The following is a 140,076-nucleotide window of genomic DNA, read 5'->3' as shown; positions in this document are numbered from 1 at the left end:
CACAAGTAAGTAAAAGATTTAAAAAAGAAATATCTCAAATATTTTCAGATTGTTTGCTGCTTATATTCTTTTGTGTATAGTCAGTCCTTAATCTCTCCCTCCTGCTGTATTTTGGGGACTTCAGAAAAATATTCTCTATCTGACATAGAGAGACAATCACTGCTATGATGGGACAAAGACTGAGACATCATTCAGGGAGGAAGATGGGACAAGAGAGACTGAAGTTCCAGGTAGAAACAACTGTAGGACAAAGATGCCAGCTTACAAATGAACTTGACAACTAGCTGTGGATGCAGATGAACACATCAGACAACCAACTACAGGTTTCAGTAGTAAGGTAAGAAATACCTCTGAGACTCAGATACCGTGGAAGTGATGGGGCTCTTTGTATCAGGAGACAGAAAACTTACACTAGGGGGCTCCCCAGGGCTGGGCTGCTCCCCAGTAGTGTGTGAGACTCACTCTGGGGCTGGTGCCCTGTTTGGTTAGCTCTAGTTTGCTATGTCTGCGGCACCCAGTAGGCTGGGGTCTGATGTCCCAGGATACACACAACTCAGTGTCTATATTCAGACTTGCTGCTCCTAAGTCAATATTAAAAGGTCAGAATGGATGATTTATGAGAATATTGTTACATTGTCTCTGTTCAGAAAGGGAAAACCAATTCTTCTTGAAAATGAGTGACCTTGGGGGGGAAGATGGCAGTGCAGGAAGACGCTGGGCACACCGCGTCCTGCAGATCACTTAGATTCCACCCACACCTGCCTAAATAACCCAGAAAATTGCCAGAAGACTAGCAGAACGGATTCTTCAGAGCCAAGTGTAGACAAGAGGTCCACAGAAGAGGGTAGGAAGAGCAGAGAGGCGGTGCGTGCCACACGGACTGGCAGGAGGGAGCCTGGGCGGAGGGGCAGCCGCGAGCAAAGCAGAGCCCCCAGTCTGGCTTGCAAAAACAGAGGGACCAGACGGAGTGTGTTCTGACAGGAAGCGGGACTTAACATCTGGAAGGTTATAAGTTAACAGATCTGCTCAGAGGAACAGGAGGGCTGGAGGACAATGGGAGGGAGAGTTATTGAGCCCCGGACAACAGAGAGCAGCTTGGCGGGGAACAAAGGTGCTTGCCAACACCATCTCTCTCGCCCATCCCCCAGCCAAAATCCCAAAGGGAACCAGTTCCTGCCAGGGAATTTGCTTGCACCGTGCAAAACCCAACGCTGTGCTTCTGCAGATCCATCCCTCTGGCGGGTCTGACTCCCTCCCAGTGTTGCAGGGCCCCTCCTGAAGCAGATCTCCAAAGGAAAAGCGAGCTGAGCCTGTACCTCCCACCCGTGTGCCCGTGCCGATCCACCCCAGCTAATATGCCAGATCCCCAGCATCACAAGCCTGGCAGTGTGCAAGTAGCCCAGAGGGCCATGCCACCCCACAGTGAATCCCGCCCCTAGGAGAGGGGAAGAGAAGGTACACACCAGTCTGACTGTGGCCCAGTGGTGGGCTGGGACAGACATCAGGTCTGACCAAGGCACCTCCCACCAACGCAAGTTATTCAAGACAGCACAGAAGTGCCCTGCAGTTCCGCACCACTACAGGGACTATCCAAAATGATGAAACGGAAGAATTCCCCTCAAAAAAACTTCTAGGAAATAATGACAGCTAACGAACTGATCAAAAACGATTTAAACAATATAACAGAAAGTGAATTTAGAATAATAGTCATAAAATTAATCACTGGGCTTGAAAACAGTCTAAAGGACAGCAGAGAATCTATTGCTACAGAGATCAAGGGACTCAGGAACAGCCAGGAGGGGCTAAAAAATGCTACTAATGAGCTGCAAAATAAAATGGAGATGACCACAGCTCGGATTGAAGAGGCAGAGGAGAGAATAGGTGAATTAGAAGATAAAATTATGGAAAAAGAAGAAGCTGAGAAAAAGAGAGAGAAAAAAATCCAGGAGTATGAGGGGAAAATTAGAGAACTAAGTGATGCACTAAAGAGAAATAATCTACGCATAATTGGTATTCCAGAGGAGGAAGAGAGAGGGAAAGGTGCTGAAGGTGTACTTGAAGAAATAATAGCTGAGAACTTCCCGGATCTGGGGAAGGAAAAAGGCATTGAAATCCAAGAGGCACAGAGAACTCCCTTCAGACGTAACTTGAATCGATCTTCTGTACGACATATCATAGTGAAACTGGCAAAATACAAGGATAAAGAGAAAATTCTGAAAGCAGCTAGGGAAAAACGTGCTCTAACATATAAAGGGAGACCTATAAGACTCGTGACAGATATCTCTACTGAAACTTGGCAGGCCAGAAAGGAATGGCAGGAAATCTTCAATGTGAGAACAGAAAAAATATTCAGTGGAAAATCCTCTATCCAGCAAATCTGTCATTCAGAATAGAAGGAGAGATAAAGGTCTTCCCAAACAAACAAAAACGGAAGGAATTCATCACCACTAAACCAGCCCTACAAGAGATCCTAAGGGGGATCCTGTGAGACAAAGTACCAGAGACATCGCTACAAGCATGAAACCTACGGACATCACAATGACTCTAACCCATATCTTTATATAATAACACTGAATGCAAATGGACTAAATGCACCAACCAAAAGACATAGGGTATCAGAATGGATAAAAAAAAAAAACAAGACCCATCTATTTGCTGTCTACAAGAGACTCATTTTAGACCTGAGGACAACTTCAGATTGAGAGTGAGGGGATGGAGAATTATTTATCATGCCACTGGAAGTCAAAGAAAGCAGGAGTAGCCATACTTATATCAGACAAACTAGACTTTAAATTAAAGGCTGTAACAAGAGGTGAAGAAAGACATTATATAACAATCACAGGGTCTATCCATCAGGAAGAGCTAACAATTATATATGTCTATGTGCCGAATACAGGAGCCCCCAAATATTTAAAACAATTACTCATAAACATAAGCAACCTTATTGATAAGAATGTGGTAATTGCAAGGGACTTTAACACTCCACTTACAGAAATGGATAGATCATCTAGACACACGGTCAATAAAGAAACAAGGGCCCTGAATGATACATTGGGTCAGATGGACTTGACAGATATATTTAGAACTCTGCATCCCAAAGCAACAGAATATACTTTCTTCTCGAGTGCACATGGAGCATTCTCCAAGATAGATCACATACTGGGTCACAAAACAGCCCTTCATAAGTATACAAGAATTGAAATCATACATACCATGCATACTTTCAGACCACAATGCTATTAAGCTTGAAATCAACCACAGGAAAAAGTCTGGAAAACCTCCAAAAGCATGGAGGTTAAAGAATACCCTACTGAGGAATGAATGGGTAAACCAGGCAATTAGAGAAGAAATTTAAAAATATATGGAAACAAATGAAAATGAAAATACAACAATCCAAATACTTTGGGACGCAGCGAAGGCAGTCCTGAGAGGAAAATACATTGCAATCCAGGCCTATCTCAAGAAACAAGAAAAATCCCCAATACAAAATCTAACAGTGCACCGAAAGGAAAATAGAAGCAGAACAGCAAAGACAGCCTAAATCCAGCAGAAGAGAAATAATAAATCAGAGCACAAATAAACAATACAGAATCTAAAAAAACTGTAGAGCAGATCAACGAAACCAAGAGTTGGTTTTTTGAAAAAATAAACAAAATTGACAAACCTCTAGCCAGGCTTCTCAAAAAGAAAAGAGAGATGACCCAAATAGATAGAATCATGAATGAAAATGGAATTATTACAACCAATCCCTCAGAAATACAAGCAATTATCAGGGAACACTATGAAAAATTATATGCCAACAAACTGGACAACCTGGAAGAAATGGACAAATCCTAAGCATCCACACACTTCCAAAACTCAATCAGGAGGAAATAGAAATTTGAACAGACCCATAACCAGCGAAGACATTGAATCAGTCGTCAAAAATCTCCCAACAAATAAGAGTCCAGGACCACATGGCTTCCCAGGGGAGTTCTACCAGATGTTTAAAGCAGAGATAATACCTATCTTTCTCAAGCTATCCCAAAAAATAGAAAGGGAAGAAAAACTTCCAGACTCATTCTATGACGGCAGTATTACTTTGATTCCTAAACCAGACAGAGACCCAGTAAAAAAAGAGAACTACAGGCCAATATCCCTGATGAATATGGATGCCAAAATTCTCAATAAGATACTAGCAAATCGAATTCAACGGCATATAAAAAGAATTATTCACCATGATCAAGTGGGATTCATTCCTGGGATGCAGGGCTGGTTCAACATTCGCAAATCAATCAACGTGATACATCACATTAATAAAAGAAAAGATAAGAATCATATGATCCTGTCAATCGATGCAGAAAAAGCGTTTGACAAAATTCAGCATCCTTTCTTAATAAAAACCCTCGAGAAAGTTGGGATAGAAGGAACATACTTAAACATCATAAAAGCCATTTATGAAAAGCCCACAGCTAACATCATCCTCAATGGGGAAAAACTGAGAGCTTTTTCCCTGAGATCAGGAACACGACAGGGATGTCCACTCTCACCGCTGTTGTTTAACATAGTGTTGGAAGTGCTAGCATCAGCAATCAGACAACAAAAGGAAATCAAAGGCATCAAAATTGGCAAAGATGAAGTCAAGCTTTCGCTTTTTGCAGATGACATGATATTATACATGGAAAATCCGATAGACTCCACCAAAAGTCTGCTAGAACTGATACATGAATTCAGCAAAGTTGCAGGATACAAAATCAATGTACAGAAATCAGTTGCATTCTTATACACTAACAATGAAGCAACAGAAAGACAAATAAAGAAACTGATCCCATTCACAATTGCACCAAGAAGCATAAAATACCTAAGAATAAACCTAACCAAAGATGTAAAAGATCTGTATGCTGAAAACTATAGAAAGCTTATGAAGGAAATTGAAGAAGATATAAAGAAATGGAAAAACATCCCGTGCTCATGGGTTGGAAGAATAAATATTGTCAAAATATCAATGCTACCCAAAGCTATCTACACATTCAATGGAATCCCAATCAAAATTGCACCAGCATTCTTCTCGAAGCTAGAACAAGCAATTCTAAAGTTCATATGGAACCACAAAAGCCCTCGAATAGCCAAGCATGCTATTCTTCTTGAAGAAGAAGAAGACCAAACCGGGAGGCATCACAATCCCAGACTTTAGCCTCTACTACAAAGCTGTCATCATCAAGACAGCATGGTATTGGCACAAAAACAGACACATACACCAATGGAATAGAATAGAAACCCCAGAACTGGACCCACAAAAGTATGGCCAACTAATCTTTGACAAAGCAGGAAAGAATATCCAATGGAAAAAAGACAGTCTCTTTAACAAATGGTGCTGGGAGAACTGGACAGCAACATGCAGAAGGTTGAAACTAGACCACTTTCTCCCACCATTCACAAAAACAAACTCAAAATGGATAAAGGACCTGAATGTGAGACAGGAAACCATCAAAACCCTAGAGGAGAATGCAGGAATAGACCTCTCTGACCTCAGCCATAGCAATCTCTTACTTGACACATCCCCAAAGGCAAGGGAATTAAAAGCAAAAATGAACTACGGGGACCTTATGAAGATAAAAAGCTTCTGCACAGCAAAGGAAACAACCAACAAAACTAAAAGGCAACGAACGGAATGGGAAAAGATATTTGCAAATGACATATCGGACCAAGGGCTAGTATCCAAAATCTATAAAGAGCTCACCAAACTCCACACCCGAAAAACAAATAACCCAGTGAAGAAATGGGCAGAAAACATGAATAGACACTTCTCTAAAGAAGACATTCGGATGGCCAACAGGCACATGAAAAGATGCCCAACATGGCTCCTCATCAGGGAAATGCAAATGAAAATCACACTCAGTTATCACCTCATGCCAGTCAGAGTGGCCAAAATGAACCAATCAGGAGTCTATAGATGCTGGAGATGATGTGGAAAAATGGGAACCCTCTTGCACTGTTGGTGGGAATGCAAATTGGTGCAGCCACTCTGGAAAACAGTGTGGAGGTTCCTCAAAAAAATTAAAAATAGACCTACTCTATGACCCAGGAGTAGCACTGCTAAGAATTTACTCAAGGGATACAGGAGACTGATGCATAGGGGCACTTTTACCCCAATGTTTATAGCAGCACTTTCAACAGTAGCCAAATTATGGAAAGAGCCTGAATGTCCATCATGTGATGAATGGATAAAGAATTTGTGGTTTATATACACAGTGGAATACTACATGGCAATGAGAAAGAATGAAATGTGGCCCTTTGTAGCAACGTGGATGGAACTGGAGAGTGTTATGCTAGGTGAAATAAGCCATACAGAGAAAGACAGATACCATATGTTTTCACTCTTATGTGGATCCTGAGAAACTTAACAGAAACCCATGAGGGAGGGGAAGAAAAAAAAAGGAGGTTAGAGTGGGAGAGAGCCAAAGCATAAGAGACTCTTAAAAACTGAGAACAGGGGCGCCTGGGTGGCGCAGTCGGTTGAGCGTCCGACTTCAGCCAGGTCACGATCTCGCGGTCCGTGAGTTCGAGCCCCGCGTCGGGCTCTGGGCTGATGGCTCGGAGCTTGGAGCCTGTTTCCGATTCTGTGTCTCCCCCTCTCTCTGCCCCTCCCCCGTTCATGCTCTGTCTCTCTCTGTCCCAAAATAAATAAAAAACGTTGGAAAAAAAAAATTAAAAAAAAAAAAAACTGAGAACAAACTGAGGGTTGATGGGGGGTGGGAGGGAGGGGAGGGTGGGTGATGGGTATTGAGGAGGGCACCTTTTGGGATGAGCACTGGGTGTTGAATGGAAACCAATTTGATAATAAATTTCATATATTGAAAACAAAAAAAACAAAAAAATACTGAGAACAAACTGAGGGTTGATGCGGGGTGGGAGGGAGGGGTGGGTGGGTTATGGGTATTGAAGTGGGCATCTTTTGGGATGAGCACTGGGTGTTGTATGGAAACCAATTTGACAATAAATTTTGTATATTAAATAAATAAATAAATAATAAAATAAAAATAAACAAAGTGCCTGGCAAAAAAAAAAAAAAAAACTAAAGAAAACGTTAAAAAAATAAATAAAATGAGTCTCTTATAGACAGAAAATAGATGGGTCTTGGTTTGTTATCCATTCTGATATCCTATGTCTTTTGATTGGAGCATTTAGCCCATTTACATTCAACGTTACTATTGACAGATATGGGTTTAGAGTCATTGTGTTATCTGTAGTTTTCATGCCTGTAGTGGTGTCTCTGGTCTTTTGTGGTCCTTGCAACATTTCATTCACAGAGTCGCCCTTAGGATCTTTTGTAGGGCTAGTTTTGTGGTGATGAATTCCTTCAGTTTTTGTTTGGGAAAACCTTTATCTCTCCTTCCATTCTGAGTGACAGGCTTGCTGGATAAAGGATTTTTGGCTGCATATTTTTCCTGTTCATCACATTGAAGATATCCTGCCATTCCTTTCTGGTCTGCCAAGTTTCAGTAGATAGGTCTGCTACTATCCTTATGTGTCCAACCTTTTATGTTAATGTCCATTTATCACTAGATGCTTTATAAATTCTCTCTTTATCCCTGTATGTTGCCAGTTTCACTCTGCTATGTCATGCAGTAGATTCAAATTATGTCTGAAGGGAGTTCTCTGTGCCTCCTGGATTCAGTGTCTGTTTCCTTCCCCAGATTGGGGGGAAGATGTCAGGTATGATTTGTTCAATACACCTTTGGCCTCTTTCTCTCTCTCTTCTTCTGGAACTGCTATGATATCGATATTGTTCCATTTCATTGAATCACTTAGTTCTCTAATTCTCCCCTTGTGATCCAGAGTCTTTTATCTTTTTTTCTTAGCTTCCTCTTTTTCCATAATTTTATCTTCTATTTTACCCCTTTTCCCCTGCCTCTTCAATTCTCACTCTGACCTCCTCTAGTTTATTTTGATCCTCATTTATAACATTTTTAATTCATCATTACTATTTTTTAGTTCTTTTATCTCTGCAGCATAGATTCTCTGCTGTCTTCTATGTTTTTTTCAAGCCCAGCAGTTAATCTTATGGCTATTATTCTAAATTCGTGTTCAGTTATATTGCTTATATCTGTTTTGATCAATTCTTTAGCTATCATTTCTTCCTGGGATTCCTTTTCAGGAGAATTCTTCCATTTTATCATTTTGGATAGTTTTCTGTCCCTTATGAGTTTTAAAGGCTTGTTATGTGCTCTGCACCTGTGAGCACTGCAATATTAAGGGGGGGGAGGGGTCATACACTCTCCAAGGCCTGGCCTTTCAGGAAGTGTTTTTTGGAGAGTGTTACTTGCTCTCTGTTGTTGTGACTTTGGTTATTTTATTTCCCTACTTCTAGTGATGTTTTGGACCCTCCACCAGGTGTTCATTGAAGTAGCCCTGAGATCACACAGCTGGTAAGTGGCACAGTACTGCTCAGCTGCAAAAACTCTGTCCACAGAAGCATGACAAAATCCATGTATAAATCTCAGCCTGCTGAGGACTCCCCAAAAAAACCACCTGAAGGAAGGAAAATCCTTCTCAGAGCCTCTTAATTACTCTTTTAAGATAGTATTGAGATTTAATCTTAATAATTAGTAGAATACCCCTTAAATAAAGCTTCAAGAAGACTAAACCAGATGTTGTTTAGCCATGCATATGTAAATTATAACAGCACAAATAAAAGAATCATAAACATGTACTTCATGAAATTATTACCTGGGGGCTGTGGACAGAAATGGAGTGAATAGGAACAAAGAGGGAGCTGGGAGTTGTTACAGATGTTCTTTTCTTTGGATGACTGTTCAGTGTGTAGGTGGTCATTGTAATACACAATAAAGTAAAAAAAAAATTTAAAAAGAGAAATATATCAGTTCTTTTCAGATTGTTGCTGTGTATATTCTATGACTACACATGTAGTCAGTCATGAATCTCTTTGTCCTGACATATTTTGGGGACATCAGAGAAATACACTCTGCCTGACATAGAGAGACAATCAATACAATGATGGGAGAAAGACTGAGAAATCATTCAGGGAGGAAGTAGGGTACAAGAGAGACCGAAATTCCAGGTAGAAACAACTACAGGACAAAGATGTAGGCTCACACATGAACTTGACAACAAGGTATAGATGCAGATGAACACACACAGACAGCCAATTACAGTACTAATTACTCAGTAGTAAGGTAAGAAATACCTCTGAGACTCAGGTATCCTGGCAGTGATGGGGCTTTTTGTAGTGGGGGACAGAAAGCTTATACTCAGGGAGTGGCTGCTCTCCAGAGCTGGGCTGCCTTCCAGCAGTGTGTGAGAATCACTCTGGGGCTGGTGCCCTCTTTGGTTGGCTCTGGTCTGCTGGTCTGCAGCACACAGTGAGCTGGGGCCTGATGCCCCAGTATGCACACTTCAGGGTCCAGAGTCAGACTTGCTACTCCTAAGTCAATGTTAGAAAATCCAGAGGTATGAATTATAAGGATATTGTTACATTCCTTCTGTTCAGAAAGGGGAAATATATTCTAGAACAATGGCTTAGAATATAGCCTCTCTCCTGGTCCCACTCAGGGGAACAGAAGTCCAGTCAAGGTAATATACGATGTTCATATTCTTGTAGAATGGAAATCTCCCCTGCCCTGGCTCAGTTCCTCCTCCAACTGAGTGAAACACCTGCAGCAAAGAGAGAAAGAGTCAGTTTATCTCCTCTTTCTTCTCCCACTGCCCCCATTACACGAAGAGCATGGTGTAGGGGAACTAAAGGGTAGGAAAGGATTCACTCAAGTAGGACATTTACAATCCAGTTGATGGCCAGGTGTGGTCAGTGTCCCTCAGGTAGGAAAGCTCATGGAGGAACCATGTTGATGTCCCCATCGGGTACTCAGGGCAAGCTTAGTCCAGACCTTCCAGGCTCCTACCTCTTCTGTGGTGTCAGGCACAGGAGGGCAGCCCCACCTCATTCTCCTCAGATCATCCTACCTAGGAAGACCATGCGCAACCCTAAATGTTGGCCATATCCTTTGCAACAGGCTCACTAAAAAGATCCCTACCTGCTCTCTCATCAACCTGTCAGCTGTCTTTTTCTGACTTTTGAAGGGAATCAAGGATGGAAGTGACAAATTTGTCATCTCTTAGACAAAGAGAGATTTCATAGCTTGTTATGGCCATTTGCAATCTTTCTGGAAATTTCACAAAATAGACCTACCACTCTGTTGCAGTCACACAGCCCCCTTCCTGGGGCTTCTCTCCTGAATGATAATCATCCTGGGTTGCTTTTATCTCTGCTGTCCCCTGAGAATGAGTGCATGACAGTCACTAAGAAGTTATGCAACTTTGTCACTCCATCAGTAGTAAACATACTGTGACACAGACCCTCACCTTATGGGGGCAGTTACCTTGATACCAGCTGATGTCACAGCTATTATCAGGAAGAGAGCTCCATAGTTCATGCAATATACACTCCCATCTCGGTGAGTGGAAGTGAGTGAGCCCCTGAGCTGAGCATGTTGGGCAACCCTAACGAGCAAATATGCAGGCAATGTCTGTACCCATCTGAGGGGCCAGACTCACAGAGACTGAATGTGGACTTATGATTGGCCTGGCCACTGACATCAAAGGAAGCATAGCAGGTAGGAATCAGCAGAGTTGGTCTCAGAGCACCCTCCCCCTCCCCTGGACCTCTGTGCTGAAGGTGCTTAAATAACCCTGCTTCAGTAATATGCTGCACAGCCCCCACCATCAAGCATGAAGAAAGGGAAACACACCCTTTTTGAGAACTGGAGTGATTTCCAGGGGTAGAAACTGAAAGTGGCTCTCTCTAATTTCCCTCCTTCTACGGTCGGGGCACTGCCACCAGTTTTATTCAGAAGTCAGGGAGCACTGAGCTGGAAAGACACTGGTGCAGAACACTCTGCAGGACTACACTGTCCTTCCAGCTCCTCTTCCCTTTTTCTCTACACTCCTCCTAGGGCAACCCCTACCCAACACAATTCCCTTCCTTCCTTCTGGAGCAACCTGGGCCTGTAACTATTTTTGGATGGCCCCAGAGGGAAGTGTTTCTGTCTGAGGGCTGGACCTTTCCCCAGGGAAAGGTAACTTGCCAGAAGGGCCACTGACAATTGCCTGCTCACAGTCACCCTCTGCTTCCTGGAGCACATAAGTGATGGGGCTCCCATAACCCAACTTGTTTAATAACCCTGCTAGTGAGAAGACATGAAAGGTGGAGTCTGACACGAATGTAGGAGAGCTTGGCGACTGGCTTCTCCAATTCAGTTGAGTCCTCACAGCAGGGCCTCTTGCTTACATTCTTCAGGTACAAAACTCAGCATTGAAACTCTTAGTCTGCTCCAAACCCATTCAACCCTTTAGTGTGGAAGCAATGCGACAATCATCTCCATGTTCATAGCATTGGGTGTCTTATGGGGACCAGGTTTGGGAAAGGAGAGCAGGATTTGACATTCATATTCTCTTAGAGTCTAAGCGGGATGTAAGACAATGGCAACTTCTGATGTACGCTGAATGGGAGGAGTCAATCTAAAACACTGGCTGGACCATCTGTGGAATAGAGACTAGGGGTAGAGTTTCGGGGACAAGGTGTCTAATAGATCTTAAATAATGAGTAATAATGCAAATGTGTATCTGCATTGGAGAAACTTTCCTACTGCTGGACACCAGCTCCATCCTTTACATATGATGTTAATAATGTGGGCTTTTCAAATACTGACTCCTGAAACCATGTCCTTTTGAGCTTCATGCTCATTAATGATGCAGATGTTTATTATAATTTCCTAGAGTAAATAAATATGTTGATTTTTTCCTCACCCATTCCCTATGATGATAAAATGGTGGGAAATGTGGGGATTTTTACATTGGGCTCAAGCTCACAAAAGTCCTTGGTGCCTCAGATTTCTAGTCTGTTCCAAGACCAATCCTTGTTTCAAGATAATTGGGCATGGAATGACCTATATTGGATCATGCATGGTAAATTCACTAGTGAGTGTTTTTCATTGTGCTTCCTAGGTCATGAAACCCATTTGATGCATTATAACAAGAGTTCAAAAAAATTACCTACTGAATATAATACAGTAGATCAAAATGGAGGATAGGCAAATTGTTGGTGAAATCTTTCTTCAGGTGTATACATGTGTATGTAAACATGTGTGTTGAGTGTGTATTTAGTTACTATGTGGAATGCATCTCTTACTGTTGGTCTCATTCAAGTCTTTGAAAGATCTGCTTGCTTACAGGGTCTGGTTCTCCCTATAAGCACAAGTGACCTCTCTACTTGAATCTGTTTCCTGAGCTCCTTCCATAAAGACCTATGTTTCTTTACTCAGAAAGACTCTCAGCCCCTCTTCAGAGAGGGTAGACAAGAAGTTCAATATGGGTATGATCTGCAAGAAGGGAGCTTAGAGGGTCACCAGCATCCCATGCTAATCTCTGATAGCCTCTCATCAACTTCTGGGCCTGGATTCTGAGCCTCAATGTCCTACAGACTCACACACACCAACACTTGCACACTGACCACTCCTGAAAGACCCTGCAACCTCTCATAGAGTTACCCTTGTCCCACCCTGGCCTAGCAGAGACACATGGTCACACTACTGCCTTAAAGGAACTTGAGTTGGTCCCATGCAGAGGCACCAGGTGCAGGGCAGGTAAAAGATGAATAGGTAGTGGGAGAAAGAGAACTGTGGCTGGAGCTTCAGAGCCTCAGTCACCCCATCCAATAGGGCCCAGCACAGATGCTCAGGTGAGTAGACATGGGCAAAGTCTATGGTTGGGTATGATATGGTCACAGAAATTGTCTGGAAAAGCATAGTTTTGTTCTCACCTGCCACACACTCTGGGCAGGGGTTTATACTCTGCCCCAGCCACTACTTGCTTCCCAAAAGGATGTAGATGAGCCGGATTTAGAATTTCATGTGACAAATATAGGAAGGAAAGTTAATTTATCTGTCAACCACTAAGAAGGGTATACAATGGCATATTGTGCTCCATTCATTTAACAGAAACATTTCTCCTACCTGCTGGGCACTAAAGGCATCAGACAAAGACTCCTGTGAATTATTTATTGTAAACGCCAAGACCTGCATGTGTATTTTTATGATACTAGTCATCTAACAATGGATGAAACAATACTTTCTGGGGCATTAACCTTTTGAAGAGATAGTGTTTTTTCTTCAACTTATCTAGCAGAGAAGTCAAGGTGAGATTGGTACATGTGGAGGTTATGATGGGATTTAGACAAATCAGGAAAAGGATTCAAGGGCTCTAGCCCAGTTCCTGTGTTCTGGCTGGACTGGGTCCTACAGAACCGCTGATAAGGACATTAAGCCTCCCTCATCCCATACTAGAGGCAAACTTACAGGCAAGCAGAATACTTTGCATGCCTAGAGTCAGAGGAAATCCCTTTGTACAACCAAGTCAGTGAGTCTGGAACTCACCCAAGAGATTGTCTCCCTGGAGCCAGGATGGGAGTTGAGTCTTCTATGAACCTCTACATCCCCCATAAACAAGACCAGATCTATTGCTTGGAATGGTCAAGAAAGGTCTTAGAGAAGGCTTTGATTGCAAGGTCAAGGGAGGGCTATTCTTATGTATTCTTATTACAGAATGTTCCCTCAAACTGACTCAGGCCAAGGCTCTGTCTTTCTGGCTTCTAGCCAACTTTGTCCATGTGTGCTCTGGCCCACTACCATGTCGTTTACCCCTCAACAAGCTCAGGGAAACTCTGTTCCCTGCAGAAAGAGGCACCTTCCTAGCTGACCTATTGCATCTCAAGTTTCTCACAGGGACCCCTGGTGGGGGACCTTGAAGACTTTTTGAGTACAAACCTCATGAGATCCTGGCCCCCAAGCATATGGGATGGTGATTGTATCATATTTCAATCAGTTTCCCTCTCTCTGACGTCCCAGCATCTCCCAGTCATTTCATTAGGTATCTCTATCTCTCCATGGGGGTCAAATTCCCTGCAACATCTTCTGAGAAGTGGAGATTTTCCCTCAAACTTGCAAATCAGTGAGTTTTCTTTAATGTGAAGTGAGTATGGGAGGTGAGGTAAGATAGTGATTTCCATCCTCTCTCCAAATTGGGAAGAATGAATCCAGGGAGGAACAAATGGCAGTTGATAGCAACAAGTGGACCCACGTCCCCTGAAGGAGCATCTAAGCATCCATCACAGTGGATTATGGATTATTAAAGCCCACCAGCCAGCACAGTGTATGTAGCCCTCAGGAGGAGAGTCCACTAGGTAATACTAGTAATACCTAGTTACCAATTATTACCACTAGTAATAATTAGTCCAGTAGCTAATGCCAACCAATTTTTTTTCCCAATCTTGCCTTATAAAATGTTTGCAATCTTACCACACCGCTCAGCTTACAAAAGTTCACAGAATTTAAATATTTATAATAATGATCACAAGTGACAAATAAGAACAAATATAAGTGCTGACTTTAAAATATCTGTAGGAGGGGTGCCTGGATGGCTCAGTCAGTTAAATGTCCGACTTCAGCTCAGGTCATGCCCTCACAGTTCATGAGTTCGAGCTCTGCATAGGGCTTTCTACTGTCAGCAGAGAGCCTACTTTGGATCCTCTGTCCCTCTCTCTCTGCACCACCCCCACTCTCTCTGTCTCTCAAAAATGAATAAACAAATGTATATGAACTTGGAAAGTTCTGTAACTTAGATGTTGAAGTGAATGAGGGACAGGGATTCCTTAGGTATACAGTGGTGAAAGATACGTAAAATGCCTTGAGAAGAAAGAAAATGCATTTTTCAATGCTGTTAAAAATAAATTATTCTTGACTCTGATGACATATGCAGTGAGGATATATGGGTCCTCAGGATTGAAGGAGATGGAGAGTTGGTAAAAGCTTGCTCCTGCCCTACAGTCATCCCTAGCAGGACATTCTATTCATTCAGTTAGGGCTGAGGAGTACCTACACCTCATAGCTCCTGACTGAGCAACCCTCATGATGCTGTATGACTCAAGTGCACTGACGTGTATAACCTGCTTTGGTGCTGACTACTGGCACCACAGTTGCAGAACGTTCCTCAACCATCTCCTCTCAGCCTCTAAAATGTGCACATCTCCTGAATGAGCACCTCTGCTGCTTTCTTTTTTAATAACCTTATTGGGATATAATTTAAACTTTCTACAACTCGCTCCTTTAAAGTTTTCAGTAGCTTTTATATATTCAGAAAGTTGTACACACATCATAATCAAATTTAGAATATTTTTATTATCCAAAAGATATCCTGTACCTCTTGACTGCCACCTCTTCCCTCATACCATTTGCCCTTCAGATGTAGGAAATCCCCAACGTACTTTCTGTGTCTACAGATTTGTCTCTTCTGGACATTTCATATGAATATAATCATACAATACATGGTTCAGTGGGCTGTCCTCTTTCACTAAGCATAATGTTTTGGGGTTCATCCATGTTGTGACAGATGTCAGTACTGTATTTCTTTTTCTTGCCCAATATTGATCTCTTGTATGGATAGAGTACTTTTGTTTATCTGTTGAACAGTTGGTGAACAACTGTGTTAAATCCACCTGAGGGCTATTATAAATAATGTTGCTATGAACATTTACATGCAGGTTTTATGTAAATGTATGTTTTCATCCCTCTTAGGTATATATCTAGAGTGTGATTGCTGGGTCATTTGGTGATTCTGTTTAAATTATCAGTTTTATTGAAAATAATTGACGTACATCACTGTATGAGTTTAAAGCATACAGCATTTGATGTGATTTACATATGTTATGAAATGATTACCATAATAGGCTCAGCTAATACCCATCATCTCATAAAAATACCATAAAAAGAAAAGAAATAAGAGAAAAGAGAAAAACTTCTTCTCCTGAGAACTCTTAGGATTTATTCCCTTAACAACTTTCCTATAAATCATACATCAGTGTTATCTACAGTCAGCAGGTTGTGCATTACATCCCTAGTACTTACTTATAACTGAAGTCTTGTACCTTTTGACCACATCCTCCAACTGCCCCTCCTCTTACCGTCTGCCTCCACCACCCTTCCACAAGTCTGTTCTCTTTTTCTATAAATTTATTTCATTTCACTTTTAGATTCCACACACACTTAAGTCATGTAGTATTTAAGTGTGTGTCCGATTTAAATTCACTTAGCATGATGCTTTCGATGTCCATCCATGTTGTCACAAATTGTAGGATTCCCTCATTTTCTATGGTTGAATAGTATGTTTAAATTTTTGACAAACTATCAAACATCTTTGCAAAAACTTGCCGTTTCTAATCTAAATGCCTTTGCAGTGATTTGGGTGTGGATATGAAGCCCTCAGTTTGGGATACCAAATCTGATGATTCCTCTGCCACCCTCTGCACCTAGCCCTTCTAACTCCCCTGCTCTTCCTATTTCTGCAGGTTACTCCTCTACTCAGCGACATGACACAGCCCGCCCCATCCCTTCATACCTTATTATCTGTATCCTTCACCTCTGCTATGCTGTACCATATGAGCTGGAATGACTTATCTAAAGTGGGTACCATGCACATTGGAAAGGTTTGGGGAGGAGAAAATTTGCTGAAGATGGCCCCTGTGGTCAAGGGTCTCTGAATACAGCATCCAGTGCCCCAGTGAGCATTCCTGAGAGTGAGGACACTGGCAAAGGCACATCCTCCTTCATCAATGCACCATGTGAAATTGGGCATGAGGAGGAAGACTTCCATGGAGGGTGGTGAGGACCACCCATATTCCCACTTGCTATTCTTCCTCCCACATCCCCAGTGTGGTGTTATGGGGACCTTCCTGTCACAGAGGCTGCCACCCAAAACCTGGAGAACTATCTAGAGATGCAGATTAGTCAGTATGACCTCTTCAACATCATTGCATCTGAACAGTTTAGCATGAATCTCATAAAGTTTACCAAAACAAGTCAATGCCTGGGAAAGAGGCTCTATATGTCTGGACCAACCTGAACCTTCTATACACCTGTGAGAAGGTCACTAATGGCAAAACAACCACGTTGCAGGAGGAAAGAGCCTCCAAGTCTTTCAGGACATCCTTGGCATCTAGAATGCAGATGATCTGGGAGTGTCTGAATTCCTACCACTGGCTCTTTGGTGTGAATGATGATTCTTTCCAGCAGGTGGTCTAGAGTATGGGGAAATCCACAGGGGAGTACAAGGCCGTTATAAGTCTCAAGGTCTGTACATTGTCCTCACCAGGGGCTGGGAATTTTTTTTTTGCATGAATTATAATATAGTGTCTTACCTATATTCAATTCTTAGCTACATCCCACTCTTAAGTGACACTATTATCAACTACTTAAGGGAGTGGAAACATAGATGCTTCCTTTAAATAGTTGCCAAGGACACCAAGACCATGCTGAAGAAAATCCTTACAGGCTTCATCATCTGAAGAGTTGACCTCTGAGCAGACTCCTTCTGGAGGAAAGTCAGGACATCTCAGACCCATTCTCTTCACTTCTCACCTCTCACTCCCTGGACTCACAGAGGCACACTTGAAGGCAAAGGGACAACATCCTTTGAGATATTCCCTTTGGGAAAATATGATGGAGAATGTGTGTTTAGCTGTTCCTTTAGAATAATTGTGTGGAGGTGTCAGGATTCCAAGGACAGTCTGGTGTCCTGCAAAGCTCTGCCCTTATGTCTCTCCTTTAGCCTTAGCCAGATAGATGATAGATGATAGATAGATACATAGATACATAGATACATAGATACCAGAGATGGACACTAAGGCCATTGTTACTAGGATTGGAAAATTTTTGAATGTATAAGCAAACCTGACTATTGTAAATAACACTGACATCCCCCCTTCTGAAAGGTCATGATCTTAACATGCACATGCTTATTGTGGACATGTTATAGGGAGTAGTACGTGTTATGTTTGCTATAGAAGTTTGAAACCTCATTCTCTACCACAAGAAGTAATACATGTCTCTTGCCACTGAGGGAATCATTCATCCCTCACAAGGGCAACCATCTTTCCCTGCATCATTCCCCAACAATCCTACTTACCTTACTCTGTTTACCTGAGAATATATCACCCAGTACAGAGTTCAATATGAATTTGGTGAACATATCTGAACTGAACCAATGTGTAAAATTTTGGCCACCAAATATGTGTAGCTTAAAACAGAAGATACTTAAAAGTAATCTGGGAGAAAAGTAAGAAAGGGATGAAAGAGTGGCATAGTGTAATATTATTGAATAATATATCATACCATTCCATTATCCCTCTGATGAGTAACCATGACATTGACTCTGCTTAGTAACCATGACATGAATCTGGAAAATCTTTTCTCGTTGAAGGTGCCCTATGCAACATCTCTCATTCCTATTTTCATTTGAACTAGTTGCTTTCCTAGCCTGGAGCACAGGACTCACTAACATCCTTCCATTACCTTGGTGGTGCTGATGCTGCTTTGATTCCCCGTTCATTTACAATGAGTCCATTCTGAAACAAATTGAAAAAAAAAATTTTCTTTTAGTGATAAACTTTCAGTCTTTGCATTTCCAACTAATGCCTTTTTGGGGGATAATTTTCAATAAATAGCTTAAGTGAGTATAGGATTGTGGATATAACATTATACCTTCTGAGAACTGTGAAGGTATATTTCCTTCAGGCAGGCCATATTCTCAGTAAAAATCCCAGTGCTAAGTCCATTCTCATTCCTTGCATGGTAACCTGTTTGTCTCCAAAGAAAATTGTAGAAACTCTTCATCCCTGGGGTTCAGAAGTGTCACCAGGAACTAGTGACCTGCAGCACGACTCAGCTTTCAGAAGGCTCCTTATATGACAGCTGATATGAAAATACATGGAGGAAATTGAAATACATATTACTAAGTGAAGGAAACCAATCAGGAAAGACTATATACTGCACGATTCCAACTGTGCAACATTCTAAAAAAAAAGGCAAAACTATAGAGACAAGAAAAATATCAGTAGTTCTCAAAGTTTGGGGGGAGGGGCGGATGAATAAGTGTAGCAGAGAGGCCTTTGAGAGCAGTGAAACTACTCTGTGATACTATAATGGTGGATAAGTAAAGGATAAATTATGCATTAAAAACCCATAAACTATACAACACCAAGAGTGAACCCCAAGTATGGATTTGGAGGGATAAAGATGGGCAAGTCTGAGTTCATTAATTGTATGATGGTGTGAATTGTGGATAGTGGGGAGACTGTATTTGTATGAGCACAGGAGGTACATGGGAAACCTCTGTACCTGTGTTCAATTTTGCTGTGAACTTAAAACTGCTCTAAAATATAGTATATTGAAAAAGAAAATGGATGCTAACAATGTTCATCGGCTTTGGCATTTTCCTTTTCTATTTTTTCTAAGTGTAATATGTGTTCAGCAGCTAGCTAAAATAGTATATATGTGATATTACATGCATATATATACACAGTATAAACAAAGATATAGAAATAAATACCTGGGAATTCAACTCCCAAATTAAGAACTAGAATGTTTCTTATATCATTAAATATTCCCACATGCTTTACCCTGTAACCTGTCTCTCTCCACATCTCTTCTCAGAAGTACAGCTCCTTCGAATTTTTTGTTTAACATTTTTTTTCTTTCTTTGGTATTTGCCACAAATATGTGTTTCCTCAGACAATATATTATTTACTTTTGCTTGTTTGGATGCTTTAGAAAAATAGAATTGCTTTGTATGCCATCTTCAGTAAGTTGTTTTTCATTTACAATTGTTTCTTTTTTTAATTTTTTTTCAATATATGAAGTTTATTGTCAAATTGGTTTCCATACAACACCCAGTGCTCATCCCAAAAGGTGCCCTCCTCAATACTCATCACCCACCCTCCCCTCCCTCCCACCCCCCATCAACCCTCAGTTTGTTCTCAGTTTTTGAGTCTCTTATGCTTTGGCTCTCTTCCACTCTAACCTCTTTTTTTTTTTTCTTCCCCTCCCCCATGGGTTTCTGTTAAGTTTCTCAGGATCCACATAAGAGTGAAATCATATGGTATCTGTCTTTCTCTGTATGGTTTATTTCACTTAGCATCACACTCTCCAGTTCCATCCATGTTGCTACAAAGGGCCATATTTCATTCTTTCTCATTGCCATGTAGTACTCCCTTGTGTATATAAACCACAATTTCTTTATCCATTCATCAGTTGATGGACATTTAGGCTCTTTCCATAATTTGGCTATTGTTGAGAGTGTTGCTATAAACATTGGGGTACAAGTGCCCCTGTGTATCAGTATTCCTGTATCCCTTGGGTAACCCTCTTGCACTGTTGGTGGGAATGCAAATTAGTGCAGCCACTCTGGAAAACAGTGTGGAGGTTCCTAAAAAAATTAAAAATAGACCTACCCTATGACCCAGCAATAACATTTACAATTGTTTCTATCACATGTGTTTTCCACATTGTGAAGATATCACATATCATATACCTATTTCGTGTAAATGGAATTTGGGGACTGGGGTTCTTTAAAACATTCTGTCTCTCTCTCTTCAAAACAGCTCTTCTATAAACATCTTGCACATGCTTCTGATACACCTGTGTACAACCTTCTCTGGAAATAGGTGTGGAATCTTGGGTCATAACATATGGATTTTTACACATTGCACGAAAGGAAGAGAATGCATTGCTTACCAAACAGCCTCAAATCTTCCATCATTCATATATTTTCTGTATTTCTATTACTGTTGGACACTTGAGAAAGATCTGCCTACCCTTATACTTCAAATGTAGAATACACTTGTAACTTGGTGCCTGTGACCACCCATTTCTGTCTTGAGGAGGTTACATGGTGTGAGAACACATTTGCATCTGAAGCACCTTCCTGTATCATGCCCTTTAAGCTCTGCAGGGTCTGCTACCTCATCCTCCAGGGTCTGTCTGAATGGATTTTAGCAAGGGTGTGGGGATTCTCAGACACACCCATACCATTCTCTAGTCCAACTCTAACACTGCATTAGTAGTACTGCCACTAAAAACTGTTTTACACTTAGGGCTTGTTCTGACTGAAGTATATACCCCCAAGTTCCTATGTTGAAGTCCTAACCCCCATTGTGACTGTATTTGTAGGAGGTTCTTTAAGTAATGAAGGTTACCTGAGGCCAAATGGGTGGGGCCCTGATTCAATAGGACTGGTGTCCTTAGAAGAAGGGGAAGAGACACAAGGTATGCACACACTCAGAAAAAGGCCATGTGAGGAAGGTGACCATCTGCAAGCCAAGGAGAGAGGATTCAAGGGAAGCAAACCCTCCTGGAACCTTGATCTTTGACCTCCAGCCTCCAGAAGAGTGAGAAAATAAATTTCTGTTGTTTAAGCCCTGCCCACCCCCCCACCCCCCACCGACCATGGTATTTTGTTATGGCAACCTTAGCAAACCAACCTCCTGAAACTTAGGAAGGAACATTTTCCAGAATACATCCTGATTCCCAATAGGCTTTTATTCTAATTCAGTGCTTCAGCTTCTCTCAATTTCAGTGGAAATGTGCTTTTAGTCAAATTTGAAAAGGGCTCGAAAGGACTAACTCCCTATTCCTTTGTCACTGAAGTCTTGAAAATTCACCTTCTCTTACTTCTAGCACCATGGCCAGCCCTGGGGAGCTCACTGGGTGCATTGGCCAAGAGGCACCTGCCTGGCCTTCACCCGCCCTCCCACAGAGGGTCTACCATCATTCCTGCACCATCACAACACAGATTGGGCTCCAGTGTGTAACAGAGCCAGAGTGGTCCACTGATACCCTGCGTGTGCTATGAGTACTGAGGCCATAGGGCTGGGTTCATGTGAATGCATGGGAACATGGTGAATGAAGACTTCCCTGACAATGGGTCTTTTCACTGGATTTGACCAGAGAGACATTTTGTGATTCATGCATCTTAAAAGACAATTTCTGCCTTTTGATTTCTGCCAACTTGAATGCATCAAAAATTTGACTACTTAAAAGACATAACATCACATCATACTGAACGCCATTTTCAAATTTAAACACACATTAAACAGTCAATAATAGGAAAATGAGTGTGCTACCTGAGAAGGAATTTAAATGTCTCAAAAAAAAAAACGATAAAAGCAAATGTTGGCACTGTGTTTGTATTATCATCAATTGAAGACTAAGAAATTCAGGCTGCAAGATGAGTGTCCTGGCTTGTGGAGTAGAAATGTTTCCTATTCTCACCAAGATTTGGGTGGAACTTCTTATAAGACCACCACATTTGCCTTCATTTCATATCCCAGCATCTGACTGTTATCTTTAGCACCTCCATTTTAGGGGCAATGGAAATATTTCCTGCCTTCAGTATTTTCAAAAGCCAGTAGGAAGACGCAAACAATAGAAACATAGGCCAAATATTTAGAATGAGATTACCCCAAAAAAATTGTGCCGTGCAGGGGAGGAACAGGTCTCTTGGGTAAAGATGGTCCCAGGACAAATTGAAGGTGCAATGTAGGGAATATGGTAAATGAGATTGTAGTGGTGGTGTATGGTGAAAGAAAGTAGCTACAGTTGTGGTGAGCACAGCATAATGTATAGAGTGGCTGGCTCTTTATATGGTACACCTGAAACTAATGTAACATTGTGTGTCAACTATAATTCAATGACAAGTGAAAAACAAAACTATCCCATGACTTTTAATTAGGTCACAGCAATGGAACGACTTCTGCCCACTCCTCAGAAGGCACGAAGTGGGTTTTCATATGCTTTTCTCAGTGCTCACCCACTCTTTCCTCCTTCCACGGAAGATGTTTAAAGGGCAACAGCCATTGGTTCTCAATCTTTATTGGGAGAATCTTTGAATCAAAGGCCTTGAGTTCATGAGACTTAATATCTCTCTTCTTTCTCCTTCACCCAGACCAGGGGGAGGCAAACCTTGAAGTCAAGAAGACCTTCCCAATTCTAGACTGGGAGGCAGTTTCTTCTTAATTCTCACATGAACTTATCATCTACAACTGGGTCAGTATCTGCAATTACTTCAATACCTATAAGACAGCATAGGAAGTAATATCTCTGACTTATGTCATAGCAAAATTATTTTAGTTAGGTGTCCTGAGGCAAGGGAAACTAAAGCAAAAATAAACTATTGGAACTACATCAAAATAAAAACTTCTACCAACAAAGGAAACAATCTGCAAAACTAAAGGCAGCATACTGAATGGGAGAAGTATTTGCAAATGAGATATCCAGTAAAGGATTAGTATCCAAAATACATAAAGAACAGATATGATTCAACACCCAAAAAGAAACAATCCAATTACAACATGGGGAGAAGATAGAAACAAACATTTCTTCTAAGAAAACATCCAGATGGTCAACATACACATGAAAAGAGGCTTAACAAAACTCATAATCAGGGAAGTATAAATCAAAACTGCAATGAGATATAACCTCACAGAGAATGTGGAGAAAAAGAACCTTCTTACACTGTTGGGAATGCAAACTGGTGCAGCCATTCTGGACACAGTATGGAGGTTCCTCAAAAACTAAAAATAGAACTACCCTATGGTCAAGCAATTTCACTATTAGGTATTTATACAAAGGATACAAGAATACAGATTCAAAGGTGTACATGCACCCCAATGTGTATAGCAGCATTATCAACAATAGTCAAATTATGGAAAGAACTGAAATGTCCATTGACTTTTGGGGGAGTCTATCGGGTTTTCCATGTATAATATCATGTCGTCTGCAAAAAGTGAAATCTTGACTTCATCATTGCCAGCTTTGATGCCTTTGATTTCCTTTTGTTGTCTGCTGATGCTAGGACTTCCAACACTATGTTAAACAACAACGGTGAGAGTGGACATCACTGTCGTGTTCCTGATCTCATGGGGAAAGCTCTCAGTTTTTCCCCATGGAGGATGATATTAGCTGTGGGTTTTTCATAAATATATTTCATGATGTTTAAGTATGTTCCTTCTATCCTGACTTTCTTGAGGCGTTTTATTAAGAAAGGATGCTGAATTTTGTCAAATACATTTTCTGCAGTGATTCACAGGATCATATGGCTCTTTTCTTTTCTTTTATTAATGTGATGTATCACGTTGATTGATTTGCGAATGTTGAACCAGCCCTGCATCCCAGGAATGAATCCCACTTGATCATGGGGAATAATTAGTTTTATAAGCTATTGAATTCGATTTGCTAGTATCTTATTGAGAATTTTTACATCTATATTCATCAGGGATATTGGCCTGTAGTTCTCTTTTTTTTATTGGCCTCTGTCTGGTTTAGTAATACTGCCTTCATAGAATGAGTCTGGAAGTTGTTCTTCCCTTTCTATTTTTTGGAACAGCTTGAGAAGGATAGGTATTATTTCTGCTTTAAATGTCTGGTAGAACTCCCCTGGGAAGCCATCTGTCCTGGACTCTTATTTGTTGGGAGATTTTTGATAACTGATTCAATGTCTTCGCTGATTATGGGTTGTTCAAGCTTTCTATTTCTTCCTGTTTGAGTTTTGGAAGAATGTGAGTGCTTAGGAAATTGTCCATTTCTTCCAGGTTGTCCAATTTGTTGGCATATAATTTTTCATAGTATTCCCTGATAATTGTTTGTATCTCTGAGGGATTGGTTGTAATAATTCCATTTTAATTCATGATTTTATCTAATTGGGTCATCTCCTTTTCTTTTTGAGAAGCCTGGCTAGAGATTTATCAATTTTGTTTATTTTTCAAAAAAAAAAAATTCTTGGGGCGCCTGGGTGGCGCAGTCGGTTAAGCGTCCGACTTCAGCCAGGTCACGATCTCGCGGTCCGTAAGTTCGAGCCCCGCGTCAGGCTCTGGGCTGATGGCTCAGAGCCTGGAGCCTGTTTCCGATTCTGTGTCTCCCTCTCTCTCTGCCCCCCCCCCCCGTTCATGCTCTGTCTCTCTCTGTCCCAAAAATAAATAAACGTTGAAAAAAAAAAAACTCTTGGTTTTATTGATCTGCTTTACTTTTTTTTTTTTTTTTGCATTCTATACTGTTTATTCTGCTCTGATCTTTATTATTTCTCTGCGTTTGGTGTGTCTTTGCTGTTCTGCTTTTAGTTCCTTTAGGCGTGATATTAAATTTTGTATTTGGGAATTTTCTTGTTTCTTGAGATAGGCCTGGATTGCAATGTATTTTCCTCTCAGGACTGCCTTCACTGCATCCAAAAGCATTTGGATTATTGTATTTTCATTTTCATTTGTTTCCATATTTTTTTTTATTTGTTCTCTAATTGCATAGTTGACCCATTCATTCTTTAGTAGGATGTTCTTTAACCTTCATGTTGTTGGAGGTTTTCCAGACTTTTTCCTGTGGTTGATTCAAGTTTCATAGCATTTTGATCTGAAAGTGTACATGGTGTGATCTCAACTCTTTTGTACTTATGAAGGGCTGTTTTGTGACCCAGTATGTGATCTATCTTGGAGAATGTTCCATGTGCATTCGAGAAGAAAGTATATTCTGTTGCTTTGGGATGCAGAGTTCTAAATATACCTCTCAAGTCCATCTTGTCCAATGTATCATTCAGGGGCCTTGTTTTTTTATTGATTCTCTGTCTGGATAATCTGTCTATTGCTGTGAGTGGAGTATTAAAGTCCCTTGCAATTAACACATTCTTATCAATAAGGTTGCTTATGTTTGTGATTAATTGTTTTATATATTTGGGTGCTTCCGAATTTGGTGCATAGACATTTATAATTGTTAGCTCTTCCTGTTGGATAGGCCCTGTAATTATTGTATAATGGCCTTCTTCATCTCTTGTTACGACCTTTAATTTCAAGTCTGGTTTGTCTGATATAAGTATGGCTACTCCAGCTTTCTTTTGACTTCCAATAGCATGATAGATAGTTCTCCATCCCCTCACTTTCAATATGAAGGTATCCTCAGGTCTAAAGTGAGTCTCTGGTAGACAGAAAATAGATGGGTCTTGTTTTTTAATCCATTATGATACCCTATGTCTTTTGATTGGAGCATTTAGTCCATTTACATTCATTGTTAGTATTGAAAGATATGGGTTTAGAGTCATTGTGTTATCTGTATGTTTCATGCTTGTAGTGACATCTCTGGTCCTTTGTGGTCTTTGGAACATTTCACTCACAGAGTCCCCCTTAGGGTCTCTTATAGGGCTAGTTTAGTGGTGATGAATTCCTTCACTTTTTGTTTGGGAAGACCTTTATCTCTCCTTCTATTCTGAATGACAGGCTTGCTGGATAAAGGATTGTTGGCTGCATATTTTTCTGTTCATCACATTGAAGATTTCCTGCCATTTCTTTCTGGCCTGCCAAGTTTCAGTAGATAGGTCTGTCACTAGTCTTATCAGTCTCTCTTTATATGTTAGAGCGTGTTTATCTCTAGCTGCTTTCAGAACTTTCTCTTTATCCTTGTATTTTGCCAGTTGTACTATGTTATGTCATGCAGAAGATCGATTCCAGTTACTTCTGAAGGGAGTTCTCTGTGCCCCTTGGATTTCATTGCCTGTTTCTGTCCCCAGATAGGGGAAGTTCTCAGCTATGATTTGCTCAAGTACACCTTAAGCCCTTTTATCTCTCTCTTCTCCTTCTGGAATTCCTATGATATGGATATTGTTCCATTTGTTTGAGTCACTGAGTTCTCTAAGTCTCCCCTTGTAGTCTGGACTTTTTTATCTCTTTTTTTCTCAGCTTCCTCTTTTTCCATAATTTTATCTTCTAATTCACCTATTCTCTCCTCTCCCTATTCAATCCGAGCTGTGGTCGCCTCCATTTTATTTTGCACCTCATTTATAGCATTGTTTAGCTCCTCATGACTATTTCTTAGTCTGTTGATCTCTGCAGCAATAGATTCTCTGCTGTCTTCTACACTTTTTTCAAGCCCAGCAATTAATTTTATAACTAGTATTCTAAATTCTTGTTCCATTATATTGCTTAAATTATTTTTGATCAATTCGTTAGCTGTCACTACTTCCTGGAGTTTCTTTTGAGGAGAATTCTTCTGTTTTTTCATTTTGGAAAGTCCCTAGGGTGGTGCCGAACTGCAGGGCACTTCCCCTATGCTGTCTTGGGTAACTTGTGTTGGTGGGCAGGGCCACAGTCAGACCTGATATCTGTCCCCAGCCCACTGCTGGGGCCACAGACTGGTGTGTACCTTATCTTCCCCTCTCCCAGGGGCAGGACTCACCGTGGAGTGGTGTGACCCCTGTCTGGGCTACTTGCACACTGCCAGACTTGTGGTGCTGCTTTGATGGGATCTGGCCTATTAGCTAGGGTGGATCTGCAAGGTGCACACGGGAGGGAGGGGCAGGCTCAGCTCGCTTTGACTTTGGAGATCCGCTTCGGGAGGGGCCCTGAGGCACTGGGAGGGAGGCAGACCCTTTGGAGGGATGGATCTGCAGAAGCACAGCATTGGGTGTTTGCGCAGTGCAAGCAAGTTCGGTGAACTGGTTCCCTTTGAGGTTTTGGCTGGGGGATGGGAGAGGGAGATGGCCCTTCCCAGTGCCTTTGTTCCCCGCCAGGCTGATCTCTGTCCTCCAAGGCTCAACAACTCTCCTTCCCAGTGTCCTCTAGCCCTCCTGCTCTCCGAGCAGAGCTGTTGACGTATAACATTCCAGATGTTAACTTAGCTGGCTGTCAGAACTCATGCAGTCTTGCCCCTCCGGTTTTGCAAGCCAGGCTCAGGGATTCTGTCTTGCCGGGGAGCTGCCCCTCCACCGCCCCAGCTCCCTCCCGCCAGTCTGTGTAGCATTCACTGCCTCTCTGCCCTTCCTAACCTCTTCCGTGGGCCTCTTGTCTATGCTTGGCTCCGGACAGTCCATTCTCCTAGTCTTATGGCGGTTTTCTGGGTTATTTAGGCAGGTGTGGATGGAATCTAAGTGATCAGCAGGACAAGGTGAGCCCAGCGTCCTTCTATGCCGCCATCTTCTCCCTATCTCCCTATTTTCTGTTTTTATAAAATAGACTTTTCCTTAATTTATTTCTACTATATTTTTTTACTTTTTTGTTTTTTTTAATTCTATTTCACTTTCTTTTTTTAAAATTTTTTAATGTTTATTCATTTTTGACAGAGCGAGTTTGGTAGAGGAAGATGGCGACGTAGGAGGACGCTGGGCTCACCGCGCGTCCTGCTGATCACTTAGATTCCACCTACACCTGCCTAAATAACCCAGAAAACCGCCAGAGGATTAGCAGAACAGAGTCACCGGACCCAAGTGCAGACGAGAGGCCCACGGAAGAGGGTAGGAAGGGTGGCGAGGCGGTGCGCGCTCCATGGACTGGCGGGAGGGAGCCGGGGCGGAGGGGCGGCTCGCCAGCCAAGCAGAGCCCCCGAGTCCGGCTTGCAAAAGCGGAGGGGCCTGACGGACTGTGTTCCGACAGCAAGCGCGACTTAGCGTCTGGGAGGTCATAAGTTAACAGCTCTGCTCGGAAAGCGGGAAGGCTGGAGGACAAAGGGAGGGTGAGCTGCGGAGCCCCCGGACGACAGAGCTCAGTTTGGCGGGGAACAAAGGCGCTCGCCAGCGCCATCTCCCCCGCCCATCCCCCAGCCAAAATCCCAAAGGGAACCGGTTCCTGCCAGGGAACTTGCTCGCTCCGCGCGAACACCCAACTCTGTGCTTCTGCGGAGCCAAACCTCCGGCAGCGATCTGACTCCCTCCAGCTGCCACAGGGCCCCTCCTGAAGTGGATCACCTAAGGAGAAGCGAGCTAAGCCTGCCCCCCCTGCCGCCGTGCACCTTGCCTTCCCACCCCAGCTAATACGCCAGATCCCCAGCATCACAAGCCTGGCAGTGTGCAAGTAGCCCAGACGGGCCACGCCACTCCACAGTGAATCCCGCCCCTAGGAGAGGGGAAGAGAAGGCACACACCAGTCTGACTGTGGCCCCAGCGGTGGGCTGGGGGCAGACATCAGGTCGGACTGCGGCCCCGCCCACCAACTCCAGTTATACACCACAGCACAGGGGAAGTGCCCTGCAGGCCCTCACCACACCAGGGACTATCCAAAATGACCAAGCGGAAGAATTCCCCTCAGAAGAATCTCCAGGAAATAACAACAGCTAATGAGCTGATCAAAAAGGATTTAAATAATATAACAGAAAGTGAATTTAGAATAATAGTCATAAAATTAATCGCTGGGCTGGAAAACAGCATACAGGACAGCAGAGAATCTCTTGCTACAGACATCAGGGGACTAAGGAACAGTCACGAGGAGCTGAAAAACGCTTTAAAGGAAATGCAAAACAAAATGCAAACCACCACGGCTCGGATGGAAGAGGCAGAGGAGAGAATAGGTGAACTAGAAGATAAAGTTATGGAAAAAGAGGAAGCTGAGAAAAAGAGAGATAAAAAAATCCAGGAGTATGAGGGGAAAATTAGAGAACTAAGTGATACACTAAAAAGAAATAATATACGCATAATTGGTATCCCAGAGGAGGAAGAGAGAGGGAAAGGTGCTGAAGGGGTACTTGAAGAAATAATAGCTGAGAACTTCCCTGAACTGGGGAAGGAAAAAGGCATTGAAATCCAAGAGGCACAGAGAACTCCCTTCAGACGTAACTTGAATCGATCTTCTGCACGACATATCATAGTGAAACTGGCAAAATACAAGGATAAAGAGAAAATTCTGAAAGCAGCAAGGGGTAAACGTGCCCTCACATATAAAGGGAGACCTATAAGACTCGTGACTGATCTCTCTTTTGAAACTTGGCAGGCCAGAAAGACATGGCACGAGATTTTCAGCGTGCTAGACAGAAAAAATATGCAGCCGAGAATCCTTTATCCAGCAAGTCTGTCATTTAGAATAGAAGGAGAGATAAAGATCTTCCCAAACAAACAAAAACTGAAGGAATTTGTCACCACTAAACCAGCCCTACAAGAGATCCTAAGGGGGACCCTGTGAGACAAAGTACCAGAGACATCACTACAAGCATAAAACATACAGACATCACAATGACTCTAAACCCGTATCTTTCTATAATAACACTGAATGTAAATGGATTAAATGCGCCAACCAAAAGACATAGGGTATCAGAATGGATAAAAAAACAAGACCCATCTATTTGCTGTCTACAAGAGACTCATTTTAGACCTGAGGACACCTTTAGATTCAGAGTGAGGGGATGGAGAACTATTTATCATGCTACTGGAAGCCAGAAGAAAGCTGGAGTAGCCATACTTATATCAGACAAACTAGACTTTCAATTAAAGGCTGTAACAAGAGATGAAGAAGGACATTATATAATAGTTACAGGGTCTATCCATCAGGAAGAGCTAACAATTATAAATGTCTATGCGCCGAATACCGGAGCCCCCAAATATATAAAACAATTACTCATAAACAGAAGCAACCTTATTGATAAGAATGTGGTAATTGCTGGGGACTTTAACACCCCACTTACAGAAATGGATAGATCATCTAGACACACGGTCAATAAAGAAACAAGGGCCCTGAATGAGACACTGGATCAGATGGACTTGACAGATATATTTAGAACTCTGCATCCCAAAGCAACAGAATATACTTTCTTCTCGAGTGCACATGGAACATTCTCCAAGATAGATCATATACTGGGTCACAAAACAGCCCTTCATAAGTTTACAAGAATTGAAATTATACCATGCATACTTTCAGACCACAATGCTATGAAGCTTGAAATCAACCACAGGAAAAAGTCTGGAAAACCTCCAAAAGCATGGAGGTTAAAGAACACCCTACTAACGAATGAGTGGGTCAACCAGGCAATTAGAGAAGAAATCAAAAAATATATGGAAACAAACGAAAATGAAAATACAACAATCCAAACGCTTTGGGACGCAGCGAAGGCAGTCCTGAGAGGAAAATACATTGCAATCCAGGCCTATCTCATTTTTGACAGAGCATGAGCAGGGGTAAGAGACACAGAATCTGAAGCAGACTCCAGGGTCTGCACTGGCAGCACAGAGCTAGATGCAGGGCTCAAACCCACGAACTATAAGATCACAACTTGAGCTGAAGTCAGGAGCTTACCTGACTGAGCCATCCAGGTACCCCTATTTTACTTTCATCATTTCATTTTATTCTATTTATTGTATTCTTTTTTTTAAATTTTCAAACATTTTCCTTTCTTTTTTTTTCTTTTTTCCTTTTCTTTTCCTTCCCTTTTTTTCTCTATTCTATCAAGCTTCTTTCAACAACCAGAACAAAACACACCTAGGAGGTAACATCTTTTATTTGATTTTTTTGTATTGTTTTTAATATTTTAATTACATTTTTAAATTTTTTATTTTATTAATTATTTTTCTTCCTTCAAAAGGGCAAAATGAAAGAATTCACCTCAAAAGAAAGAATAGGAAAAAATGACAGCCAGGGACTTAATCAACACAGATACAAGCAAGATGTCTGAACCAGAATTCAGAATCGTGATAATAAGAATACTAGCTGGGGTTGAAAACAGATCAGAATCCCTTTCTGTGGAAATAAAAGAAGTAAAATCCAGTCAGGATAAAATTAAAAAATGCTATAACTGAGCTGCATGCTTGAAAAGATGCCATGGCAGCAAGGATGGATGAAGCAGAACAGCAAATCACCGATATAGAAGACAAACTTATGGAGAACAATGAAGCAGAAAAAAAAAAAAAAAGAGGGAGACTAAGGCAAAAGAGCACAATTTAAGAATTAGAGACTCAGTGACTTATTAAAAAGGAATAACATCTGAATCATAGGGATCCCAGAAGATGAAGAGAGAGAAAAAGGGGTAGAAGATTTATGTGAGCGAATCATAGTGGAAAACTTTCCTTACCTGGGGAACACACAGACATCAAAATCAAGGAAGACCAGATAACTCCCATTAGATTAAAAAAAAAAAAAAGACCATTAACAAGGCATATCATAGTCAAATTCACAAAATACTCATGCAAAGAAAAGGATCATGAAACCAGCAAGGCAACAAAAGTCCTTAACCTACAAGGGAAGGCATATCAGGTTTGCAGCAGACCTATCCACAGAAACTTAGCAGGCAAGAATGGAGTGGCAGGATATATTCAATGTGCTGAACTGGAAAAATATGCGGAAGAGGGGCCAACATGGCAGAGAAGTAGAAGGATCCATACTTCCCATGTCTCTCAAACAAAGAAGTGCTGAAGGCAAAGGACTTTGAACCCCAAGACTCTTGGAGGAAAAGAGATTAAATCTACCAGGAAGAAAATGGCACAACTTGAGAGACCACAGGTGGGTGATTGTAAACCGGGAGAGAGAAAACAGGCTGCATAGGCATGGAGGGGAGGTATCCCCTTCTGCAGAAAAATATGCAGCAAAGAATTCTTTACCCAGAAAGGCTGTATTTCAAAATAGAAGGGAAGATAAAAATTTTCCCAGACAAATAAAAACTAAAGGAGTTTGTGACCACTAAACCACCCCTCCAAGTAATTTTAAGGGGGAATCTCTGAGAGGAGAAAATACAAATGGAATGAAAACTTCCAAACCCATTCTATGAAGAATGAAATAGAATTACCTTTATTCTAAAACCAAAGACACCACTAAAAAGGAGAACTGATGAACATGGATGAAAAACTCTTCAACAAGATGCTAACCAACCGGTTCCAACAATACATTAAAAGAATTATTCACCACAACCAAGAGGGACTTACACCTCGAATGCAGCACTGGTTCAATATCCTCAAATTAATCAATGTGATACATCACATCAATAAAAGAAAAGACAAGAACCACATGATCCTCTCAATAGATGCAGAAAAAACATTTGACAAAACAAAACATCCTTTATTGATAAAAACCCTCAAGAATGTAGGGATAGCAGGATCATACCTCAAGATCATAAAAGTCATATATGAAAGACCTACCACTAATGTCATTCTCAATAGGCAAAAACAGAGCTTTCCCCCTAAGGTCAGGAACACGACAGGGATGTCCGCTTTCACCATGGTTATTCAACATAGTATTGGAAGTCATAACTTCAGAAATCAGACAACAGAAAGGAATAAAAGGAATCTAAATTGGCCAGGAAGAAGTCACACTTTCACTCTTCACAAATGACATCATATTCTATACAGAAAACCCAAAAGATTCCACCAAAAAACTCTTAGAACTGATCCATGAATTCAGCAAAATCGCAGGATATAAAATCAATGCACAGAAATTGGTTGCATTCATTCACCAATAATGAAGCAACAGAAAGAGAAATCAAGGAATTTACCCCATTACAATTGCACCAAAACCCATAAAATATCTAGGAATAAACCTAACCAAAGAGGTGAAAAATCTGTACACTGAAAACTATAGAAAGCTTATAAAGGAATTGAAGCAGACACACACAAAAAAATGGAAAAATATTCCATGCTCTTGGATTTGAAGAACAAATATTGTTAAAATGTCAATACTACCCAAAGGAATCTACACATTCAATGCAATCCCTATCAAAATAGCACTAGCATTCTTCACAGAGCTAGAACAAATAATCCCAAAATTTGTATGGAACAATAAAGACCCCAAATAGACAAAACAACCTGAAAAGGGAAACCAAAGCTGGAAGCATCACAATACCAGACTTCAAGATGTATTATGAAGTTGTCATCATCAAGACAGTATGGTACTGGAACAAGAACAGTCAGATCAAGGGAACAGAATAGAGAACCCAGAAATGGACCCACAAACCTATGGCCAACTAATCTTTGACAAAACAGGAAAGAATATCCAATGGAATAAAGACAGTCTCTTCAGGAAATGGTGCTGGGAAAACTTGACAGCAACATGCAGAAGAATAAAACTAGACCACTTTCTGACACCGTACACAAAAATAAACTCAAAATTAATGAAAGACCTAAACGTAAGATAGGAAGTCATCAAAATCCTCAAGAAGAAAGCATACAAAAACCTCTTTGACCTTGGCTGCAGCAACATTTTACTCAACATGTCTCCGAAAACAAAGGAAACGAAAGCAAAAATGAACTTTTGGGACCTCATCAAAATAAAAAGGTTCTGCACAGCAAAGGAAACAATCAGCAAAACTAAAAGGCAACCAACAGAATGGGAGAAGATATTTGCAAATGACATATCAGATAAAGGGTTAGTATTCAAAAAATAAAGAACTTATTAAACTCAACAGTCAAAAAACAAATAATCCACTGAAGAAATGGGCAAAAGACATGAATAGACAGTTCTCCAAAGAAGATATCCAGATGGCTAACAGACACATGAAAAAATGCTCAACATCACTCATCATCAGGGAAATACAAATCAAAACCACAATGAGATACCACCTGACACCTGTCAGAATGGCTAACATTAACAATTCAAGCAACAACAGATGTTGGCGAGGATGTGGAGAAAGAGGATATCTTTTGCATTGTTGGTGGTAATGCAAGCTGGTGCAGCCACTCTGGAAAACAGTATGGAGGTTCCTCAAAAAACTAAAAGTAGGACTACCCTACGACCCAGCAATTGCACTACTAGACATTTATTCACAGGATACATGTGTGCTGTTTCGAAGGGACACACGCACCCCAATGTTTATGCACCCCACTATCAACAATAGCCTAAGTATGGAAAGAGCCCAAATGCCCATCGATGGATGAATGGATAAAGAAGATGTGGTATATATATACAATGGAGTATTACTCAGCAATCAAAAAGAATGAAATCTTGCCATTTGCAACTACATGGATGGAACTAGAGGGTACTTTGCTAAGTGAAATTAGTCAGTTAGAGAAAGACAAAAATCATATGACTTCACTCATATGAGGACTTTAAGAGACAAAACAGATGAACATAAGGGAAGGGAAACAAAAATAATATAAAAACAGGGAGGGGGACAAAACAGAAGAGACTCATAAGTATGGAGAACAAACTGAGGGTTATGGGAGGGGCTGTGGGAGAGGGGATGGGCTAAATGGGTAAGAGGCACTAAGGAATCTACTCCTGAAACCATTGTTGCAGTATATGCTAACTAATTTGGATGTAAATTTTAAAAAATAAAAGATTAAATTAAAAAAGAATAAAAAATAAAAAGTAAATAAAATCTTTTACCTTCTCAGGTAATATAATGAGCACTGAACAAACATCCCAAGAGAAAGAACATCCCTAACAACTCACACCAATCTCTCTGTTCCTATTCACTCCAGTTCTGTCCACAGCTCCCGGGTAACAATGTCATGAGTACAGATTTATGATTCGTTTCTTTTAATTGTGGTGTTATCACTTACATATGCATGCCTAAACAATATATGGTTTTGTTTTCCTGAAGCTTTATTTAAGAGGTATTTGACTGGTTCTTTATCACAACACTATGCTAAAAGATTAATTCCTTTCTATATAACTATGGTTTATTCCTTTCAACACTGTGTAGCTCAACTTATTTACCCATTTCCTGTCAATGCTTAGTCTCTCCTTTTTTCTTTTTTTTTTTTTTTTTTTTTTTTTTTACAATTATGAAGACTTCTGCTAGGAGCGCTTGTCCACATGTCTCCTGTACAGTTTTACAGAATGACTCTTCAGTATAGTGTTAGGAGTGGAAACTTGAGTTCTGAGACACATGAATGTTCACTTTTATAAGATTCAGCCATACCGTTTCTTCAAAGTGATGGTATTGGTTTACATTCCCAGCTGCCATGTTTTAGAGATCTCCAATCTACATACATTCTTACCAATACCCAATTCTGTCCAACTTTATAACTTTTTCAATAGTATTAATGTACAATGCCATCTTAGAGTGTATTTGCCTCATTACTAGTTCATCTATGGCACTTTCTCTCTCTCTCTTTTTTTGTTTTGCCCTAACATATTTCTTTTTCTAAGAAAGTTCTGTCCATGTCTTTTGCTCATTTTTCCTATATCATGGATTGTTTCACTTTTCCATAGTGAATTCTGAAAAAAAATTTAATGCCTTCTTTCCATTCATCCTTAGTTGACTACATTTGTGCAAATATCCTTTCCAGATTTGTGAACATTTTTAAGATTTCTTTTTGTATTTGTTTTCATGTAGGGAAGCTTTTCATTCTAATGTAGTCAAAGGCATCGCATTTGTCAGTCTGCTTTATGTGGCTGTCATCTTGGTATCTTTATACAGGAATCACTTCATTTAAGAAATCTTTCCCTAAAGAACAGTTATATGTTCTTCTACAGTTTCCATTTGAGATTTAGGTCTTAAATCCATCTGCAGGGGCACCTGGGTACTCAGTCAGTTAAGCATCCGACTTCGGCTCAGGTCATGATCTCACGGTTTCTGCTATCAGCACAGGGCCTGTTGCAGATCCTCTGTCTCCCTCTCTCTCTGCCCCACCCTGACTTGTGCTCTCTCTCTTTCTCTCAGAAATGAATAAACATTTTTTAAAATAATAATAAAATGCTTTTTTTAATCTGTCTGGAGTTGATTATCATAAGTGATGTAAATAGAGATTCAATAACCTCTGTGTATACAGAGAACCAGTTTTGCAGCTCCATTTACTAGGTAGTGCCTTCTATACCCATTCATATCCCCTGCATTTCTTCCATGCAACAGAATTCCACACATTCCTGAATCTTATACATGGATTTGTGTTCCTTTCTGTGGGTCAGTTGTCCTATCTCTGTGCTAACATCCAAATGTCTTAGATACTATAGCATTGGAATAAATCTTATCTGATACAGCAAATCTTCCTATGTTCTCCTTCTTCTAAAGAAACTTTGGTAGTTTCCTCTTGATCTTCAATATAAATCTTAGAGTCCAAGCTCCTTCCTCCCTTTCTGTGTCCCACTCCCTGATATTTTGCCAAATTTCTTCAGAGCCCCTCCTTAAGTCATTCATGAGAAGTGACCCCATGACCTGGCAGGGTCATCTACCCCCGAAGATGACAATGTGGCAGCCAGCAACAGAGTTCCTAAAAATAAAGGAAAAAGAAACACAGAGAAATGTTACAGTCTCTCCCCTTTCTGATGGGAAAAGCATCTCTCCTTTAGTGGAAGCTTTGGAGACTCACTCACAGCCCTCCTCCCTGTCTCCAGTGCTCCCATAGGAGTCTTGGCTAGATGACCTCACAGGGGTCATTGGAGACCTGTGTCCCATGATCTCTGGTGTCTCTCTGCCCTCCCCCTACTCTCTGAGTCACCTGAAGTCACAAGACTTTCATGTTTGTTTTCCTGGAACTGCTTGTTTTGTAGAGAAATGATAGTTTCACTTTCATATTTTATAAATGTGGGTCTTCAACTATCAGCTAAGTCTTCCTGAGGGAGGAACTCAAGTCAGAAGCTGTTATCCTTCCTGCTGTCCTTCACACTTTACCCAGGCAGGACAGAGTCTCTCCAGTTCCTTTCTCACTGCAGTGAACTCAGGGGCACCCAGTGCCTGCATTTCCCATGGAGGACAAGTCTGTGGAGTGTTCCTGTGTCAGGAGCTCCTGGGAGCACTTCACTAGACTCAGTATTTTCTGTTGTGTTACTAGAAACATTCATGATCTCTGACACTAGAAATCTTTTTTCTCTCCAGAGCTGGTGAGTGAGCAAACTGCACCTGCGGTGATGGGATGCTGGCTTTGTGTTTGTGGTGCCGAGGGCCAGTGCTGGCTGGTGGAAAAGATGTGGGTTCACTGTATAAACAGTGAACCATGCCACCTCCTGGGTGGCTCAGAGAGTGTGGGAGGGCAGAGAACCTGCTCAAGCCCAAGAGAACAGGTCCCTAGTGAAGCCTGGGAGGTCACCTAGCAAGACTTCCAGGTATATATCTTTCAATGTCCCAAACTCAGATCCTTCATCTGAATACAGATATGGTTGTATAATGTCTTATAGAGCTATTTGGAAGACAAAATGAGAAACGTTTATCCACATACACATGTGAAGTTTTATTTTTATAAATTTCCCACATTCCCTCCCACTTGTCTCTCTGTTCACATCTGTGAACACACTCTTGCATGCTGGGTGACAAGATCCTGAGAATTCTACCAAGAGCCTTGCCTTGGTTAGCCCTATGCTAATTCTTACTGAAGAAAATAATGTTTAACAGAAGCATACATACAACCTCAAGTTCAATATAGGTCTGAACACTAGGGCAGGAATTAGTGTGGCAGAAATTTGTTCAGGTCAAGGAGTTTGGGTGTCCACATCCTTCATTATCCAGGCTCTGCCTTTCTGAGGTTTTTTCTTTGCTCACTTGTCCCTTGGACTTTTGTGATGCTCCTCTCCTCCTGGTTGGTGGCTCACTAGTTAAACATGCAATTAGTCATCCTTCAGGGAATGTTGCCAAGAGAGCAGCTTACTGAAGCACCTGAACAGCTTGGGTGGGCATACGCTTCAGAAACTTGACAAAAAGGATCCCAGGGGACGGTGGAGAGAGAACATCAAAAGTGTCTGCAATGAGTCAGTCTGTGGAGGGTAAAGAGCTCCCTTTGAGTATGTAAGTGGAAGTAAGTGAATCTCTCCACTTGCGACAACTGTAAGAAAATCCCCCCTCTCCTCAATGGAGAAAGCTCTTCTTATGCTCATCAGAACCTTGGATCATCCTTTCTGTACATGGTGAGTCTTAAAAGGTGGGAATTTGTAGGCATCCCTTGCTCACTTCCATTCAAACACCTCCTTCTCCATTTATCCATTTAACAAGTATTTATTGAGCATATCATTATGCACTTTTCTAGGCACAATAGAAAAATTAAGGAACACAAGAGAAAGATGCCTGCCTCATGAGCGGGGAAGACAATGGGACCAGAAAGGATAGACAAATGAGCAGATAAAAATGGAAAATATACAATCTTTCAGGTGGTGTCAAGTATGCCGGTGGTGGGGAGGACCAGCAGGAGAGGGCTGCAGATTAATTAGGGTGGTCAGGGAAGCACCCCTGAAAGGGGACGGATAGTGAGCTTGGGGACGATCTGGAGCCATAAAGGCAGAGAAACAGAAGCAGGAACAGATCTGGCCTATTGGAGGAACAACAGGGAGGTGACAGAGACAAAAAGGGAGAGGGGGAAGCAGGGGCTAGAGGGAGGGAGTGCAGACAGGACACAGGAAGGGCCTTCAAGGAGTATGTTTTTTCCCCCAATGAGGCCAAAGGCAGTGGTAAGTTGTGGACAGAAAGGAGTCCTGTAAAAAAAAAAACAAAGGTCAGCAGTTGCTATTTCTGGTAAGACTGCCTGAAGAAAGGCCAGGGCAGAGGTGGGGTAGAGGAAGAAACACTTTCCCTCCACCCTCCTATGTTCCATAGCTGGATCAATGAAGTGAACTAACAACTGGAAGATTAACAGGAGAGGTATACAAATCTATTAATTTTTACTATACCATACCATAGGGTACCACTGGAAAAATCGAATATTCAAACAGCTAAGAGGTTTGAGAGCTCATTTACCATCTTAATAGGGGAAGGAGAGAGGAAATGTAGTCCTCTTAGTGGAGACTAAATGGTTTTTAGGAAAATGAATGGGGCCTTTTAAGAAGAGATGGGAGGTATGATAGTTTGTGACCAAGTTTGTCTGCATGTGGTATGGACTTCTATTCTACTCTCCTGTGAAGAGTCACTCTTCCACGGTTGATGAAATTTCAGGCAGGGTGTTTATGAGAATTGAGTTCCTTTGGGAAGATCTGTCTTTACATAAACAAGGACATTCAAAGAAAGCTTCTTCCTGCAATTGCTGTTTTTCAAGCGCCTTCAGCTCAAAAAGAATCAACATACCACCAAAGCAGTCTATTTTTTAAATTTATTTGTTTAAATTCAAGTTAGTTAATATACGGTGCAGCATTGGTTTCAGGAGTAGAACCCAGTGATTCATCACTTATATACAATACCCAGTGCTCATCCCAACAAGTGCCCTCCTTAATGCCCATCCCCCCACCCACCTCTTCTCCATCAACCCTCAGTATGTTCTTTGTATTTAAGAGTCTCTTATGATTTGCCTTCCTCTCTGCTTTTTAAAAAAAGTTTATTTATTCATTTTTGAGAAAGAGAGAGAGAATTAGGGAGAGAAAGAGAGAGACGGAACCCCAAGCAGGCTCCACACTGTCAGCACAGAGCCTGATGTAGGGCTTGAACTCACAAACCATGAGATCATGACCTGAGCTGAAAGCAAGAGTTGGATACTTAACAACTGAGCCACACAGGTGCCCTGCCTTCCTCTCTGTTTTTATCTTATTTTTCCTTACCTTCCCCATGTTTATCTGTTATATTTCTTAAATTCCACATGTGAGTGAAATCATACAGTATTTGTCTTTAGCTTAGCATAATACACTCTAGTTCCATTCACATTGTTGCAACTGGCAAGATTTCTTTCTTTTTTATTCCATTGTATGTATGTGTATATATATATGTATATGTATATATATATGTGTGTATATGTATATGTATATATGTATATGTATATATACACTCTAGTGTATATGTATATACACTAGTGTATATGTATATATGTACATATGTATATATGTATATATATGTGTATATGTATATACACTAGTGTATATGTATATATACACTCTAGTTCCATTCACATTGTTGCAACTGGCAAGATTTCTTTCTTTTTTATTCCATTGTATGCATGTGTATATATACACATATGCATATACACATGCATACAATGGAATAAAAATTGTATGTATACACACACACACACACACACACACACATATATATACACATACAATTTCTTTTTTTTTTAATATATGAAATTTATTGTCAAATTGGTTTCCATACAACACCCAGTGCTCATCCCAAAAGGTGCCCTCCTCAATACCCATCACCCACCCTCCCCTCCCTCCCACCCCCCATCAACCCTCAGTTTGTTTTCAGTTTTTAAGAGTCTCTTACGCTTTGGCTCTCTCCCACTCTAACCTCTTTTTTTTTTTTTTCCTTCCCCTCCCCCATGGGTTCCTGTTAAGTTTCTCAGGACCCACATAAGAGTGAAACCATATGGTATCTGTCTTTCTCTGTATGGCTTATTTCACTTAGCATCACACTCTCCAGTTCCATCCACGTTGCTACAAAAGGCCATATTTCATTCTTTCTCATTGCCACACAGTATTCCATTGTGTATATAAACCACAATTTCTTTATCCATTCATCAGTTGACGGACATTTAGGCTCTTTCCATAATTTGGCTATTGTTGAGAGTGCTGCTATAAACATCGGGGTACAAGTGCCCCTATGCATCAGTACTCCTGTATCCCTTGGGCAAATTCCTAGCAGTGCTATTGCTGGGTCATAGGGTAGGTCTATTTTTAATTTTCTGAGGAACCTCCACACTGCTTTCCAGAGTGGCTGCACCAATTTGCATTCCCACCAACAGTGCAAGAGGGTTCCCATTTCTCCACATCCTCACCAGCATCTATAGTCTCCTGATTGGTTCATTTTGGCCACTCTGACTGGTGTGAGGTGATACCTGAGTGTGGTTTTGATTTGTATTTCCCTGATGAGGAGCGACGTTGAACATCTTTTCATGTGCCTGTTGGCCATCCGGATGTCTTCTTTAGAGAAGTGTCTATTCATGTTTTCTGCCCATTTCTTCACTGGGTTATTTGTTTTTCAGGTGTGGAGTTTGGTGAGCTCTTTATCGATTTTGGATACTAGCCCTTTGTCTGATATGTCATTTGCAAATATCTTTTCCCATTCCATTGGTTGCCTTTTAGTTTTGTTGGTTGTTTCCTTTGCTGTGCAGAAGCTTTTTATCTTCATAAGGTCCCAGTAATTCACTTTTGCTTTTAATTCCCTTGCCTTTGGGGATGTGTCCAGTAAGAGATTGCTACGGCTGAGGTCAGAGAGGTCTTTTCCTGCTTTCTCCTCTAGGGTTTTGATGGTTTCCTGTCTCACATTCAGGTAATTTATCCATTTTGAGTTTATTTTTGTGAATGGTGTGATAAAGTGGTCTAGTTTCAACCTTCTGCATGTTGCTGTCCAGTTCTCCCAGCACCATTTGTTAAAGAGACTGTCTTTTTTCCATTGGCTGCTTTGTCAAAGATGAGTTGGCCATACGTTTGTGGGTCTAGTTCTGGGGTTTCTATTCTATTCCATTGGTGTATGTGTCTGTTTTTGTGCCAATGCCATGCTGTCTTGATGATGACAGCTTTGTAGTAGAGGCTAAAGTCTGGGATGTGATGCCTCCTGCTTTGGGCTTCTTCTTCAGAATTCCTTTGGCTATTCGGGGCCTTTTGTGGTTCCATATGAATTTTAGGATGGCTTGTTCTAGTTTCGAGAAGAATGCTGGTGCAATTTTGATTGGGATTGCATTGAATGTGTAGATAGCTTTGGGTAGTATAGACATTTTGACAATATTTATTCTTCCAATCCATGAGCAGGGAATGTCTTTCCATTTCTTTATATCTTCTTCAATTTCCTTCATAAGCTTTCTATAGTTTTCAGCATACAGATCTTTTACATCTTCGGTTAGATTTATTCCTAGGTATTTTATGCTTCTTGGTGCAATTGTGAATGGGATCAGTTTCTTTATTTGTCTTTCTGTTGCTTCATTGTTAGTGTATAAGAATGCAACTAATTTCTGTACATTGATTTTGTATCCTGCAACTTTGCTGAATTCATGTATCAGTTCTAGCAGACTTTTGGTGGAGTCTATCAGATTTTCCATGTATAATATCATGTCATCTGCAAAAAGCGAAAGCTTGACTTCATCTTTGCCAATTTTGATGCCTTTGATTTCCTTTTATTGTCTGATTGCTGATGCTAGCACTTCCAACACTATGTTAAACAACAGCGGTGAGAGTGGGCATCCCTGTCGTGTTTGGGCTCTTTCCATAATTTGGCTAATGTTGATAGCACTGCTATAAACATTGAGGTGCACGTGCTCCTTCAAATCGGTATTTTTGTATCCTTTAGAAAACCAAACCTGTCTATTTAGGGGAAGTGTGTCCTGAACTCATTCATGCATCATTTCTAGGAGGCTATCTATAATCATTCCAGGTAGAGATGATGGTAGTTTGGATCAGGGCGATTCTCAATAGACTTGGAAGATCCAGCTGCAGAATTGTGGATGTAGAACAGGAAAGAACAAAGATTGTGTGGATGGGCTCATGTGCAAATAGGGGTAACACTGCCATTAAGTGGAAGGGGGAAAGGGAAAGGGGCAGGGGCTCAGGTTAGGTTTGGGCACATTCAGTTAGTCCAGATCATCCTAGACATACATAACAAAGGGAAGATGTTGCATAAACAACGGGATATTTAGGTCTGGAGTCAGGGGAGATGCCTGGGAGAAAAATTTGAGAGTTGACCGTTTACAATTGGTACTGGATGACATAAAACAAGATAAGATAACCAAGGGAACAGATACGTTTAAAAAAATAAGTCAACCAAGTAAATCTGAAGATCTAATTGGCTTTATTAGAGAATTCATGAATTGGGTTGCAACCCATCTAGCAAATAGAAAGCTCTGCTGATTTGCAGAAAAGAAAATGTTTTTAAAGGAGAGAGAAGGCTTAAAAAAGAAAGGGGTTTATTAGCAAGGAATGCACTGTTTAGTCAAGATTGCCCTCCTAAGGGAGAATGGTCTCTCAGGGAACCACTGGCCAGGAATGGGGGTCTTAACTTAAATGACTCCATTATGGGCCTATGATTTTTCTTTTTAACAGATGCATGTGACGTAGGACTGAGCCTGTGGACACCTTAAATTTTAGGTCTCGTTGTAGGGAGAAGGTGTACACAAAGCAAGGCAGATTCAGCCTTACCCACTTCCTACTTTAATTTAACAAACTGGTTACTCATATGATTTCTCTTCCACCTTTGAAATGAAATGGCTTCTCATTGTTCAAGTATCTTTTTCTTTTTATGGTTTAAAGATAAGTGTAATAGACACCAGAATGGGGCTCATACTTTCTTTCTCACTTTTGGCTGAGGCATGGAAACAATTGCTGCTCCATTTCAAGGCAAACCATCACATAGAAATTTCAGATGAGGTGGTCATGAACTGGTTAGATGACTGTCACAGATCTCACTTTCATAGAAGGAGGGTCGGAGTGAGGGGATTCCTAGAAGGAATTCCTAAAACTCTTGGAATTTCTTCAGCAATAGGAGTGTCTTTCGTATGCTAATGAGATGACTCAGGGGTGGAGACCCTTCAGGATGGGGGCTAATGGCTAGAAAGACCAACCCAAGGTTAGAGGATTGGAACTTTCAGCCTCCTCCTTCCTTCCTTCCCCAACCCCTACTCCCTCCCACCCCCCTCCCACCTCCACCCCCCCTCCCCGCCCCCGCCAACCTCCAGGGAGGTGAGGGGGACCAGGGACTGAGTTCAATCACCAATGGCCAGTGAGTTCATCAATCATGTCTATGATTCCATGAAAACCCCTAACTGGGTCAGTTCCTGACTTAGTAACTCAGTATTGTTTCAGGCATCTCTCTATGTTCATATGCATATATCTACTTTATTCCTTCTGACACAGTGATCAGTCAAACATATGTCCTATTATTTATTAACAATAACATTATAATTTTATTAATTGAACTATAATAAAAGGTATTAATTATAAAAGACATGGTATCACTAGGGTACAGGCAAAACTACTGTAAAAGAGGGACCCAAACACAAAAACTGAGCACCAGGGCAACCTATCTCTCTCTCTCTTAAGACAGTGCAGAGATGAGCATACCATGCAGCTGGATGCAAATACAGAGAACAAACTGGTGATTGCCAGAGGGGAGGTGGCAACAGGTGAAATAGGTGAAGGGGGCAAGAGGTACAAACTTCTAGTTATAAAATAAATAAGTTATGGAGAAAAGGAATGCATAGGAACTATTACATATTTACCCAAAGTATATGAAAATACAGATTCAATGGGTTACATGGACCCCAATGTTTATAGCAGAATTATCAACAATAGCCAAGCTATTGCTGAAAAGAGTCCAAATGTCCATCAACCAATGAATGGATAGAGAAGATGCAGTATATATACAATGGAATATTACTCAGCCATCAAAAAGAATTAAATATTGACATTTGCAACAACATGGATGGAACTAGAGTGTATTATGCTAAGCAAAATAAGTCAGTCAGAGAAAGACAAATACCATATGATTTCACTCTATGTGGAATTTAAAATACAAAACAGACAAACCATATGGAAAGGAAAAACAAGAGAGAGGGAAACAAACCATGAGACTTTTAACGATAGAGAAAAAACTGAGGGTTGATGAAGGGAGGTGGATGGGGGATGGTCTAGATAGGCGATGGGTATTAAGGAGGGCACTTTGATGACCACTGGGTGCTATATGTAAGTGATGAATCACTAAACTCTAGTCCTAAAATCAATATTACACTATATGTTAACTAACTAGAATATAAACAAAAATTTGAAAAAGAAAAAAAATAATTTAAAAAAATTTTTAATAAAAACTGAGTATAGGACTTGAATAGACATTTTTCCAAAGAAGGCATTACAGATGGCCAACAGATACATGAAAAGATGCTCAACATCACTCAACATCAGAGAAATGTAAATCAAAACTACTATGAGATATCGCCACACACCTGTCAGAATAGCTAAAATTAAAAGCACAAGAAATGAATCTACAGTTATTTCAAAGTAAAGTTTTATTAAAAAATTAATAATAAAATAGATGATATTTTTTAATCCCTAAAGCAAAAACATAAGAAGAAAATTGTTAGCTTTGATGACATCAAAACTCAAGTTTCCTCCTTAATGACAGTCACCATATACACACAGAAGAGGACAGATGAGAAAAAGATATTTAAAACAACTGCCAATGGCCAGAATATATTCTACAACTTGAGGAAAAATGAACAGGAAGTACTATGGAAAAATAAAGACTATGAAGAGGCAATTCACACAAGGAGAAACTTAAAAGGCCAACAGATATATGAAAGATTTCTCAAAATCAAGTGTCATGAGGAAAAATGGAAATTAAAACAAAAGTGGGGCACTCATCTATGCCTATCAAAGATGAGAAAAGTGAGGAGGCCATGTGTGAGGGGAGATGATGCAGGGAGAACCACAGTGGAATACCATGTAGGTATCAATTGTTAACAAATTTCAGATTGAGGCTATAAGAACTAACAATGCACTTTTTTGGGGGTCTTAGGAGTTGCAATTCCAGGAGACACAGATTCAAGAGGAATTGAATGCATGTTCCAATTTGGGGAAGAAATTAGGGGTTATAAAGGCCCAAACTGCAAGGTTGTATAAACTGTTTTTGAAAGAATTATGATTGATGCTGACAAAGTTTAAGCTATCTAATACATAGAAATGTTCCAGGATATGGTTAAGTGGTTAAGGCCCAAGTGTGAGAGTTCAGTTTCCATCAGGGTGTGGATGTGCATAAGCTCTGTGTTTCCAATGACCTCCCAGCTCCATTTCAGGACCCCCTTGCAATTATAACTCAATTTTGTAACTCTCTGTTCCCACTGTCCTCATGGCAAAATGGACATGTACAGATTATAAGAGAAAAAGTAAAAAAAGAACCTGTTCCAGAGAAAAATACTAGTTGTGTAAATTTAAAATAAAAACATGGGGCACCTGGGGGGCTCAGTTAAGCATCAGACTCGATTTCAGCTCAGATCATGATCTCATGGTTGGTGGGGTAGAGCCCTGAGTTAGGCTCTGTATAGTGTGGAGCTTGCTTGGGATTCTCCTCTCTCTCTCTCTCTCTCTCTCTCTCTCTCTCTCTCTCTCAAATAAATAAACATTTAAAATAAAATAAAATAAAAATATATTCAAATAAATAAACATTTAAAATAAAATAAAATAAAAATATAAACTGCAACACAGACTTATCAAAGATACAAATGAATTTAATGATACATGTCAAAGCAGACAAATGCTATTGTGTGGGAGGAGAGTAGAATGAGGGGATGGAACAGGAATGGGACTTGACTTAGTAAAGAGCTGTTATCCTTAAAGATAAAACTGTCAGTTATTTTATCAGCAAAAAATGGGTTATTGGGGAATAGCAAAGAATAACAATTTAGGACAAGCAAGCTATGGCAAAACCATAGGCAAGTCTGGAGAACAAAGGAGAGGGCTGCTCTTTTACAGAGAAAAAGGGGAAGGTGGGAGGAGCTATTATAAAAGCAAAGTCCATTGGAGCAAACTAGGAGCTCAAAGTACAGTGGCTTTTCATTCCAGGATGAGTGGTAACTTTATAATTAGCCTGTAGGGTGCAGAAATCTCATACCCCAAATAGGTAAATCCACAGACAGAATTCATATTGGTGGTAGAATGGGTTGAATAGTGTTCCCAAATAGATATGCTGAAGCCCTAAGCCCCAGTGCCTGTGAATGTAACTTTATTTGGAGATTGGGTCTTTGCTGATGTACTGAACTAGAGTGGGCCCTAATTCAGTAATGGGTATCTTTATAAAAAGAGAAGAGACACAGAGGGAAGGTAGCCACATGAAGACAGAGGTAAAGCAAAGATTGGAATGAGGCTGCCATAAACCAAGGAAGCTGGAAGAGGCAAGGAAAGATTCTCCCCTAGAGCCTTTGGAAGGATCATGGCTCTGCCAACACTTTGATTTCAGACTTCTGGCCTTCAGGACTGTGAGAGGATAAATTCCTCATGTTTTAAGACACCCAAATTGTGGTCCTCTGTTAAAGCAGTCACAGGAAAAAATACAAGTGGTCACCAGTGTCAAGGGGAGGCAGAAAGTAGGAGGAACTGTTTAACAGTTGCAACTGGGCACAGGGTTTCCTTTTCAGGTGATGGAAATGTTTTGGAACATTTCCGGTGAAATTGTTTAGAACTAAATAGAGGTTGCATAACATTGTGCCCTTCTTCCTAACTCGTGCACTCGTTCTCTCTTTCCAAAAAAAAAAAAAAAGAATTAAAAAATAAAGATGAATAAACAGATAAAAAGTAGAATCAAACCTATAAATACATAAACAAACTGATGGTTACCAGAGGGACGGGGGGGTAGGAGGTTGAACAAAATGGGTGAAGGGGAGAGGGAGATACAGACTTCTAGTTATAAAATGAATGAGTTGCAGGAATAAAAGGCACAGCATAAGGAATAAATTCAGTGATATTGTAATAGCAATGTGTGGGGACTTGTGGGGAATATAGCATAATATATAAACTTGTCGAATCACTATGTTGTACCATTGAAACTAAAAAGCATTGTCTGATTATACTCAAATTTAAAAGAGCAAAAAAATAAAATTAGAGGACATATTTTTAAAGGAATACTTGAGGAGAACTGACAGCTAGTGAAGCTTCTGATCTGTGAATATGGTATAAGTCTTCTTTGTATGTTGGCTTTAATTTCTTGTCCAAATATTTTATATAATTCCCTTATGCATATATAAGAAAATAAATAGGAATTCTTATTTTTGCCCAGAAGAAGTAACATAACAGACACTCATTCTCACAATTGATGGAGATCTTTCCATGTCCATACATAGAGCATTCTTATTGTTTCATGACAAATAATACTGTACCTACATCCATAATGTGTCATTACATATGCAGCCAGCCCCCACAGATGTACTTTGGGTTTGTTTCCAACTATACTGAAGCTATAATGAATGATGTTGGTTATTTGAGCAGCCAGCTCTAACTCCTCACTCCTCCTTTAACCTGGCATGTGGGCCACAGCCTTAATAGGGGTCAGGAACTCAGAAAATAGTCTGGCTCTGGAAGTGGTTTCTCCTAATCCAGCCCCCCCCATTTTCCAGTTTATGGGAGTGGGGAGTAAAGCTCCAGGGTAGCCCCTCCAGTCTCTGCCTCACCTTAACTTCATTTCTTCTGCTCCACTCCAGTTCTCCATCAGCATAGGTGACCATGCATATATGCACACACTCACCAAGATGTAGAAGAAACCATTTTAAAGCCTGAGCTCTTGGCTCCTTCCCTCAAGATACCATGCTTGGATGACTACTAGACAGGAAAGAGATGACCCAAGATACAGAGTACATGGAGACATGACCTGGTAGGAGTCTCCAGACACCAGACTCAGCTACTAGAAGTGAGCGACAGTGGAGACTGTATCCAAGGAGGAGCTGAGATATACCTGCCTAGTGACACACGCAGGCCTGTAGGAACCTCTCTATAGAGCCCAGGGTGGAAAGTGGAGGAAGAGAAAGAGAAGAAAGAAGAGGGAAGGATGTGGGATTGCAGAACAGGGCAGGCAAGAACCTGAGGAGGCCAGGCTCCCTGCCCCTCCCCTCTCCAGAACTTCCAGCCAGAGTACCCTCATGTCCAGGCTGTTGTTGATGCTGTACTGCTGTCCTCCAGTTGGAAGTGATCAGAGCCATGCTTCTCTGCACGTCTGGACACATCCTCCTGATGCTGCAGGTGCTGCACCCCCAGTTCCACTTTCAGGTTACTATGGGCACACGGTGTAGCAGGAGTGGCAGAAGTCCTCTGACCTTTAAACACCCTTGAAACCAGGTGATCCTCACTGGCCAATTACCAACACGATTGGTTTTCCTATGTATATATAAAGGGGACCGTCGAGGAGCTGTGGGGGACAACGCGGGGGAGTGGGGGAAGCTGTGACAATGGCCGTGGGAGCCGGAGCCCGAGGCTGAAGGGGCCGGGCTGGAACTCCAGCTGAGCGAGGCGGGCTGAGGTCGCTGATGCGCTGCCTTCCCAAAGCTGAGCTCTCTCGCTCTCCCCGGTTAGCGCCAGACCACCGACCCCACAGCTGAAGACCGACTCCGGGGAAATCGACGCCCTAGGGACGCGCGCAAGGCTGGCGGACACAGGCTGGCGGTCGTCGGGAGCGCGCACGTCTGGACGCCGCCGCGGACAATGCTGCTGCTGCTGCTGCAACTGCTGTCGCTACTGCGGGAGCTCACGGCAGGTGACTGGGCGGAGAGTCTGGGGGCCAGGGGCAGAACCCCAATCGTTGCCCAGCAGAGCGCGGGTGGGGCTGGGGGAGGCAGGGAGAGATCGGCCACTTCCGGGTTTGGGGAACGAGGATGGTGGGAGAGCCGACCCAGGATTGTAGGAGACGCTAGGCCCTGCGTTAGAGCTCCTGTTTGCTGGCTCCCACGGTTACACTGGGATATGGATTAGAGTATACGGGAAACCGGCGGGACGTGGGGTGCTGGCGGTGACCCCGGCCTGGGACGCAGCCGATGCTATACCTTCTTGGGGGTGCCCTTGGGCACATCTGTTGGACGCCACTCGGTTTCTGGGGCCAGGTCCTCCAACAAGGCCATGGTGAAGCCCTTGTGGAGTCAGGAATGTGAGAGCGGCTGGCACTTTCCCTGCTATCTAGCTGGGGCAGGCGCCCGCCCTTCGCGGTAGTCTCCCTGGAGTCTTACCGAGGCTCTGTTGGGTTACCCGAGCATCCCCTGGCGTGGGTTGTTGGGTGAGGAAGATTTCTCTGACCTGGTCCGGAATTTCCATTCTTTCCCAATTTTAATTCTTCCAGCATTGGTAGCTGGGCCTGACATCATCCTGGACTCCCCCACCCCGCCCCCGGCTCCCATAGGGCACTGCCCATCCGGGCCGCATGTATACCCGAACATTTCTTAGCACAGGCGGGGAAATGTCCACCATCACAGAAGTAACAATAGCTGGTCACCCTTACGCCAGGCTCTATTTTAAGTACTTCACATACAAGAAGCCATTTCAACTCACAGAACACTTCTCAATTTACTGTTTACAGATTTAATGTACGGCTCAGGACGCTAGGTGGCAGGATCAAAAGTCGGATTTTTTTTTTTTTTTTAATGTTATTTTTGAAGGAGAGAGAGACCATGAGCGGGGAAGGGGCAGAGAGAGAGGGGGAGACACAGAAGCTGCGGTGGGCTCCAGGCTCTGAGCAGTCAACATAGAGCCTGATGCAGGGCTGGAACCCAGGAACCGTGAGATCATGACCTACTTAACCGACTGCGCCACCCAGGAGCCCCAAAAGTCGGAATTCTTAACCTTTTCTATGCCTTAGACCCGGTCCCAGAATGTTTTCAATACATAAAATGAAATATATAAGATAACAAAGGAATCTGATTGTTTCTACAAAGCTATTAAAATCTTTTAAATAGAAATATAAATGTGTGAGATGTAGAATGTATGCTTCTAAGTTAACACGTTTAATAACGCACTGAATAGCAACAATTCCCAGAATTTGTAAGTAGTGAGATTAAAGCATATTTCCAGGTGTCTGCAACAACTGGATTGTGATTCAAAAACACCTGTGGCTTCTGTCTGAGAACAAAGCACAGGCCCTGCTAATCCTGCTGAGCTTTGTTGCCTTCATTCATCATGAGAGAAAAGCTAAATTTCAGCCAGAGGTTAGTGAAAATAAAGAGGTTATTTTTTTCCCTCCAAGATGAGGCTCCAAAACTCAACAGGATGCATCTACAGAAGGATTCAGCCCTCAGCTCCCCATGGAAAACACTTGAAGGAGAATCAGCTTGGATGTCTGGGAAGAAGATTGGGGAAGAGTTTGGTCCTTGGAATAGTGACCCCAAGGGCATGGGCCACTGTGTCTCTGGGCCAAGATTATATAACCAGTCTTGGTTCAAGTTACATAGAGCCTCTAGAGATTCTACTTACAGCACCCCCAAGTCCTCAGGTGTGATACAGGGGCATATGGGTGATTCTAGTTCTGCGTGGCAGGAATGGTCATGAGTGTGGGCACAAAGGCCCTGTAGCCTTTGTAGGGAATGGCCGGGATTGACTTAGGGAGACAGAACTCCAAACCAAAGAGGAGGAAAGGAGTGGAGGATAACCCCGGGGTTTACCAAACTGTAGGAGGGAGATGGCACACAGAGGGGAGGTAGCCAGAGGTTTTTGGCTGCCTGCTCACAACACTCCTGGATGCCAGTCTTTCCCTTTAGAAGCTAGGGAATGAGGAAGTGGCTTTCATGGGGGCAGTTATCATGAGTGCTGCAGCAGGGAAGTTTGAAGTGGCCCAAACCTTAGAGGACTTGTTGAACTAAAGAAAGCTGCACCCCACCCCCAGAGCTTTTGATTCAGTAGGGCTAGGTTGGGTCCTGCAAATTTGCATTTCTAGAAAATTCCTAGGTGATGTTGATACAGCTGGTCCTGGAACCACACTAGATTCACTAGCCTAGAATGTTCTTTCCTCCTCACCAACTCCACTGCCTGGTAACTCACAGCTGGTGAGATCCCCTCCAGGTTTCAGCCTATAAGGCCCCTGACCCCACCACATTCCCACCCCAGGGTGTTTCTGGAGCCTGGTACTTCCTGCACCACAACGCTCATCAGCCCTGCTCACCTTATTGGACCTACTTATTTAATTGTTCAATTGCCACCTCCTTGTCAGACCTGAGCTTCCTTGGGCCCATGTCTGTCTTGGTTTCTCTCTGTCCCCACACACACCCCCACCTAGCTCAGTGCCTAGCTCATAGCAGTAGGTGCTCAACAGATGTTTGCCAAATGAGTAATGTCACAAGGGGAGAGGTCAGGACTGGCCCAGGTGAGCAAGTGTACAAAGCTGGGCAGGGCCAGGCAGAGCCAAGAGGGCATGGGCTCTTCACCTGGCAGCACATGAGCATTACCTGGGAGGTTTCAGTGCCTGCTAATGTCCTCTCCTCTTCCCTCCAAACCAACCAAATGTGTGTCCGTAGCAGAATTGTCAAAGCTGCCAGGAGGTACAGGGGCAGCTGGTTGGAAAACCTCTGGCAGAGGTATGAGCAACCCAGCCCTGGTTTCCCTCTTAAGTGGGAACAGCCTACCTCACAAAAATGCAGTAAAAATATCATGAATTAATCCTTATAAAGCTCTGGCACCAAGACCCAGAACTCAGCCCTTTTGGTTTTATACTTGCATGCTAAGGAAGTTTCTGGTCATTCCTGAGGCAAGGCTCCTATGTCCCTCTTCCCTTCCAATGTGCCTCTCTTTGTCATTTCATGCCATCTCTCCAAGCAGAGACAAGGATGTGTAGGATGTTTATGCCTTGAGATTCATATTTCCCTTTTCCTTCTCCCCCATGCAGAGAGTCCCTGGGGGCTGCCTGTGGTAGCTGATGGCCCAGCTTCCTTAGCAAAGGTGGTGATGGCAGAACTGGCTGACCTGAAGTTAGAAAACAAGCCATGGCCTGGAGGTAAGGCTCTGCCCATGTGATGAAAAAGGAGGCAAGATGGCAGAGACCAGGAGCTCCCCCCACACATACCCCCCAAGCTTACAGAAGGGCATGTACAGTCTGGGAACCTAGTAGACTGTCTTTGCTTAGGTAGGGGACACAGAGGCCATACCCTCTGGAAGGTACCCCAGGGGGGCTTCACTTAGGTATCTTTCCCCACCCTCATCCCCCCCATACTCCAGCTCTCTTTTTCCCATGCCCACCTCTCCCTACCAGATAGGAAAGAACTAAGGCTAAGAAAATGATGTCCACAGAACCCTTCCTCCATGCCTATACTTCTTTGTGTTTATTACCTCACCAAATGCTCCAGTGGAGCAGGTCACAGAGGAAGAAACCAAAGCCGGAAGCTGTGAAACAAGGTCACACAGCTAGAGAGTTGTAATCCACATGGATTGTAGGGAGGTGGGGCAGATACAAAAACGTCTACAGAGATTGGGGCAGGAAAGGGGTAGGGTACCTCATTCCCCACCATAGTCAGAGAAAAAGGGAGGCTGTGCATAAGAGGGCAGGACTGCCCCTTTTGTGTGTGGGGGGTGGGAGGGGTGGGTAATGTGGCCCAGTAACCAGGAATCAGCAGTGAGGGAAGGGGTGGATGATGACACAGAGCCTGAGGTAGCAGTGGGAATGTGGCCACTTTTGTGCCCCCAGCCAGCCACACACTGTTAGTCTTTATAATGTGTTCACTAAAGGGCAGGTGCAGGCCAGGGGACACCTTAAGAATCTGAATAATGCAGTCTGGCCCTGCTTTTTGCTACTGGTGTGAGCTTGGCAGTTGACTTTGCCTCTTTGGAGCTCAGTTTCCCCATAGACAGGAACAGTAGTGGCACAATACCTGCCTGATAAAATTGTCATGAGGGTTAATGGAGCCAAAATTTTGTAAAGTGCTCGGGACAGGGCCCAGCACCTAAGTGCTTTATAACTATTTTGTGATTTTAAAAAATAATACATTGATAGACTTCCCCTCATTTTTTAAACTAAAGTAACTGGCTACTAGAGCAGCTAATATTAATAAATAGAAATGTTACCTAGGAAGCAAATTGTGCACTTGCCCCAACGAAACAACCAGATGTGTGTTGGTGTCTTTCCTGCAGGCCTGAACTTGGATCTCTTGTTCTTTCCCACCTTCCCACACCTAGGAAAGAGCATGTCAGCACCTGTGCAGCCTCTTTGCTTCAGTGGTGGGAATACCAGGGTCCCTGCACCCTCACTCTGCGTTCCCCAGGCCTCAGTCTTAGTGGCAGCTTAAAGACTGGCACAGCTTTCAGAGGACATCTCTCTTCCCAGACTGTGCATCTTTCTCTCCTTTTCAGGGCAGCAGAACCTCCAGAGCTCATGGGTTTGAACTGCCCACCAAACTCACAAGACACAACAGACTTTAGTCTCATGTTATATGTATTTGTTTTCTATAGCTGCTATAACAAGGGGACCACGGGGTGCCTGGATGACTCAGTTGGTTAAGCATCTGACTTGGGCTCAGGTCATGATCTCACTGTTCATGGGTTCGAGCCCTGCGTCCGGCTCTGTGCTGACAGCTCAGAGCCTGGAGCCTGCTTCAGATTCTGTGTCTCCCTCTCTCTCTGCCCATCCCCCACTTGTACTCTGTCTCTCTCACAAAAATAATAAATAAACATTAAAACAAAATTTAAAATAAAAGGGGGGGGGGACCACAACTTGGTAGCTTAAGACAACATACATTTATTCTCTTAGATTTCTGAAGGTCAGAAGTCCAAAATGAGCTTCACTGGGCTAAAACTAAGGTGCCACAGGAGAGCTCCCTACAAAGGCTCTCAGGAAGAATCCATTTCTTTGCTTTTTCCAGCTTCTAGAGCTGCATTCCTTGGCTCATGGCACCTTCCTGCCTCTTTCTCTGTTCCATCTTCACATCATCTTCTCTGATAGTCATGGAATCTTCCTCTGTCTCCGTTTCATAACAACACATTTATGGCATGCCTAGATAATCCTGGATAATCTCCCCATCTCAAGATCCTTAATTTTTTATTTCTTTTTATTTTTTATTTATTTTATTTTTTAACCTTTTTTATTATCTTTTTTTACAATCATCATTAAGCTCAAGATCCTTAATTTAATCACACCTACAAAATCCCTATTACTATATAAGGTAACATTCATAGGTTCTAGGGATATCTTGTGGGAGTGGGGGGCATGATTCAGCTACCATACTGTGCTCCCTTAGTTGTGGAGGAGGCAGGACAGAAACTACAACATGCATGGCTTCCCCACCACTCAGGAGGCCCAGCAGCTACCCAAGGGCACAGGCTCTTTGCCCTCCATCACCCCACAAACAAGCAGAGCTTCTGCAGATCACAGCCAAGGAGAAGGTGGGTCACCTTAACATAGAGAAGCCACAACCTCTGTTCCTTTCAAGGCCTGCATGCCTGTTTACAGCTCCCAGCCCAGGAGCATCCCACTAATCTTAACTCAGTGGTTTGCAAGGAAACAACACCCTGAGACTCAGTCATTTCCCAGGAGGCCCACACCAGTCCAGACCTGGTATGAGTTCTTCACTCAAACACTTTCAACGTTGATCCCTCTCACCTCCCATAAGGAGGTTTCATTAGTGTGAGAAGAGGGCTCCTCTGTATTCTTCGTAAGCTTAGAAAAAGCAGGCTTGGGGCACCTGGGTGGCTCATTCGGTTAAGCATCCAACTTCGGCTTATGTCATGATGTCACAGTTCATGAGTTCGAGCCCTACATCAGGCTCTGTGCTGACAATTCAGAGCTTGGAGCCTGCTTCAGCTTGTGTCTCCATCTTTCTCTGCCCCTCCCTGCTCTCACTCTCTCTCTCTCTCTCCCTCTCTCTCTCTCTCTCAAAAATAAATAAACATTTAAAAAAAAAGAAAGAAAGAAAAAGAAAAAGCAGGCTCTGGGGAGAGAATCTGGGCTCTTCCCTTTCTAGTTACGACTTTGGGTGCTGTACTTGCCCTCCCCTGGGCTTCAGTTCCCTCATCTGCGAAACAGGGCCAATGACATCAACTTCTCGGGTTTATCCTAAGGATCAACTGAGATGGTGAATGAAAAGCAGTTAGACTGGTGTAGGGCACACAGTGGTCACTGTCCAAAACTGACAGCTCTGATCATCATCATTGCCCTTCATGTTCTTGTTTTTTGTCCAACTCAGTAAACGCTGGAAGTGTCCACTGTATGCCAAGCATGGTGTTCTTCCAAGACCCGTGGAAACACTAGTGGCACAGTCAGATGTATTGCCCGCCTTCATGGAGCCCACAGTTTCATAGGGAGCCCAGAGACCCCTGAGGGATGTCTGGGTGGAATCAGAAGGGGTTCCTGGAGGAAGGGACGCTGACCTTCAAACCTGAGGGCTGAGGAGACATTGGCTGAGAGAAGAGAGGGAGCAGCAGGAACTGCAGGTACAAAGCGCCTGGGCAGAGTTTGATGTGGTTATAAAATAGCAGAAGGAGTTGTGAGGATGGGGATGCATTTGACTCATCCCTTCATATCTGAATATTCAAATGTTAACCACCTGTTGTGTGCCAGCAGCTGTTGCAGGCTGGGAAAGAAGGATGATCCTTTTTTTTTTTTTTTTTTTTTTTTGAAAGAGAGAGCACAAACGAGAGGCAGAGAGAGAGGGAGAGAGAATCCTAAGTAGACTCCATGCTGTCAGTGCAGAGCCCAACACAGGGCTCAATCCCATGAACCCATGAGATCATGACCTGAGCCAAAATCAAGAGTAGGATGCTTAACAGACTGAGCAGCCCAGGTGCCCCAGGAGAATGATCCTTACAGTAATCTCTGCCCTTGGGGAATGGATGTTACAGGGGAGAGACAGACTATGAACAAGATAAACAGATAAAGTGCATGTTCTCTAGGAGGTGGTAATAATGCCCTAGAGAAAAACACTGTTGGGAGTGCTGGGGTTGTAAGTATTTAACAGAGTGGGCAAGGAAGGCTTTACTGGGAAAGCAGCATTTGAACAAAACCTGTTTTTTTTTTAATGTTTATTTATTTTGAGACAGAGAGACAGAGCACGAATGGGGGAGGGGCAGAGAGAGAGAGGGAGACACAGAATCTGAAGCAGGCTCCAGGCTCTGAGCTGTCAGCACAGAGCCTGACGCGGAGCTCGAATTCACGGACCATGAGATCATGACCTGACCTGATGTCGGATGCTTAAACGACTGAGCCACCTAGACACCTCCTGAGCAAGACCTTTTAAAAAATTAAGGGAGTGAGCCCTGGGTGAATCTCTGAGAAAGGTGGACTGAGGTTTTTTTTTAAAGATACAGCATTTGTTTTCGTAGCTTGAGTCAGGCCTGGCTGCTAAATAGATTTCATCTCCAGCATCAAGTTGAATGGATGAGTTGGTGCTTCTGGAGATAGTGGAGAACAAATATTAGGGCAGCATTTGGACATAAAGAGAAGAGATGACTAGCACTGTCTGCTACGGGAACAGGAGTAAGTGGAGAGTGCAGTCAAGATGCCACCAACTTGGCAGCAATGGTTCAAACCAGGAGTGATGGCTCAGCTTCATCAGGCATCTCTGGGGAATGAATAACTTCACGTAAATTAAGCTTAAAAACAATCAATTTTTTTTAATCATACCTTTTTTATTGTGAGACGGAAAAACAGTAATCATACTTACAGAGATGAGTGTAAAGCATGAGCAAGTAAGCCTGAGTCAGGAGCTGAGAAACTTCCTAAAAATAAAGTCCACAAGCCTGAGCAAATAAACTTTGGCCTCAGTGCTTGCTTGCTTGCCTGATTGATTGATTCTTTATTTAAACTATTTGGATACACTTATTTTCTTAACTGAAATTCTCAGTTCTTGCTCGTACTGATAAGCAAATACTCTGGATAGGTTTCCACCGCCAATCCCATCAGTCACCCAACCTGTGGTGCAGATCCTGGCAGTGCATAGGAGCCTTATTGTTTCATATCTTCACAGGGACACACTCTCTCCACTACCACTACCTGGCCCTATCAGAGCCAGGCCCGGGCCTTCCTCAGTTTCTGGCTGTAGGCTACGTGGACGACCAGCCTTTCATCCATTATGACAGTCGTGTGGACAGAGCCAAGCCCCAGGCCCCGTGGATGGCAGCTGTGGACACCCAGTACTGGGAAACAGAGACCCAGAAGCAGAGAGCCTGGGCAAAGGTGCAGCAGGTGGAGACATGGACTGTGATGGGCTACCACAACCAGAGCAGTGGTGCGTCAGAGGCTCCTGCCACCCCACATCCTCCTTCCTTCATACTTTGCATGCTGACCCTCTGGGCAGCCATGCCCTTCCAGTTGGGAACAGAGGTCACTCCACTGAGCCCATAAGAGGGTACAAGGCATGCTCCTGATGCATAGCTTTCCCACCACAAGGACCAAGCAGGGGCCATAGGGGCCTTCAGAATAAGTTGTGGCTCCAGTGGCCAGCCCATTGGGCTAGCACAGCAAGTATCCACAGAAGTTAGGGACTCACAACACCTCCCCTTCAGCTACCCATGGTTCCAGACCTCAGCAGACTGGCAGAGGCAGAGGCTTTTCCCTACCTCATCCCTCATCCTCACCAAACACTTAAATCACACCCACCCACCAGGCTCTCAGACACCAACTCTGCCATGCAGGGAGGGAAGCCAAATGAACTTGAACTAGGCAGACAGCTCAGGGTGGGAAAGAGAACCTAGTTAAAGACCCCTGCTCTACCCAGTGTTAGGTATAGCATTCTCTCAGGCTTCTGCTTCCTTATCTCAGCAAAGGCTAGCTCATGCCTACTGATGGCTGCTGCTAATGTTGCATGTGTGCTTGTGGGGCACTTGTTCTCAGCCCTTTCCCATCCTGTCCCTGGAAACCCAAACTGAAGCCTCAGGTCCCAGATGCCTCAGAGGGAGTAGATTTAAAAGCCCAAGGCTGGGACAAGCTATACATTAGCCCAGGGGCCCCAGAATAATAAGCATGACCAGCCCCCAGGTGCTGTGGCAGCAGCCAGGTTCACATTTTAACATCTCTTTCACATCTCTGAAATTGGGGTGTGATTTCATCTTACCACAAGTGTATTTTAAGGACATCTTACTTCCATAAGTAGCAGAGTTTTCCTTCTAATAACAATGCCTGTAGTTATGTATGCAAGTGTTCTCACGTGAGAAGCCCAACGGGTTTCTCAGCCCTGGCCTGCTCATGAAAATTACCCAGGGAGCATTTTTTGTAAATGGCACCACTCTGACCCCCTCCCATCCTTCAGAGGCACCCATGGGTGGTGGGCTTCTCCCCAGCCTCAGGGATACGACCTATAGCCCAGGCAAACCGCAGCCTGCTTGCCCACATGCACAGGCACACACAGCACTCAGCGAACGTTCGGCTGTGAGATCCGGGAAGACGGCCGTACCAGCAGCTTCTGGCAGTTTGGCTTTGATGGCCAGGACCACCTGTCACTGGACCTGGAGACTCTGAGCTGGGTGTCAGCCAAGCCTGTAGCTGTGCAGACCAAGCGTTGGTGGGAAACAGAGCGCTGCTATGCCGAATACGACAAGGCCTACCTGGAGGGCCTCTGCCTCACTTCCCTGCACAGGTACCTGGAGCTGGGCAGCCAGAGCCTCACCCAGAAAGGTAAGGTGCAGCCTGTGGCAACACAGAGGGGCCCACACTCCCGTTCTCGAGGATCTTGGTGGGGTGAGGAGATAGGCTGTGTTTCCCTGGCTCAGACAAGCCCAATTGGCCCCAGAAAGAAGGCTTCCTCAAGTAGGGCAGCACAGAAGCTTGGACCTTGGGCCCTCATTCCAGGTGAGGTAGAATGGGGAGTTCATGCCCCATGATATGGTCTTGGTGAATGAGGCTCTGACTCTGGGCCTCATTTTATTCATCTATAGAATAAGTAGGTTAAACTAGTTGGCTCATAAAGTCCTTTGCGGGTTTAACATCCTGTGGTTCTCCTTGGGAAATGCACCTCAGGCCCCAGGGGATAGCATCCATCACTAGGCCAGTCCCTGGACTACTGGGGACTGCCAGGGAAGCTGAGGCTCTTTGCCCCCACACCCCTCATGCTAAACATGCTCCTCAGACTCCAGGTGCATCCTAAATTCTTGACTCCAGCCAGCAGGGCTGGAGATACAAGGACTAGGATGGACCTTAGGGAAGGTGGGTGCATGGGGGTGCTGAGGCAGAGGCCTCACTGGCTACTAGTGGGTAGGGCTGGTCAGAACACCCAACACACCATGGATGTTTGGTGATGCACTGGTGGGATGTGAATCAGCTGAGGCAATGGGGAGGACATTCCTTGAAGGGAAGGCAGGGAAAATAACATCAAGAGAAGATGTGATTATGAGAGTAGAGTGTGTGGGGGGAGGGGGGCGGTGGTCAGGGCTCAGGTACTGGAGCCTAGCCTGCAGATCCACGTCCTGGCTCCAGGACTGGCTAGCTGTGTGACCTTGGGCAAGTTACTTGCCCTTTCTGTGCCTGAGTTTCCTCATTAGTATTACAGGGATGGTAACAATAGCCCCTGCCTCCAAGAAGCACCATATTGGTGTTTTAAATGAGTGTTGAGCTCTCATCCAGCAGCAGGGGGATGTTCTACACACATATCACCTGATGAATTCATCAGGAATCTCCACAGAAACAGAACCAACAGGATGTGTTTAGAGAGAGAGAAAGAGAAAGGGACATATTTAAGGAATCCGCCCATGTGATTGTGGAAGCTCGGGAGTTCCAAGATCTGCAGTTGGCAAACCTGGAGACCTAAGGGAGCCAGTGTTTCAGTTTGAAACTATAGTCAGGAAAAGACTGATGCCCCAGCTGAAGGTATTTCTTCTTACTCAGACTTTTTGTCCTGTTCAGATCTTCAAGTGATTGGATGGAGTCCACTCACATTGGGGACAGCAATCTGCTTTACTGAGTCTACTGATTCAGATGTGAATCTCACCCAGAGTAATGCTTGAGCAAATGCCTAGGCACAGTGTGGTCCAGTAAAGTTGACACATAAAATGAACCATCACTCACGGATTATGTCATTTGGAACAATCCTGAGAGGAAAAAACAAAGAATCCCCATCCGGCCCTGAGAGACTGGAGGATTGTGGACAAGAGTCAGGCTGGGCTTCAATTCCAGGCTGTCTGGCTCCAGAGCTACACACATGACCACCTCCTTCCAAAGTGAGGGAAGGACCATCATTCTTGCCTTCACTTCTTGTTAGACACCTACCATGTGCAAGAAGTCATGGAGGAAGTATGTAAAGTCTCTGAGAAAGCCACAGGGTTTCTGTGGGTGGAAGGGGTGTCCTCCACCCTGGAAAATGCTAGAGCAGCCCAGGATCAGGCATGAGGAATGAGCAGAGAGCAGCTTCTCACCAGCCTTCCTCCCTCAACCTCTCTCTGCAGAGCCGCCCAAAGTGCAGGTGACAAGACACACAGCTGAGGATGGGAGCATCACACTGAGATGCTGGGCCCGGGGCTTCTACCCACGGGACATCTCATTGAGCTGGTGGCTGGGGGAGGAGGAGCTGGTTCAAGAGACCGAGTATGTGGAGACACGCCCCGGTGGAGACGGTACCTACCAGACATGGGCGGCCGTGCGGGTGCCAGCCAGGATGGAGAATGGGTACATTTGCCATGTGCAGCACTCCAGCTTGAACCATACACTCACTGTGGCCTGGGGTGAGGAGATGGGCTTGGTAGAGGGGATGAGGAGGAGCAGGGGAGGGTCCCAGGGAACCCAGAGACAGTCCCATGGCATGGGGCTGGTGCCCCCTTTTCTCTGCCGTCCTTAGAAGCACCCTCTCATCAGTGGATAACCAGTGCCAAGGTTATCTCCATCATCTTCACCATCACTTTCTTGCTGGTGGCTGGAGTTTTGATTTTCATCAAGCAGTACTCTCAAGGTAGGTAGGGAAGAAAAAAAAAGTGGTGGAGGGTCCTCACAGCCAGCTCAACCCTATAGGGAGGAATACTCTGCTCCCATCCCTTCCACCAGAACTGTTCTCTCTTGGGGAGAAGCAACTACTATTGAACACCTGTCCCCATCTGTGGAAAAGCCCAAGTACCCCCACCCAATAGCCATACATTGCCCTAAAGACACTGTGGATCACACAGCCAGGGAAGACCACTAGGATTCACCTTCAAAAGACCCGAGAGGGGGAGAGGGAGTGGAAGGTGGGTACCTGGGACCCCCACCTCTGCCTACCACCCACCTAGTCTCTCCTTTTGTGTTCTTTTTCCCATAGCCAGGAATAAGGAATCTTGCAAACAAGCCCCAGGTGATTGTGGGATGGGTGGGTTGGGGAGAGGAAGCCCCAGGTGCTCCCAAGCATGGCTAAGATGCCTGAAAACCAAAATTGGAGGCAGGGTGGTGGGTGGAAGCTTTCTGTCTCCAGCATGGCCTCATCCCTCACCCTCTGCTCCCTCCCACCATCTGGGAGCCAGGTGGAGGGGGCAGGGAGCACTCCATTGAGCCACTGCTGAGTTTGGGAGAGGGCTGGGGAGCAGTCTGGATCACCTCCCTACTTTCTCCCTGCAGGTGGAGAGGAGCCTCATAATTCCCAAAACCCAATGAGCGTGGAGGCTGTTCAGCTACTCTGCTGACACAAGTTCACTGTCACAGATCAAGGAGGTGTTTTATAGAGGGTTTGGGGGCATCCAGTGTGCTAGCTGGCTGGCAGTGGTGATCCAACTGTGAAGGGCCCACCCCACCTCAAAACTGAGCCCTCCTCAGCTCCATCAGCCTCATCACAAGCAGTCTGGGCCACTAAGATAGATTTGCCATCTTCCTGAAGTCCTTTTAAAAGTCTAATTGTCTCCAGTTTGGGGGCGTGGGAAGGAGGGCAGTAATAATTCCTCAGATCGGTTCACACTTGACAATTTGCACGATAATTTCATGTAAAGTGTAAATCCCACCTGAGCTTCTCAGGTACTCTGTGAGTTCGGTGATGGTATTCTCACCTCCACTTCCCCAACATGGAAACCACAGCTATGGGAAGTTAAGGAAGAACCAGAAGAACAGTCAAGGAGTTATGGGGGCAGCATGGCCAAATGCCTACCTCCTTTTATAAATGTGTTCTTGTGTGTATGTATATTTTCTTTTATAAAGATTGGAGTGTTGGGGGTGTGAGGATATGTGGTTCCTGCAGGGTGAGGGTGGGTGTGTGAGGACAAGGGGGTCCATGATGTGTGTGAGGGTGTGTAGGGAGTGACGGTGTATGGGGGGGGTGTGTAGCAGGGGGTGACTTTGTGTGTATGAGAAGTTCAAGGGACAGGTGCCCAGGGACCTGTTAGCCCAGGGCAGCTGAAGGATGGAAAACAATACAGTCAGTATTTTCCATCCTGTCCTCTTGAATGGTTTGAATTTTTACAATAAGTACATGTTACTTTTACAATAAGGGGAAGAGAAGTTTCACTATGTCCTGTGGAAATGCTTGTTAAGAATTCTTGTTAAGGATGTGTCTGGGAAGGTCCAGCCTCTCCTTCTCTGAATTTCAGTATAGCAGAAACCCTACGTCTCCTTTGTAAATAAGAATCTCCTGGGGAGCACACATTTTTGTTTACTCAGAGAGCAGTTCAAGTCTCACGGCCAGCCAGCAGATGTGCAAAGGGAGAGGACTCCAGAGCCACAGCAGAGGGACCACTCCACTGGCATAAAGGACACAAGCTTGGGCCCTTCACAGGGCAGCCTCTGCCTCTCTGTAGAGCCCCAAGGCATGACTAAGCCTCTTGTGGGGATTTCTGAAACCTTCATGTCTGCAGCCCTGGGAGGCCCCAAGCTGAAGGATGTGAAAGATTTGTGATACTAGACAGATTCAGCCTGCCCTGGTGGCCTGAAGAACCTCAGCAGTGAGCTTGCAACTATGTGATTGCACTGAAAATGTGTCTCTAATGTCTGTCTGCCTGTTTTAGTGCTGCCATCAGGATCCATGCTATGCTGGTTCTGAGCACTTTTACATGTACTAAACTGTGTGATCCTCATAACACGCCTGTGTGGGAGAATTAATAATCCTGTGCTACAGGTGAAGACATTGAAGCCCAAGGTCCTATGGCTGGTTTGTGCCAGAGCCAGGACATGAAACCAGGAAGTCTGTGGCTACAGCCTGGGCACTTCACTACTGCACCAAAAACCTCAATGACATCTGTGCCATTCTGTAAATGGGTACGTAAGCACAAATCTGTAATCCCTTATCTGCAACTGTGAAAACCCTAACCCAAAACCAGAAGTTCCTTCCTTATTTTGGCATCAAAACCCAACCTGAAGTGAAGTGAGGCTATTTGTAGGCCAGTGTGCCTTTTCACAATTTTCCACAGATATATTGATATATTTGATTATGGAGTGGTGCCCCAGACAAACTCTGGAGATGTTATGTAACATTCAGCATCTGTACTTTGGCATTTTCTAAAGCCCAAAGAATTCTAAATTCTTAAATACATCTGGCCCCCAGGGTTTCAGGTAAGGGCTGTGGACCTGTATTAATAAGATTTTGTGATAATAAATATTTTATTTTTATACTTGTCTGTACAGTGAAAATGTTGAAGCACAAGGTGGGTCTGGCCCACACCAATGGAAGGCACAAGTGCCTGTGCTGACCTTTGAAGATGTGCTTAGGATCTCCAGAGCAAAGGTCAAAACTCCATCCCTGAGGAGCATGAGGGCCCAGTGTATTTGTGGAGAAGCAGATGGGAGGAGGCTCTGGTCAGTCAGTCTCACTTTGAATTAGTATAGCTATGTCACATTTCTGTCCCCCTACCCCCAAAGACATCAGGCTCCTTCACCCACAGCTAACTTTACCCACCGCATCCTCCAGCATTGGTCCTGCCTAGTGAAGCATAGGCCTTAGACCAGCAGTTTGTGTGGCTTCTTTGATACAGAGGGTTTGTAAATTCAGGGAGCCTTAGACGAGGTACTCCTCCCACTGACACTGGCTTCTATAAGTGTGAGCCTTGGGCAGAATGGGCTAGAATTTCCTATTCAGTTCTGCGCATCTCTATGTGCAGAACTCTGAGAACTTCTTGGGCTGCAGGATTGTAGGACCATCTCTCTGATGAGGAGAGAGGGCAGAAAGGCCATGGACTGATACAGTTTCAGAACGGTGCCTACAGGATGGCAGCAGAGCCCCAGCCACCTGCCACAACCCAAAGGTTAGGGTCACCACTTATCAGAGAGTGGCCTCATTGGCTACTTGGTTTAGAAATTGCCTGAGGGCTTGGGCTATGCTGTCTGTATCTGCCCTTGATAGCCATTCCTTTCTTTCACCTCACTTCCTTTTCCTGATGGCTTTCCTCAACCTCCACCTACCTGACCTTCCCGGTAGTTGGGAACCTGACATCTGCATGGGAACCTGGGACTCTGGGGACAGGGCCTGGTAGACAAAAATATCTTGAGGAGAGGGGTGGCCACTACACTGCCCCCTAACATGGAGCGGGGGCTGTTCTCTCCTTTCCTGAGTCCTACTAACCCAATAACTTCTAGTTCACACCCCTGAAAGAATCTGATCTTCTTGTTGCCAAGGGCACCACCATTCTGACCTTCATGAAGTATCTGCTCTATAACTGGATTATGAGATCTTGGCAACTGAGCATCCTTCAGCTTTATTTTGTTTCAATCATATTTCCTTTACAGACTAGTTCAGTGTTTTGCCCATGGAACCATAAAATAAATTTTAGACCTGAAGGAACCCCATATAGCACCCTACAAGCCCCTGATAATTTGACACACTCTCCCCCCCAACCCCATGATCATGCCACCTCTCTCTGCTTCTCATGTTAGAGTCCTTCCTGTCCAGGATGTCAGCTCTCTCCAGTGCACATCTCTCTCTTCCACCCACACCCCAAGCATATATTGGTTTTAAGTCCAGTGCACCTGCAAAACCTGAGACAAAGGAACATGCACCAGCACCTCATGGCCAGGTAGGAGGTGAACCTGGGAGTCCCGAGTCTAATTCCACAGAGAGATGAACAGGCCCAGAAAATAGGGTGGTCTCGCTTAACCCAGGCCTTGCTCCCTCTCCCATTTTTGTTTCTCTGCTTAGCAATGGCTGGTCAGTGATCTCAACCAAAAGACAGGGGCTCTGGACCCAGCAGGACCAGCCTAGATGCCCTGCCTGCCTACGTCCCTGGTTCTTTCCTCAGCCACTCCTGCCTGGAGAGAAGCTCGTGAGGGGACAGAAGGCAAACACAGAGGGAGTTCATCTGAGCCCCAAGTGTTCCCCTGGGTGCCCCCTGATTACTACCACAGTCTTAGGAGTAGACAGAGGCAGGAGGGCAAGTGAGGAGGGTTCTAAATACACTTGGAAGCAGTAAAGGAGCCTACAAATCTGGCAAGGACAGGAAGACAGCTTTGCAAAAAATCACAGACCCACAGGAAGAGCAACCTTCTCACCCAGCAGGGCAATACTTCCACTAGCTGCTCCTGAGAACTCCTTCTCTCTCTCAGCCTAGACTGGCCTAACCTTGGGTCAGAACCATGGGATCTCCATCCACAGGCCATTCCCTCACTCACAGAGGCCAAGACATCTTCCCCATGGGAGGAATGCTACATCAGACTTCTCTAGTCTTCAGGCTGCACTGAGATACCCCTCCACTGACACAGATGTTACCTGCTAACCCTCTGGACTCTAGTCCCAAACCATGACTTTTTCCAGACCACCATATTTAGGGCAGAATTCAGTGTGGCCTGGAATTGTGCTTTGTGATGGTGTGTCGAATGAATGAATGCATTGATTAATATATAATAAATTATGAGTATTCGATGAATATTAGCTTCTATGTCCACCAAATACTAAGGCTTCCTTACAGGCTATCCCCATTGCAGCCTCAGTCCTGTAAGTAACTGCACTGTTCCAATCCTAGAATGCCACACCTACTCTCCCCACAGCCTCCAGGAATTCTCTGAGACTTGTGCTCAGGTCATGCTCCCAGAAGCCCTCCGAGCCATCCCTGCTCTGAGGTTCCATGATGCCCACAGCACATGTCTCTCGGGTGTGTCCAGGCAGTCAGGGCCTGGCCAGCAACAAAGACCAGGAGGAAGGCCCAGTCCTGGACGAGTCTTTTTTTTTTTTTTTTTTTTTTAATCCCCTAACTTCCTGAAGAAGCTCACAGACCAATGTAAACAGAAGAGGATTGAAGACACAGGCTGTTTCATTTGTGTCTCTTTAGCCTTGCCCCTAGACTGCCACGTAACTGAATAGTAAGTTCCAGAATGGAATCACACAGCTTCACCTCAAGACAAACAGCTAGGGAAAAGGGAGTCAGTCTGCCAGTCTGCCCTATGCCAAAAGGCTGACCCTCAGGTTTCTCTAGGCCTGCTTCCTGGCCACATTGACGGAGCCACATGCTAGAGCAAATCCAGGACAGGGAGAGATCCAGAGAGCCAAAGCATTACAGTGAAAATGGAGGAGAAGCTGAGCCTGAGTTAAGGAAGATGAAGGCTGTGCCAAAACTCATTTTCCCTTCACAGAGTACTAAGCTCAGAAGGCAAAATCTGTCCTTGCAACCACCTCCTGAGACATTTGCCTGGGAAGAAACAGCCAGCGGGAGGGAGCTAGGGAGTGTCTGAGAATGTTGGGAGCAGGGAGAATATTGCAGGCTCCAAGTTAGACCTGACCATGAATCAGATGGGGCTTGGGGGGTTGGGAGGGTGGATTCTTACCCACACAGGCTCCCTGATCTTCCCCACCAGGACACCAGAGGAGAAGACACAGGGGAACTGTCCTGGATCATATGTCTTCCATCCAGCATCTGTCCCCATCAGGAAATGGGGTGCCTGGCACTCATCATCTTCAACTCTAAAGGCTAGATGGAAAGGAGGTGGTGAGGGGCGCCTGGGTGGCTCAGTCGGTTAAGCAGCCGACTTCAGCTCAGGTCATGATCTCGCGGTCCGTGAGTTCGAGCCCCGCGTCAGGCTCTGTGCTGACAGCTCAGAGCCTGGAACCTCTTTCAGATTCTGTGTCTCCCTCTCTCTGACCCTCCCCCTTTCATGCTCTGTCTCTCTCTGTCTCCAAAATAAATAAACGTTAAAAAAAAAAAAGAAAAAAAAAAGAAAGGAGGTGGTGAGGTGAAGAGAATGCCCTTTGAAAGAAATGAGTTGGGGGACAGGTTGAGCTTGAGGTGTCCCCTAAAATCCCTGATAATGACAACAGGCTGCTCCTGAGATCCCTAACTTTGTGTGCTGCCTGAGGACTGGTACCTCATGCTAGCTGACCTGGTCTGCTCTGGGGAGGTGTCAGCAAGGAGAGGCCTGGGGTAGCACGCCAGAGGCCTAGTTACTACCTCTCACTCAGCCTCAGTGTCCCACTCTGGTCCAGCCCCACCCATCCCGGTGAAATAACCAAAGTGCAGGGGGCTTTTAATTCCAAGGTTTAAATAATAACAGTTAAGTAGGATGTACTCAAAACTAAACCTATGTATCCCTCTAACCTAGTAACTTGACTCCTAAATCTTACATCCAGAAGAAGAAAATCCATACATATGTTCACTAAATGACAGATTCAAGTGTTCAAAGCACTGTTCATAATAGCCCCAGACTGGAAACAACCCAAATGCCTCTCAACAGAAGAACAGGTAAACAAATTTGCTCTACTTACACAATGGAGCAGTTATACCAAATTCGAATGAAGAATTTACTACTACATACAACAGCATGGATGAATCCCCTGGACATTAAGTAAAATGAAAGAAGCCAAGCATAAAAGCACACATTGTATGTTCCATTTTGGTGAAGTTCATAAAAAGACAAAACTAATCCATGGCTACAGAAGTCAGGATAGTGCTTGCTTGCTATGGGGAATGAGTGGAAGTGGGCATGGGATTTCTTGGGATGCCCATTTCTTGTTCTCAATGTATAACTTTGAAATTTTTTTGGAGCTATAAATTTATGATTTGTGCATTTCTGTATGGATGTCACATTTCAGGTGGAGGGGAGTGAAAGAACTACCAGTATTTCTGGAGTCTATAACAGTGACACCACCCACAAACCCACAACCAGACTCAAGGCAGACCTACTGGTCACACTCACCTGTCCAGCTAGGTCCTCTGTAATCTGACTCAAGAAGGGAGTGCTAGGGAAAGAGTCTGGCTCTTGAACCCAGAGGGGAGAAACAAGCCAGAATCACATCAAAAGACACTCTAGAGATCCTCTATTCCATGCCTCCTAGCCCAGGTGTCAGCAAACATTTTCTGTAAAGTATCAGAGAGTAAATATTTTAGATTTCTCTGGCCACATATAGTCTCCATCCACATATTCATCTTTATTGAACTCCTTTAAAATTTAAAAACCATTCTTGAGGTGCCCTGGGTGACTCAGTCAGTTGAGCCCCTGACACTGGATTTTAGCTCAGGTCATGATCTCACAGTTCGTGGGATTGAGTCCCACTTTGGGCTCTGTGCTGACAGTGTGGAGCCTGCTTGGGATTCTCTCTCTCCCTCTCTCTCTGCTATGCCCCACCCCCACCAACTCATGCATGCATGCTTGCACTCTTTCTCTCAAAATAAATAAATTAAAAAAAATTTTTTTAATTTAAATTTAAAAAAATTAAAAAAAATAAAATTTAAAAACCATTCTTACTTCTTGGGGTTTACAAAAAGAAACTGAGGGCCAGATTTGTCAACCCCTGGGCAATGTAACCAATGCTAGACTGCCTCTCTAGTACCTCTGACAAATGGTCCCCAGTGTCTGTGACAAGGGCTTGCCTTGTCACCATGAACTGGAATTTAATTATCTGCAGTTGAACTCTTGTGTGGGCTTCTCCAACCTAAAAATTCTGCTAGGGGCACATGGCTGGTTGGGTCCAAAGAGCATGCAACTCTGAGCAGCCCCCTCTTCTTTTGTTCTACTCCCCAGCTGGTTCCCCTACCATTCCATGTGTAGGGTACAACCCTCATTCAGAGATGGGGTTGAAATGCAGTTTCAGTTCTTCTTGTTCAGATTTCCCCTCATGGCTCCTCAGCTCGGTCATGACCTCTAGGAAGGCCCCCAGATTGTATACTGGGAATTTACTTGTTAGTTTCCTAACAAATAAACACTACCAATAGATGCCCCACTGTAGGCAGGCCAGGCCTGGGTTTCAACTCCCTCCCTCTCCAAACATAAGGTTTTCCAAACCACTAAACGACAGGCAGTAGGATATTTTTCACCACAGGGTCCCAATCTCCTGACCCTTCAAAGAGGAGGACTTTCTTCTATGGCTCATCTACTACAGGAAGGGCATATAATAGTAGGTGATGGGGATACAAAGATAGCCCCAGTAGGCACTGTTCCAATTACTTTACAGATGTCAATTATTCCAACTTCACAACAACTCTAATATATGTGTGCTACTGTCATCTTTATTTTGCAGATGGGGATATAGCAGCACAGTTGTTAAGAAACTAGTCCAAAGTCACACACAGAGTTAAGTGACAGAGTTGGAGTGCTAACACAGTCTGGGACGAGCCTCAGGGAAGCATCTCCTTCAAGAGGTTATGCCTAGGCAGAGACCTGAAGGATAATTAAGGAGCTATATCTGGGTGAACCAGTGAAACAAAAGCCTTCCAGGTGGAAGAACATGCCCAAAGACATAGAGGCCAACAGCCTAGCATGAGTGTGTCAGACTTCCATTTCAGGTGGATGGTTCTGGTGGCTTCAGGATGGACTGAAATGAGGGCAAATGACCCTTTAGGAAATGTATCCACTTGGAAGCTGATAGGGTCAGATCTAGGATGACAGGAAGAGATAGAGAAATTGGCCTAGGTTTGGGGAGATAAAAATCAGCAGGACTTGATGGTTGCATTTTGTTGTGTTTGTTTACTATTTATTCAGCAGATAGGCTGTATGTTCAGCATTATGATAGATAAGCTGCATGTACAATGTTAACAGCATATTTACCATCCCTGCTCTGTAGAATTTACAGTTCAAGTTTGGGCTCAGAGAGGGACAGCAGGGGTTCCAGGGTGCCTTGAAGATTCCATTAGGGCAGGTGGTGTTCCTCAAACCAAATAGTGACCAATTAGTGAGGGGTGCAATCATACCAGTGGATCTTGAACAGCATTTTACCGAAGCAAAATAGAATAGAACATATCAGGGTGCCTTGACTGCCATAAGGGAAAGAACAATTTTCAGAAATCTTATTTCTGTTACATATGTGCAAGTCTATATTAGATTAACATGTGCAATGCACTTCTTAATGAGGGCCAAGGAAAGAAAGAAAAACAAACCTTGTAAAAACCTTGGGTTAAGGATAACCACACGCCTGTAACTCTGAACACCTTGAAGGGACTGATCATGCCTTACTCATGTTTTTGTTCCTATAATAAAGTGGATGGATAAATGGATGGGTTATGCATGTATGTGATAGATGGATGAATTAAATGAATTAATGATGGACATTAATGAAATGAATGGGCAGGTGGATGGGTGGATGTATTCATGCATGCATGCATGCATGGATAAGTGAGGGGATGGTGAATGGAAGCATTATTGATGAAGACAAAAAGATCTATAGAATAAGTCAGCGTAGGGCATGCTGAGTCTGAGGTTATCTGAGAAATTGCAGGACAGTGGAGATGGACATAGAAGTCGTAACGGAAGAGATGAGGGCTAGAAAGCCGAGGCTCTGCAGGTAGTAAGGGATTCATTGGTTTGAGGAGAAAAGTTGGAGGTATACGAGTCCCCACGCGAGATCCTTTGATTTCACAGCCACTCCACGCTACCGCAAGCACCACCCCACTGCGTTCTTGCAGGCCACACCCTCGAGCGTGGCCTCCGTGGAGAGGGCGTTCTCACTACCACAAAGGCTTCAGGCTAGAAGGGCCGAAAGTGCACGAGAGCACGAGTTTGGACGCAGCTCTCCCCACCCTTTTGGGTCCGTGTCCGGGGAACTGCCTCGGCTGAGGGACTGCTGGACACTCTGTGTCTGGCTGGTGTGGAGCGGTGTAATGGTCTGTTGATTCTCTTTCCACCTCTGCCCATTCTCACGTCTTTCCTATCAGGACCGGCTGGATGGCCGTCAGGGCTCCCAACCGTCGCGTCCCCTGGGGCATCATAGAGAACGTAGTCCTCCATTGGCTCAGTCTACCCTTTCCGAGTGTGGGTTAGAGTGCCTACGTCATTTTCGGTCGCCTCGGGCTGGGTGGGGAGTGCCGCCACCAGAGGAGGACGCCGCTGGGTCGGGCAAACCTGGAGGGAGGCAAGAAACGTGTCGGGACCCGGATTTGCAAGCTGAGGCTGGAAGGAAAGTGGAAGCTGCAGCCTGGTTCCGCTCCCGCTCCTCTTGGAGGGCGGCTGAGTCAGCGCTAGAGGGCTTTCGCGCCTTGAGCTGGGAAGAGCCTGAGGGAGGGGAGTAAGGCTCCTTTGCCGGCCTGAGGAGGAAGAGCAGTGTAGAGAAAAACCTTGGGTCACAAGCGTAGCTTGGACACGTAGCCTGCAGACACGTTCCCCGCTCCTCAGCTCGGAGTTGACGCATCCACACCTCCAGGCTGCGCATTAAAATGGCTGGCTGTGCCACTACTCCTAACCCCATGCAGACCCTTCAGGAGGAAGCGGTGTGTGCCATCTGCCTGGATTACTTCAAGGATCCCGTTTCCATAGGCTGTGGGCACAACTTCTGCCGAGGATGTGTGACCCAACTGTGGGGCAAGGAAGATGAGGAAGACAGGGACGGGGAAGAAGATGGATGGGAAGAAGACGAGGACGACGATGTGGAGGGGGCCACCGGTGGATGGGACAACTCTATTCGAGAGGTTTTGTACCAGGGCAGTGCTGACGAGGTGTTCCAGGACCAAGAAGATGAACTCTGGGTTGGTGACGGTGGCGTCAGGAATAGGGACAACATGGACTATGTGTGGGACCAGGAGGAAGAAGAGGAGGAAGATCAGGACTATTACCTGGGAAGCTTGAGACATGACCTGAGAATTGACGTCTACCCAGAAGAGGAGATATTGGAAGAATACGAGGACGAGGAAGAGCTGTATCCTGACACCCACTTGCCTCCTCCTCCTCCACCTCCCCCCCCTCCTCCGCCCCCTCCACGTCAGTTCATCTGTCCCCAGTGCCGAAAGAGCTTTAAGCGTCGCAGCTTTCGTCCCAACTTGCAGCTAGCCAACATGGTCCAGATAATTCGCCAGATGAGCCCCACTCCTTATCGAGGAAGTCGGGGGAATGATCAGGGCATCTGCTCCAAACACCAGGAAGCCCTGAAACTTTTTTGTGAAGTGGACAAAGAGGCTATCTGTGTGGTGTGCCGAGAATCCAGGACCCACAAACAACACAGCGTGGTGCCAATGGAGGAGGTGGTGCAGGAGTACAAGGTGAGAGGCACAAGGGGGGAAGGAGAATGGGGGGGTGAGGGGAGTGGAGAGAAAAACAAGGGCAGCTGGGAGGCAGATACTTGCTAGTTGAATCTTTTTTGTGAGAGATAAGGGCACAGTAGTGGAGAGAGATGGGCATATGTGGACAAGAGACACAATGGCTGAGGCTGATTGGCTTCCCCAAAGGAAGCTGAGCAGAGGCACCAAAGCTGACCACTGTTGTTATTCCCTTTCAAGCTGAGTATCAGTGGCATGTCCCTAGTACCAAATTTCACTCTGTTGAGTACTGAGGGTGTACCTGACCAAGACTCCAAGACCCTTAACACATAGGAATGGAAAGCCATTAAGTACTTGAACCATAATAGACATTTGAAACCTCAGAGCACAAGCAGTGTCAAAACAGATGACTGGGGAAACACACACACACAAACATTGCTGGTTTTGGTAGGCTGAAATGCCAGGTAGGAGTCATAGACTAAGTGCAACAGGCCATACCCCCTTCCCAAAATCTGAGGTTGCTTCCTCACCTTCAGTGGGGTCTGTTTTCCCTGTAGAGAGAGGCAGAGGACATAAACATCTTTATGATGGATCAAAAGAAGTCTCATGTCCTTAATCACTCTCCTTTCCTGGTATTTTATCATGAAAGGAGTGAGGGATTTAGGATGAGATGACCTGGCTCTGCCACTTACTGTCTAAACTTGGGCAGGTCTCCACCTCTTACCTTTACTTTTCCCCTAGGCTTGTTAAAATTAAAAGAGACCACATATGTGAAAGTTTTTTATAAACCATGAAGCACTAAACAGATGTTTGCTTTTATTTGATTTTCCTGTAATTTGTCTTTGCTTTGGGTTCTGATTTAGTTAATACATTGCTTTCCTGACCTGAGTAGTAGAGAGTTATCTCAATGACCACATAAATAATGTCTTCCTTACCAAAAGCCTAGGTGAATGTGACTTCTAGCAGTACCCAAGGAAGGAGAGGATATCTCAGGCCCCAAAAGTCTTATCTTGGATATTCATTAGCAGCTGCTCACATCTCAGTGTGCTTTACAGTTTATAAAATCTATTTCCTCATGTTCTCCTACAGCAGTGGTTTTCCAGTTATGGATTTTGACCAATTAGTGGGTCTTAAAATAAATGTGTCATGCCCAGCATTATTTTAAAATTAAACAGAAAATATCAGGGTTCATGGAACATAGTAAGGTAAACATTGTCTTATGAAAGCTTTAAATTATATGTACACCTGTGTATACTTGGTCTCACAGTAAAACGTATTGCTTACTCTGGGTTGCAGTCAAAACACAAACGTTGTCCTAAGGCATCATACATTAGCTATTATCATCACCCTTCAATTTGGTTACTGGTAAGTGCACAGTGAGACACTACAATCTTAACTACAAATCACTGCTAATTTCATCATACAAACCTGACTTTAAGGACAACCCTAGCACCATGCTTTCCCCCAGGGTAATAAAGTTTGCCTCCAGAAGAAACTCTGTCCTATACTTCTGGTTTTTAGTACAGTGAACCTGAGGAAAGAAGGTAACCTTTCATTCCTCTGCTAGAATTTTCTGTAAGGATTTTGAAACCACAATTTTCACTGAAAGTTAAAAGAGATGGTCTTTTCAACTAGGGAAGCCAGATAACACTCACTTGAAACTTGAATTATTTATAAAACATACCAGTAAACATAAACAGCAAAACCAAGTTAAACAAATTGGGGATAATTCCTTTCAAAATATAGAATATTTAAAAGAAAATAAAACTTTTATTTTCAAACACATACCAGAATTTAAGTAGATGGTATTGCCAAACATAGGAATTACAATGAAGATGTTAAAAACTTTTATTTTATGTATGTATAAACTTTTAGTAATTGGTAATGTAGTTTCGTTACTGTCTTTCATTGATCAACATATACCAGCAGCATAATTTACAATTTTACTGAAAACTCTCATGATAGGTAACATCATAAGGAACTATTTTTGTATAAAGGTTTATTTCATATTATGCATTATCCATCACACAGTTCTGGTTACAGTGAATTCTTGTCAGCTACCACTTGAACACATTTTTTTAATCTACTTTGAAGGTGATCAAACTTTTTAGTTTTAGGGACTGAGTAGGGAGTTATTACTCATAGACTCAAGGAATAGGTCAGTGATTTTTCAGGAATAGGAGAGAAAGGCTTTCTCTCTCCCTCCACAAGTTATATTAGCATTGCACATATGGGGAATGTTATAATTTATAAAAGAACTCCTTGGCAGGTGGGAATACAAAGATAGAACAAGAAACATTCAGAGTAAGGCCTATAATTAATGAGGCATATGAACAGGTTGGGTAGCCACAGATGTTCATTGTGGGTATGATGCTAAATATTTATACTGCTATTTTTCTTGCATATCCAAGACAATTATATTGTTTCGAGGTCAATGTACTTTTAAAGTTTAATTTTGTATAAAAAGAGGCTTTTTAGCTCTGAAAAGCTTACTTATTTACATCTTCCATTTTGTCCATCCCATGAGTTAGAGTTCATCTTGACTCTTCAAGATAGAATCAGAGGATTATGAAAGTAAAAGCATTTAGATTTGACCAAGGGCACCATTAAATGGTGTCAGGTTTTAGGCGGCAGATGGGTGTATAAAAAGGAAATGAACAAAGATTTCACTTGTTGGGGTTCAGGCACAACTGGATGCCTGTATTGCCCTGCCACCCAGCTGCCGCCAATAAAATCATTCATCGTTCTGCAAGAGGGACCAGATGCTTCCATCATCAGTACTCCTTTTTCTGTTTTCTCCTTTGAGGTAGCTAAAGATGGCAGCCAAAAAGTTATTTGAGGCTTTTATCAAGTACATATTCACGTTATGATGCAGAAGATAGGGTCATCTTCTTCAGTTGAGTTACCAGTTACCTGAAAATGTTGGGCAGTGACACAATGCCAAACACTGTTAAATTTATGCCATTAAAAACAGTGGAGTATTCTGCAAAGCACAGTTCTCTGAAGCTTTAAGATTGGACAGTATTGGAATATTAACAGCAATCTTCCAAAAGCTATGAAAGCATAATATTAAATAGCCCTTTTAATTGCAAAGGAGAAAAAAATGAAGAAATTTGTGAAGCTTTGCATTCCAAGTGCTGCCACAACTTTGAGAGGAAATTGAGGAATTCCAGACTTTCTTCATCTACTTCTACAGTCTCAACTCTGAAATGATGACTGAACATATCAAACTTCAGGTTTTAAAAACTTCAGCTCATCTTTCTTTGCTGTTGAGATGAATCTACTGAAAAAAAAAAGTGTGCTTTGCTTATGTTTAAAAATAAAGCTTTAAAAACTGTGGATGTGGTGGTTTCATAAACGTAATACTTGACCACTAAAAACAGTATTTTTGAAGCTGTATCAAATGAACTGAGTTGGAAGAAAATTATACGAGTATACTTGGTGGTGCTACAGCAATGGAATGTTCTAAATCTGGGTTTTTGGCAAGAACTGAAGAAAACTGTGTGTAAGATGTACTGTAGTAATCCCCACCAAGCATCCACTTCCATTGATTGGCCCATAATCTACTGGAAATCTTCACCTTGCTGTCAGCATAACCCTTGTGAAAAACAGTAGATTTGATCCCAGTTTGCCTTGATTCTTGAAGATCTGTTCAGAATGCCATTGAGAGTGTTTTCTCTTACGTACTAAGGTTCCTTGGTTGTCAAAGAACTGTACTCAGCTGAATTTATGGACAGAACTAATTTTGAAACACCAATGACAAAATAACCCTCTGATTTTGGAACACCATCTAAAGAGAATTTGTTCTTTAAAATTTCAAAAATTAAAACTTTTGACAGAATGTAATGCATTGAAGCTTAAAATACATTGACCCTGAAATGTCAAAAGGCAAACACCAACATCACTCTCATTATGAAATACTTTAAGCAAAACTTGCCAAAAATCCAGCTACACATAGCAAACTCATGCTAAAAATGTCTAACTTGCTTGGCCAATCTTTCAAGGACTAGATTTCTGAATGTTATTTCAAGACAAAAATATGAAATATCCATAACTATTTTGGGTGATTGTTCTTGACCTTGTTCTTAAAACCTACCTGGGGTCGCTTTTATAAAGAATGTTTTCAACTGTCGGTTGGTTCAATTCCTTTAAGAGGAGTATGTGGAACTTTAAGTCTGTTTGTTTTGACTAGAAACTTCCAGATAAATACTCTAGAGAAATTGGGATATAAAATGTCTAAGCATATGTGAAGACTTTGTTCCATTTGTTATTCCATTTTCTCTTTACATCTTAAAAGCTTTTGGGGGGGGGTGGAGTATATCTAGCTGTGGGGAGAAAACAGTACAAGAGTATTGTTAAAGCAGCTTGTGTTTTGTTACATCTTCTACACCGCCCAAGAAAGATAAGGCTTTTAACAGTGACATAGTTATCACATCATCTGAATAAATTTTTGCCTTCCAAAATTACCCTTGCTTTGATTTTTAGTCATGATACTTGTGAAATTTTAAATAACACTGGAGGGAAAATGTGAAATTTTTACGTATATGAAAAGTAGAGCTATGAGTTCCAAAAACATTGAGGAAAAACTGGTATATCCATATTCACCAGATATTCATCTATTTATTGAATGTTTTCCCTACTAGGTTCAGCTATTGACTGTTGTATCACAAGTCAGACTGTTTAAACTTGGTCCTCACTACTCCTATGGTTGTACCTGGGACCTCATCTTTACAGACTTGCTACATATCTGAAACCCTCACTTTATTTTTTTTTAATTTTTTTTTTTCAACGTTTATTTATTTTTGGGACAGAGAGAGACAGAGCATGAACGGGGGAGGGGCAGAGAGAGAGGGAGACACAGAATCGGAAACAGGCTCCAGGCTCTGAGCCATCAGCCCAGAGCCCCGCGGGCTCGAACTCCCGGACCGCGAGATCGTGACCTGGCTGAAGTCGGGCGCTTAACCGACTGCGCCACCCAGGCGCTCCCTGAAACCCTCACTTTAAACTGCACTATGACCTTAGCTCTTTGCCTCCTAATGCAGTTAAACACACTCTAGTTATACCTGCTCTTCAGTTTTGTGGAGGCCACAGTTCACTGACTCCTAATTTTTTTCTTTCCCAATTTAATAGATTCTTGCTGAGCCTGGACCTCATGATTAGTCTTGGCATGAAGAACGGATCCACACTGTAGTCTAGACCAGCGTTTCTCAACCTCAGCACTAATGACATTTTGAATAAGAGAATTCTTTGCAGGTTGGGGCTGTCCTGTGCATTATAGGATGCCTAGAAGCATTCCCTGGACTCTACCCACCAGATGTAAGTAGCACCCCTCCATCAGCTGTGGCAACCACAAATGTCTCCCAACATTTCCAAATGTCTTGTGGAGAGGGGTGACAGGAGCAAAATCATCCATGGTTAAGAATCATTGGTCTAGACTCAGGGAAAGTGGTCAAATCCACAGATGTGCCATTACCAGCTTTACTTATGCCCTATAGCCAGTGATTGACATAGGTGTTTAAAAGTGTTCAATGGGGCACCAGGATGACTCCGTCAGCATCTGACATTGGCTCAGGTCATGATCTCATGGTTTGTGAGTTTAAGCCCCATATCAGGCTGTCTGCTGTCAGCACAGAGCCCGTTTTGGATCCTCTGTCCCCTGCTCTCTATGCCCTTCCCCTGCTTGCTTGTGCTTTGTAAAATTAAATTTAAATTAATATTATCTTTTTAAAAAGTGTTCAATGGAAAAATAGCCCCACCTACCTAGAACCTTATTAAACGGTCTTAGCATCAGTGTATTAATTGATATGACCCCTACTTCTCCCAGCTCTTGGCAGGCAGGTGGCAAAGTCAGCAAACTTTAAAAAAAAATTTTTTTTTTAATGTTTGTTTATTTTTGACAGAGAGAGAGAAAGAGACAGAGCATGAGTGGGGGAGAGGCAGAGAGAGAGGGAGACCCAGAATTCGAAGCAGGCTCCAGGCTCTGAGCTGTCAGCACAGAGCCTAACACAGGGCCCGAACTCACGGAGTGCAAGATCATCATGACCTGGGGCAAAGTCGGACGCTCAACCGACTGAGCCACTCAGGCACCCCAGCAAACTTTTTTTTTTAAGCCAGAGCTGCATATGTCACTGCCATTTGGGAGAACAAGGCCTATGACAGATAAAGCAGTGTATGAAATCAAGATCTAGAAATGATGAGTAATAAAAGACAATCACTTCAGCAAATATCAGTTTCAGCAGGGCTACAGGGCAGTCATTTTTTGTTTTGATTTTTAAGTATTATGCAGAATTTACAAAACCAGAGCCTGCCTGCTCCTGGTGGAGTGGGGTGGCCCTGCTTTAATAAGTATAACGTCAACCCCTAAAGCACTTCCTTAAAACCTGAGTCTCCTCTACTAGCCACCAACCTCTGGCCCCTATGCCATGCCTCCAGAAATCTTTATAGGACCTACAGATTCTATGCTATGTCCCACCCCCAACTCCTGACCCCCTCTGAAAGTTAATCCTGGAACACTGAAAGTTATTACAAATATTTATTGACTGATAAAAGATTACAAAAAGGGGGACAAGGGGCGCCTGGGTGGCGCAGTCGGTTAAGCGACAGACTTCAGCCAGGTCACGATCTCGCGGTCCGTGAGTTTGAGCCCCGCGTCGGGCTCTGGGCTGATGGCTCAGAGCCTGGAGCCTGTTTCCGATTCTGTGTCTCCCTCTCTCTCTGCCCCTCGCCCGTTCATGCTCTGTCTCTCTCTGTCCCAAAAATAAATAAACGTTGAAAAAAAAAAAAATTAAAAAAAAAAAAAAAAAAGAAAGGGGGGACACAAGACATTAGGCTGTTATACCAGGTCTGAAAGGACTTTGCAACAATGGAAGTATTCTAAATCTATGCTATTTGATATAGTAGCTACATATGACTTAAGCTCTTGAAATGTGTCTAGTGCAACTCAGGAACTGAATTTTTAATTGTATTTAATTTTAATTAATTTCAAATAGCCACTAGTGGCTATCAAGTTATATTGAATTGTATAGTTCCATAGAAAGAAGGCACGTTGAATTCTGGTCCTTCCTAGGACTCAGGAATAGAGGCAAGTCCAAAGGAAAGATGACAAAGAAATGAGACAACTTTCTTTTCCCCATCAGAAGAGGCATTTTTGTACATTTTGTACAACAAAATCAAGAAGAAGGTGATATTTTTTGGCACAGAAGCAAATACATAAAAGAAAGTGGCTCAGTCAGTTGAGCATCCGACTTTGGCTCTGGTCATGATCTTTCAGTTTGTGAGTACGAGCCCCACATCAGGCTCTGTGCCGACAGCTCAGAGCCTGGAGCCTGCTTCAGATTCTGTGTCTCCCTCTCTCTCTCTACCCCTCCCCTGCTCACGCTTTGTCTTTCTCTCTCAAAAATAAATAACATTAAAATAAATAAAGGCCTTCTTACATTTTTTTTTAAAAATCTGACTAAAACAACCTTGAACAGTTCCACTTGTGATTCATGTGGATCACATGTGAGAAATGTGATAAGGAACTCTAATGGGAAGGCAGCTAAAAAAGAAACTGCATTACCCTCTTCCCCAAAAAAGCCAAAGCTGGGGCCTCAAAATAGGAGGGGAAAGAAGTATAAATAAGGTTTTATTTGGTGCCTGACTTTTTGAAAATGGGATGTGGGGCAAAACCTAGCATTAAAGTAGGTAAGTGGGTTCTTCCCTTTTTCCTCTCACACCTAAATCCTGACAGAGAGTGGTAAGGAGATCATGGAGTCCTAGAAGGGAAAGCAGTTTGTGCTGGCAGTGCTAAATAAGAAAAGAGGAAGTGAGAGGTTTTAGGAATAACAGGGCTGAAAAGGAGGAGAGCTAAAAGTGGTGACAAATTTAACTTTTAATTATATAGTCTTTGCCCACAAACCAGAGTCCTCAGAGGTATAGTATGAGAACCCCAGGCATAGGGAAATAGCTCATCTTACAATGTGAGAAGTGTAGGAGCTGTGACAGGAGACCAGCAAAGAAGGAAGGAAATGGGCCGCTAAGTTACTACTCTTCTCCCCACTTCTATCCCTTCCAAAGAAGCAGGAAAATGGATACCTCAGAGATTTGAGCCTTAAAGAATAGGTCTTATTCTTCCATAGCTACTGAGGCTTATTCTTCCATAGCTACTGAGGATCATGCTTAGGCCTTCCCAGTCTTTTACCCCATCCTAAAGGACTCAGCAGAGTTGGTCAGAGACTTCTCATTGACTATTCCACCTGGTATGAAGCAGGGCCCCACAAAGATGAAGGACCCAGGTCACCTGGAAGAAGACCCTAGGGGTCCTGCCCTTTTTTGTCTGCCATTTCCTAATCAGATAGAATCCTCTGTCTACCCTCTCCAGCAAAGGATGGAATTTCTCAGCAAGCTCTGGCTATTTAATCCAAGTGTGAGTAGAAAGAACTGTTTTCTCTTCAGCCCTCTTACAGTGTGCTAGCCAGTCTTAAGGTTCCATTTTAACATACCTTCCCAACCCTAGTTCATATGAAATTGTCTTCCAGGAGAAAGCTGAAAAAAGGCACCTTGGGTCATCTTTTGTTTCTTCCTACCACCTAATGTTGTTTTAAATCCTTTAACAAGCCAGAGGTTTGCCTTCTCCTAGCATGTCTTATAATTCTACCTGGCCTGTAGTCACCTGCCTGGACCACACCCACTTCCACAGCCTCTTGCTGTACATCTGCTCAAGTACCTAGGGCCTGGAGAACCCACAGTCCCTCTCCCAGGGAAAACCCAACAGAATGCCTTAGCAGCTTTCACTATTAGACTTTAGATTTCTGCCTAAGATGGGCAATGAATATTTATCCAGAGACATAAGGAAATGATATGTGGTTTTTTGCAAGATCTCTTCCTGGCTTTGACTTAATAACATATCCCTGCCTCTCACCAGGAAGAAAGCAATAGAACCTACAATAAGAACAGAACTTCCCATGTTTCTTTCTAATCTTTTTCAGCTTAATTCTTTAGGCCTCAATCATGAATTAGTTTCTATAATCAGAGCCCAATTCTAGATACTGGAGTGAAGAAGGTGGGGTAGGGAGGAGACAGATGGATTAGACATGTTGAATCCCTCATCATAAGGCCATTGGTAAGTCCTCACTCAGTCTCTCCTTTCATAGGACTCTCATGACCCTCCTACAAACCCCCTTGTGTGACTTCTGAACTCTTGTCGTTTCTAGTCTTCCTTCAACCTTCAACCTACCCTCCATTCTGAGACCAAACACTTTACAACAAAATCAAGTCTAGGCAGGAGAGGGATGAGATAATCCTAAAGAGAAAGACTTAGGCCTCAAGACAAATCCAGATTCCTTAGTAGTCAACTCCTTCCTGATAGAGGCTCTCTGGCCACCTTGGGTTTCACTCTCTCCTACCTTCCCATTTGAAACCATCCCTCCAAAACTTCTGCATGCAAACCACTCTAACCCCTCCCCATGGTGATCCCTCTGCCTGGAACTCCCTTTAACTACTTGCCCTTAACTACTTAGCCTGTGAGGCTAGTTACCAAGATTGGAATCTTCTACAACCAAACCCTCTACCAGCAAATGCAGCATATGAGCCCAAACAGACCAGTCCCTGACCTCAGGGCACTGAGAAAATCCCTGAGGGATTCAAATCAGGGGAAACTGAGCTAAGGGCTATGAAGGCCCAGCACACCATCACTATGAGGGTATGAAACCAGAAGCCTAACTTAGACTTGAGGGTCACAGAGGGTTTCTCTGGGGTGGCAACCTGAGTTGAGACCTGAAGGAAGCTTAGATTAAGAAAAGTGGGGGTGAGGGGTGCCTGGGTGGCTCCGTCGGTTAAGCATCCAACTTCAACTCAGTTCATGATTTGTGGTTGGTGAGTTCGAGCCCCCTGTTGGGCTCTGTGCTGACAGCTTGGAGCCTGGAGCCTGCTTCAGATTCTGTGTTTCTCTTTCTCTCTGCCCCTCCCCTGCCCACAGTTTGTCTCTCTCTCCCTCAAAAATGAATAAACATTAAAAAAAGAAAGAAAAGAACAGTGGAGATGGAATATGGTGGGCCTTCCCGGCAGAACAAGGTGTGTGTTCTGTGTAGGAGAGAACTGATAGTTGGGAGGAGCAGGGGAGAGACAGTGTACCCACAAAAGGAGTATGAGCCAGGGGTACCTGGGTGGCTTAGTCAGTTGAGTGTCCGACTTCAGCCCAGGTCATGATCCCACGGTTTGTGGGTTCAAGCCCCGCATCAGGCTCTGTGCTGACAGCTTGGGGCCTGGAGCCTGCTTTGGATTCTGTGTCTCCCTCTCTCTCTGCCCCTCCCGCACTCTATCTCTCTGTCTCCCAAAAATAAATAAACATTAAAAATTAAAAAAAAAAAAAAAAAAAAAAGTAAGTATGAGCCAGAGCCAACCACACTGAAACTGCCAAGAAACAGTAGAATGAAGGGAAGTCACCCGCTTTAGCTGGCAGTGGGCCCTCTGGCCTTGGCCACATCCTTTTCCCTCAGCCCTTCACCTGTCACCCACAATAGTCATCACCACCACATTCAAGGGAAGACATGTCTCACCTCCTGAATGCTGACAGGAGGGAATAGAGGTCTGTTCCTAAAAGAGAGGCTATGGACCTCTAGCAGGGAAACCAGAGGGGCTTCTCCCAGCTGTATGAGTCTTAGGAATGCCCAGCAGAAAAGACAGACTTCCTTAAAAGAGCATCTCCAATTTCTCCCTTAGGATGCTTACCTTGTGTGGGAATGGAAGTGGTGCCAGTGAGGATGTGGGAGACAAGGGAGCAGCCCAGGGACTGGGACTAGAAGTGGGTGGGGAACCCTCCAGGAGGGGCAGCCTGAGGAGCAGAAAGAAGGCTCTGCAGAGAAATTCTCCCAAAGGCCAGGTGCGGCCCTCCAGCAGACTTCCACCTCCTAAAGGCCAGATCAAAGACATCTGGAATGAAAAGGCCGGCCACAATAGACCCGTTGTGGGAACTGTGCATCCTGTAGCCAAGGGGAGTCATCCCACTGGAAGGGGCAGGGCTTGAGGTGTGAGGAGTCCAGGTGAGCCCATATGCCTAACAGGGAACCATGGGGACCCAGAGGGAAGCAGGTGTGTATGGGGCTCAACTCCAGCTGGGGCTGAGAAGGAAAGGCTGCCGCTGCACCCTCCTTCCTGCCCCTCACTACACCCAGAGTCGGGGCCATGCCTCCCTCGGTTCAGGAATGCTCTTCAATGACTTTGTGACTTGCCGGGAGGCCAGGCAGTAACTGGAGGAAAACTCCAGTCTGGAGGTGGAAAGCCCAAAACCTGTAATCTGGTCGTCCGGGGAAGTCCACTACATTCCATTTCTCCTTCTCCTCTGGCATTGCCAGACCGGTACTAATAGGCTCCAGGAGAAAACGCGAATTACCCTCCCTTGGCCGCATAGGATGGGGCGCTAACACAATCCTCTTACAGAGCAAGGAGCTGGCGTACGAAGAGGCCCACGGAATTAGGGGAGGTCAAAGGCACTTCCAGAAATTTCGAGCTCGGTAGGCGGCAGGGAGGACTCCGTGAAGGGGCCAGCCAAAGATGGGACTGGGGGAGGGCGGGGCTAGCCTGGGACCGCCCTCTTCTGGAAAGGAACTGAGAGATGCCTAGAAGCGTCGTCCTAGAGCATGTGTAAGACCTGGGAGGCTCGTTTTAAACCTGCACCCTTGGCCTTGCCTCAGGGATGCTGATTCCACAGCAGCTCCCTGGCAAAATTCAAGAAAACTGAGAGCCAAATGATATTTCTCCAGGCGGGTAAACATAAAGTGACTGAGCAATGATCTCTTTAGGGAGTGGAGATAGGAGAGGAAGAACTCGTGTTCTTGAACTGAGAGGAAATCCTCTGCGTATACAGGTCAACAGCCAGGGGAGTGCTTGCGCTGAGCATCTCTACTAGATGATGTGTGGAATCTCTCACCTCTCCATTTGTGCCCAGGGCACTTGGCATGACCCCAGTTATGAACAGCAAGCTGGATATTGGTGTGGGTGAAGGTAAGAGTCTCCCACGACCAGAGGAGAAACAAAATACATAGGTTGAAGTCGAATTGGACTATAGTGTTGGAAAAGCAAGAAGACAGCTAATTGGGGGTGCTATGGTGGTGGGTGACATACATGACTGGGACCCTTGAAGCACAGTCAGGACAGCGTCCTGAAGAGCCATGATTCTTCCCCAAGCCTGCTGGCCCTCTTGTCAATTGCCCCTTACCTCCATCTCACGGTTTGAGTTTCAGCACCTGCAACAATCCAGTTCAAGACTTTTGCACTGACTGTCTCTCCAACTACATCTCCTCCCACATACTTTCCCTTATTGGAACATTAACTTTCCATATAGCCACAGGGCTGTATCCTACTTCTTCCTCTCTTTGCTCCAATCTCTCTCTCAATCTCCGTTCCACTCACCCCATCAAATGTAAACCAAACCAAACCAAACAAAACAAAACAAAAAACAGGTCCCCACCGTCTTGGCTCACAGGTGTATTCCCCCCAACACCTAAAACAGGAACTGGTACCAAAGAAATGCTAAGTTTGCCTGCATTTACTCTGCCAGGCACCATTCTGGGCGGCTTTACATTTATTGACTGACTGACTGATTGATTGATTGATTGATAGAGATAGAGCACAAGCAGGGGAGAGGCAGAGAGAGGACAGAATCCCAAGCTGGCTCCGTGCTCTCTGCGCAAAGCTGGACACGGGGTTCGAACTCACTAACTGTGAGATCATGACCTGGGCCAAAATCCAGAATCGGTCGATTAACTGACTGAGCCACCAAGGCGTCCCTGGGTGCTTTACCTAACTCACTTACTCTCCTCAACACCGTTTTAGGTTGATACTATTGTTTCCAACCTCATTTTACAGATGTGAAACTAAAAATAATACACATTACAAACAAAATAATTATGTATAATCCCCCTTATTTTGCATAAATGATAGTCACTGCTATCATCCTGGTCTGTGCAACCCCCCCTCCCCCATTTAAAAAATATTTGAGGGGCACCTGGGTGGCTCAGTCAGTTAAGCATCTGAATCTGGATTTTGATTCAGGTCATGATCTCAGGATTAGTGAGTTCGATCCCAGTGTCCAGCGTTCTGCCGAGAGCATGGAGCCTGCCTGAATATTCTCTCTCCTTCTCTCTCTGCCCCCACCCCCGTTCATGTGCACCTCCCTCTCTCTCTTAAAATAAATAAACTTTAAAAAAATAAAATTAAAAATACTTGAGAGAGGCGCTGCCAGCCAGCATCATATCTTAATTTCAAGAATGTGCCGTAGCGGGAGGCACTACATACTCACATACCATGAGGTTAAATGGGAGGGCGGTAGCCAGCCAGGCAACCATGTTCCACTGCTTCCCAGTCTGAGGACACCTCCTTGGGGGCACGCCTGGACCCCCCAGCCGGCCTTTCTGTGAGGTGGTTAGGCCCAGAGCGGCTTTGGACCCGAGTCCCCAGAATTCAGAACCCGGAGGCCTTTCCTCTCGCGGCCGTTCAGTTTCTATGACGGCTCTCTGCACTCCTGCCTAGACGAGAGCTCGGTGACCGATAAGCGGCCCACGGACCGATTTTTCGTTCCTTCCCGCTTTTCCGCACCGTAACCCATTTTCGTCTTAACTCCTGCCTGGACTAAGCCCTTCCGAACAGGGAGTGCCTCAGCCAATTCCCTCAGAGCAAAAACCTCTTGATGAAAGAGCTGCCCTCTGAGACAGAAGTCTGTTAGGGTTTAATAATTCACCTGAGCACAGTGTATTTAAAAAAATTTAATACCATATTTTTCATATCGCTTACCATTACTTGCAGTTCTCACCCAGAAATTAAGCTCCCTCAGCGTTGCCCTCCGAGCCACCCTGCGGAAAGGGCGGGGCTCGGGCTGTGCCACGTGGGAATACCAAAGGTACTGGGCGATCCTGACGGGAATGTGCCGTGCACTTCCCCTCTTCCGCTTCTTAGACATCACGCCCCAGTGAACGTTTGATGGGTTCTTTAAAACACTTGATCGAGTTGGTTTCAGAATGTTTTTGTATGGCACTGCTAAATTATAATGTGTGGCGGAAGGGGACCATGAAGTTTTATCATTTCACCTGTCCCTATGCCCCACCTGGCGCCGCCATCTTAAGCAGAAATGAATCATGGGAGCAGCCATTTTGTTGGAGCGGACGGGTATTTCCGGTTCCGGTGGGGTTCCTTCTCTCTCTTTTCCTCTGCAGAGCCGCGGTGCGAGCGGCTGTGGTGCTAGTCTCTGAGCTATCCAACTCCATCCTTGTCGCCCCGGCGACACCCGCACTCCCCGCCGCCATGACTGAGCAGATGACACTTCGTGGCACCCTCAAGGGCCACAACGGCTGGGTGACTCAGATCGCCACCACCCCCCAGTTCCCGGACATGATACTGTCCGCTTCTCGAGGTACGGGCTGAGGTGCGGGGCAAGGGGTTGAAAGATAAGTGGGTTGCGCGTGTCTCCTGTTGTTTCCAGTGGATCGCGAGTTGGCGGCCCGGAAAACTCCGTCCGCCTGCGAGATGGGGCATGCGGACCCGGGCCTAAGTCTCAGCCTGGATAAGCCCATGAGGCATTTTCCACTTTGCAAAGGCCGAGACATAGATCAGCTCGTGGCTGCTAGGATTGCAGGATTGGGGTTTTATTTCTTGCCCGCCTCCTCGCAGATGTGGCTAAGTGTGCAAGAGCCTATACGGGTCGGGCGGGGCGGTGATGACCCCAACATGCCATCTGAGTGCCCATGCTGAGACCCAGAGGCTGTTTCTGAGCTGCCGCCCGGCCCTGTGCCTAGTTTTTCCTGGATGGACTCCCAAGGGAAGTCCTGATGCCAATCTCCTTGCAAGCCCGTGTCTTGTCTTTTCTGCCTTTTTTTTCTTGTCATTCTCTTGTTTGAATGAACACGCTATTTGCCCCCACGCTATTAAAAACAGTCTGAGGTTAGGATCATGTGTGACGCATAATCGGAAAGCGTGTCGAGTCCAACACCTTTCAGTGAAAGCTTCCAGCCTTGTAGTGTGTAAATCAACTAAATCCAGTACTTCTGGCATCCTCAGTGGTAGTTGTAGGAAGCCCACATTCAGTCTTCCCACACCCAAGCAGCAGTGTTTATGTATTAGACCTCAGAATAAGATTCAGACGTTGGACTGTTATGAATGTCACAAAAAGGCATCCATAATCTGCTAAAGGCCTCCACACCTAAGTTTAATTCTAGTGGCGTTGCTTAGTTCTACTTGACTTTTTTTTGGAATAATGAATCACTTAGCTTTTTTTTTTTTTTTTTTTTTTTTTTTTTTTTTTTTTTTTTATGAATCACTTAGCTTTGACTAATGACAGCACTCTCGGCTTGGGGGTCCCCTCCCCCCTTGAGTGTCCTTAATTTCTTGTAAATCCACCAATGACCTTGAGGGATCCTGGATTATCCAGTAGGTCGGTGAGTGGGCTGTGGGATTCCTCACTGGATTTTCTGTGTTACCTCCCCTTAGATAAGACTATCATCATGTGGAAGCTGACCAGGGATGAGACCAATTATGGCATCCCACAGCGTGCTCTTCGGGGTCATTCCCACTTCGTTAGTGACGTGGTCATCTCCTCAGATGGCCAGTTTGCCCTCTCAGGCTCCTGGGATGGAACCCTTCGTCTTTGGGATCTCACAACGCAAGTAGCTGCTCATTTAACTCTGGGGCACTGGGAAAAAGCTGGGCAGAAATGAGGTAGATGCTGTTGGGAGGTGGTTTCCAAAGGACAGTGAGGTTCATTGTGGGAACTGTAAGGCAGGGCGTACATAGAGAAGGTAGTTGGGTTGCTTGGCTTCCATCCTTGCTGCTTTTAATTACTTTCGCAGAGTTGCTTCAGAGTGGGCTGGTTGAGCAGTTTTGCCACATACTGTGGTTGAGAGGCAAGGGTTTGAACATGTTTTATCTTGGGAGCTCAGTCGTTGGATGGTCAGGCATAATGGAGGATCCTAGTGATGACAGATGACATTGTCAGCCAATCCCCATGTGGGAGTGAGGACATGTCCTGCAATTCTGAAGGGATTCTCTGGCATATGCTCAACCATGTTGTGATCAGACCCATGTCCAGGGTCATGTGAGTAATGGCAGCTCCAGTAAGACCACGGAAGGCCAGGGAAACAGTCTGATGTGGAAGAATGTTTGCAGAGTCTAGAGACTGACCAAGTCCTCTTCCTTAGGGGTACCACCACACGCAGATTTGTAGGACATACCAAGGATGTGCTGAGTGTGGCTTTCTCCTCCGACAACCGCCAGATTGTCTCTGGCTCCCGAGATAAAACCATCAAGCTGTGGAATACTCTGGGTGTATGCAAATATACTGTCCAGGTAACAGTGAAGGCACATGCAGAAAGCACATGAAGATTCTCTCCCATCCTTCTTAACCTTGGCATTATGTGGTGATTTCAAGCCTGGCTTGGGCTCCAAAGGGGTTCTGTTGATAATAAAGGTTTGGGTTCCAGGGATGTGAGTGCAAAGCCATCAGTGTACCTCCCATGTAACTGAGGGAAGGGGTGAGGGGTGTAGTTTCATGGGACAGGATAGTTTCTCCTTACTTCTTTTCTGTCCTCTAGGATGAGAGCCATTCGGAGTGGGTGTCTTGTGTCCGCTTTTCACCCAATAGCAGCAATCCCATCATTGTCTCCTGTGGCTGGGACAAGCTGGTCAAGGTGAGCTTGATGTCAGGATGTAGGGCTTTTACCAGCCAGAATGTTCCCATTGCCTCGTAGGTGGTCATAAGTTCTAACTTTGAAAGCTTTATTCCTCAGTTGACGTTTCCTATTGCTGTTTTCTAACTATTAGTTTTTGATACTTGGTGTGGAGTAGCTAATTGAACCCAATATCCCTTGTAGAGCAACGAAGCATTCTTTATTTAATCTTGATTGTCCTTAGGTGACCAAGACAAATTCTTTAACCTTTTTTGTTACTGGTAGAATGAAAAATGGCCACCATATCCAGAAATGCTTTTAAAGAAGGTGCCATGCCTTTTTTGTCCTCCTGACCCCAGTGGATTCGGAGCCAGGTTTTTCACCTATTACCCCTAACCCTCCCATATCTAGGTATGGAACCTGGCAAACTGCAAGCTGAAGACCAATCACATCGGCCACACAGGCTACCTGAACACTGTGACAGTCTCTCCAGATGGATCCCTCTGTGCTTCTGGAGGGAAGGTATGTTCAGGAGCTGGGAGTATTCTACTCAATGGGGGACAGGGTTTTTTTTTTTTTAAAAATACTTAAGGTAGCAATCCAAGAGTAAATGTTTGTGAAAATTGTTCTCTAAAAATTATATACACCATACTGTTTAAAAGATTGTTTTCAGTAAAGCTGGTTTCTTAAAGCTGTTGATATTAGAATTCTGTTTTCAGAACTGATTGTAGTGATTTTAGAAATTGTCAGGGCCTTGGTAGGGTTGATGGGGTGTCATGCATTAACGGAGGGGCATTCAGAGATATACTGGTATTTGAATCCTTAGCTTTGGGGAAGTTGTGGGAGGGAGAATAAGGATTAAGACAGAATCTTGACAGTAGAGATTAACACCTGGAATAGGTTTCATATTACCCTGACTCCCCTTTCCTCTTCTCAGGATGGCCAGGCTATGCTGTGGGACCTTAATGAAGGCAAGCACCTTTATACACTAGATGGTGGGGACATCATCAATGCCCTGTGCTTCAGTCCTAACCGATATTGGCTCTGTGCTGCCACAGGCCCCAGCATCAAGATCTGGGTGAGTGTGGGCTACAGTTGAGGGCCGAGCTCCTGGCTTTACTCTTGTGAGCCATGGCAATGTTGTGATTTCCTGATATGTCACTGCTGGGATTCGAGCTTCCTGAACAACTGCTGATCATCAGGCTATCAGTGGAGACCCAGGAAGAGCAAGTTACAACTTGCTAGGATTGGGATTTGCAGTGGTGCACGATACTTACCTACTAAAGGGTGTCACAAATTACAGCAATTTATTCAGTCTCAGCATAATCAACCTTTTGGTCTAGATAATTTGGTGGGGGGAGGGGAGACAGTCCTATGCATTTTAGGCTGTTTCACAACATCCTTGGCCTCTATTCCTTGGATGCTTGTAGTAGAATCCCTCCTTACCTTGATTTTGCCCCTTTCCCAGGACTTGGAAGGCAAGATCATTGTAGATGAACTGAAGCAGGAAGTTATCAGTACCAGCAGCAAGGCAGAGCCACCCCAGTGTACTTCTCTGGCCTGGTCTGCTGATGGCCAGGTAAGTGGGTCTCTGCTTAAGTGACTCAGCTTTTACCTTTTCTCTCCCCCTCTTTGCTCTTGGAATGTCTTTGACATAAAATGAAATGACAAAACTAGCCAGGTTGATTTGAGAGAACCAAATTAGCTCTACCAGTGAACAGAGTACATGTTCCTGCACTGGAAGGAAAATTGATCTAACAAGCAATGATTACCTACCTTCAGTTAACACTTTGGATAAGTTAATCATTTTACAAGAGTATGAGTCCTTACTACCAGCTGTTGCTTCCTCTAGGAATACATACCACCTACAACCTGGTGGTTAGAAGATTGGGGGTCTTAAAAGAAGGGAATGCAGAGTTCCATGGCTCTGACATGACCTATCACTGTCATTTCTCCCTTGCAGACTCTGTTTGCTGGCTACACGGACAACCTGGTGCGAGTGTGGCAGGTGACCATTGGCACCCGCTAGAAATAGAGGGCAAAACTTTGGAAATAAAACATTGGTTTGCTGACTTATAGTGTCTTTCTCTGATAAGCAAAACTGCTTTCTAATGCTGGGTTGCATCACAATGTACTGTGTCTCAGGTATAGATCCTTGGGGCCTCATTTAAGCCTGGAGAAAATGTTCCTTGGGAATAGTAAAATCTCAGTTCAATCTGTAACATAAATAATTGAGTAGGCATTTGTCATTCCTCAAGGTAATATGAGATTATTTTGAAACTCAAGTTAGTGTAGTCTGTCAAGTTGTCTTTTTGTTAAAATGGAGATTTTTTTGAACCCTTCGTCTATGATAAGGCAACTCTCCCCAAAAGAGTTTCTGCTTAAGATCCTTTTTACCCCCTCCATTGTTGGAGATTAAAAATTATGTAGTCTGCAGGTATTCATAAATACAATCACAGCTGGCTTTTTCTCGGGTAGTGGCTAAGTAAATATGTAGCATGTTGAAGTAGCCTGTACAGTTCCCTTTGCCATCAACTCCTAATGGTGATAAGGCTACTGTGGCTTTAGCTTCAATTTTATGGGATTTCAGCTAGATGCAATTACATGGAAAGACTTTAGAAATGTAAAGATTCTTGGGAAAACCAGAATCCTAAAACCTCAAAGCAGTGATAGACAAGTGGCAAACAATTTTCAAAGTGCATGCTGAAGAGGGTACCAATAAAACTATGTAGATATTCAAATGGGGTGAGAGTGAATATCCCAATCTATGGAAATAACATGAGTGGTGTAAAATGCAGGTTATGGGGAAGGTACAATCAGTCCTCAGTTCTGTGTCATTACGTTTATTGGAGAGACTGGCTTACTGTGGAAGAAACCCTGGCCCTACGTTCTATTTTTGCTCACCTAAAGGAAAGGACTCCACAAAAGAAGCAAATAAACTTTATTTCCACAACACATCCCGTCTTCCCTTTCCCCCAGGAACAGAAGTTGACCTCTGCCATCAAAGCAAAGGACAAAAGCTGACAAGTGACAGAAGGCAAGGGGTTACTAGAAAAATAGATTATACCCAAGGCTCTCCTGGGGATCCAAACCCGTCCCCAGGCTCCTGGTCAGGGCTCACCAGATGGAGAGAACTAATATATGAGGCTGGATACTGACACAAGGAACTTCATTGGACAAAGAGGAAAGGAGCCTGGCAGTGAAAAGACCTGGAGGGGATGGGCGGGGTGAGCTTTACTCCTAATGTGAGTGCTGGAAAAAGGGTGGGGGAGAAAATAATTTACTGGGTAATACAATGGTATGTAGTTTCAATTGTGTTGACCATTCCAGATCTCAAGCTAAATTCTGGCCAGTCTATGGAGGTAGAAATTGGGGATGGAAGGAGTCTAGAATCCCTCCTACCTCCCCCAGAGAATAGACATTTGTTACCCAGCTCTACCCTTTTGCCTAACCCGCCTCCCCAAAAAGCTTCCAAATCCCTTAGCTAAAATTTGCATCAGAAAATGGAATTCGGGGCAGACAGGAGTCTTGCCCAAATATCCCAGCCTGGGAACTGACAAGAAAGGTGAAGAGTAGGGGCAAGGAAAGGGAAGTTAAGTAATAGAGTTAAATCTCCCCTCAACTCCTACTCAAAACCCTGGGTGGACAGAGGGAAGGAAAACCAGGCAGCTGTTCTCATCAGGGACCCATGCAGACCTGTTGGACAGACATTGCAGGTGAGAGAAGGCAGAGCTGCAGGCCAGGAAGGTTCTTTAGGCTCCTAGAGGGAGAAGCGGGCCTGGGGTCAAAGGGGAGTGGGAAGCAACAAACAGTGGAAGGAGCCTTTGAGCCCCTAAACTTATGGGACACCCTCCACCACCACCCGCCCCTCAAGTGCTGACCAGAGGGGCCCCTGCGGGTGGCAGGCTAATCAAGGGCATAGCTTGATACGAGTACCCTTGGAGAGCACTCGAAAGAAAGGGAAGACACGCTCGCCCAGGAAAGCAGCTGAAAAGGTATGCACGTGGGCTAGAGTCTCCGCATTGTAGAAGCCTAGGCGCCCAGCCTCATAGTCCAGGTACACGCCAAAGCGCCGTGGTTTCTCACTTGGGCTCAGCAGTGTCTGCTCCGTTGAGCTCTGTGCCTGGTAGCGTTTGCCATTGGTGCCCACACACCACACTTCGCGCTGGAGCAGGGGCTGTTGGGGTAGGTGGAGCCGGCGGCGGCGATGGTGATGGCGTGAGGAGCTGGCATCCCCACTGCCCAAAGAGGATCCCCCAGAGCCCACCTTCTCCTTATGATGGGTCGATTCACGGGCAGCGCCCACCGCCCAACCCCGCCGCCCTCCCACCTCTACCTCCCAGTAGTGCCGCCCAGAGCGGAAGCCTTGGGCCCCCAATACGCAGCAGTCGGCTGAGAAGCGCTTGGAATGGTCAGCAACCTCCTGCCGCCGCTCTGCCAGGCGGACCCCCCGGCGGTCAGGGGAGAGCATCAGGGCCGGGTGAGCCGTGTCAGGGTCCAGCGTCAGGTCCACTTGGGGAGGGGGAGGACAAATACGCCAAGGCTGGAACAACTGTTCCCCATCAGTAGCCAACTCCAAGATTCAGCCTTTCCTGCTGCCCTCCCCTTTGCCTCCCTCCCTGCCTGCCTTCCAGCTGTCCTCACCCCTCCCCATCCTAGAGACCAGACTTTAGTTCCTATGAGCTCCACCTCTTCCCCGACTCTTGTTTCCAGGACCCTGGACAGGTCTTCCCTCTGGCCCTGGCTCTTGCTATCCACTCTCCACTCCCACCATCAACACCTACCTGGTCTAGGTCAAAAACTACTCTTAGCTTGAAGCCCCAAGCGGCCTACCTGTATCCTGCTCCACCTTAGCCCCAATCTTCCCCCCACCAGGCCCAACCTCCTCCTCAGAACCCAATCTCAGGTCTGTGAAGGGAAAGGAAAAGGAAGGTCGTACAGGTGACCTCCCTACCTCGGGCAGCCTGACAGAACATCCGGCTCATTTTCCTCACGATGGCATCTGTCAAGAAGTCATGGCTATGGGGCTGACACGGGTCAGGGGACCAGACCTCTGGGGGTTGCAGCTGTACCTCTTCACACCTAGAGGAAGGGGACCGGGCAGGGGGTGGGACCATGATATTCCCAGAGGGAAGAGCAGAAGCTGAGGGGAAGGAGAGGAGGGTCCAGGAGGCAGAAACTCGGGTCCTGGGGAAGGAAGGAAAGGAGCGGGATATCCAAGAGAGGTAGGGATGGGGAACCAGATGCCACTGGGTCACAAAGGATAAAGGGTGGCAACACACCTATTGAAAGTCTCCTTGATGTCCTGGGAATAACAGAAACAAAAAGAGGGAGAGGGAAAAAGAGACAAAGAGAGAGTCAGCTGCACACAGACAGCTCCTTTCTCTCAATCTGATTCCAGCCAGAGAAAGGACTGAACTTGAACAGGGAGTAAGAAAAAGCAACCCTCAAGACCCTCAGTAAGTGTGTATCCATCTCAATCATCCCTATGCCCTAGCACACTTATCTCATCCTGCTGTGAGACCAATAATAGAATTTTCAACCCCAGTAAAAGAATTTTTACAACATGACTTAGGCATCTTTCTCAGGATGTCTCTGTCAAAAATTCTTTCCTTGACTCTACTTTAAAACCCTCTTTATACAATTGAATTTCTTTCTTTTCACTGGGTATAATCACACACACACCACATTTGGCATTAACCCTGTCCCCAGCCTCAAAAAACCTTTTGGTCTTAGGTTAAATTATCATGGGTCCTCCCAATGAGAAGAGAGGCAGCTCTGAACAAATGTTTGGTAAGCACTGCCTAACAGAGCAAATACAGGGTGCTGGGGGGAAGGCAGGGGGAGACAGGGAAGGGGGCACTGCTCACCTGGAGCAGCCGCAGGCCCCCCTGCTGGCTCCGCTCCTGGGCCTCCGCCAGCAGGCGGCTCAGCTGGGCAGCCTGCTCCGCCAGGCGGCTGGCCGCTGCTCCTGCACGCCCTAGCTGGGCTTCGTGCATCTCTCGGAGGCGCCGCTCCAACCCTGCCTGCTCTTCAGCCAGAAACCGTGTCAGCCGCCCGAACTCCGAGGCCACAGCTGCCAGCTCTGACTTCATCTGGCTCTGGGATGATGCAAAGGGGATGGTGGATACCACCTCAACACACAGAAACATAAACTTCCAATTTTGCAACTGCTGCCCCTCAATCCAAGGTAATGGAGCTCTGCATCCCAAATGGAAAGGGGCCCCTGTCCCTTCCACCACCTCCCAACCTTACCAGGCACCACTCCCACACTCCAAAGCACACTGGTCTCAAACTCACTAACTTCTGCCTGCAACTTATCTCCACCCTAGCTATCTAACTTGATTCATTCTTCAGATCTAAATTTAAAAATATTCCCTGAGAGAAGCCTTCTCTCCCCACTAGATCTAAATCAGGACTACCCCCATAAATACCATCGTATCTCCCATAAATATCATTCATTATATATCCTCACAGCATTAATATTAATTTGAAATGTTGTTTACATTGAAGTATCTTTTAACATCCTTTTCCACCACTGCGTAAGTTTTTTGTCACAGGATCCTCAGACCTCAGAACAGCACCAGTACTTAGTAAGTTTTTTGCAATGAATAAATTAAACATTCAGGAATCAAGATATCAAGTTAGGGTCTTGACTATACTACTACTGACTTTGGAAAAGTCACCGAATCCTTCTAGATCAGGAGTCTAGCAAACTTTCTCTGTAAACGGCCAAATGTTATTTTACACTTTAAAAGCCAAAAGGCAAAATCATGGATATCATTGTGTAGATTGTAGTCTATATACAATCAGAGAAAACTTCTGCCTAATCTCACCCCATTTGCCTGGACTGGGCAATCCCAGATAGTGGGCATGCTTTCCATGCAGGTATCATCAGCTAGAGACATTCTTGGGACAAAGAGGGACAAGCCAGAGTGAGGAAGGAAGTTCTGACTGGCTAAGTCGGTGAAGGAAAGTCAGCTTCACTCTCTGTCCCAGTGATACGCAGACCCTGACATCTTCTCTCTGCATCCCAGGACCCCAGAAGTCTCAATCTGAGCATTTGGCTAAGAGGACCCCCTGGCTCCCAGACACACTCAGTGTGTGGCAATTGCCAGCAGCAGAGTCCCTAATGTGTAGGTGGCAAAAAAATAAGTACAAGACTTGGGAAGTGGCAAGACCCACCCACTGGCCAGGGAAAGATGAGAGAAGAGGTCAGACAAGAAGGATGTCCTGTCTTGGTCTCCAAAGCTCAGTGCCAGGCCATTCCAGTTTCTGCTGACCTTACAAACACACGTACAGAGTTGGGGGTAGGGAGGGTGGTATTAGGGGAAAAATATCTAAAAATACTCCTTGGGGAGGGGTGATCAATCAAGAAAAACAGCTGAGAAACACTGGACTAGAGAAGACCAGGTCTCTGTAACATTCTATCCTCTATTAAACACCATGCCCTCCCCTTCCCGTTCATGCTCAGGGTTGCTCTACCTACCACCTACCATCTGTCCTGGGACCTGGGGCTTCTCTGATGGCTGTTATGTAGATTTTGCCTTGCCCACTTCTGCCCTCTGTGCTATCCAGCCTGGTGGGCACAGGCCATGAAGTGAGGTGTCTGGGGTGGTAAGCCTGTTCTTCAGGCTTGGGCCACGGACCCAACCTCTCTACACTAGATCTGTTTCCACTCCAATCTGGAACCTAGAATAAATGTGCCCCCTGACCCTTTAAGGCCCCTCTCTCTTCAAAACCCTGGGAATGTCTCTACCTCTCTCCCAGGTCCCTCTTCAGGGAATCTTGTCACCACTTCTGAGAGTAGACAACCTATGTTCCCTGCCCTAATCACAGAGCCAGTAAGCCCTATCAAGGACATTCACCCACCTTCAGTTCTGTCACCCGCCTCTCCTCCTTGGCCTTCATCTTCTGCACAGCTTCTAGATGCTTCCTCAGTGGTTCCACATGCCCCTGCAGTTTGGCCTGAGGGAATGAGAAAAGGAAGGTTAGAAGCCTGGGATAGGAGAGGCACCTGCTTTCAGTGCCCACTTCCCCCATCCTCCCTGCATTGGACTGGGGCTCAAAGCCTGACCCCCATCACAGGTATCAGATGAGCATCATACTCTCTTCCTCCCCTCTCTTCTCTTCAGATGATGACAAAGGCCTCCAACCCTCTGCCTGCACTCATGTATAGAAGAACACACCGCTGAGTGTGTTCTCTATTGGTAGGATCCTGGTGACCATAGAGCTCCATACCCAGAGTTGGGGTGGACCTGGCTTGAGCCCCTCACCACACAAGGTCCTTCCATATGAAATATTCCAGCCCTCAAAAGCAATCTTCCTCATAACTTTCATCTCTAAATATTTCTCTGATGATTTTGTGCCTGTGCTAAAAATCTTTCAGTGGTTCTCAATCACCTGCAAAATATGAGGTTCCTTCATTGCCTCTACATTTCTAGACTTCTCTACTACACTTACCCCTTCTGACATAGACTCTTAGTTTTAGCCACATAAAACTGTCTTTTCCCGAATGTAATTCTATTATCTTCATACATGCTCTTCCCTCTTTCTGGGATTTCCTTTCTCCACCTGGCCCAAGGCATTCTTCCTTTAAAATACCAGCTACCTGGGGTGCCTGGGTGGCTCAGTCGGTTAAGCGGCCGACTTCGGCTCAGGTCATGATATCGTGGTTCGTGAGTTCGAGCCCTGCGTTGGGCTCTGTGCTGACAGCTCAGAGCCTGGAGCCTGTTTCAGATTCTGTGTCTCCCTCTCTCTGACCCACCCCTGTTCATGCTCTGTCTCTCACTGTCTCAAAAATAAATAAACGTTAAAAAAAAAAAATTTTAAATACCAGCTACCTGACCATGGTCCTCCCTGCCCCCAACTTCCTCTGTCATCCCAAGGAACATGAATACAACCTTTACAATACTTCCTAGACACTGCAATGGTTTTTAAATATGTCTCTGCCAGGACACAATGGCTCCTTGTGGGGCAGGGGCCCCACTTTACTTATTTTAATTTCTATGCCTCTTTGTCCATCTGCTTTCTCTCTCACTCACTTACTAAATGGAAAACAAGGGGTGCCTGGGTGGCTTAGTCAGTTAAGAGACAGACTCGGTTTTGGTTCAGGTCATGATTTCAGTTTGTGGGTTCAAGCCTTGAGTAGAGCACTGGGCCTGCTTGGGATTTTCTCTCTCCCCCTCCCTCTGTCCCACCCTCACACGAGCTCTCTCTCAAAATAAACAAACTTAAAAAAAATTATTACTGGGGCGCCTGGATGGCTCCATTGGTTGAATGTCCACTTCAGCTCAGGTCATGATCTCACCACTCATCAGTTCGATGCTGTGCTGACAGCTCAGAGCCTGGAGCCCACTTCAGATTCTGAGTCTCCCTCTCTCTCCTCCTCCCCTAGCTCACACTCTCTCTCTCTCTCAAAAATAAACATTAAAAAAATATTTTTTTAATTATTATTAAATAAATATAAATGGAAAACAAAACCTCTCTCTTCCTAAGATTTTAACCTTCACGGCAAATATGCATTTGAGCTCTATGTTCCAATCTCTTGTAACGGTATCTTTTTTTTTTTTTAATGTTTGTTTATTTATTTTGTGAGAGCAAGGGGAGGGATAGAGAGAGAGGGAGAAAGAGAATCCCAAGCAGGCTCCCTGCCCCCAGACGTGGGGCTCTATCTCAGGAACAGTGAGATCATGACCTGAGCTGAAATCAAGACTCAGAGGCTTAACCGACTGAACCGCCCAGGTACCCCCAGAATCTTTTTCTTTAAAGGGCTGTTAGAGACCAGAAATAGGCCCAACCTGTTTTCTTTCCTTTTTTTTTTTTATGTCTCCTACTACTTCTGCCTTCTTCCTTGAGAGGTAATACAGAGCAGAAGAGCTCAAGCCTAGACTCCAATCTAAACCTAAATGTAGCCAGGTGACCTGAGGCAAGCAGCACTTCCAATTTCCTCATCTTACATGGGAATTGGGAATAACAGAATGCATGTTATGGACAGTATGCTTCACACAGTAGCACATAGTAAAGATCAATAAATGTTATCTAGTATTCTCTACCTATGTCTAAACTGCCAATGACAACCTGATAATGACCCTTGAACTAAAGAGGTTACTGACCCAGAGAAGAGTACAAAAGGCAGTGGTTGTTGCACAGGATGAGTGGTTCTAGAAAAGATTACATTAATAATATTACAATCAACCCCTGACATGAAAGTAGCATAAACTACAAAAAATTTTGTTTTTTGATATTACCTTCTATTTTTCTCCAATCCTGTTCAGAATTTATGATGCTTAAATTTCCCATTTAATAATTTTCATAAATCATTGACAAATTCATGAGCACAAATCCAAACAGAGTACTATTTTAAGAGAAATTTTCAAGAACTTTCACTTTTTTAGGAGATTTATTTATACATCATCCATATTATTACCTACTCAATAAAAAATATTTCTATAAAACAACACTGTTCCAAACTAGTGCTAGTTAGTGTACAGATTTGAAAAGAATAACCTACGTACCTATAAAATGGCCTGTAAATTAAAAAAGGAATCACTCAAATTAGTTCTAAATAATAAAATCCATGTATTTACATTTGCTGATCAGTTAATGGCAGATTATTTGCATCTATGTGGCCTCCTCAAATTGCAGAGCCCTACTAGGCTGGCATACAACAGACATGGCTAACACAAATTCACAAATAAAAATCCATTTTCAGAAGCCCTTCAGAAGAGCCCTGTAGAAGGAGGGTGGAGAACAAGTGGAATGTCCATGAATAGTCCATCCCAACATTTAATTAACAAACTGCCCACTGAGGAGCCAAGAGGAGATAAAAAGGACAAAAGGAAATCACAACCTCCCCTAACAACACAGAGCCTAAACAACAGGTGATATTACCAATGCAGTGATGCCAATGCTAGGCTGGGCTTTCTTAAAGACACTCTCCCTGTCTCTGACTCAGAATCTCTAGTGGTAGGGCCCACTGTACTTTTGAAAACTCCCCTAGTAATTGGGAGTATCATTGTGTGGAAGACATAGTTTCTTGTCATGAGACGATGTAAGTTTGTCTTAGCTGTACCACTCATAGCTGAGAAGCTCTAGACTCGTTACTCTAAAACTGGGGTAATGCACAGACCACACAGGAGCGACCCTCTCTTCCTCCTGGTCCCACTGTTTCAAACCCTTCCCAGCCTTCACTAAGTAGTGCTATTTGTGCTGGCTGTCTCACAGACCAATCTCCTTTACCTGTATCCCAAAAGAGTAAAGGCCAGAAGTAGGGTGCAAAGTATTAACCAAACTAGAATCAGACTCCAAGAAGTCACATATCAGTAAAGTCAAACTAACGACAGACATCTAAATGGTGATGACACTGTTAACAGTATGCAGGGGCACAGGGGCAGGTCATAACCAAGTCCATCACTTACTAGTAGCTATGTGGCCCTGTGTATATTACTTAAGTCTATTTCCTAATCTGTAAAACAGGGACAGAAACCGTATCAAACTCACAGGGTTGTCTGAAGTTTTAAATGAGATAGTCCATGAAAAGTGCTTAGTACAGTGCCTGGTGTACATAGTAAGTTAAGTGTTCAGTAAATATTAACTTTTAACCCTGGAAAAATTAATGCTCCAAGGCTTTCAGAGATGCCTGGGTGAGTGAGTGCAGAGCCTGGTCTTCTGACTTAAAAGCTTCTCCCTTTTATCTGCATTCTCAGGTAAGGTAAGAACTTCTAGTCAGTACATCCGACTGATGCAGATTTAACAAAAGTCCTCAAGGACAGAACCAAGCCGTATCATGGGGTAGGTAGGAAACCCATTAAAAGGCAAGTGCAAAGCATCTGGGTCTAACACTAGTAGTCATTTCTACATTCCTGCTCCTTAGGGCCCTTTCTTGTTGAGGCCTCAAGTCCTTTCCATCTCCAGGGTCCAAGTCAAGGATAGACTGAAAACTTACCCAGAGGAAAATGAGACTGGTGGTAAAGCCTGAGGGACCTGTCACCTGTACTCCTACACTTAGGGACAATGGAAGTGTGAAACAGCAGTGGCTTTCCCCAAGACATGCAGCCCAGTGTACAGGATCCTTCTCACTCCAACCCACCTTGATGCCACTAAGTGCTTAGAAAAGGAGAATCAGTGCATGAAGTTCTGGGGAGTGGGAGGGGACATATTGCCTTTTCCCAGCTTCTCTCCACCCCCACAAAACTCCCATCTTCTACTTCTCTCACCTTGTACTCCTGCACCACCTCCTCCAATGGCACCACGCTGTGCTGTTTGTGGCTCCTGGATTCTCGACACACCACACATATGGCCTCTTCATCCACCTCGCAGAAGAGCTTCAGGGCTTCCTGGTGTTTGGGACAAATGCCCTGCTCGTTCCCACGGCTCCCTCGACCAGGAGTTGGGTGCATCTGTCGAATCACCTGGACCATGTTGGCCAGCTGCAGGTTGGGGCGGAAGCTCCGCCTGGGAAAGCTCTTTCGGCACTGGGGGCAGGTGAAGCACCTCCGAGGGGCTGGAGGCGGGGGCAGTGGGGTGACGGGGTCTAACTCCTCTTCCTCGTCCTCCTCCAGCACTTCCTCCTCGTCCTCCTCATCCTCCCCTCTCAGGTCCTCCTCCATGTCCCCCAAGTAGTAGTCCAAATCTTCCTCCTCGTCCTCCTCCTCCCACACATAGTCCATGTTGTCCCAGTTGGACCCGCCCATGCCACTGGTCCAGAACACACCCTCCTCTTCCTCCTCGACCTCCTCCTCCATGTCGCCCTCATAGTCTTCATCCCTCATGGGGGTGTCCCACCCTCCACCGGCCCCCACAGCCTCCACCTCCTCCTCCTCTCCGTCCTCCTCTTCCTCTTCCCGGTCTAACTCGTCCCTGTCCTCCTCATCTTCCCCTCCCCACAACTGGGTTACACACACTCGGCAGAAGTTGTGCCCGCAGCCGATGGACACGGGGTCCGTGAAGTAATCGAGGCAGATGGCGCACACCGCCTCCTCCTGAAGGGTCTGCACAGGGTTGGGTGTCATGGCAACGGCAGCCATCTTAGTGTCCAGTCAGCCAGTGTAGATGGGCGGTGGGGGGGCGGGGGCGGGGGTCTTCCCTCTCAGACGCCCTGACGACCCGGCCCCACCCCCACCCCGCCTCTCCACACCTTGCCTCAATCGCAGACACAGAAAGGTCCTCCCGACAACCCCCCCTCCACAAAGTTCCCTACTCCTAGACGACAACCGTGTCTCTGCGAGGGGAGGGGACAGAGCTGAGCGCTACAGCCAAGTCCCTCAGGTGGCCCTGAGTGCAAATCTGTCCCAACGCTCCCTTGGCCTCCTCATAAACCCCCGCCCCTCCTCACTTCCTGGCTCCGCCCCCTCACTTCCGGCCTCCCTCTCAACACTTCCGGTGTCTGCGAGTCACCTAAGCTCGCGAGTTCCCCCCGCGGTAGCGCTACGCCCCCTTCTTTCCTCTCGGGCCCCTGGGCGACAGGAAACGGCGAGGAGACGCTCTAGCAGGCACACGGGAACAGGACGGGAGGGCTACAACGATGGAGGCCCACGTCTCTGTAATACGAAGGAGCAGGGAACGCGGACAACTCGGAAGGACCGGCCTCCTCCATCCCCCGCCACTGGGGATAAACTTCGGGGAAAGGTTGAGGCTCTTAACGGCCGTCCGCTCTCGGTGCTATGACTGCGTCGGCCCAGCGCCATCCTACTAACCGGACAAGGAGGACAACGCCAGGGACTCCCCACAGCTGATGCCGGAAGCGGAGGGGCGGGTCCCGGTGAGCGCCCTCAAGTACTTCCGGCCCTTCTAGGCCGAGGACTTTGTTGGTTGGGAACTCAGAGTGCCTCAGGGATCCAGAAGGCGACCGGACATCTTCTCCAACCTCCCCACTGTAGTTGGCATTTCCACGCGCATTAGAAACTGCCGTCTGGTCACTGTCGTAGCGTTTAGATGAACTTTTCTAACTGCCCATCAATAAAGGAGTAGTGAAACCGTCACATAAACATTCACACAGTGGAACACTATCTGTAAAAAGGGAATCCTTCACGATTTACTCTGAAGTGAGAAAAGCAAGGTGCTGAAAAGTGTAGAAAAGGGGGGGGGTTAAAAATATATTTGATATCTTTGTAGTCTTGTGTTTACTCGTATAAAATAAGTATAATAGTTGCCATCAGAGGGTTTTGTGAAATTAGAGTTAATACAATTTCAAAGCTATGTTGCTTAACATATAGTGAGTTAAGTCATTCAGCACTTTCTGAGTGGGCACCATGCATGCTCCGCGTCCAAACTACCTCGAGGTCTGTCTTCATGGAGTCTCAGTCTAAGAGAATGGGCTCCAATTGGGTTTGTGGTATTAAATTATTATTTTATTTTATTTTATTTTATTTTATTTTATTTTATTTTATTTTATTTTATTTTATTTTATTTTATTTTATTTTTTTGAGAATCTCATCCAGGCTGTAGAACTATGCTACCAAAGATGCTGCTTTCGTACGTAGAGCATCTCTGCCAAATAGATTATTCGGGCGATTGAAATAATACTTGAGGAATTTTTAAAAAGAAAACAAAAACTGGAGGGGGAGTTACAGGAACGCAATTCATGTACAGAAGTCTCAGTGAGTGCGAAACGCTGCGGAATGCCAGGGCTGCGCACGCAGAACTCACCCTGTTCTCGAGGCGCTTCCCACCTAGTAGGGAAACTCGGAGTGAACGCCTGCTTCCTCGGAGGGGTGGCCTGAAACGCTAAAATCACGAATTCTCGTTGGTGAACAACTGTAGGAAGCCACGCCAAAAGAAGTGTGGATACGAGACCTGAACACAGTTCAGCCGGCAGCTCAGAAAACGCCAGTCACTTACTTGGAAGTCTGGGTTCCCTCAGCCCCTTAATCGCCCCAGTGTAGCTTCTAGGTAGTGTTAGTCAAGAGCAAGTGGTGTGGGTTTCCGTAGTGTAGTGGTTATCACGTTCGCCTCACACGCGAAAGGTCCCCGGTTCGAAACCGGGCGGAAACAGACTTTCAGTTTTGGTGTTTCTTGTTTGTTTGTTTTTAGCCTCCCTTTCATTTAAAGGGTTACCTCCTCGTCCACGCTGCTTTCTGCCTCCGTAGGAGAAAGAACTGCCCTCACACAGAGGGAAGGACTCGTGTATGTCTATTTCTGTTTCTGGTAGACGCTCAGTGAAGCCAGACCCCAGCAGGACAGAGCTCACAGCACGCCCTCCATAAATTCTCTAATGTAAATTCAGATCTAGCACCTCAGCTCTCTTGCTCTTCCCCCTCGGGAACCCGCGCAGCCACTTCTCCCAGGTTCAGGCTTCCGATCCTCTGGCTCTAGTCACTAGGACAATCAGGCACACAGTAGGTGCTCCATAATACTTATGCAATTACTTTTTAAAGTGTGTCCTCATCCCTGCATATAGATTTCAGTCTTCTGAGGTACAATGTAGGACTTGCGCATGTGCCCGGCTAGCTCAGTCGGTAGAGCATGAGACTCTTAATCTCAGGGTCGTGGGTTCGAGCCCCACGTTGGGCGCAAGTTCCTTTTGAAGGGAAGAAGGCGCAAGGCAGGCATCGAGTTTCCTTCCAGTTCGACAGCGGGTGCTCCTCTGCATCCTTGGCCAAGCAGACGGAAACTGGACGGGTGGTTACCAGTAGCCGAATAAAAGAATGTCCCAGCCATAGGCCCTTGCTGGCCAAAAGGGAGTGAATGAGTGCTGGTTGCTAGCGGACAAATGCCCCAGGACATGTTCCTCAGGACACCGTTTTGCTTGCTGAAATTCGTCCATGGTCAACCATATTAGGCGTCTGGTCCAGGGCGAGCTGCGCAGAGAGGGAGGGTTACGGCGTGGCTTCTCTCTGCGAGGAGACCCAAGGGCCTCCAGAGTGGCGACCACCTTACTAAGTGACTTAAAAGCTGGCATTCTCGAGCTCTTGCCGCCGCCGGTTTTTTTGTTTGTTTTCGTCAGGAAAGAGGTACTCTTCGTAATCTGAGACCCCCAAATTCTCTTTTTAAGGGTCCATCTTTTGTGAAATGTTGCCCCACACAGAGAGGAATGTAAAAATATCCTTTATTTTGGAACACTCTTAACATGAACATCCTCAGTTTACTTGTCTTATCATGAAGTTCTTCCTTCAATTGAAATTCATTCCGTTACTTTAAATGGTTTTTTTTTTTTAGTCCTGCAAATTCAGCCTATTTTCTGTTTTCCGAATGTAGAAGTCTCCCTCACACGCCAGACCATAGGAGAAGTCTTGATCATGTAAAGCTGGTTTACTAAACTTGCTAAGCAAAGAATTGAATCTCCTTCGGTCTCAAAGTGTATGGGAATTAGGGAGGGTTTCACATGACACCCTATAAGGGCAGTCTGGACAGGAATTGATCAAAGTTTGTAAAATAGGTAGATTTGCTGGTAAGTCGTAGCTCACTCGTGCCTTCCTGGAGAGTTACTTTTACTGTGGTCTTATCTTGGAATTAATGGGTCTAAATAAACTTGTGTCCCAAGAGTTTCAACTTTGACATTTTCTCTTGCACAAATATGGATTCATGTGCAAATTGTGGTTTCACGTTTTTGTTTTGTTTTTTAACAATCTTTACTGGAAAAGGAAAACATTCCTAAAAAAGATCCTGGCTTTTCATTAAAGGGAAGCCCAAGTGGCAGGCTTCTTGGTCCATCTCCCAACAAGCTGGGGCCACACCCTTCCAAGCTTTTTGCTACAATTTCTGCTTCTCTCTCCTCTCCACCCTTTCCACCGCTGCCCCTCCAGCCAGGCCCGGTTTGGAATCCCCTCTGGTAGGCGATCCAGGCTGCTCTTAGAACAAAAGAGTCAAGTGTTCATCAGTTCAGACATTCAGCAAACAGAAGGAACCCTACTAGGATCTTTGGTCTTTTTCCTCCTTGGCTATGGAGGCCATGGAGGCAGTAGGATTCACTCTGATTTACATTCCAGAAGGATTCCTTTAGGAATGATAAGCAGGATGTGTGATGGGAATGAGACTGCATTAGACAGAAGGAACTGGATGGACACAGCCATGGTCTAGAAAGGAAGTGGCTGACCTGGCAGTGGCAAGACAGCAGCCAGAAGGGAGAAGGGTAAAGGAGCTAGGGGCATATGGTTTATATGTGGACAGGAGAGGGAGATCCCAGGTTTCTGCTTTAGATGGTTTAGTAACAGAGATCAGAGACTGAGTGTAAGAGTACTGACAACATTGACCCACTTTTGGCCCTCCATCCTCTTCAAGCCAGGCAATGACTTCCCTCCCACTACGTGTTCCAGTGCCCAGGAGGTTAATGTATGCCTGACCGGAATGCCCCTCATAACATAAAATCTAGGGATTAAGGTCTGGACTGGGAGGAGTATAGCTGTGGAGAATGTGGATGGAGAATGGCCTGGTAAGGCCTGGGTGGTCTGTGCTCACCCACTCTCCCTTTCAGTTAAGTTACTCTGAATAAAACTCTGTGAAAGCCATAATGGAGTAGCTTCGTTCCTTTTTTCCGTCTTCTCAGTTTAGAGGATGCTTATACTGACTTTCCACCTTCTGACACTGAGGAGTGGGGTGAGAGGTGAGAGAGAAGTAATGAGTTCTGTCTTGAAGAGATTGGGAGATGTCTAAAAGGTTATGTCCAAGACTTGTGGATTTGAAGCTTGGGGAGAGTGGTCATTGCTGGAGCCACAGACATAGGGGTAGAGGCTGGGTCAAACTGTCAATGCCAATGTGACTCTCCAGGGAGATGGCCATCTGTAGATAGATGGACAAGGAGTCAGAATAGGAGTAAAGCTAGCAGCAAAGCTTCCATAGAGGCCAAGGGAGTTAAGATGTGCAAAAAAGGAGGGACAGATTGGTAGAGTCAAATTCCATACATGTTCTAATATGGGAAGGTGGTAAAACATCTATGGATTGGGCCACCAGCAAGCCCCTGGTGACCTTGATCCTAGAGCCAGACTTGGACAAGAGGGCCTCCACCTTGTGCTCTGGTGAAGAAGGGCTTACCAGTTGCAGACAACTCAAGGATCCCGACTCAGTAGGAATCAGCCTCCAATCCAATTCCTGGCTCTGCAGGTCTTCTGGAATCAGCTTAGGCGACCAAAAAAAAAAAAAAGTTTTGCAATATTAAATAATCTATACTGCTCTTACATTTGTATGTATATAGATCTACATATACCTGCATTAAGCCTCATCCCAATTCTGGATGTTCCATGATAGAATTGATTAGTTTTATTTTTATGAAATACTTAAAAGATATCATTACATTACAAAATTTAATTAAATATTCAGCTTTATTTAAATAACATTGAGTTAAAGTTTGATATTTATTAATTTCAATTTCCCCTTTATTTTTAATAGATAATTTTACATAACTTAGAGGAAACAATTATTTTGAAAGCATAAGGTAAAACCAGTTTTATTTTTGGCTTATTTATATTTACATTTTAACGAAATATATTCAAGTCTCGTATTCTTTGAATGCATTTAGCATTTCTTTAATCCTTTAAATCTTCAGTCTCAATCCAGCACAAATTGGGTGAGAATTTAAACTCTCCCGCTGTCTCCCTAGAAGAGACAAAATGGAGCCAATTATCTCGTATCAAACATCCGAAGCCACATTTACCCTACTTCTAGAGAGGCCCACTGCTTTCATTCACTACTGTTCTGGGGGGTGTTTTAATTGCAGAATGTGACAGGTTTCAGGACCTACTAAGGGGTCGCGCGCGCTATTACCCAGGGCCACGGTGGGAAGTGAGAGCCTTTGGTAAACTAGGAAAAAAGGGTTCCAAGAGCTCTCTCAGGTCCCGTGCAGAGACCGGGGCAGTACGCAGGACTATACGTCTTAGAAGGATTAAGGAAGGGTGACCTCAGCGTGTGTTTCCGTAGTGTAGTGGTTATCACGTTCGCCTAACACGCGAAAGGTCCCCGGTTCGAAACCGGGCGGAAACATCCCGGGCTTATACTTTTGATTTAAGCGAATTTGTTTACTTCGGTCTTATGCTTTTGATTTAAGCGAATTTGTTTACTTCGCTCTTTTGCCCTTGGAATATATGTGCAAATATGTATGGATACATCGTTCTTCATGTACTCTTGTCTTTTCCAATTCATGACCAGTTCACTTCAACCAACACAGTCCAGATCTCTAAATCTGTGGTACAAAGAAGGTGGTCTATGTCTTTAGACATTTCCTTCAAAGAACTTAAAATCCTGTCGGGTTAAAAGACTGAAAAGGGAAGGAATGTCACGCAACCACAAATGAAATATTGAAAAGTGCAAGAAAGAATGAGCTGGAAATGCATGGTGGAAGTCAGGCCAGGGGAAAGTATTCACAGGGAAGATCGTTGCGGCGGTAATGACCACACCACCTACAATGCGTTGTATTGCTCTTGTCTGGACCTGTTTTAGGTGTCTGCCTCAAAGGAACCTAACAATCCTGCAGGGTACTTAATATTGTTGTTCCCAGTTTGTAGGTGACGCCTCTGAGGACAGACACATCACGTAAGGTGAGGAATCGTGAGGTAGAGGAATAGAAGTCGGAGCTAAAGGATGGAGAAGAGGAAAACAAGGCACGTAGAGAAATTCAAGTAAGCTCAGCAGAGGAACCCAACGTTGGTCCTACCTGCGGACCGTTGGTGATTGGCCAGGTGGAACCAAAGGCAATGGCCTCACCATCCACACTATGGACGCTACCACGAACAATTCTACACCGACTGGCTTCACTTCCAGCTTGGGGCCTCCCCATCCACCTGTCCTGAGTGGGACCGTCTCCGTTCCTCCAAGTGGCGCCTTCCTCTCGCTCCCCGCGCGCCCCCTCATGCAGACCCACATGGTATCTACCCTGCATCCCTCCCACTGTACAGTGTGTCCTCAGTGATGGAGAGCAGTCAAAAGGACCATCCCTCTCTCCAGAGGTGCCTTGATCAGTCGCCCTCTTCACTGATCCTCACTTGCAGCTCGTCGGCCTCCATCCTGTGAGACGCCTCGTGTGTTGGGAAACAGGCTCTAGAGGTCAAGGGGAAAAGGCTTTAGAGAAGCAGTCCAGAGGTGCTCTGGGCCCCCAGTCCAATGTTCCAGGCTTGACAGATGTCCGTAGAGACGCACACTTTGTGGACCTCTGCAGCGCAGTCTGTTTTCACGCCCTGGAAAATAGGGTTCACGCTTTCATAACTGATGGGGGCACATTTAAACATTTGACGAGCAACTTCTTTCTCGGCACTTCTGTCAAACTGGAAAGCCAAATAAAACATCAAAGTTGTAAATCAAGTTGTCTTTAAAGCTTCACACAATGCAGACAAAGCATAACCAAAAATAGCATAAGAAAAAAATCAATTATCTTGCCCATTTCTTTATCATTGCTCTTTCACACTTATTTGTATAACTTCCCAGAACTTAAAGATGCATTCACCCAACCAGAAAGGCTAGAGCCCAGCCATGGAACTTAGAGACCCAGAGGAGTGAAGAGTGAAGGATTCTGGATCACACCTGGGAGAAAGCTTCTCCTTCCCCCGCTGACCCCATTGCTTGCTTGTTCCTTCCTTCCTTCCTTCCTTCCTTCCTTCCTTCCTTCCTTCCTTCCTTCCTTCCCTCCTTCCCTCCTTTCTCTCTTTCTCCCTTTCTTTCCTTTCTTCTTCCTTCCTCTCTGTCTCTCTCTCCCTCTTTCTTTCTTTTTTTTCATGTTTTACTGATTTGAGGCAAGTCAGTCAGTACATGCTCCTCACTCCAGGCTCTGCACTGTTAGAGTGTCTCCTGCACGCCCCCCCCCCCCAAACTGACCTTCTTGGTGGCCCCAGAACTCTGAGAGCCCAGCACCATCACTCAGTCACTCTTCACCAGGTGAATTTTGGTTTGTGCCTCAGCTTATCTATGAGCTTTCATTCCTGTTCCTTGTGGAGATAGTAAACAAATTCAAAGCAACACAATTAACACCAAAAACCCAGCTGGGCTGGGCAACAAGCTGTGCAGGAAGCCGTCTGCTTTGAGTCATATTTCTTTGGATTACACTTAGTGCTAACTTGTCATTATGGTTTTAAAAGCTTTCCTAGGCTCATCTTGTTTCAATTAATGCTAATTATTATTCTCTTTTTGATACTTAAATTGTAGCTGCTTGTCAGTGGGAGCCCCTTCACATTGGCCCCTTTATCTGTTCAGCATTGCCCTGACCATTTGAGAGCATCCTTGTTTCCTGGAAACTACTCATGCTTTGGATTCATCTGTAATTTTTTCCTGCCTTAGGACGCAGGAGAATATTTAGGGAGATTCCCTTTTTTTTTTTTTTTTTTCAGCGAAGAGTGAAAGAAAAAGGCCAAATCTAGGTGCCAGGACAGTGCATGGAGCTCAAGATTTCTGGCTCCCCTGCTTCTGAGTACCCCAGGGAAATAGTTTAAAGGACATGAGTTAACACTCAGGGTTCTATGTAATTGTCACCTTGCTACATCTTTACATTTTTTCAAATAAGCCCCAATATCATTATTCTACAAAATTATCTACCTAAAATTTTAATCTCTCACTCATAAGTAATTATGTTTCCTTTTGATTTATTTGTTAAAAAACTTATTAGGAAATTCAAAGTAGAGTTAATGATATTATGAAACCCAAGTACCTATCACCCAGCTTCAACATTTTCCTCTATTCCACAATTCCAGTTTTATCTCTGCCTCCATCACTTCCCACCTCACTGTCTCTATCTCAGAGGATGATAAGGACTGTGAGAAAATGAAGGATATCTGATAGAGTGACAAGCAAATAGAGATGGGCTACTGAGGGTTGCTGGTGGGATGTTGGATGGGGGGATGGGCTAAATAGTTGAGGGGCATTAAGGAGGACACTTGCTGGAATGAGCACTGGGTGTCATATGTGATAAATCACCAAATTCTATTCCTGAAATCATTATTACACTATATGTTAACTAACTTGGATTTAAATTTAAAAAGAAAAAGAAAAAAAAAAGGTGACAATAAGCTGAGTCAGGAAGATAAAAAGGAGCCAGCCTTTCAAAGATCTTGGGAAGAAGCCTTTGGGAGATGGGCAGAGGATTAAAAGTCTCTGAAGTAGGAGTGTGCTTGGTGGGTTCAATGAGTGAAGGAAGACCAGGGACTTGGAGGATAAGGAGCCACAGCTATAACTCCTTGGCTCTGCATTCTGATGACTCCATCCACATCAGCTGCTGTATTTATTTACAAGTGGATAGAAAAAGGTATGTCTTAGAGGACTCCCAGGCTGATGAGAAATACAGCAGGACCTCAATGTGGAGTTTTTAAGGACAGATGAATAAACACATAGCTTCATTCAGAAGCTTGCAAATAGACAACACACCCGGGGTTTCTAAATGCTGTGAGTTGGTGGTTGAAGCAGGGAGACGGCAGCAGCAACCAAGGTTCAGGTACTGGCTCTACACTGCACCTGTAACCTAATCAGTGCCTCCCTCTCCTCCACACTCAATGAGGGTTCAGATAGGTACATCTACAACTGTCACCTGAAACGTCTAAGAGAAACTATCACCAATGGCTGAGATGTTTGGGATGATGCCTTTCGATAACCATAATTCATGAAGGCACTAGTGAAGTAATGAGTGCAAGGACCTAGTGATTTTCCTGTTCCAAAATTTGCTAGCTTTATAAGAAAAACAGCAATACTTATAAGTTGAATTTAAAACCTTGAGAAAAACTAGGCTTTAACATTGACAACTGTAATACATTGAATATTAATCACAGAACAAGTATGTATTCTTTTCCATATTCTAAAGCCTCCCTAGTCCTTAGACATTAAACATCTCAAATGACAGCAGTTGCCAAAAATACCCAGTGATTTTAATCCAGTTGGTCCTGACACAGAATGGAGGAGCAGGTCATTCTGGGTCATCTATTTGGTCACTCTTCCTCTGGCATGCAGTCCTCAGAATTAGGTTGCTCTGATTGACATTTTGTCTTCCTACTTACCCCAAATTCACATTCCCCAGGACACCAGTATGTGACTGAAACCTGCCTTTTATTTAGAGGACTTTGTACCCTTAACAAATGTGATATAATATAAACAGCATTAAAATAACAGGGGGGTATTTGTTGGTCGTTGAGCCATTTCTCCTGATTCTACACAGACCCTAGGAGAATGACTTTGTCAAGCTAGTAAAAGGAAACCACTGACTGTTAAAGAAACAGCTGACACTGGAGTATTTTTAGACTAGTTAGAAAATAGCCATAAATATTTTAAACCTGGAGATAATTTTCTGTTTCAAATGAGGTTTTAGATAAAAATATTCAAGTCTATGGTGAATTAATACTTTATATATAAATTACATATAATTATTATTGTAGACCACAAGTTCATGCATGATCTAATATATAATATTTTAAAATTTATTTTTGGAAGAGAGAGAGAGAGAGAGAAAGCATGAGCAGGGGAAGGGCAAAGAGAGTGGGAGACGCAGAATCTGAAGCAGGCTCCAGGCTCTGAGCTGTCAGCACAGAACCCAAGGCAGGGCCTGAACCCATAAACTGCGAGCTCATGACCTCAGCTGAAGTTGGAAGCTTAACCCATTGAGCCACCCAGGCACCCCCATGATCTAATAATTTATACATGCCCCATGTGATATCAAGACCAAATAGAAAATCACATACAAATTTAATTTCTTATGTTTGGTTGGTTTCTTCCTGTCCAAGGAGAAAATTTGCAGAGTAAGAAATAAACGAGTTTGCCTTTCCAAAGATGTCGTGGCTCTGCAAATGAAGGAAACATAATAGTCTTCACAGAACCAGGCCTAAAAAAGAAAAAAATAATGTTGTCCTATAGAATTGGATTAGAAGCCATAAATAGATTGACACTGTGATCTTCAGAATCTTTTGCTTGAGTATGCTCCTCTGAGAGGCAAAAGGAGGGTCCCTCTTCCTGTCAGGCCATGCCCTGTAGGCCCTGCAATGGGTATCATCTTATCTAGGACAGGCAGTGAGGGATCCTGGCAATTTTAAGGAGGGTGGAGTCATGTTAGATTTGTTAAAGCAGTCCATTGCCACCAAAGTAGTGGAGAAACAGGCAATCTGATTCATGGCTGGTAGGAAGGAATATCAGCCTGTAAGATCCACAGTTCAGTGATTTGTCTACATCTATAAAATTACAATCACATTTAAGCTTTGACCTAGCAATCTCACTTCTAGGAATTTGCCCCACCGATATGAGTGCATAAGTGCAAAATAACAACACAATATCCTTATTAACTGCAGAATTGATTATAATAATAAGAGGTTAGAAACAACATAAATGTCCATCAGTAGGTGATTTGTTAAATAAACTGTGATTCATCTACAGGGGAATATGATGCAGCTGGAAAAAAAAAAAAGATTTAGAAAGTTTCCTATGTCTTGAGATGGAAAGATCCCCAAATGTAAGAGTTGTAACTATCTTTTTGTATAAAATAGAGGAAAATAGAAATATATTTGCATCAAAAATATGTAACTGTGGAAGAATATATACAAAGAAACAAAAGTTGTTACCTAAGGAGAGAAGATGACAGTTTTCACTGAATATTTTTATATATGGTTCAATTTTTGAACAGTACAGTTTGTAACCTACTCAAAAGATATTTAAAAACTTACTTTGTGGAATTCTGTGGAAAATGGTATAGTGATTCTTCAAAACTATTAAACATAGGAATACCATATGTTATAATACTGGAGTTAAAATTAAAAAGAAAAAATAAACACCATATGGTAAGCAATTTCACTTCTAGGTATATCCCCAACAGAAGTGAAAGCAGGAACTCAAACAGGTATTTGCACACCGATGCTAATAGCTTCATTATTCACAAGAGCCAAAAAATGGAAGGAAACTAACCAAGTGTTTGTAGACAGATGAACAGTTAAAAATAATGTAACATATGATGGAATATTAGTTAGCTTTAAAAAGAAAGAAATTTTGATACACACGGATGAACCCTGAAGACACTGTGCTAAGTGAAATAAGCCAGTCACAAAAGAACAAATATATGTATAAGGCCCCTAGAGTAGTCATAGAGATAGTGGAATGGTGGTTGCCAGGGGCTGGAGGAAGGAGAGAATGGAGATAGTATTTCCTGGATAGAGTTGCAGTTGGGGAAGACGAGAAAGTTTGGAGATGGATACTACACTTGATCTTAGCCAAAAGGCCAAGAAGCAATTGGAGATGGATAGATGGTGATTGCACAACAGTGTGAATGTGTGAAAAGCTACAGAACTGTACATGTAAAAACTATTGAAATGGTAAATTTTATTTTGCATATTTTAACTATTTTAAAAACTAATAATTTACATATACTTATGTAAAATTCACTTTGCTAGCGGTAAAGCATAAATTAATCCATGAACAAAGGTATAGCTACAAAAAAAGGCCAACTGACTGCTGCACACAGGAAATTTCCAGAATGAGGTTTTTGTTGTCCCAGAATACAGAGGTAGTGAACCGGTTGTCATCAATTGAAATACAAGAAAAGAAGACACACTGCGCGCCCAACGTGGGGCTCGAACCCACGACCCTGAGATTAAGAGTCTCATGCTCTACCGACTGAGCTAGCCGGGCGGCCTGGGACAGCGTCTCAACAATTCTTACTTCAAGGTACTATTCAGGCTGTTTGCGGCTCCAAATTTAAAGGTCGGTTTAGTTGTGATCTAATCAAATGGTTCCTCAGCCCGGGGAACGTAAAGCTTGTAGATCATGCCTGACTGCCCCTCCCACCTAAGTCTGTTTTCTGTTTACTCTGGTCTGCCCGCGACCTAAACTTTTTCCATTCCCGGAAAGTTCAGGGGGCGAATGACGGCAAACGCATTCTTTCTATGGCGCTGGCATGCTCACTCTGATACTTTAATCTGGAGTTCAGAAGTGGTATCTGGGAAATCGAGTAGGTGGGTCCCACGGTCGCCCCCTCCAACCTGTGCAAACTCCAAGATAGGAAGTTTGTCCCCCAGGCTTTGCAAACAAACCTAGTTTCAAAACTTAATGAAAAAGAGGCTTTCACGCAAACCCACGCTGGAGATGCCGGGGATCGAACCCGGGGCCTCATACATGCAAAGCATGCGCTCTACCACTGAGCTACATCCCCACCTGGCAAAGTCACTCTCTACATGCTCTCTTGACTGTATATTAGCACAGAGAGCGGCTGCGCAAATGGCGGAGCGAGATAACCCAGATGCTGCAAAGCCGGTACCGTAGCGCTTGGAGCTGTGTTTCCGAGTCCTCCACTGTCCCCACTGAGGGGACGTTCGCTGGAAGAACAGGGCCGGAATAAACACCTGAAGGCAGGGGGGAAGTCATTGGGCACAATGCCCCAAATGAACTGTGATCCGAAAAAGTGAAGTAAGGAAGACTGTGTGCAGACTGCTACGTTTGTTAAAAAGAAAGGGAGTGTAGTAATTCAGAATTGCAAAATTGATCGCTTGGGATGGGGAGGAGACTCGAGCGTAGACAGTGGACACACTTTTCGCTGTGAACTGCTGTGTATATCTGAATTTTGAACAATGTTAAATCAGTTCATTCCAAGAAAACTTTACCGATCGCTTACTATGTGCCAAGAACTGCTCTAGAAATCTGGGGGTCCAGCCGCGAACAAAACTGACACAGTCATCCCCTTCAATAGCTCAAATTCCAGAGGAGGGAGTAGAGTGTTAGAAAATAGAGCCCGCGTTGAAGATTAAAGTGCGGTAAGGTGTGATTTTAAACAGTGTGGTGGGGGCAGGCTTCGCTGAGAGGTTATTTGAAACAAGGCTTGAAAGAGGGGAGAAGTAAGCCATGCAAGTATGGGAAAAGAGAAGTCCAAGTAATGGTAAAAGCCAGTTCAAAGGCCCTGAGATAGGATCTTGCTGGCATGGTGCAGGAATAGCAAGGAGGTCCATATGGAAAGAGAGGAGTCAACAGAGGAGAGTGACAAGAGATGCGGATAGAGAGGCTGGGTGCAGGGTATGGGGTCAAAGAATGGATAGGGCCTTTGGAGGACTGTAAAGACTTTGACTTTGAGAAGTGGGAGCCAATGGAGGGTTTGAGCAGAGGAGAACTTAACATTAATCTGACTTAACATTTTAACAGGACTGTTCTCACAGCTGGGTGGAGAAGACAAGGTAGAGCAATGTGACAGAAGGGGAGAGAATTGTGATCATCAGATCATTGGAAATGGTGCAGTGGAGGACATGAGAGAGGGAGGACACACTGAGGAACTGAGGGTGGAGTGTGGGCAATGTATTCCTCTTGGGAGTCATAGAGGACTCCCCAGTTTGGCCTCAGCACCTGAAGGGATGGAGTTGCTGTTAAATGGGGTGGGGTGGGGAAGACTGTGGAAGGAACAGGTGGAGAAGCAGATTAGAAATACAGTTGTGGATACAGTGAGTGCGGAGTGATATTCCTTAGGACATGCTGCCTGGGGATGGATGTGGGAGCCAGGCATCCTAAGGGAACCTGGGTGGGGATGTGTATTGTGGCATCCACAAGGAGAGGGTATTTCAAACCAAGAAAATGGAAGAGATCACAAGTGAGGATAGACGGAGGTCCAAGGGCTGAGCAAGTGCGGGGAGAGGAGGAGGAAACCACAAGAGAGACCAAGAAAAAGGTAGGAGGCCAGGGATGTGGGTGGAGAGCCAGGGAGTACAGTAACCTGGAAGGCGCCAGGAAAGAGTGTCAGCAAGGAGGAAGCATCAGAGAAGAGGGCAGATGAGATGAGAAGGAGCCTATGCCTTTAGGTTAGGATTGCTGAGGTTACTGGTGACCTTGACAAGAGTGGTTTCTGAGGAGGGTGGTCGCTAAAGCCTGCCCTGAGTGGCCTCCAGAGGGAATGAGGAAAGGGGGTGGAAACAAATACATCAGGTAGTTCTGGAGGGACAGTAGAGGGTTGAGTTATTTGGGAGGGAGATTAAAGTGGGAAAATTCATTGTAAATGTATTATTTATTCAAAGCCAAAAATTAAATAAAGAATAAATAAGGGGGAGAACAACAGTGGGAAATAGATACTATGCCAGGCTTGGGGGTGGGGGCAAGAGCCAGGTTCCAGACACTAAATTTAGGTCAGCACAGGACCAGGACAAACCTGCACTCTGGGAACCTGACACTGTGGCCCGGGCGCTAGGCCCAAGGCCTGGCCCTGCTGGGTTGGCCTCAGGCGGCCACGACGAGTTGTGCCCGGCTGGGTGTGGGCTCCCACCTGTCCGGGCCTGTTTCCCACGGCTGCCTGGGCCAGGCTGTGGGTGGCTTAGAGAGGACTGCTGACGGGCTGGGCTAGGGGGGGCGACAGAGAGAGGGCGCCAGGGGACCGAGGAGGCCGCAGACCAAAGCCAGTGATTGAGTGGCCCAGAGCAGAGGTGCAGGGAGCTGGCCGGCGCTTGGATCCAGTCGAGCAGTGCAGTCTGGCCCGCCCACAACTCTCATTCTTCTCTCGGCTTCCCGGCCGGGCCAGCCCTCAGCTTACGTCTCCGCCTGCCCGGCGTCAGCCCCTCCCTTCCTCTCCTAGTGGGTGCTCGGAGGCCCCTACTGGGCCTCCCCACTCCGAGCCGCGAACTGTCGGGTCCCTCGGCTTCTCCAGCACTGCTGGACTTAAGTGCGCTAAGGAAGCGCATGGCGGCGGTGGGGCCGCGGACTGGCCCCGGCTCCGGGGCCGAGGCGCTGGCACTGGCGGCAGAGCTGCAGGGCGAGGCCACATGCTCTATCTGCCTGGAGCTCTTCCGCGAGCCCGTATCCGTCGAGTGCGGTCACAGCTTCTGCCGCTCCTGTATCGCGCGCTGTTGGGAGCGCCCCGGCACAGGAACGACCACGGTGCCGCGCGCACTGCCTTGTCCGCTGCCCTGCCCACAGTGTAGAGAGCCCGTGCGTCCCGGCCAGCTGCGGCCCAACAGGCAGCTGGCCTCAGTGGCCACGCTGTTGCGGCGCTTCAGCCTGCCTGCGGCCGCGCCAGGAGAACACCGGCCCCCGGAGGCGGCGGTGGCCGGGTGCGTACAGCATGGTGAACCGCTCAAGCTCTACTGCCAGGACGACGGACGCGCCATTTGCGTGGTGTGCGACCGCGCCCGCGAACACCGCGCGCACGCAGTGTTGCCGCTAGACGAGGCTGTGCAGGAAGCTAAGGTGAGGGCGGGCCCCACCCATGCAGAGCCTCAGGATCCCAGTTCGGGTCCTGTCTTCCCGCGCAGACAGTGCAGACCTCTGGCAGGCAGGCAGGCAGGATACCCAGGTGAGACCCTGCCCCTTTCTTCCTGTTCCACTGGCTCTGGGACTGATTGCAGCACTCGCTGGGTCACCCACACACAACCAGTACCATCCTCCCACCCACCTCGAGCTTCCCTCTGGGCTCCCTACTGGATCGCCTAATTGATGCCCCCAGACTTCGCGATTTTCTTTCTGTCTGTCCTTGGCTTCTAGCGGTGTCTCCGTCGCACCCCCACTTCCTCTGCCCCCATTCTCAGCCCCCGCCCTTTCCCTGGGCGTGGCTCTGTGCAATGTCCCCGCGTCCTGGAGTGGGACGACCTTCCAAAAAGGTTGGGATAAGGCAGTGGGTGACTTCTGGGTTGAATAGAGCACCAAAAGCTGTCTTTGGTTGTGTCAAAGATATGGGTTTGAGGCACTTCTCTTTCCCACTTCCTTACTGGGGTGTGCACGGAGGCTTCAGGCACACAGCCCCCAGTTTTTCTTTACTCCTTAATCCGCTCCAGCACTCCCTCCCAGACGTCTTTCTGATGGTGATTAAGAGATCAGAGGACAAAACTAGGCAGGTTGGGCTGCCAAAGGGCCTGCATTTCAGCCAGGATTGTGCACAGATGGTTGGGGAAGTGAGACCTTGAGGTCTTTGGAGTCACCTTTCAATTGCCCCGTACCCCTATGTGCGTCTGTGCAGGCTGTCAGCTATCCCGATGTCCAGACAGGTCTTCAACCTTGCCTCCTCCTCTTCAATTAATAGGGCCTTGTCTTTCTCCTGGATGGCTCCGGGAAGGCACATGTAGTGTTTCCAGAGTCCTCTTCCCATAATGTCTCCCTTCTCACCCTCCTGCAGGAGCTCCTGGAGTCTAGGCTGAAGGTCTTGAGGAAGGATCTGGAAGACTATGAGGTGTTTCGTTCCACGGAAGAGAAGGAGAGCAAGGAGCTTCTGGTGAGCAGGGCACTTTCCAGGTGGGCCCTCTTTGGGTGACAACAGAGGACCCCACCATCCTGGCATTGTATGTGCAATCTTTAAAAAGAAGTGAAGAGTGAAAGTTGGATGGGTGACAAATGTTAAAGGACAAAATCTGAGTAAAATTTGCAGTTCTTATTGGTTTTATTCAGTGATTCATGAACTGGGCAGTATCCCATCTAGCAGATAGAAAAAGAGCTCTGAAAAGCTATGCAAGCCAAGAGATTTTATAGGCAGTAGGGGGCAGGAACAAGGAAGTTATACTGGGCCAAAAAGCAGATGGATTATTGCAAGGTTACTTTCCCTGTTTGTCAGGTAGTTACCCAACTAATGCTGATCAGGTGACTCCTGATTGACTGGTTTAAGATTCTATTTCTGGGAGAACTGAAACTGTAATTAAGTCTCTGTTTCCTGATGGAGGACTTAGCATGAGTGACTCCATTTTGGGCCTTTTTTCTTTTTTTTTCTTTTTTTCTAAATATGAAATTTACTGTCAAATTGGTTTCCATACAACACCCAATGCTCATGCCAACAGGTGCCCTCCTCAATGCCCATCACCCACTTTCCCCTCCCTGCCACCCCCCATCAATCCTCAGTTTATTCTCAGTTTTTAAGAGTCTCTTATGGTTTGCCTCCCTCCCTCTCTAACTTTGTTTTCCCCCTTCTGCTCCCCCATGGTCTTCTGTTAAGTTTCTCAGGATCCACATATAAGTGAAAACATATAGTATCTGTCTTTCTCTGTATGACTTATTTCACTTAGCATAACACTTTCCACTTCCATCCACGTTGCTACCAAAGGCCATATTTCATTCTTTCTCATTGCCAAGTAGTATTCCATTGTATATATAAACCACATCTTCTTTATCCATTCATCAGTTGATGGACATTTAGGCTCTTTCCATAATTTGGCTATTGTTGAAAGTGCTGCTATAAACATTGGGGTACAAGTGCCCCTATGCATCAGCACTCCTGTATCCCTTGGGTAAATTCCTAGCAGTGCTATTGCTGGGTCATAGGGTAGATCTGTTTTTAATTTTCTGAGGAACCTCCACACTGTTTTCCAGAGTGGTTGCACCAGTTTGCATTCCCACCAACAGGGCAAGACGGTTCCCGTTTCTCTACATCCTCTCCAGCATCTATAGTCTCCTGATTTGTTCATTTTAGCCACTCTGACTGGCGTGAGGTGGTATCTCAATGTGGTTTTGATTTGTATTTCCCTGATGAGGAGCGACGTTGAACATCTTTTCATGTGCCTGTTGGCCATCCGAATGTCTTCTTTAGAGAAGTGTCTATTCATGTTTTCTGCCCATTTCTTCACTGGATTATTTGTTTTTCGGGTGTGGAGTTTGGTGAGTTCTGTATAGATTTTGGATACTAGCCCTTTGTACAATATGTCATTTGCAAATATCTTTTCCATTCCATTGGCTGTCTTTTAGTTTTGTTGATTGTTTTCTTTACAGTGCAGAAACTTTTTATCTTCATGAGGTCCCAATAGTTCATTTTTGCTTTTAATTCCCTTGCCTTTTGGGATGTGTCAAGTAAGAAATTGCTGTGGCTGAGGTCAGAGAGGTTTTTTCCTGTTTTCCCCTCTAGGATTTTGATGGTTTCCTGTCTCACATTCAGGTCCTTTTTCCATTTTGAGTTTATTTTTGTGAATGGTGTAGGAAAGTGGTCTAGTTTCATTCTTCTGCATGTTGCTGTCCAGTTCTCCCAGCACCATTTGTTAAGAGACTGTCTTTTTTCCATTGGATATTCTTTCCTTCTTTGTCAAAGATGAGTTGGCCATACTTTTGTGGGTCCAATTCTGGGGTTTCTATTCTATTCCATTGGTCTATGTGTCTGTTTTTGTGCCAATACCATGCTGTCTTGATGATGACAGCTTTGTAGTAGAGGCTAAAGTCTGGGATTGTGATACCTCCCACTTTAGTCTTCTTCTTCAATATTACTTTGGCTATGCGGGGTCTTTTGTGGTTCCATACAAATTTTAGGATGGTTTTTAACTCAAAATAAATGTGTTTGGGGGTGGGAGGGAGTGACCTCAGTTTAATTCTTGCAGTGGCTCTAGGAGGCACTAATTTATTCCTCCTGCTTTTCAAATGAGGAAACTGCAGCCCAGGGTGGTTCTGAGGCAAGTATAAGTTGTCCTAGATTGATGGGAGAGCACATCTGTGACAGGGGACATGAGAGCATGTGTTGAAGCTGCTCTGCATTCAGAAGTGGGATATTTAAATTAGAGGCTGTGCTTGGTGGGTATGTGTAGTTGAGTCTCTGACCCCTGATCAGTGAGGGGGACGGAACTTTGTCCTGTGGGATGGCTCAGAGTCTCCTGTCCAAATGCCACATCTTGATGCCTGTGCCCCATTGCCTCTCCAACTTCTCTCCTGAGACAGAAGCAGATGGCAGCTGAGCGAGAGAAGGTGGGTGCAGAGTTCCAGGCTCTGCGGGCCTTCCTGGTGGAGCAGGAGGGCCGGCTCCTGGGCCGCCTGGAGGAGCTGTCACGGGAGGTGACACAGAAGCAAAATGAGAACATAGCTCAGCTTGAGGGTGAAATCACCCAGCTCTCCAAGCTCAGCAGCCAGATCCAGGAGACATCTCGAAAGCCTGACCTTGACTTTCTCCAGGTGAGTCTGGCTTGGCCAGAGGTATGGATCATTTATCCTAAGGCTTCATAAACAGTGAGAACAGAGTTAGATCCTGTGAATTTAGTAGAATCACATACTCAAGCAGAAGGGGACTGGAGAAAACTGCCCTGATTCTCCTGGGGTTAAAGTTCTAAAAAGTTGTGATAAAAATTTCTTGACCTCGAGTCACAGTAAAGATCTTACTGGCTTTACTCAACGACATGAATTGAGCAACATCCAATCTAGCAGACAGAAAGGAGTTCCAAAGAGCTATATGCAAGGCTTATGTCATATTCCAGCATGTAAACCTTATGCCAAAAGTCTCATAAAATAATACTTTACTACACCGGATGTACTTTCACATTTTCTATTCTATTTCCTTTTAAAATAAATAGTCACACTCTCTCCCTCCTTCCCCTGCTCATTCTCTCAATATTTATTAATATTACTAAGAAATTATTAATAAACTTTAAAAAGGGGGGGGTTGGGTGGCTCACTTGGTTAAGCTTCAGACTCTTGATTTCAGCTCAGGTCATGATCTCATGGTTGGTGGGATCAAGTCCCGTATGGATCTGCAGTGACAGCAAGGAGCCTGCTTGGGATTCTCTCTCCCTTGCTCTCTGCCCTTCCCCCACTTGCTCATGGGCTCTCTCAAAATAAATAAATAGTCACAATCCACAAATTGGTCAAGAATAGGCATTTGAAAGGTGCTGGTATGAGTAACCAGTCATTGCATAAGAGCTGTGACTTATCTGGGGTGGTGTAGAGAGGGTAGGCAACACTGGATCCCAGCACAAAGCTCCAGTGATGATTCTGTAATGAAGAGAGCATTTGCAAAGCTGTGGGCAGAGAGTTGATAAGACACCCAGAAACCAGCCACAGCAGGAAGCCATTGACACCTGGGCCCATAAAGGTGGTAGGGAGTGGTAGTACACCTTATTGCTTATTCCTCTGGGGGTACCTAGATCCCTGGGTGCCTTGGTTGGCCAAGCCTCTGACTCTTGATCTCAGATCAGGTCTTGATCTCAAGGTTGTGAGTTCAAGCCCCACCTTGGGCTATAAACTGCTTGTGGAGCCTACTAAAAAAATAAAAATAAAAAAAGTTGCATATTCCTCTGGAAGCAGCACAAGGGGTCAGTTTTATTTTCTCAAAAGTAACTGGAGGTTACCTCGTGCTGATTTGGCTTTCTTTCATCTTTCTTTCCAGGAATTCAAGAACACACTAAGCAGGTGAGTGGACCTAAGATTTCCTTAGGTCTTTCCAAGCTGGCTCTTCTCCTTTTCCACTGAGCTCTCTCTCTTCATCCCCTCATCCCTGACCTCACACTCCCAATTCCCACACTGCCTTACCTATGTACCTTCTAAGGCAAATGTCCACCTGCCTGGCTGTGGATATTCTGCTGCAAGATCAGCCTCTCTTTTCCTACCTCTCCCCACCAAGAGGACCTTACCATCCTAATTGTCACAGCCTGGTGGGAGTGGGACAGTGTTTGTGGGCCTTCCTCAGGCTCTTTGTCCTGCAGATGCAGCAATGTGCCTGGTCCCAAGCCAACCACAGTCTCTTCTGAGATGAAGAATAAAGTCTGGAATGTTTCCCTCAAGACCTTTGTCTTAAAGGGGCTGCTCAAGAAGTTCAAAGGTAGGGCCTGTGCTTGGGGTTGGGCCATGCAGTGCTAGTGGCCATGGTGTGTTTCTGGTAGTTTGGGGGCCCAGGAAATGTGTCTTTCCAGAAGGTTTGTTAGAAAAAGGTTTGTTAGAAAACCTTTCCAGAAGGTTTGTTAGAAAAATCTGTCAAGGACAGATTGGCGCAGGGAGATGGTGGTGGCAAATCCATTCAGCAGCCCCTGCTCCCCAGAGCACAAAGATTCCCCCAGGGACAGGCAGGGTAGAGGGCTACTGGGGCAAGAAGAAGGATGAGGAGGGAGAGCTCAGCTCAGACTAGCTCAGGCAAAAGAGAGGGAAGTGGAAGAGGTAGAGCTAGGATACTGCCCCTTCCTGACCCCTCACACTTGACCCAGTGTCTACACATCAACTCTCAGCCTTCGGGGTATCTGGCTGTAAATGTCAGAGGAGGTGATATTCACCATCATTGCCAGATAGACAATCTTCTGAGTCATTTACGAATATCCTGCTTTGTTTCTCCTCCTCAGAGGATCTTCGTGGAGAGCTAGAGAAAGAGGAGAAAGGTAAGATGGTTCTTGTGATAGTGATTTCCCATTATTTGGCCATGTAGAGAATCCACTGCCTCCCCATGATTGTTTCTCTGGGCTTTGTGAATGGCTGGTTCCTTCTACCTGCCTGCCTCTGCCCTCCCCTCATCCTTGCCTCCCAGTTCTGGCTCCCTCAGGCCTCAGTGGGACCTTTAGGCCTATAAATTGCGGACCAGTCACCTGGATGAGCCTCTCTCCCCATTCCCCCTTCCAGACAAACAGAGACCTCTCCTGGGGACAGGGCTTGTGTGCAGGGGTTAGGCAAAGCAGGAAGAGATTGAAGACAGGAAGGGAGGAGGTTCTTACTACTGCAGAGCTCTGGGGTGAGTGGGATCCAACTCTGCAGGAGGGCAGAGGGGGGCACATATTCATGATGCTAATGATTGATCAAGCTATGTCAGAATTTACCATGGAAGGATCTAAACCAAGTCAGATCATGACCCTCCTCTGCACAGAACCCTAGGACAGCCCCTCTCATTCAATAATGTCCTCTCTATGGTCTTCAAGGCTTCATAGGCTCTGAACTCACTTCACGCTCTCCCTCTAGCTTACTCTGTGCAGCCACAACAAGTGCTCTTTGCTGCTTCTGAAATGCACTAAGCACACCCCCACCTCAGAGCATTTGCACTGCACTGGCTGGCCTCAGCCTTGAATATGCTTCCTCTAGACAGCTTCATGCCTGGCTTCCTCACCTCCTTTATGTCTTTGCTCAAATGCATACCTAGGCCTTTTCACCTTCCCTGGCCACTCTAATTGAAATTACAGCCTTCTCTTCTGACTCCTCTTATTGTCCATGTTTACCACTTATTGTCTCTTCTTTCCTTCCCCCCAGAAAGGAAGCTACAGGAGGGCAGGGATACTGAACCGTGGGATTCCCAGGGCCTAGAATAGTCCTAGAACATAGTACTTATGACAAGTGTGCATATTTTAAGTTTTTATTATGAAAAAATTTAAATATATACAAAAGTAGAGAGAAGATCATAATGAATATTATGTTCTCATCATAGACCTTCAGCTGATATTTTTATAAACGCCCCTACCTGCTTCTTCCCACTGGATTATTTGGAAGCAAATCATGGATAAGTTATTTCCATAAATATCAGTATGTTATCTCTAAAGATAGACTTAAAAAAACCCACAAAGCCATAATCACAATTAGAAAAAGTAATGCTTCTTTCCAATACCTAGTGTTTGAAATTCTCCAGTTGTCTTTTAAATTGTATTTGTCGATCTGTTCTAATTGTGATCCAAATTAGGTTCACACATTCCTTTTGTTTGGCTTCCACTTGTACATGTTTTGGGGGGGATGGTGGAGGAGAAGTAACTGACGGGAGCTGGGGAGACGGCTTGCATGGGACATCTCTCCCTGTCTCTGCCTTCAGTGGAGCTGACCTTGGACCCCGACACTGCCAACCCCCGCCTCATCCTCTCTCTGGATCTTAAGAGCGTGCGCCTTGGACAGCGGGCGCAGGACTTGCCCTGCCACCCACGCCGCTTTGACACAAACACGCGAGTCTTGGCGTCCTGTGGTTTCTCCTCCGGGCGGCACCACTGGGAGGTGGAAGTGGGCTCCAAGGACGGCTGGGCCTTCGGCGTGGCGCGCGAGAGCGTGCGCCGCAAGGGCCTCACGCCCTTCACCCCTGAGGAGGGCGTCTGGGCATTGCAGCTCAACAGCGGGAAGTACTGGGCAGTGACTAGCCCTGAACGGACGCCCCTCAGCTGTGGCCACCTGTCCCGCGTGCGGGTGGCCCTGGATCTAGAGGTGGGGGCCGTGTCCTTCTACGCTGTGGAGGACATGCGCCACCTCTACACCTTCCGCGTCAACTTCCACGAGCGAGTGTTCCCCCTTTTCTCTGTCTGCTCCACTGGCACCTACTTGCGAATCTGGCCTTGAGAGTCTTTGGCCTCCCAGAGAGGGTGAATCAGTCCAGGGTGAATACCTCCTCATCCGGGCTGCCCATGGGAAGCAATGCTGCCCTCTGTCGGAGCCTCCTGGTTACTGTGGGCCTGCCTTCCAGATTGGCCCCGGGCTGCCTTGGAGGGGCTCCTGCAGATCACAACATTGGAGACAGAAAACGGGCGGTTGTGGAAAAGGGTTCCGTGGTCAACTGAGTAGAAGAGAAGATGCCTTGGACCCTTGGCGCCTGTCCTCTGCCTGTTGTCGACATGTGGATTTAGCCTGAGCTGTGAGGACTTGGAGGTGGGTGAGGACAGGAGCCCAGCTATTGACAGAGGTGTTTCCCATCACTGGGACTTTCTACCTGGACTTAGCAGGGCCTCTGGTTCTGGAGCAATAGCAAGTACAGTGCTGTCCTCAGGTGCAAGGGGGCAGGTTCAGGCCCAGCCAGCCAAGTTCATGACCACTTCTGCTTTGCCTTCTTGTCAGCTTCTAGCTCTGCCTTCAGACGCCTGGATCCACCTGGCCTGAGGTCATTTACTCAGGGAGGAGCACTGTACTCCCAGGTCAGAGAACAGCTTGGGACAGAACTGAAAGGAGATTCTTGACCTGTACATGAGAGGAAAGCCCAGGACAATGGCATTTATCATGGCTACCTTCCAATACCCCTTAATGATGATACAGAGTGATATGTACATCCTCTGCCACAGTGACAGCCATGTGTTCTCACACATGCCTAAACCCCTTTTAAATGCCAAAGTATAGTCTCCCTTGAGTAAGGAGACCAAAGGCTATGGGATTTTGAAACACAAAACAACACTTATAATTTTATAGATGCAACTAATATCAGCATGGGAATGCACAGAGCACAAACATGCCCCTGATATACCCTTCCTGGAACTTGTCAAATGTGTGCCAACAGCAGAGGACCCTGGTGCCAAGGTCTGCTCAGCCTGTGCCCTGGTGGGGTGTTATTCCCTTGGCTAATTGTTCCCAAGCTTCTGTTTGGGTGGGCTTCTGGGAGGGGGTTTTGGGCAGTTTCCTGTTTAGTGCTACCCAGGGAAGGGGGATGAGGAGATGGAAATACAAACTCTGAGCTCATTTCTAGGATGGCTTAGCTCATTCTTGACTCCTCCAGTCTGGGTGCAAGAGCACAAGTAGTAGTGAAGGTTTCTGCTAGACTGGGTGATCAGGTGTGTTTAAATGTGTGAGGAATGTGTGCATGTATGTTTATATCTCAGATTGAGGGGGCAGGGGTTTGTGTGGATTTTGGAGAGCAGTTTTATCAGCACATGCATAGGTTTAGGTATTGCAAACAGACCTAGGTCAATTTGGTAATACCCTATTTTTAATTTGTTGTTAAATATTAGCCACTCCACATTTAGGTGAGGGTCATGGTTTTCCTCCCCCACTACCTAGCTAACTGGCTAGATGAATCTGTTTAGACAGATATGTTGGCATGTAGGGACAGTGACAATTGAATAACCTGGTCTGCAAGTGTCATGGGGTTTCTGCGCTCTGTCCGTGAGATGCTCCAAGCACACTCTGAATACAGGGGTCTTACAGGGGAGGCATGACACTGTTCTAGAGGCAGACACAGCAGACATAGCACCAGGAAATCTGAATCCAATGTCCTATGGGCCTGGGTCAGGATCATATAAGTGTCCAGCCTACAGTATAATAGTATCATTCCAGAGGGTGAATCCTATGTTGTGTTCATATATGGAGAAGTTCTAGAACACTGCAGCCAATCCATGTATTTGAATACTACTCATTTCCACAAGGACCCCCCCCCCCCGCTTTATTTTAACACTCACTTGCTAATTAAATCACCTAATGTTATCGTCAAGCCCTGATATTATCTGGGCTTATATGGCTTTTGGATTGAGTATCACAGTTACCTTTAAGGTCACATAACAACTGTGCTGAAGTATTGCAACACATATTACAGGTCACAGAAGGTGGGTGTCTGGTGGAGGTGCCTGTAGGGCCAGGTCTGGGGACTGTACGAGTGGCTGTCTGTGTGTATATTTTCAGCTTTTGTGTTTGTGAATGTGATTGTGTGTCTATTGAAGTATGTGTTTGCAGAGTTAATAACTACATAGACATCTATATATCTGAAGAAATATAACAACAGTTACAGTAACAATCACACATTGAGATGTTCTCTTTTGGTCAACAAGGCAATGTAGTGACTTTGGATGTCACAATGCTGGTGTGAGGGTATGTGTGATTGTATACAATTTTCTCTTCCATCCTTTGGGATCCTAAGATCTGTTAGGTGTTCAGGTTTCTGAAAGCAATGACTGGCTTAGCTTGGGTCCTTCTGACCCCACCCATTAGTCCCAGATGCTTGTGAATTGCATGAGCTAGTTCCCTGACAACAGACCCTTAAATGGTTCCTCAGCATACAGACTTGAGGGTGCCCATGGATCTAAGTCACCTGGCCTTGCAGGGACCATAAAGCAGGTTGGGCCACCAGGGCAAGGTCCATCACTTACAGCAGTCACTTTTTTTTTAATTTAAAATTTTACTTTAATTTGAGTTGGTTAACATAAAGTGTTATATTAGTTTCAGGTGTACAATATAGTTAATTCAACACCATACATCACCCTGTACTCATCATGACAGGTGTATTATTTAATCCCCATCACCTATTTAACCCATCCTCCCCTCCCCTCCCCTCTGATCACCATGAGTTCATTCTCTATAGTTAAGAGTCTGTTTCTTGATCTTATTTTTTTCCCTTTGCTCACTTGATTTGTTTCTTAAATTCCACACACGAGTGAAATCATATGGTATTTGCCCTTCTCTGACTTATTTCACTTAACATTATACTCTCTAGCTCCATCCATGTGCTTGCAAATGGCAAAATTTCATTCCTTTCTATGGCTGAATAACATTCCATTGTATATATATACCACTTCTTCTTTACCCATTCATCAATGATGGACACTTGGGCTGCTTCCATGTCTTGTACAGCTGCAACTTCCTGACCGTTGCAGGGCTAGGGCTCCTGTCTCTCACCTGGGCTCTCACCCTGCTCTCTATCCCCTGGGCTTTTAGGGACTTTTACAGAACCAGCACCTCCAGAGTTGAGGTGGGCCCCAAAGGTTGCCTTTTCCTTTATTTTTTTTAACTATTTGAAAGTTTTTATTTTTATTTTATTTTTTTTTAAATATGAAATTTATTATCAAATTGGTTTCTATAGAACACCCAGTGCTCATCCCAACAGGTGCCCTCATCAATACCCATCACCCACCCCCATCAACCCTCAGTTTGTTTTCAGTTTTTAAGAGTCTCTTATGTTTTGGCTCCCTCCCTCTCTAACCTCTTTTTTTTTTTTTTCCTTCCCCTCCTCCATGGTTTTCTATTAAGTTTCTCAGGATCCACATAAGAGTGAAAACATATGGTATCTGTCTTTCTCTGTATGACTTATTTCACTTAGCATAACACTTTCCAGTTCCATCCAGGTTGCTACAAAAGGTTGCCTTTTCCTAACTTGCCTAAAGGTGCCTCAGGGGCTAGGGAACCCCACCCCTGATCCAGTCCTTTTCCCACTAGCACCTCCTCACGCTCTGACCTTCCGATTTCTCCAACATCCTCTCTCAGCCTCTCACTCACTGCCCACTGACAGCCCACCTTACCAGCCCGGACCTGGATTCCTTCGGAACAGGCCTACTGACACCCTTACCCTAACTCCTCCCTCGCAGCCCTGACCTTGGACTCATTCTCATACAGAATAAGCCTTGGACTTATCTATCCAACCCGTCTTTGCCCCCGACTCCTAAGCCGGAGAAGGACCTCGGGTCTTCCTACAGCTCCGCCCACTGGAGGCCCCGCCCCCTCCCACGTCGGGTAGTGCTCTCACCCTATCTCTCACAAGATCTGCCCTGTCTCCCAGGATTTGCGGTTTGGCCTGCCTCACTGACACTTATTGAAGTCCCCGGAGAGGCAGCGAGGGCCCAACTGGGCCCCAGTTCGTGGAGAGACGCCGTCCGGCTTGTTACTGCTTAGCTCCTTCCTGTGGCTCATTGCGGCTGCGCGGCAGACGATGACAGCATCAAGTATTCTTGCGCAGAGGTGAAGTTTACGGTTGGCTCCATAGCTCAGGGGTTAGAGCACTGGTCTTGTAAACCAGGGGTCGCGAGTTCAAATCTCGCTGGGGCCTGCTGGCGCGTCTTTTTTTCCCCACCCTTTCCTCAAAGGTGGAAAAGCGGAAGATGCTTGAGCCAACACGAATTTCCGCTTTTCTTAGACACCAGGCCTTAGGCAGAGCTGCCTGTTCCTTGCCACTTAGATGCCCACCGACTAAAAGTGGCTTTACTTTTTCAAGAACCAAACCCACTGCGTCCGTGACCTTTCGATCACAGGCTCCGCTGGCTCCGCGCGTCTTCACAGCGGTCCTTCGCTGGTATCCTTCGCAGGCTCTCTGCAAGTTCGTGGAAGGTCTTTCCGTTCCCCTCCTCTCACCTACTCAGGCCAGGGAGTCGCCCTGGTCTCTGTCTTCTTCGTTAAGTGGGGACCACCTGTCTGTGCCCACCTCTTAACAACGCACCCTGGGAATCTATTTTAGTCTGGAGGGGGACTAGGTTTAAGCCTTACCCTTGGCTCGCCATTGCTCTCCACAATCTAGCTTCCATAGTGAGGTGGTTGTCCAGTGGGGCAGGAACATAGGGTCAACGAATTCCAGGAGCCCGGGACGCGCAGGTGCCGGAAGGTGCCGGCAAGCTCCTGGCCTATCCTGGGCGTGTCTGTTCGGGTCTTGAAGCACTCTAGGCTCTTTGGATGGGAGCCGGCCGGTGCAAATGCCTGTGGCCCCCATCCACCACGCTCCCTACCGGCTTACTCCCTTTGCCTCTTCGGCGTCTACCCAGGTTTCCGCAAGCGGTTTTCTCCACTCTGTTGCCCCAGGCCGGGGTTGTTTTCGAAATCCGAATCGCGATAGAGTGCTGCCGGGAGTCAGCCGCGTCCCCACGTGGGGACTTTTCTGAAGGTCCCGTTTGACTTGGAGAGAGGACTCCTGCGGGCTGGGATAGCGCGGCGGGGCATGGTCACGCCTCTGCCTGAGCCACGGCTGCCTAGTAGGGTAGTGCGGGCGAAAGCCGTGGCGGGATGGTGCCCTAGACCCTCCGTGAGCCTGGCTCTGCCTATCTGGCAGCGCCCCAGTTGTTCACTGGGGATTTAGTTTCATTTTGTACACTTGACTTCCTTTAACAGCATAAATAAATAAATCAAAGTCAGAAGGTCAGCAGTTGTGTTTTTATTGTTTTGTTTAAAAGAAAAACTAAATGGTTAAAAAAAGACCGGAAGTAAATGGGACAATTATAGTCTTTAGGGCAGGTGTTACTAATTGTGGAAGTTTGTACTTTTCGTTATATAATTCCATAGAGAAGAGAAGCAAATGCTTACGACACGGAGGTGGTAGTAACGGAGGCCGAGGACACACGGTGGCCTAGGGCAGAAGAGAGCCCATCTAACGCTTTCTGCGTCTCGAAAAGAGACGAGGACAACGCCAACGCCTTGTGGCGAAGAGGAGGGTTAGCATTGTGTTTTCCAAGGAAAAGTCCGAGAGGAGCAGCGAATGGAGCGGTCAATGCAGAGGGATGAGCAAGATCGTGGAGTGGCAGTAGACAAATTAGCACTTTTTTCCTTGGAGAAGGTTAACCACCATTCGTCTCCCACTCATTTTTTATAACTGCCGTTGTGTAGGAAATTTCTTTGCTGGCTGCACAAAAATAAACCTTTGGACCAGCTCTGAGTGGATTTTCGTGAATTTTACAGCAGGAAATCAGAATCACTGGTTTTTGTTTTTTTACTACTGAATAATCCAGCGCAGTTAAAGTCTTTTTAGGGAAAGCAAGGCTGAGACGAGGGAGGACAGCGCCCGCACAGCCCAGGACCCTGGTTTGGCGGGAGCCGATGGCTGCTCCAGTGCAATCTCGGGACAAAGCTTCGGGGACGGAGAGCCGGGGCATTTAGTCTGCGTGCCCAGTGTGCGCGCGCGCTCTAGTGCGAGCCTCCAGAGCTACGCAACCACCACTTCAGCCAGCCACCCCAAGGGAACGGGGTTTCCGGTCATCTTGTTTCTGCCTTACACTTCCCTACATTTTGTGAAGCTTTTGCAAATAAGGGTGTGTTGCTTTTCATGTTTTCATAAAACAATAAAAGAAAAGCTCTCGCCCTTTTACCAGGCGCCCCACCTGAAGGGACTACTACCTCGACTTCATTTCGCTTGTGGCGGCTCAGGACCCAGTCAGTCCCGCGTCCCCTCCAAATCCCGCGCGCGGTTCTCTCCAGGAGCCCTGGGCTTCTCCCAGCCTCTGAGCCCAGACCCTGGGCCTCCAGACTTGCGCCTTGCTTGGGCTCCCTTGGGCAGGGGCTTCCGGTCCCCAAAGCGGAAAGTTGCCCCTGCCTGCTGCTCCTACCTGCTGCTAGTGAGGCACTCCTTCGGATTCCAGATTACATACAGAGGGACCAAGGGACACGGACCGTTTACGCTGGGCGAGCTACCTACGGATGAGATTAATCGCAGATGCCCAGACTGTGGAGTAGGGATGCGTTGGGTGTGGGAGACTCAGATCCAGAGAGCAATTTCAATATGTGAAAAATAAAAATCTCCGTCGGTGATAAAAATTACTTCTTGGAGAATCTGATTATAAGCTGAGCAAAAAACAGTTACGTACAAGGTGGCTCGTTGGTCTAGGGGTATGATTCTCGCTTTGGGTGCGAGAGGTCCCGGGTTCAAATCCCGGACGAGCCCGCTTTTTCAATTCTACTAACTTTCTAGCTAGGTCCCTTATGTGGATGGTTTTGTCCTTGAACAGAGTTGGCATACCCCAGAGCTCTGAGTGTCCTGGGGTTTAGTAAGAAGAGCAGGTAGGAGAGTGAGTGAGCCGTTCCAGAACTGAGGGTCGCAGGTGAAGGGTTGGGTGCAGAGCCGTTCGCTTTTGTTTTCCGCCAGCATGGGACCTGGACCCATCTTTTCTCAGTCGTAGAACTTTGCATCTAGTGTACCCAGGGAGGCTCTCTTAATCATCAAAGGTCTTACAGGGATTCTCCAGCCAAAAGTTTCCGTAGTGTAGTGGTTATCACGTTCGCTTAATACGCGTGGAAGTTCTCGGTTCAGAGCTGGGCCAAAGCAATGTGTGGAGCTTCCCCTGCCATTTTTTTCTTCTTACTACTTAACATTTGGAGACTCTGTAAATCAAACTTGGTCCTGATTTAGAACATCCACCATCATCTACTACTTGCAATTTACTACATTGGGGTACACTTGGAGACTCTATGGGGACATACCAGGGTCCAGTTCAGGACTTCCACATCACTTCTGCTTGTACAGAGACGCGCGATCTTCCAGGATGGAGAGAAACAGTATCTACACAGCCGTTTTTCCGCCTCAGCCACGTACGCCTGTTAAATACCTCATCCCAACCCACTCACTGTCTAGGACACCAGAGCGCACGGAGACCGCACAGAGCATCCGACAATCCATAGCAGACTCACGCTGCTAAAACGGAATCCCAGACACTGAGGTCGGAGCGCTCCCAATTCTGCCTCATTCCTCTTTTGTGACCCAAAGCAAAATAGCATAAAGCACGTCAAGGAACTAGCAGCGGTGGAATTCGTACCCACGCCTCCAAAGAGTCTGGAGCATTAATCCAGCGCCTTAGACCGCTCAGCCACACTACCCTGCTGCAAAGTCCCTTTGGATGTCTTCACTGCTGATAACTTTTCAAGGGTTTTTCAGGAAAAGGAAGCATTGAGGAAAATTTACAGGTTAAAACAGAACCGTATCCCGACCGGAAAGATTAGTTTAACCAGAGTCACAGGCAGGGAACCTGAGCTCCACGAGCGCTGTCAGAGAAGGGTACGAGAAGCGCACACCCCACGCCTTGGTTTTGGGAAAGACGCTCAAGTCACTCCCACCTCTCACTTTGGGGAATGGGCCTGAACGCAGGGGAAGCCTTCTATAATCTCACCTTGTTTTTAATTTTTTTTCAAATTAAACTGTGAGTGTATATTATTTTCAGAAATTAATGCGTAGGAATCTTGCACCCCCTCTCAATTAAAAAAAAAAAAACCATAACATTTTTTGTTGGCAATAGCACCAGCACTTTCAGAAGTGGCTGAGATCTCAGAGGCCTCCACCCGTGCAACTCTGCTACCCAAGATTTCCCTCCTTTTCTTTCTTTTTCTTTTTCTTTTCTTTTTCTTTTTCTTTTTCTTTTTCTTTTTCTTTTTCTTTTTCTTTTTCTTTTTCTTTTTCTCTTTCTCTTTCTCTTTCTCTTTCTCTTTCTCTTCCTTCCTTCCTTCCTTCCTTCCTTCCTTCCTTCCTTCCTAACAACAAGCAAAAGTTTATTAGAGTATAAGATTAGAAAGTAAGAATAGTAGTAAAGCTCTGTTTACAGAGAGGGGACATTCAAAAGTGAATGCCCTGATTTCCACCCTTTAAACAAGTGTTTCAGCTGGAGGTATTGGGTCTTGAAAAAACACGCTAGATTGAATCCTATACAGGGTATCCTCCCTTCCCTCCCCATTATAAAAATCCATTAAAAAAGTAAAACCAACTCGGCAAATCCGGGAAAAAAATAGAAAAAAATTCACCAGAAAACCCACAACTCAGAAACAACTATCAATATTTAGTGATCAGTATCAATATTCTCCGTTAACTTTTTCTTGCACCAGTAGGTCTACCTCCTATAGATACAGATTTGAATCATGTATTTTGTTACGGCAGCTCGAACAGAAGTAGATAAGTTTACTGTTACAAACATCAATAGATTTCACTCACATTAATACTGAACAAAGAAGTCAGGCATAAAAGATCCTATTTTCTGTTGATTGCATACATAAGATATTCAAGCATGAGCAAAACTAATCTCTGCTGATAGAAGTTAGAAATACTGTTACTTCGGGGAAAGAAGTGCAGGTACTGATGGCAGAGAGACAGGAGGTAACAGTTTCAGGTGCTGGAAACATACTACCTTGATCTGGGTGATGGGCACGTGTGTGTGTGTGTATTCACTTAGTTGTGTGCTTAAGATCTTTGCACATGTAAAAATATTTGCACAACAAAGATATTTTTCACAATAACAATTTTTTAAAAAAGAGGGGTTCCTTAATTCAAAAGGCCATTTTTTATTTTTATTACTGCATAACAAATTGCCACAAATTTAGTGGCTTGAAACAACACAAATTTATTATCATACAGTTTTGGTGGGTCAAGAGTCTGGGGACAAGTTAGCAAGGTCCTTTCCTCATGTTTCACCAGGTGGAATCATGGTTTTGGCCATTGCTGCCATATTCTCTGAGGCTCGGGATTCTCTCCCAACCTTATCAGCTGTAGGCAGACTCCAGTTGCTTGTGGTTGTGGACTAAAATCCCCATTGCTTTGCTGGCTGTTTGTTGGATGCTGTTCTCAGAGCCCTCTTGCTGGCTCATTGACCCTTTCACAATAGGACACTTTATTTCTCCCTTGAGGCCAAGAGTGCAACCTCCCCTGGTACTTCACTTTTGTCTGAGGTTTCACCTGATTAAATCAGGCCCACCCAAAATGGATTTATTCAAAGTCAACTGGCCAGTGAACTTAATTACATCTGCAAAATTGCTTCTTCCATAAAATGTATCATGATCATGGGTATGATATCCCTTCGTATTTACTCAAGGGAAGGGGAGTATACAGGGTATGTACACCAGCATGGGAAACTTGGGACCCATCTTTGAATTCTGCCTACTGCAGTTACAGACACAAGAACCAGATATGGAAGCATCTCCCAGCATAAGAGCCTTTCCAAGTTCCTTCAGTCTTTTTGTTTTAGTAACTTGTTAAAAATGTGACCCTGCAGTGAGGTGAGAGGGAGTTCTGGCTTTCCCTTCTTCCTGTGTGTCAATGCTAACTTTCTGTTTTTATTTGGCAACATGAGACTAAATGGGCTTGCTGTTACACTGCACCAAAGTGGGCAGAAACAGAGGCACCCTTGGCCAAGGTGCACCCTGGTGCTCTCCCTGCTGCTTGTGTCATGTGGGTGGTCAACTTCCTCCAGTTCTTTTAGTTCCTTAGGACTTCCATTTGTATTTTTAGAAACTTAAGGATTATTCCATCAATATGTGCACAGTATAGAAAAATTAGACAGGCATAAGAATAATTAGCATAAAGAAAATGAAAATCACCTTCAACAATGCCACCCAATTGTTAATATTTTGCTTAGAGCTTTTCATATTCTTTTCATGCATATTTTAATACACACACTATTTTAACAAAAATACTTTGCACTGTCTTGTAACTTGCTTTGTAAAAATATTCAAGAAGTGTAATTATTATACTTTCATACCATAAATTCCTTCTACATCATTTCACCCTACTTTTATGAAATTTTAAACAGAAAGCAATAGGCCAAGGAGGTGGGTCAGGTGTAGCCCTTAGGAATTAAACCAAAGAAGCTCATTTACACATGTTTTTTTGGTAAGTCAGTTAGAGAAAGACAAATACCATGTGATTTCACTCATGTGGGATTTTTTTTTAAGTTTATTTATTTATATATTTTCACTCATATGTGGAATTTAAGAAAAAAAAAAAACACCAAATAAGCAAAGGAAAAAAGAGCAAGAGGCAAGCCAAGAAACAGACTCTTAACTACAGAGAACAAACAGATGGTTACCAGAAAGGAGATGGGGGGAAAAGGGGATGGGTTAAATAGGTCATGGGATTAAGGACTCCACCTGCTGTGATGAGCACCTGGTAGGTGTTGTATGGAAGCACTGAATCACTATATTGCATACCTAAAGCTAATACTACACTGTAAACCAACTGTAGTTTAAATAAAAACTTTAAAAAAATAAACACGTTATTTGGTACTTGTCCACAGCTCCTTCTAAGAAGCTTCAGATGGTTTTAAAATAAGCCTTTCACCTTTTACCCAGTGGCTAGTTTAAGGAATTACTGCAACCTATTAGGAGGGGCTGTGTGAAGAGTCAGGAAATAGCTCCAAAACTCACTTGTTGAGATTGTTGAGATCCCCTTGCACAGGAATATGACAGAGACCAATCAACTGGTTGATTTTCTCAAATAAAGGCACATGTAGGATTTATAAGAGAAAGAGAGGAGAAAGGAGAGAAACATCACAGCCAGTCTTGAGAGTGAGTCTTTTTTCTCACAGGTAACCTGCTTAGCTGGAGGCTATCCAAAGTCTAGAGCCTGTGGTAAATGGGCTGGCTGAGCTCATGGGGAAATGATTCATTTATTTCGGTTTCTCCAAAAAACAAAACCAAACCGTGAGTACTCAGCTGTTGAGGCATGCTGTAACTCTGTAATGCTTGCAAAATGCAGATTGTGTCTGCACCATTTTCCTCATTATAATACTTCAGAAATTACGCACAACTTTTTGTTTCTCAGTCATGTCTAAAAGTAACACAGTGGAATTCAGCAGTTTCTTTTATTTTTTAAAACAAAACGATTTCCAATTATTCATGTCTAGTATATAGAAACACAATTTATTTTAGCTATCGATGATGTATCTTGCAACTTTGCTAAACATGTTTACTTCTAGTATTTGTGTGTGTGTGTGTGTGTGTGTGTGTGTGTGTCGGGGGAAGATTGTGGTGGATTTTCCCCATAGATATTACATCATTGTGACGAATGAAAATTGTACCTCTTCCTTTCCAATCTGGATGCCTTTAATTACTTTTCTCACCTTGTTGTACTGGCTAGAATGTCTAAAGCAATCCTAAATAGAAGTGGTGAGAGTGTAAATCCTTGTTCTTCTTTGGGGGAAGGCTCTCAGACTTTCAACATTGAGTATGATAGCCCTTTCTAGGGTTGAGAGTCAATTCTCCTGGTTTGCTGAGTTTTATCAAAAATGGACATTAGACACAAGAAAAAAGAAACAGAACTATGTATGGTGACAGATGTTAACTAGACTTTTTGCAGTATAGATTTCCCTGCTCTCCAAAAAATAGAATGTTCTAGAGGTGCCTGGGTGGCTCCGTTGGTTAAGCGTCAGATTGTTGATTTTAGCTCAGGTCACCATCTTACGGTTTGTGGGATAGAGCCCCACTTCGGGCTCTGTGTTGACAGTGAGGACGCAGCTTGGGATTCTCTTTCCCTCTGCCCCTGCCCAGCTTGCTCTCTGTCAAAATAAATAAATAAACATTAAAAAAAAAAAAAAAAGAAAGTAGAATGTTCCTGTGAGACCTATGGTAAACCAAACTGGCATAAAGTGAGGAGTATTGCCCGCTTTCTGAAAGTTCAAGTTACACTACTTTGATTTTACAAAAGACCTGGATTTTCCCTTAAAAATGAAATCTTCTTTGGATTTCTTTTGGTTAATGAAAACAGGTACTAATGTATTATATACTACATTATCAAATATACAAATATCAAATCATTATGTTATATACCTGAAACAAATATAAGTCAATTATACCTCAATAAAAAAGTTATGAATCCAGAAAATGTTTTGTGTAGTCTTTATATCTTGTTGTTTAGCCATAAACATTATGTAAGTTTCTACTGGAGAATAAGTAAAGCCTGTTATTAAATGTCCCTAAAAAAATAATATTAGATTTTGTCAAATGCTTCTTCTGCATTTACTAGGATAATAAGATGGTTTTTCTTTTTTAGTTAATATGGTGAATTATATTGATTTTTTCAAATGTTAACCTGGCCTTTATCAGTAGCTGAAATCATCTGGGTCACTTGTTGTTGTTGTTGTTGTTGTTTTTGTTGTTGTTGTTTTATTGTCTGGCTCTCCTGTGTGTGTAAGCTCCTGTATCCCTAGACCCTGCTGACAGTGCTGTTCCATAACCTATCTTTTCCCCTCAGCTTTATTGAGGTATGGTTGACAAATAGAAATTGTACATATTTAATGTGTACAATACAATGTTTGTACACAAACATTGTGAAATAATCACAAACTAATTAACACCTCTATCACCTTACATAATTTTTTTGTGTGGTGACAACATGTAAGATCTACTGTCAGTAAATTTTAAGTATACTATGTACATATTTTTTTAAAGTTTATTTATTTGAGAAAGAGACAGAGAAAGCACAGTGGAGGGGTAGAGAGAGAATCCCAAGCAGGCTTTGCAAGGACAGCGTGAAGCCTGATACCAGATCTGATGTGGGGCTCTATCTCTTGAACCATGAGATCAGGACCTGAGCTGAAATCAAGAATCAGATGTTTAACCAACTGAGCCACCCAGGCACCCCTACAGTATATTAACTAGTCATTATGCTGTACATTAAGTCTCAAGAACTTATCTTATAACTGAAAATTTGACCAATGTATCCTATTTTGCCAACTCCCAGTCCCAGGTAATCACAATTCTACTCTGTTTCTTTGATTTTGACTTTTTTAGATTCCACATATTAGTGAGATTATACAGCACTTATTTTCTGTGTGTCCGGCTTATTTTCCTTGGCATAATGTTTCCCAGGTTCATCCATGCTGTCACAAATGGCAGGATTTCCTTATATTTTAAGGCTGAATAATATTCCATTAAAAATATATCACATTTTCTTTATTCATTCATCCATCAGTGGACACTTAGGTTGTTCCCACATCTTAGCTATTG

General features: G+C 44.7%; 6 protein-coding genes, 2 long non-coding RNA genes, 9 other non-coding genes and 1 pseudogene across 33 annotated transcripts; 13 read left to right on the top strand and 5 right to left on the bottom strand.

Moving 5' to 3' along the window:
• Positions 1–16,414: 16,414 nt before the first annotated feature.
• IRGM (immunity related GTPase M) lies at positions 16,415–17,329 on the top strand. Its single transcript, XM_053722182.1, is given in 6 exon segments — positions 16,415–16,574; positions 16,577–16,690; positions 16,693–16,769; positions 16,771–16,927; positions 16,930–17,160; positions 17,163–17,329. Coding segments are annotated over 6 exon segments (906 nt in total).
• Positions 17,330–49,308: 31,979 nt separating this feature from the next.
• On the top strand, positions 49,309–62,905 carry LOC124514607 (H-2 class I histocompatibility antigen, Q10 alpha chain-like). Of its 4 annotated transcripts, XM_047082693.1 has the most exons (8): positions 49,310–49,607; positions 52,716–52,823; positions 57,781–58,041; positions 59,151–59,426; positions 61,190–61,465; positions 61,579–61,689; positions 62,032–62,064; positions 62,325–62,905. In XM_047082693.1, exons 1-8 carry the CDS (start codon positions 49,556–49,558, stop codon positions 62,387–62,389), a joined length of 1,182 nt encoding a protein of 393 aa, XP_046938649.1. In that variant the 5' UTR covers positions 49,310–49,555; the 3' UTR covers positions 62,390–62,905. The 4 variants fall into 4 exon arrangements, with proteins under 4 accessions (XP_046938664.1, XP_046938655.1, XP_046938649.1 ...); XM_047082708.1 differs by lacking the exon at positions 61,579–61,689 and having other exon boundaries at positions 49,309–49,607; XM_047082699.1 differs by lacking the exon at positions 62,032–62,064 and having other exon boundaries at positions 49,309–49,607.
• A 138-nt stretch (positions 62,906–63,043) lies between these two features.
• Positions 63,044–67,663, top strand: LOC124514626 (uncharacterized). 2 transcript variants are annotated; one of them, XR_006962637.1, is made up of 4 exons: positions 63,044–63,947; positions 64,314–64,484; positions 65,559–65,698; positions 67,470–67,663. It is a non-coding gene; the product is annotated as an uncharacterized LOC124514626 (long non-coding RNA). The 2 variants fall into 2 exon arrangements; XR_006962638.1 differs by lacking the exon at positions 64,314–64,484 and having other exon boundaries at positions 63,045–63,947.
• Positions 67,664–71,875: 4,212 nt separating this feature from the next.
• Positions 71,876–85,705, top strand: TRIM52 (tripartite motif containing 52). 7 transcript variants are annotated; one of them, XR_006962630.1, is made up of 3 exons: positions 71,877–73,072; positions 78,200–78,385; positions 84,912–85,705. XR_006962630.1 is itself a non-coding variant. In XM_047082642.1 (2 exons), exons 1-2 carry the CDS (start codon positions 72,254–72,256, stop codon positions 84,951–84,953), a joined length of 861 nt encoding a protein of 286 aa, XP_046938598.1. In that variant the 5' UTR covers positions 71,876–72,253; the 3' UTR covers positions 84,954–85,705. The 7 variants fall into 7 exon arrangements, 6 of the variants coding, with proteins under 6 accessions (XP_046938598.1, XP_046938591.1, XP_046938607.1 ...); XM_047082642.1 differs by lacking the exon at positions 78,200–78,385 and having other exon boundaries at positions 71,876–73,072; XM_047082635.1 differs by lacking the exons at positions 78,200–78,385; positions 84,912–85,705 and adding an exon at positions 75,880–76,257 and having other exon boundaries at positions 71,876–73,072.
• LOC124514597 (uncharacterized) lies at positions 74,900–87,121 on the bottom strand. Of its 2 annotated transcripts, none has more exons than XR_006962632.1 (2): positions 86,837–87,121; positions 74,900–75,982 (listed from the first exon to the last, which is right to left on the bottom strand). It is a non-coding gene; the product is annotated as an uncharacterized LOC124514597 (long non-coding RNA). The 2 variants fall into 2 exon arrangements; XR_006962633.1 differs by lacking the exon at positions 86,837–87,121 and adding an exon at positions 83,777–83,914.
• A 114-nt stretch (positions 87,122–87,235) lies between these two features.
• Positions 87,236–91,772, top strand: RACK1 (receptor for activated C kinase 1). The gene is made up of 8 exons (XM_047082613.1): positions 87,236–87,452; positions 88,526–88,697; positions 89,233–89,380; positions 89,626–89,721; positions 90,112–90,222; positions 90,638–90,778; positions 91,169–91,279; positions 91,664–91,772. The coding sequence occupies exons 1-8, from the start codon at positions 87,344–87,346 to the stop codon at positions 91,727–91,729; spliced, it is 954 nt and encodes a 317-aa protein (XP_046938569.1). The 5' UTR covers positions 87,236–87,343; the 3' UTR covers positions 91,730–91,772.
• On the top strand, positions 87,747–87,814 carry LOC124523573 (small nucleolar RNA SNORD95). Its single transcript, XR_006965036.1, has one exon. It is a non-coding gene; the product is annotated as a small nucleolar RNA SNORD95 (small nucleolar RNA).
• LOC124523512 (small nucleolar RNA SNORD96 family) lies at positions 89,001–89,079 on the top strand. The gene has a single exon (XR_006965003.1). It is a non-coding gene; the product is annotated as a small nucleolar RNA SNORD96 family (small nucleolar RNA).
• Positions 91,773–93,253: 1,481 nt separating the features above from the next.
• TRIM41 (tripartite motif containing 41) lies at positions 93,254–104,089 on the bottom strand. Of its 3 annotated transcripts, none has more exons than XM_047082557.1 (6): positions 101,919–104,089; positions 97,573–97,668; positions 95,571–95,834; positions 94,983–95,005; positions 94,655–94,782; positions 93,254–94,212 (listed from the first exon to the last, which is right to left on the bottom strand). In XM_047082557.1, the coding sequence occupies exons 1-6, from the start codon at positions 102,726–102,728 to the stop codon at positions 93,611–93,613; spliced, it is 1,923 nt and encodes a 640-aa protein (XP_046938513.1). In that variant the 5' UTR covers positions 102,729–104,089; the 3' UTR covers positions 93,254–93,610. The 3 variants fall into 3 exon arrangements, with proteins under 3 accessions (XP_046938513.1, XP_046938521.1, XP_046938527.1); XM_047082565.1 differs by having other exon boundaries at positions 95,571–95,801; positions 101,919–104,088; XM_047082571.1 differs by lacking the exons at positions 93,254–94,212; positions 94,983–95,005 and having other exon boundaries at positions 94,708–94,782.
• Positions 104,090–104,621: 532 nt separating this feature from the next.
• Positions 104,622–104,694, top strand: TRNAV-CAC (transfer RNA valine (anticodon CAC)). Its single transcript has one exon. It is a non-coding gene; the product is annotated as a tRNA-Val (tRNA).
• A 446-nt stretch (positions 104,695–105,140) lies between these two features.
• Positions 105,141–105,213, top strand: TRNAK-CUU (transfer RNA lysine (anticodon CUU)). The gene has a single exon. It is a non-coding gene; the product is annotated as a tRNA-Lys (tRNA).
• Positions 105,214–108,542: 3,329 nt separating this feature from the next.
• Positions 108,543–108,615, top strand: TRNAV-AAC (transfer RNA valine (anticodon AAC)). The gene has a single exon. It is a non-coding gene; the product is annotated as a tRNA-Val (tRNA).
• A 6,116-nt stretch (positions 108,616–114,731) lies between these two features.
• LOC124523799 (uncharacterized) lies at positions 114,732–114,811 on the bottom strand (annotated as a pseudogene).
• A 325-nt stretch (positions 114,812–115,136) lies between these two features.
• TRNAK-CUU (transfer RNA lysine (anticodon CUU)) lies at positions 115,137–115,209 on the bottom strand. Its single transcript has one exon. It is a non-coding gene; the product is annotated as a tRNA-Lys (tRNA).
• Positions 115,210–115,657: 448 nt separating this feature from the next.
• On the bottom strand, positions 115,658–115,729 carry TRNAA-UGC (transfer RNA alanine (anticodon UGC)). Its single transcript has one exon. It is a non-coding gene; the product is annotated as a tRNA-Ala (tRNA).
• A 2,290-nt stretch (positions 115,730–118,019) lies between these two features.
• TRIM7 (tripartite motif containing 7) lies at positions 118,020–131,749 on the top strand. 4 transcript variants are annotated; one of them, XM_047082587.1, is made up of 7 exons: positions 118,020–118,731; positions 119,654–119,749; positions 122,161–122,391; positions 123,599–123,621; positions 123,915–124,030; positions 124,542–124,577; positions 130,403–131,749. In XM_047082587.1, exons 1-7 carry the CDS (start codon positions 118,225–118,227, stop codon positions 130,513–130,515), a joined length of 1,122 nt encoding a protein of 373 aa, XP_046938543.1. In that variant the 5' UTR covers positions 118,020–118,224; the 3' UTR covers positions 130,516–131,749. The 4 variants fall into 4 exon arrangements, with proteins under 4 accessions (XP_046938543.1, XP_046938558.1, XP_046938553.1 ...); XM_047082602.1 differs by lacking the exon at positions 130,403–131,749 and adding an exon at positions 124,816–125,972 and having other exon boundaries at positions 118,021–118,731; XM_047082597.1 differs by lacking the exon at positions 130,403–131,749 and adding an exon at positions 126,620–127,599 and having other exon boundaries at positions 118,025–118,731.
• Positions 130,597–130,669, top strand: TRNAT-UGU (transfer RNA threonine (anticodon UGU)). Its single transcript has one exon. It is a non-coding gene; the product is annotated as a tRNA-Thr (tRNA).
• Positions 131,750–133,189: 1,440 nt separating the features above from the next.
• Positions 133,190–133,261, top strand: TRNAP-UGG (transfer RNA proline (anticodon UGG)). The gene has a single exon. It is a non-coding gene; the product is annotated as a tRNA-Pro (tRNA).
• Positions 133,262–140,076: the final 6,815 nt, after the last annotated feature.

The sequence above is a fragment of the Lynx rufus genome, unplaced genomic scaffold (genome assembly GCF_022079265.1).
Source record: "Lynx rufus isolate CCGP_SWC_20201006 ecotype Redwood Valley unplaced genomic scaffold, mLynRuf1.p SCAF_1, whole genome shotgun sequence".
In the NCBI taxonomy this organism is placed as follows: Eukaryota; Metazoa; Chordata; class Mammalia; order Carnivora; family Felidae; genus Lynx; species Lynx rufus.
The sequence above is the reverse complement of the archived record's forward strand: the minus strand, read 5'-3'. Positions and strand labels throughout refer to the sequence as shown.

What these genes read in the sequence shown, in the direction of transcription:
- RACK1 (XM_047082613.1), top strand. Translation starts at nt 87,344, where the DNA reads ATGACTGAGCAGATGACACTTCGTGGCACCCTCAAGGGCCACAACGGC. An exon ending in GCCCCAGCATCAAGATCTGG is followed by an intron (nt 90,779 to 91,168) that starts GTGAGTGTGGGC and finishes CCCCTTTCCCAG; the next exon opens with GACTTGGAAGGCAAGATCAT. An exon ending in CCTGGTCTGCTGATGGCCAG is followed by an intron (nt 91,280 to 91,663) that starts GTAAGTGGGTCT and finishes TCTCCCTTGCAG; the next exon opens with ACTCTGTTTGCTGGCTACAC.
- LOC124514607 (XM_047082693.1), top strand. Translation starts at nt 49,556, where the DNA reads ATGCTGCTGCTGCTGCTGCAACTGCTGTCGCTACTGCGGGAGCTCACG. An exon ending in CATCAAGCAGTACTCTCAAG is followed by an intron (nt 61,690 to 62,031) that starts GTAGGTAGGGAA and finishes TTTTTCCCATAG; the next exon opens with CCAGGAATAAGGAATCTTGC. An exon ending in ATCTTGCAAACAAGCCCCAG is followed by an intron (nt 62,065 to 62,324) that starts GTGATTGTGGGA and finishes TTCTCCCTGCAG; the next exon opens with GTGGAGAGGAGCCTCATAAT.
- TRIM52 (XM_047082626.1), top strand. Translation starts at nt 72,254, where the DNA reads ATGGCTGGCTGTGCCACTACTCCTAACCCCATGCAGACCCTTCAGGAG. An exon ending in AGGTGGTGCAGGAGTACAAG is followed by an intron (nt 73,073 to 76,163) that starts GTGAGAGGCACA and finishes TTAATTGCAAAG; the next exon opens with GAGAAAAAAATGAAGAAATT.
- TRIM7 (XM_047082580.1), top strand. Translation starts at nt 118,225, where the DNA reads ATGGCGGCGGTGGGGCCGCGGACTGGCCCCGGCTCCGGGGCCGAGGCG. An exon ending in CTGACCTTGACTTTCTCCAG is followed by an intron (nt 122,392 to 123,598) that starts GTGAGTCTGGCT and finishes CTTTCTTTCCAG; the next exon opens with GAATTCAAGAACACACTAAG. An exon ending in GCTAGAGAAAGAGGAGAAAG is followed by an intron (nt 124,578 to 125,983) that starts GTAAGATGGTTC and finishes CTCTGCCTTCAG; the next exon opens with TGGAGCTGACCTTGGACCCC.
- TRIM41 (XM_047082557.1), bottom strand. Translation starts at nt 102,728, where the DNA reads ATGGCTGCCGTTGCCATGACACCCAACCCTGTGCAGACCCTTCAGGAG. An exon ending in GGCGGGTGACAGAACTGAAG is followed by an intron (nt 95,835 to 97,572) that starts GTGGGTGAATGT and finishes CTGTGTGTTGAG; the next exon opens with GTGGTATCCACCATCCCCTT. An exon ending in GTTCTGTCAGGCTGCCCGAG is followed by an intron (nt 94,213 to 94,654) that starts GTAGGGAGGTCA and finishes CCCCTCCCCAAG; the next exon opens with TGGACCTGACGCTGGACCCT.